Below are 141,669 nucleotides of genomic sequence, written 5' to 3' on the forward strand. Positions count from 1 at the left end.
GGGTTTATTTCACCTTGTAACTCTTGGGTCATGCCCATCACTGAAGGAAGTCAGGGTAGGAGCCCAAGGAAGAAACCCGAGGCAGGGACTGAAGCAGAGGCTTGCTCCTCCTGGCTAGCTCAGTTTGGTTTTCAGTACAGCTCAGGGCCATCTACCCAGAGTGGCGTCAGTCACAGTGGGCTGGGTCCTCCCCTGTCAGTCATTAATTAAGAAAATGCCTGACAGGTCATTTGATGGGGTATTTTCTCAACTGAGGATATCATATGCGTGTTCTCTGATGAGGTCTGTTTCCCTTTTTTAGCCTGCCTTTTAATTGCCTTTCCCCCTTATTGTTGCATTTCAATGTTCTTTATATAATTGGTCCTTCATAATTCAAGTTCTGCATACAGATTCAATCAACTGCAGACTATAATATTCCAGGAAAATATCTGTACTAGATTCGCAGAGTTTCTCGTCGTTACCTAGAAAACTCAGTAGTTAGAATTTATACTGTATTGGGTATTTTAAGTATCCCAGCGATAACTTAAAGTATACAGGGGTGTGTGCATAGGTAATATATACGCACTAAGCCATTTTTACATAAGAGCCTTGAGTACCCATAGATTTTGGCATCTTTGGAGGGGAGAACCTGGAATCATCCCTAACAGATACTGAGATATTGTGTATTCTGGATAAGTCCTTATTAGTTAAGTGGGAGCATTCTTTGAAAACTAGTCACCCTCAAGCAGCAAGGAACATTGCTTAGCAACTGGACCAAACTGGGCTGAAGCATAACACAGAACGAAAAAACAAAAGCTCCAAAGCTTTAAGGACAGGGGCCATCTGGAAGGCTGTCAGAGTCAGCAAGAGCTCACTAGGCTCCGAATGGTGGAGCCGAGGGAGGCTCCGGGGGCTGCTTGGGGCAGAGCTTGACGAGCAGCAGTCCAGCCAAGGACAAACCAGCCCAACCCACCTAAGTTTCCGGGGGAGCTGGTTTTAGGGAGGAGCCCGTGCCGAGGTGAGGCAGAGCGCAGGACCAAGACGCCCGCGAGGAGGAAGTAGCACCGCGGGCCCCGCCCACCAAGCCGGCCCTAGCTGACTGACCCGGAAGCGGTTGTGCGTAACGCCGCGCGGTCCTGTTCCCTTTTCCGGTCGGCGTGGTCCTCGAGCGGAGTGTCTTCCGCAGCCGGCCGTTCACCATGAGCGTCCCGGCTTTCATCGACATTAGCGAGGAAGACCAGGTGCGGTGCGCGCCGTGGGGCCCGCGGGGCGGCGGGGGTGGGGACCTCCGGCCCCGGGAGGCGGGGGCGCGCTCTCCAGCCCAGGTCTCGGCGCGTGCGCGGCCGACGCTCAGGACGCAGGCCTGGTGGGCATCGGGACTCGTTTAAGTCGGTGACGACGACCTAGAACTTTCCGCGGACAGGGCGCGATGTCGGTGAGGTTCGCGTGTGGTCCGCGTAATCCGTCGGGAAGAGCAACTTTGAGCTGGCATCCGAATGCTGGTCCTGAGGGCCTGTGTTTTAGGCTTTGACCCGTTCCTGCTGTTCGCACAGCCCCACCTGTCAGCCCCGCGTCCGTGCTGAGAGACGTCTGCGCCTGACTCTTGAAGTGGACGAGTTGAGGTTTACACCTCGGCATACAGGACAGATGCTTCTCGTTTTCCTCATAACAGAAGTTTGATTGTTGGAATGACATTCTTTTTAGTTTTCCGAGACAGGGTTTCTCTCTAGCTTTGGAGTCTGTCCTGGAACTAGCTCTTGTAGACCAGGCTGGCCTCGAACTCACAGAGATCCGCCTGCCTCTGCCTCTCGAGTTCTGGGATTAAAGGTGTGCGCCACTACCACCCGGCGGAATGACATTATTTTAATTTTATCGTCTGAAGACGTTCATCGTATCCGTTTGTGTGTGTTGTGTGTGCGCACACACATGATGCCCACTGACAGAAACTTGAGGTTCCATATGGTAAACAGAACGGAGAGGGAGGTATGCGCACACAGGAAGATACAGAAGAAAGAGTAGTTGATAGAATGGAAGCGTGTTACCAATAATTGGCTAATGTTTATCGGAAAGTTGCTCCCCCCAGGGTCTTTGACTATTGTCGTTGGTCATATTGTACAGTGCTTTTGTTTCTGTTGGGGAATGATGAATTTCACGCTAGTCATTCCTTTCACGCACATAGTTGGACTGCTTCACCATTATGTTCGAGTCTGTTTGACTGGAATTAGTTGTCTGTCTTGGTTTTTGTTAATTTCTGTCCCATAGCTGCTTGTGGTCAACAAACATGATATTAAAAAAAAAAGGTTAAACTTGACTAATTCTTAGGAAAGGGTTTGTAAAGCAGGAAGCAAACAAAGCTTTTTAAACATCTCGAATGGACATATATTTGTGTCATAAGGAAGGATTTTCAGTCAGGGTTTTTCAGTGTAACAGCCCTGGCAGTCCTGGAACTCACTCTGTAAACCATGCTGGCCTCGAACTCACAGAGGTCTTCCTGCCTCTGCTTCCTAAGTGCTGGGATTAAAGGCGTGAGCCACACTGCCCAGCCTATACCAACTTTTTATATGAGGTTGCTATGTTATTGTTTGGAAAAATAATGCCATCAGATCTGATTATTTCCTGAGGTAGCTAAACACATTTGTTGGAATAAAAATATTGGTTATCTCTTCCAAGGTTCTTTTGGCTTTGTCCACTTGTACATTTTCTATTTTGCTTTATTTTGTGAGAAGGGTTTCACCATGTAGCCTTGGCTGACCTGGAACCAATGGAGGTCCCCTTACCCCCCTCAAGTGCTGAGACCACAGTTGTTTCTACACTCCCTGCCACCTGTGCATTTTCTAGTGAAATTCTTACCTCTGCTGCTTCAGTTTTTTATTTTAGTAGATTTAAAAATCATCTCCATGCGTGTTTGACTACATGGATGCCAAACCATCAAAGAAAAATCATTATTAAAGATCATAAATAGGGAGTAAAGCAGGAAAAAGTCCAAATTACTTATTTTAGTAATTAGTTGTTTTGATTGGACCAAAAGTTCTTTATGACCCTAATCAGATTGACTTCTCTGTAGTCCCCATCCCTCCCAGCAGAAATCCCTTGGGTTATATGAGAAAGCATTTGCTTCCGGCTGCAAGTTCAGCAGCATGAGGGTGACATGAAACTGAAGATGATCTTGGTGAAGTGTGGCTGCATGGGCTGTAAAGAAGAGAGGGAATCAACTTGAAGGCGATTAGTTAGCACTTGCATGTTACTTTGGAAGCAGGGCAGATGGGTTTGATAGTGTTTTGTTGTGAGTCAGTTTTACAAATGGACATAGAAATTAAGCAACCCTATTTGATTCACCAGGCAGCTGAACTTCGTGCTTATTTGAAATCAAAAGGAGCTGAGATCTCAGAAGAGAACTCAGAAGGTGGACTTCATGTAGATTTAGCTCAGATTATTGAAGCCTGTGATGTGTGTCTGAAGGAAGATGATAAAGGTTTGTTTTAATTCTTTCTACAAAATATTTCTTGTTAATCATAAGAGAACTTCTTTACCTAAAAATTTTTCTTAGCAGTTATATGCTTTGGTTTGAGACTTTTAAGATTTCTAAGCAGAATGGAAGAGAAAATACAATCAAAATATAGAAAAATATTTTTAAATTAAAGATTTTTCAAGCAGTTGTTTTTAATATAATCTTTTCATATAATTTCAGGGTTTTTTTTTTTTGTGGTAGACCTGTAAAGTAAGCCATTTTGGGGAAACCTTTTAAATAAGTATATCTGTGTTTCTACACATACTAGTTGTTGATGTTTTAATATGAACCAAAGAGGTTTGGATAGACATCAAAGAGGGCATTACTTCAAGTAATAGATAATTGTTGGGCTGCTCCCATTTATTGAGAACTAGAATTTCTGTACTTTGAGTTCTGAAATCCTTGTTAAGGTTTAGAGATTAAATTTTGTGTGCAATTAATATCTGTAATACTTGGAAATGAGTTAACCAGCTAGAAATTTAACAGCCTTTCATTTCTAAGTAATTCTCTACATGAGATACAAAGTTTTCTTCAGTTAGGATACCCTGACTTAAAATCCAGCCAGTAATTTCAAGATGATTGGATAGTATGCCAATAAAAATCATAACAGAAAATAAGTGATTATGTAAATCATCACCTATGTTCTGAGTATTGGCTTTGCAGTGGTGCTGGTGCAGTGTGAACTCATGAATGAGATATACTTACTGCTCTCCCTGAATCAAGTGTCTTCTCAGACAGTCGCCAAGCTTAGTGACTGTGTACTAAGACACTAGGAATAACATACTGAACTAGACATGCTGAATGTTGTATCTCTGCTGACTGTGTTCTTGTTGCCTGTGCAGATGTTGAAAGTGTGATGAACAGTGTGGTATCCCTCCTCTTGATTCTGGAGCCAGACAAGCAAGAAGCATTGATTGAAAGTTTGTGTGAAAAGCTGGTCAAGTTTCGGGAAGGTGAACGTCCATCTCTGAGACTGCAACTGTAAGTTTTAAGACTGTGAGAGGAGACTGGAGATGGCTCCACTGAAGACCTGACTCCAGCTCCCAGGGAGAGCCAGTACTTCTGGCCACTTCTGATACACATGCACTTTAGAATAATAAAAATAAATCTCTTTTAGAAACAAAGCACTCAAAGGGCTGCTTGTATGGAATAAATTGTTATTGTTAGAAGCAGGAAGTTTGGAATTTGACTGTCGGTAGCTTTTGTTAGAAATGTCTTGGGCAGTCTCTTAACTTTCTGTGCCCCAGTTCCCTCCTTTGTACTATGAAGTGATTGATAGTGCTGCCTCAGGTTTGTTGTGATAGTCAATAACCTCAGTTAGTACTTTGATTGCTGACCTCAGCCATTGTTATGTGTTTGTTAACCAGGCTCAGCAACCTTTTCCATGGTATGGATAAGAACACTCCTGTAAGATACACAGTGTACTGCAGCCTCATCAAGGTGGCAGCATCGTGTGGGGCCATCCAGTACATCCCAACTGAACTGGATCAAGTGAGTGTCTTGTGGAGTGCCTAGTTGGTTTGTAGGAAATGTAGCTTACTTAGGATGTAAGCTGACATAGTAGCAGCTCTGTGTGTCCTAAACTTTATCTCTGTTTCCCCTTTGGCTGGCGTCTGACATGTCTTGTAGTCGGGGATGAGCTTGAACAGATCCTCTTGCCCAGTCTGTCTTCTAAGAGTTTTAAACTGAACATCTGCTGCTCAGTTGTGTTAATAAGTTCTTTCCTTTTGTAAATCTTATTGTAGGTGAGAAAGTGGATTTCCGACTGGAAGCTCACCACTGAAAAGAAACACACCCTCTTAAGACTACTTTATGAGGCACTCGTGGATTGTAAGAAAAGGTATTCAGAGTACTGCACTGTTGATCTCCCCAGCTATTTAAGTAGGCTGGGACATTTCTTGACAAGTTGATCAAGTAATTCTCCTTTGTTCTCCACAGTCATCAGAATTCTATTTCTTAAATTTTTAGCTACTAAGTTAAAAGATAATTGCAAAGGCTAACTGGGTCAGAGGCTGGAGAAAGAGCCTAATTAGTAGAGTGCTTGCACAGGTGAAGCCCAGACTTCCTTACCCAGAAACACTTGGGCCAGATGTGGTGTGTGCCTCTGATCCTGGCAGTGGGTATTCTACTCCATGCTGCCCTGCTGTGACAGCATTTTAACCTGTTGTCAGTAAAGGGTTGAGAGGACAGGTGTTTTTCAGTGTTCAGGCTGAATAGTCAGGTCTCTGGGCCTTGAACTCACCACTTCCATGACCCTGAGTAGAGTAGAATAGACTGCTTAGTGTAGCTCTAGTACTTCAAAGTGGAAAGAGTACTACTACTCCTTACCTTGGGTCGTTAAGGACATCACAGATGGGGTTTTAAAGGCTTTGTTACTAAGCAAACACTGGTTAGTGTTAAGTGTGACTATCTTTCCTTGTTATACTTTGCATTTTTAAAATCTTCTTTAGGAGTTGAGTTGATTTTTTTTCCAACTCAAAAACTGGTTTTAGGTTGATGGGTGTTGTGATTGCCTGTGAATGTCAGGTGCTTGCTGGAGTTGATAATTCCACTCTGGAGAATTTATCATTATTGCTTGTTTGGCTCTTAGTCTGTTATGTATTGAAGGGAAATAGTTGAATTCCACAGCTATTCTCAGAGAAATAAAGGTAGGTCAGTAGCATCTACAGGATACTGGACATGTCCTGGTGTTAGCTATTAGAATATACTTCACTGCTGAATACTTTCTCTTTAAAAAAAAATTCAGTGTGTGTGTTTTATTTTTATGTGTAGAGATGTTTTGCCTGCATGTATGTCTGCACACCACACTAAGCTTGTTTATGTCCTGCCGTGTGGTACATTTTGTTTTAAAGATTTATTTATTTATTTATTCTATACACTGTGATCCACCTGCAGGCCAGAAGAGGGCACCAGATCTCATTACAGATGGTTGTAAACCACCATGTGGTTGCTGAGAATTGAACTCGGTACTTGGTGTCTTTGGAAGGAAGAGCAGATAATGCTCTAAATCACTGAGCCATCTCTCCAGCCTCTATGTTGTGCATTTTAAATGGAATATTTGGTTTTTAATAAAAAGACTTGTTTAGTTAAGATGTACTAGATTGAATTATACTGTGGTTGCTAAAGCTGGAAGACATGGTGTGCCTGGGATGGAGAATAAGACAGTTAACTATGACTAGTACATGGGGTTTCTTAATGCTTTCCTTTGAGTTTTTATAATCCAACTACTGTGTTTTAAGATGTGACATATAACTATGCCTATCTATATCTTTGAACTTAAGGCAAACAGTTCCTGCCGTGCTTCTCAGGTTGAATGCAGATAGGAAGGGGGAAACAATAGTTTTTTCTCAGCTTAGCAATAATTTCTTGACTGGCTGAAGATCACCAATTAAAGGAAGTAAGAAAGGGCAAAGGTAAATGTTGGGTTTGTTTGCTTGAATTTTGGAGGTTCTGGGACCAGACCCAGAGCCTTTCACATACTTTGCAAGCATTTTTCCACTGAACTACATCCCCAGGTAAGATAAGCATTTTATAAGCATCCAAGTTGAATAAATGAATTCAATTAGTCTATCCCTTTTATAATAGTAAGAATTGACCACCCACATAATTTTAAGGATAATTTAAATTGGAAAGCTATTTTAAGCAGTGATTTAAATGCCTGATGTTGGCTCAACAGTCACACTGTCCTAACAACTTACCTTGAGCCTTTTTACTCACCTCTTCTTTGCTTGGCAAATCAACCTGCCCTACCTTCTACCTTAACTTGTTTCTTAGCAAAGACTAGAAGGTAAAGGGAGATTTTCTATTTGGGGATCTCAGCTTGCCTGTCATACCTTGAGAACAGCCATCTTGGTCACTGTTTTATATATGCATAAGTATCTACAGAGGATGAATGACCAATAAAATTCAGACTAATGAAATGATGGTGGCTTTTTTTTTTTTTTTAAAGTGATGCTGCATCAAAGGTCATGGTGGAATTGCTTGGGAGTTATACAGAAGACAATGCTTCCCAGGCTCGAGTTGATGCCCACAGGTAACATTGAGCATTTTTTGGGTGAGCTACAGAATTCAGTTTAGTAATTGACATAATTTCTGCAACTGCCAGCAGACCAGGGTAGCACATTGAGGATTGATAATACATGTGAAATAGCCACTTGGTGTTTACTATACAGACTTGTGCTGTTTATGGCTAATAAGCACAGCCAAAGAATTAAAACTCACTCTGACGTCAGTTTCTCTTAATAAGGTTAGTAGATAGGGAAAAGTTTGCTTGACAAAATTTAACCGGTGCTAATGAGAAAATAAGGATTTTCATCCTAGATTTAACATAACAGTGAGGCTAGAATTAGATTTTTATGAAATTTCCATATAGGGTTATTACTGCCCATGGACTTGGACACAGTAGGGGTTGACACACAGAGAGATAATGGTAGAGGCCCTACTTTGAGAATATCACTGTTTAAACTTTCACCCCAGATCTTAATTTGTATTTACGAGATGAGTTTCTTGTTTTTCTGAGTATCTTTCATGATCTCTAATACGGTCATGAGAATGGTCTGTTAGGTTATTGTAAGGGTAAGTGGTCATGATAGCAGTCTATAAGGGTGAATGAGATGTGACACCTGTGAGCTCCTGCTGTTGCATTACAGGTAACAAAGCACACTTCAATAAAAAGATACCAGTTTTAATCCAAATTTGCATCTTTTGCTTTCAGATATTGAACTCTTAATTTACTGAATTAAATCTATTTTCTGATATGCAAAGTAATCAGAGACAAGCTAAGATTTCAAGGCCCAGCTTACTTTTTGTTTTCTTATCAAGGTGTATTGTGCGGGCACTAAAGGATCCAAATGCCTTTCTTTTTGACCATCTTCTTACTCTAAAACCAGTCAAATTTTTGGAAGGCGAGCTTATCCATGATGTAAGTAGTTTGTCCTTTGGTGTGAATAGTGTTCTCTCTGCAGTCTTACATAATAAAGCAGAAGTCCCCATTTGTTTGGAATTCATGCATCAGAGATCCTACCCTCTGTTGGGAAAAGACTGGTATTAATTAGGATTAGGATTAGCTTTCTCTATCTACTGAACACTGTTCCTGTATCTTCTTTCTTGGTCTAGACATTTTGAACTTCACTAAAACACATTTCTTTTTATTACTTAATATCACTGCCCCAAATTAAGATAAAAAAAAAAACAAGAATGGGCCAGTCTTGGTCCTAGCATTTGGGAGAACAAATATAGCAAGACATTATGTTAGAAACAAAACCAAAGAGTCCATGTTTATAGTTTTGAAGTGCAACTAATTTTGTGTGTTGTTTTCCATTTGATCTAGGTAGTTTAGTGCTCAGTGTACTTCCTGATTGGATGATTTATTTTTATTTTTTAAATAAACTAGCTGGGTGGTTGGGCATTAACTTAAACATGGAGAATTATTGTTAGATATCAGTGTCTTAAAATCTGAATGTACATCTAGCTTCTGTCTTGATACTATTTTGTCTCTTATCTCTAGTTATTAACCATTTTTGTGAGTGCTAAATTGGCATCGTATGTCAAATTCTATCAGAATAATAAAGACTTCATTGATTCACTTGGTAAGTGTTGGGTTTTGATTGTTGGGGTTTGTTTTTTTTTTGTTTTGAGGGGAAGACAGGAATGATCCTGAGCCATTACACCTTATTTTAAAAGCTGGTAAGACTTGGGGGCTGGAGAGATGGTACAGTGGTTAAGAGCACTGACTGTTCTTCTATAGGACCCAGGTTCAATTCCCAGCACCCATATGACAGTTAACAACTGTCTGTAACTCTAGAATCTGGCAACCTCACACAGACATACATGCAGGGGAAACACCAATGTACATAAAATAAAATAAATAAAATTTTAAAAAAAAAGCTGGTAAGACTTGATAAAGAAAGACTAATAGTTAAGATTGATTTTTATTATTATTTGGAATGCTTGATTGGTGTGTGAAGAATAATGTAGTTGCAGAATTGTATCAGGTTCCCCCTCTTTAGTAAATAACATTCAAGGTAGTGATATTTTGTTTGTAATCTAACAAATAAAGCTTGCCTGAAGATCGGAGTGTAGAGCTAAGCCACTAGTTCGCCATAGAGGCCAGGCCACTTGGCACACACCTTTAATCCTAGCACTTGGAAGATAGAGGCAGACGGATCTCTGTTATTTCAAAGCCACCCTGAGCTACATGGGATTGAATCTGTCTGAAAGACAAATAGAACTCACACAAAGGTGATCGACCAGTCCCAGCACGTTTGATTCTATGCCTTTAGCACTTGGGATCCCACGCCTTTAATTCCAGCACTAGGGAGGTGGAGACAAGAGTGGCATGGCTAAGTGGAGAGAGGAATATAAAGTAGGAGGAGACAGGATGCAGTGTGAGGATTCATAGAGATGGATGCTGAGTGAGGATTCAGTCTCAGGGAGGGACTGTCTGAGGTTTCAGAGAGATAGCATTCAGTCTGAGGATTTGTAGAGACAGGATTGCCCCCTCAGTCTGAGGATTGTTAGAGGTAACAATTCTCTAGTGACTGACTGCTCTGCTTGTCTGAGCTTTCAGCTTTCACTGTGATAGCGGACTCCAAGTTTTTGTTATTAAGAACAATTAGAATTAATGCTACATCTGGTGCCCAACGTGGAGTTTGATCCCACAACCCTGAGATTAAGAGTCTTATGCTCTACTGACCGAGCTAGTGGGGCTACAATTAAATATATGGTTGACTCCACTGCCAAAATGGATGTGTAGTGATATTTGCATAGTAATAAAAGCTCTGAATTATATTTTGAAGACAGCATAAGAAATCTGACTTAATCTCTGGTGTTTTTGTTTGGTTTTAAACAGTTTTCTATTCGTATTAAAATTTTAGTTACTGGTGTGCATGTCTGTGTACATACATGTTTAATGTCAGAAGACAACTTGGAGGTGTCTGCTTTTTCCTACTGTGTGTCGCAGGTATCAAACTTGGGTTATTAGGCTTGATGGCAAGTGTCTTTCCTAGCCAAGCCATTTCACCAGCCTTTGAATGGGTTTTAAATGTTCTAAACCTCATAGATTTTGTTTTTGTTTAAAAGCTTAAGTCAACTGAAATAAAGGGACTTTATTTTCCTGGTGGGCAGCAATTAAAAGACAGTAGAGGTTGATTTGTGTTTCATATTAAAATTGAATGATTAGCCTTATGTGAGATGTAGATACTAAAGAGGACTTTTGGAATTTACGTGACTAAACTCATTTTGTAGTTTGGTTAACCTTAATTCCCATCTCCTGTACATTCTGTACAGCTGTTGGTTTGGGGGAAGGTTGACTTATTTGAACACACGGCATTTGAAGTACACCAAGATTAAATAGATGCATGAGTGTCTGTGTTGAATACTTTGCCAGGTGCACTAGACCCAGAAAACCATATTCTGTCCCAGTTAATTTGCTTTGTGGCATGAAGCCGTGTGATGGAATGTTAATGTCAGCAACCGCTTTATTTACGCACCAAGGCAAAAGGAGTAGTAATTAACACTTTGACACTCCCCCATCCATGTGTAATTGACTGTTTCAAAGGAGCACTGGTTCATAAGCTATTGCATGCATTAAAACTGCGTTTTCTATATTGCAGCATTTTAAGACAAGGGTCAGTGACAATGCAGAAATTGCTCAATGATGCACATTTTTTTATTACTGCATTAAGGTTTTGACATATTAGTAATGAATAAATGTTTCCATAAAATTAGATTTTTTTATAACTTTAAAATTGAAATACGATGGAGAGCCATGAGTCTTCCTCTAGGAAGGGAGCCCAGTTCATGAACCAAAGCGCTACTGCCTTTAGATCTGTAACTCAAGCTTCATCTGCATAATAGTTTGCTTTTTCAGAACTGTACAGGCTATACATTTGGTTCCTTGTTTAAAAGTAATGGCTATAAATGTGACTTTTTTAGACAGAAATAAACAATTTCATGCAGTTCATTCCTTTGATACATTTGTTTTCATTTATAGTAGGGTCCTGCACAAGAGCATCAGTAAACTATTTAAAAGATATTTTTAGAGGCTTAGAAAGATGTCTCAGTAGGTAAAGGTATGTGGTGCGCAAGCATGAGAACTGGGGTCAGATCCCATTACCCATGTCAAAGCTGGGAGAGGTAGTCTGTGCCTGCTGTCCTAATGCTGGTCATGCACCAACAGGCAGAGTCAAGGTCTGCAGACTAGGCAATCTAGCTGAATGGTCGGAGCCATGGTCAGTGAAAGCCTTTTCTCAAGAAAGGTGGAGAAGGGATAGTGGAAGACACAGCTTTACTAACCTGTTCCATAAGCTAAGCACAGGCATCTCTGCATGCAGTTCTTAATCAGACCTTCAGAATTTGAAAACTCAGTATTGTTTTTCATATTCAGAGGAATGTGTTTATACGCCTAGAACTGAGAATGTGGAGGGATTTTTTTTTAGAATCTTTTAATAATTACTCTTTGATTGGAACAAATTTCTGTTAATTGTGCCAACTAGAAAACAAATTTCCTAATTTGCCTTTTGTTTTTGAGCATCTTCACTAGAAATTGACTTTTTTACAGATACTATAGGAGAAATGGTATTACATGTTTATATTGGAAGTTTTATATGTATTAGGTATTTATTGTAGTGAAAATCAAGTTATAAATATTCCACAGGTGGTGTTAGATTGTCAAAACATTTTTTTAAATTAACATTGACAACTTGGGCCAATCGTATCATTATCTTGTGTCAACCAAATTGCCCTAACATGTCCCCATGTAATCTGGTGTTACCCAGTTGCTACCTTCTTGCTTCAGAAAGTTAATCACCATCTGATTTGCATTTGTTAATTAGGGTTAATGTGCACTAATTAATTTTTCGATGCTTGTAGATTACCATTAAATTCAGTAATACTTACTTGTGTACCTCATTCGTTTGAGTTATGATGTTCATGTTATTTGTTGAATCTGTGCCAAATCGGAAGCCTGTATCGTAATTACAGCTAATTAACAGATGATCATGCCCTGTATTAACGGGCTTCCCCTGTCTTCCACTTATACATGAATGTTTTAACTGTCATTTTATTCGTGAGTGCTTAAATAACTTTAACAATACACTTGATAAATCTACTTTTTAAAGCTTGTTTTGATCATAAAGTACTGTCAAAACAAGTACATAACACTCTGCTATAATTCTGCATAGGACCCGGTTAAAGATTCAGAGCTAGCCAAATGTAGTGGTGCACACCTTTCTTCTAGCCCTTGGAGGCAGAGGCAGGCAGATCTCTAAGTTTGAGGCCAGCCCAGTCTGCATAATGAGTTCTAAGACAGTCAGGACTATGTAGAGACCTTGTCTCCCCTCCCCTTCTTTAAAAAAAAAAAAAAAAAGAAGGGAAAAAATTCAAAAAGCTTTAGAATTTTAAAGTTATTTTGTGTTTTTACACTGTTTTGTAAATGGGCTTAAATTCTCTGCCTATAATTTCTACTTTGTAATTGTAAGTCAAATACTTGATCTCTTTTGTTTTGTTTTTTTTAAGAAAAAGGATTACTTGTTATGTTTATTTCTACTCACAATTTTTTTGTGATCTTAATTACTAATATAGTGTGTATCATTAGAGATTATAATACTAATACTAAATGTAATTTTATTCTTTGGCCTTATCTAACATGCATATCTGCTAACAGTACAATTTTAATTAATGAGTATGGTGACCTGAAAATGTTACATGATAAACAAACCTTGATCGTCCTGATTTGCAAATACTAAATCTAGAGGCATCAGAAGGGAAGTGGCATATGGAAATATAACTTAGTAAGATAGGTGAATTGGTGCAAACCTTTAATCTCAGCACTTAGGAGGCAGAGTCAGTCAGACCTGCGTTCCAAGACAGCCTGGCAGCTTGGTCTACAAAGCGAGTTCCAGAACAGCCAGGTCTACACAGAGAAACCCTGTCTGGAAAAATAGAAGGAAGAAAATATAAATTTTAGTTACTAGGCAGGTACTACACCATCAAATATACAAAGCAGTTCTGTTCATTAAGAGCTCTTTGTTTAAATAACACGATTCTTTACTTACTTTCTAGTACTAGTGACACAGAACTTGTTTAAATGATGAGCTCTTGGTGAACATAAGCTTTATGAAATTTAACTATGAAATGTGCTATATATATTTTTATTTCTTAAAAATTACAAAATATACAAAGTCTTTAGGACCTTAAAATATTATTTGTGGCCCATGCTTAACTTTAGACCTAATCATAAGATAATATAGTTTGGAAAAAAATCAGTACTCTAATGCCAAATATAACTTGTTAGGTTTGCTCTATGTAAATGCTCACACATATTGACAACTGCACCTTAAGTATGGTTGTGTAAATCTTTGTGTGGACACTCAACCAGGTTCACTGTTCTGTTCTTCAGGTCTGTTACATGAACAAAATATGGCAAAAATGAGACTCCTCACTTTCATGGGAATGGCAGTGGAAAACAAAGAGATTTCTTTTGATACAATGCAGCAAGAGCTACAGATTGGAGCTGATGATGTTGAAGCATTTGTTATTGATGGTAAGACAACAGAACATTTCTCATTGCTTTTAGAATATCTATGATGTGGATCCTAAGATTATTAATTTGAAATGCACTTTATGCTAGTAAGGCTGGATTGTTTGGTAGAAGATATATTTGTTTAGCAGGTAATCAAATTTATTTGTAGTAGAATGAAAAGTCTATATATAAATATATAAACTCTGTGGCTTTGGGCTTTTGTCCTGTTGCTAAAACCTCACAGTGTGCTATTTATAGTGGTTAGAAGCAAGGATGCTTCCCTGGGCATGCTGATGGATACTCTGATCCTGTCATGCTGGAGACTGAGGCAGAAGGACTACCATAAGTCAACTGGGGGTACATAGCAAGACTCTCAAAACAAAAAGAACAGGAATTTTAGTCCACATCTTGTCTATTAAGAGTGCTTCTTGGGGCTGGAGAGATGGCTCAGAGGTTAAGAGCATTGCCTGCTCTTCCAAAGGTCCTGAGTTCAATTCCCAGCAACCACATGGTGGCTCACAACCATCTGTAATGGGGTCTGGTGCCCTCTTCTGGCCTGCAGGCATACACACAGACAGAATATTGTATACATAATAAATAAATAAATATTTAAAAAAAAAAAAGAGTGCTTCTTACTCTTCCAGAAGACTGGAGTTTGCTTCCCAGCACCGATGTTGGGCAGCTCACAACGACCTCTGTGTCTGTAGGACAGGAATGTGGACCTTATTTGTGATCCTAAGGTTAAACACATTAGTGCAAATAGAATGATATACCTGTTAACCAAGAATATTTTTCCAGGCTTTTTAATTTTGAAGTTAGGAAGATTGTACAGCTAATATATACAACTGTTGGCTTGGCTTCTAATAATCTAAGTTTCCAGTAGTTGTCTAAAGAAGTAATACTTTATTTGAAGGCTAATCCTCCCCATGAGTAATTGTGGAACAGAATAGAATTCATTGTTTTGACAGGGTCAAAACTATGACTCAGGCTGGCCTAAACTCAAGACAGCTCTCCTGTCTCAGTCTCTCATAGTCTGAGATTTTAAGTGTGAGCCACTACACCTGCCTTTTGAACTGGAGTTCGCAGTAAAAACATTATAATACTGAACAGTTTGCTCTAGTATTCATCAGATACCACATAGCCTTCCTCCTGGTTAAATTTTCTGTATTATATTTAAAGAGCTATTAAAAAAAATGTTATCTACAAATGTAGAGTTTTATTCTGGACAGTTGGTCATACCTAGCTGTTTTTCCTTAGAAATCTTCTATATAACTTAACGTGTAAAAATCTCTTCCAGCTGTAAGAACTAAAATGGTCTACTGCAAAATTGATCAGACCCAGAGAAAAGTAGTTGTCAGGTAAGAACTATAATATTTTTCTTCCTTCTGTAGAACGATTTAGTTTGTTCTGATTACTTTACTTAAATGTTTAGAGAACCAAGGTAGTGTCCTTATGAGTTGCCTGTAGTTAAACAGTGGCCGTTTATCATAATTTTATTAAGGTTCAGACCAAATGTGATTAGCTTATTTAATGAAAGAGCCCTATTTTCCAGCACATTTCATTTAATGGCTAAGCACTGGCTAGAATACTAATGACTTTGTGTCTGCTTTATAGTTGTTGAAGAGATCAGTTTGGTAAAAGAGTTTCTAAACATCTAATGCTTAAATTCTCCTTTAACTTTAAGTGATATTTAATTTTGATTTAAGGAATCTTCAACTGTATAGTGTTTTGAATGAATATTCAGCAGTTAAAAGGTTGACTAATACTTTGTCCTTAATTTTTAGTCACAGCACACATCGGACATTTGGAAAACAGCAATGGCAACAGCTGTACGACACTCTTAATGCCTGGAAACAGAACTTGAACAAAGTGAAAAATAGCCTTTTGAGTCTTTCTGATACCTGAATTTTTATGCAAATAATTGTTTTTTCTTTGAGGGAAGAAATGTTTTAAGTCATAGTAAAATGCTTTCAATTAAAATTTGACTAGTCTGGCCATTTATTTTCTCAGTTTTAAGGAATATCACAAACTCTAGAAAACAAACTAATGTTAAAAAGGGACAGTTTGTCTTAATCATAATATTTGAATTCTGTAAAGAAAGGAACTAACAAACAGTGCTTTGAAGGAATTATACAAAGGGAAGATAAAAGTTTAAAGAGGCCTGATGCTAACAGCAAGCTCTGCAAATACAAGAGGAGGTCTCCATCATACTAGAAAAGGTTGGTGAAGTGGAGGCAGCTAGCTGTACAGCTGAGATCATCAGTCTTTCACCCGAGTTCATCAGTTCGACTATGACATTTATCAACATTTAGTCGCTTGTTTTTTCCAGCATCTCTTCTGCTTTTCTTTTTTTGGGCTGATTGCTGTTTTCTAAGCTTAGTAACTTTTCAATCTCAGTTAGTTGGTTTATCATAAGGCTCTGCCAGTCTTTGTTATCAGGCGAAAAGGTGAGTAGATCAGGTGTGTCTGTCACCTCCTTTGCCTGTGAATTGCTTTGTTCCACAGTTGAAATCCAAGGCTCTGCTTTCACCTAGGAAAGACCATGTTTATTTTACCATCAAAATTACCATACAAATGGCAGTAAGGAAAACCCAGAACACCTGCAATCAGAGTGTAGAGTAAAGCTATCTCATGGCTGACTTAAGAATTACCAGAATAATTTGGCAGCAGCGGTCCCTAATGTGAATGTCTGGCTTATGTAGTAGCTCTTCTTGTGTGTCCCAGGGATACTGCATATATTTTTGAAAGGTCTTGGGCTTTGATGAAATAAAGTTAAAACTGCAGATAACTGTCAGTCTGTCTTCCACCCATCCCAGAAATGTCTGTTTGGTAACTCTGTCAAAGTGGGAGAAGACTAGAAATTCAAACAGGTAAGCCCCCCCCTTTTTTTTTTAAAGAGGTCTTTTCTGCCAGGCTGCTGACACTATTGAGAAGAGCAGGAGGAGCATTGAGGCAGAAGAGGCATGCTTCCAAGATACTACACTAAATCGAAGGCTATATTCACAAAACAACTTTTGTTTTAAGAGATTTTTTTTCCTGATGCAATACTAGAAAATAGGAATATGAAGAAAACTAAATATTGTTATTAATATTCCATTATCCAGAAAGACATGCCGGTATTATGGTATTGGCTGCAGTCTTCCTTTTCTAAGTGTTCTCAGTTATTCTACAGAATCGTCTATCTTGCCTTTTCCTGTGAGCACTTTTCTGGTCTTGAAATTTTTTCACAAGCAGTTGTGCAAAGGAGCTTCAAAACAACACCTTTTATGAATGTGTGATGTAATAACTATCACAAAGTAAACATTGACTTTGTTTCCAACTTATCCCTATCAAGTTTGGAGTGGTTTCATGGGGAAACCATTAGTTCTCAGATAAGATTTCAATTTTACTTTTTTAAAGAGAAAATTGAATAGCTTTAGGATAATGGTTACTGTGTTTTTGGTGTGAGGGATTTACATGTATATTATATAAATACAAAATAATTTGCATTAAAATTCCGAGATTTTAAAAACCTAATGTAAACATTTTTATATAAAACTTTAAGTTTAGCTCTTTTTAAGATTTAGATCATACTCAGGAGGCAGAGGCAGGAGGATCTTTATGAGTTTGAGGTCAGCCTGGTCTACAAGAGCTAGTTCCAGGACAGGCTCCAAAACTACAGAGAAACCTTGTCTCCAAAAAATAAATAAAATTAGATCATAGCAGTTTATAGAGAAAACAATTATTTCCTCTGGTCTTAGAAATTAAAATGGCTAGGCAGTGTTGGCACATGCCTTTAATCCCAGCACGAAGGAGGGAGAAGCAGGCTGGTCAGTGAGTTCAAGAACAGCCTGGTCTACAGACTAAGTTTCAGGACAGCTAGGGCTACACAGAGAAACCCTATCTTAGGGAAAAACAAAAGAAAACAAACATCATATTTCCATACACCATAATTTAGAATACAGTAAGCCACTTAAATTGTAAGGATATGATCACTTGTCCAAAAAAATGGGCTTTGTTATCTTTTGTTCTCATTGAGTCTTGTGAAGATTTTTGAGGTGTCTGACATTAAAGCTGATTTTTGGTAAGCATGGCATGTTTGTAACATTTTATTCTAATGGAGAGAATTGAATTCTTAAATGAATCTGGTATTTAGACTAACCAAAGTTCCCCTGAGAATTGCTATACTATATAAAACTCTGTAGTCATCCCCTAGTCCTGTCCAAGTTTGGGACCAAGCATCTTATCCTATTCAGCTTTTCTGAGCGTTGGTTTTTCCCATTAGCATCTTAAGGATTTTAGACACTATTGCCATGAAGTTAGAATTTAGTATGAGATTAAAATGTACATAACTATATACGTCTAGTAATGCCTGTTATGTTTGTTCGGCATACCTCAGTTAGCTCAGGACCAAATTGGAAACTGAAGTGTCGTGTTCCCCCCTCCCCCACACAGACTAGTGAGTGTAGGGGAAGTAGAACAAATCTAGCTCTAACTGAAGTAAATAAAGTAAAAGACTCGTCTGTATGATTTGTAGTGTTATTTTGCTACCAAAGTATTTGATTCATTTGGTATCCAAGCACAAATTAGAAATTTACTAAAATCCTGCATTTACTTTTTTCTTGATCAGAAAATGGGAGGGGTGGGACCAGAGACTGACCATAGTGAAGGGAGACACTGCACATCAGATCAAATTAGACTTAGAAAACTTGTCCTATTAGACCAGCACTGTCTCTGCAGACCATTGCGGTGATTCTAGTTCCAGCTGCTCCGATACGTCAGCAGAGTTTTCCTTGTTCTGTGTCTTTTTAGAATCCACCACTTCCTCTTTCCACCTCGTGTATTGCCCCTATCTTGCCACAAGACCTTCTGTGGGACTGGATGTAAAATCAATAGCTTTATTTATTTTGGGCCCTCGCTATCTTCACTTCTGAATACAGTTAAGATTGCAGCAGACTCTTCACCTAACTCCAGAACAAGAACAAACGACACCCTGTGAAGGAAGCTGTGATCAATACCGTAAATTTACAAACTTGGTGAGGGAAACAAAAATATGGTGAAAATTACTCTTTCCTTGTTTGTTAGTCCTCATAACATTACCCTTCGTGTAGAACACTTAGGTGAACTTTCTGCAAAGCACCAGGTAAGTACTTTTGACTTTGCAGGCCAGATTGTCTCATAGTTTAGTTCTGTCATGAGCTACAAGCTCCATAAAGGGGTGAGCGTGGCCTTGCTCTAATACCATTTTCCTTACCCCTACAGAGGTGTATGTACTGTAAAATGTTGTGATTTGTTCTACTTCTGTTTTTTCTACATTATGTGATAATAAGTTTAGAGAGATAATGATGTTTATTGTACCACTGTACACAGGAAGTTTGATTTACATATTCCAGTAAATCAAATCTTTTTTCTGTTTGGAAGAGTTTAGAAAAACAACACTGGATTGAGCTAGAACATGTAATATAGGTCCACCATAGATAATTATATCTAAATGATCTTGGAAAAGATTTCACTTTTGTGTTACTTCTTCATCTGTAAAAATAGGAAAAAAAAAGTGTTTACAGAATGTGTGATGACCATGTTTCTCTCCTTTTTTTAAAGATTTATTTATTGTGTATACAGTGTTCTGTCTGCATGTATGCCACCAGACCAGAAGAGGGCACCAGATCTCATTATAGATGGTTGTGAGCCACCATGTGGTTGCTGAGAATTGAACTCAGAACCTCTGGAAGAGCAGGCAGTGCTCCTAACCTCTGAGCCATCTCTCCAGCCTGATAACCATGTTTCTTTGGAAACTATAAAATCTGTAAATGCAGATCCTGAGAAACATTTACTGTAGGGAGAACATTAGGTATCAGACACAAAGAATTGAGAGATTAACTACAAAAAGGGCTTTTCAAGGAATATCATATTTCTGTTGGACCCTTAAAATGCTGGAGGGGAGGTTAGTCAGGCACATCACATTAAGATTTGGCCTCACTTAGATTGGGGTGTCCAGCTCTGACCGAAATTTGCTTTCTACTTTATGACTTACCAGTTGGGAAGTCAGGCTTCCTCGTGCCAAGTTCACTACTGTGAGAAGAGTTGTTTTACTTGAGGTTTCTCCCATTTAAAAAGGGAAATGAGATCGTCATGGCTGAAACTGTGTTCGGGATGCTAGCATGCAGCTTTGTAGTGTGAAAGAATGTTTAATGCCTCTAAATGCCCGAAGATCTGCAGAATGTGCTGCTATGGTAATCTTATGAGTGGTATTGCTTACCTTTTCTCAGCTACACCATCACTGGACAGAGCTTGTTTTGTTTGTAAAAACTTTGAACAACACAGACTTGTTGGGTAAAGTTCTATACACTAAGGTATAAAATTTAGAAATTTAACCAAATAACTTGTCAGCTATGGTTAGTAGCTCTTATACTGAATGGGCTCCTAGGAACCATCTGATCTCAACAAATATTCTGTTTAATGCATACTTCCTATCATTGCTTTATGGACATTTTATCCTTTCACACACTTCCAAAGATAATATAAAATAATCAATCTGATAGCTTATTAATAAAAAATGTTGGATGTTCAAATTTACTATTTCTAAGCTGAGGTAACAGAGAGGAGTATATAAGATGATGCCTCAGTCCCCTGAACAGGCTGGATTGTATCTACTTGATTTATACACTGTGACTTTTTCCTGCTGTTTTCTATCAGCCTTAATTGTGAAAAATGGTGCCATGTTGCCCTCTTGATATTATTCTGGAGATCAGTTAGGGCTTATAGTCTCCAGATGCATACAGTGCTACACATATCTGGAGAATTAGCTCACTGAGGTCTGCTCAGCAATATTTTTAATTGACTTACATGTTCTGTGGGAAAAGAAGAATCATAAAGCGTCTTTGCAGTTGCATTCCTCCCTTCACCCGGCTGTCCCTTGGGATCTGGATGGATACTCCAGTCACTCACAGTGTCAGCAACTCTGCTAAAGCTGCCAGTATCTGATTGACAAACAGGAAATGACAACAAGTGAACTGTATTCTCTAGACACATCTTAATGACTTCACTTTCTGATCTTACGTTTTTGTGTTTAAAAACCAAGTATTTCCATGTCAGTTTGGATATTACTTGGATAATTCCTAGACTTTCCCTTTGGGCATTTCATTTCAGAAAACAAGATTGTATTACTACTGTTCCCTAAATTGTTAAGAAATGTAATATGGTATAAATGCCTTCTTAAACACACACATACAAAATATTCTCATTTCCTGGTTACCACCATATTACCCACACATATAAATATTTATATAATGAGCATTTTACAAATTTAGTGAGGAAGACTGAACAACATAAACACCTATAAACAAACTATATTGAAGAAAATGTCACAAAGGGCTGTTAAGTAGGGGCTGTTGAGCTTAACAAAAATTACTTAAAACAGCTGGTAAATCTTAAAAGATGTGTAGTTTTAGAATTTTAGATATCTCTTATGCCAATGAAACATGCTGAGAAAATAGTGCTGAGAAAAAGCTATGTTTATCATTAAAATTGCAGTTTGAGAAACAAGGCTATACAGTATTTTGGTGTTTTCCCCCCTTACATCAATGGTGCTAGTAAACAAGGTATATTTATTTTTAAGACCCTACTGTTCTAAGTTTTTTTCTTCAATTTTTTGTTTGAACAAAGCCTATTAAGTCTGTGAACTATATTAAGCATTCCTTGTAACCTGTATTTCTTCAATGTGTTAAATCCGCAAAGTCCCCTTAAAATATAGTTAGCAAGACATGGTGGTACACATCTGTAATCTGAGTACTCTGACCCCGGCCCTAGAGAGACTAAAGCTGGAAATGAACAGTGCTAGTAAGACTGTCCAAGAAATCTTAAGAATGCCTTTAACCTCAACAACTTTGACTATGGGATTACTATTAGCAGAGTAAACATACTTTTCTTCACATCTACTCACAAACTATCACTTTGATATATTTAACTTACAGCTGTATGGTACCTATTCATGCTGAGTTTTCGGCATGTATGATATGTGTATGCATGTTTGCGTGTGTGGCAGAGGCCGACATCAGATATCTTCCTCATTCACTCCACCTTGTATGTACAGGTAGGTAGGGTTGCTCACCTGAACCCAAAACTGGCCCTATTCAGCTAATCTGGCTATCCAGCCGCCTCCAAGAATCCTCTGACTCTGCTTCCCTCTGCTGTGATTCAAGTGGGTTGCCACAGCACAAGCATCTGTTTGGGCACTGAGGATCAAACACTGGTCCTTACTTTCACATGGCAACTGCTTTTTACCAGCTTCCTCCAAAGCCCAGTATGTAGTTCATTTTTAAATATTTGTAGTAAAAGTAAAATAAAAGCAGGGTATATGAACCTCAATGTATTACCACCAGATAGCCACATCACTACCAAATCCTGTATTTCACCAAGTTATTTTGTTTCCTGGAGTTATTCTTTCAATCATTCGTGTGCTACTTCAAGAAAATGGACCCTCTAATCTCTGAAGTAACATGTGAATATAGCATAGGTACACAATTATTAAAGGATTAACCTGCTTCAAGCAATCACAACAAAACCCAACGATGTGAAATTCCACTTTTGCCAATAAGAGAAAGAAGTTGAATTTGTGGTGCTAGGGAAAGAACAGGCACAAAAGGAAAAACAGAAAAAGAAAAGACCAGTTTACTTAGAGAGATGAAGACTTCTTCACCAGGCAGCTATTCCTAATTTACTTCGATGACCTCACCCTGGTGGTGGTGTGCCACACTTTGACAATGAAAAGCACTCCCAAATGTGCTTGGTGATAGACCGATACTACTACTTAGACTTAGGTTAAAAATAACTCATCTAAACAGAACCATTCTATTTATGTATGCTCTCTACTATGCTTAAGTGATTTTATATGCACAAACACACACATATATTCTTTTCCACTTTAAACAAATCTGGAGACACTTTGTCCAGAATAGCTAAGTAACAGAAATTTAAAAAAAAAAAAAAAACTCAAGCATGCCATCTTTCCTTACCTGGCTTAGTATTTTTTCTGGTGTCATCCAGATCAACATTTTTACAAAAAGTCACTTGAGTGATCACTTTGCTTTCTGGACCTGCTGGTCTCTCCTTTAGCAATAAAGGAAAGCTGGAAAGGGAAATGTCCACTGTTTTATTCTTAATTTGATTTATTTTTGACCAAGGACTAGGGGCTACAAACTTCATATATTCTGGTGTTTTCTTGAGTTTTTTATCTAGAGTGGGAAGATCAAAGGCCGACCTTAAACTTGTATTTACTGAATCTGCAGATGGCGATACATGAGACAAATGTGATTCTTCCAACTGACCTTCACTAAATGTTCCTTCTGACAGGATGTCATTTGATACCTCTGCTTTCTCTCTATTATTTAGCAACATGCACTGTCTTTTCTTAACATCCACCGAGGAAAAGAGAGCACGTTTTGTAGCTTCAGTTATCTGATTCTCACTGGAAGGCAATTTTCCTGTGGAAGTTATCATGGGAACTACAGATTTTAAATCTCTGGCTTGTGAAGCATGACTGTCCCCTTGGTTAACCGGAATGTTTGAGATGCTCATACTGTTTTCTGAAGATCCCAACTGGTTCTTAAATGAACTGTTTTGTATGTTATTCATATTTTTCCGCATAGTTATTTCTGCAGGGCTTGAGTCAGGTTTCACCAATGTCGGCAGAGTATTAATACTGTTTGGTGACTTCTTAAGTACTTTCGAATTATCTCCAGAAACAGCAGATGGACAGGGTGGGCTGATCACTGCAGCACAGGCACCAGTTGCTTCAGGCTGCTGGGCAGCGTTCCTAGCTTGCTGATGGCACGGAAAGGGTACTGTGCTGCACTCATTCTCTTCACTTAAGGTCTCTTTCATTTTTCTGTTCTTATCTAACATAACATTACCTGAATCCTGTAAGCCGTGTTTCTTACAATGATCAAGTTTTACTTTTATATCTAGAAATGAATCTAACCCTGCTTTGGTTTGGTCATGACTTGTAACTTCCTTCTCTGTAGCATTTTCCAGGTCTGCGGGAAGCAATTTGAATTGCTGTTTGAACGGCTTGCTTTCAGAAACATCTGTGCTATAGTTTCTTTTGTGGGCCATCTCATCTGACATGCCATTAAGGGGTTCTTTGTCACTCCCAGTCTCTAGAGGAGCATCTACACCATTGTGGAGAAGACCTTCAGTCCCTTCCAGGCATGTCTTCTCTGCTTCCAGGGATTCATATCGCTCTATAAAAAAGTTGTTCAGTGATTTAAATTCTGCACATCCCTTGTCCTTTTCCAAGCATACCTTGTCTTTTACTTCTACACTGACTGACTTTCTACAGTCAGTAACATTCAAGGTTTGTTCTTGATCAGTTACATCATTATCTACACAAAGGGCTTTGCTCGGGGACATTCCACTTTGGTGTCCATCCTGAGTCACCATAGTATTAATTTTGATTTTGGCACTTATTTCAAAAGGCTGTAAGTCTGTCATGCAAAGGACAAAATAAAATGTTATCATCTCAGTAAAGTTTGTTGACAACATATGTCACCTACATTTTATGAAAACATACTGAGTCTTAAATAGTCTAGACATTAATCATACAAAGATGACATCAATTTTCTTCAAATTTTGCATTCCTATACTAAAGCATGCTAAATTCTTGGCTCTGTCCTGAAACTTTTTAGTTCCCAATAGCAATTACCCAGTGGGGAAAGCAGCATTAAATATTTGCACAATGGTCTTTATTTTTCCTATAGTTTCCTTTGAGGCACAAAGTACAATCCTGATAAAAATTACTGTATATACTAACCTCCATTACAGCCCAGGTCTAACAACATTCAGAAGTTGATAGCTTGCTCATGTTTGACAACAATCATTTTTTTGTTTATTACTCTATAAGTATTTTAAAATTCTGGAATAATTTTGGGCCAATCTACCTACCCAAGACAATTCTATTTATCTTTGCTTTAACTATAGGCATCAAATCTTAAGTATAGTTAAAATAACCTAGAACATAAATTTCAGGTCTTAAGGGTTGTATTGGTTCAATCATTTTTCTCCAAAGTCTCCACCGAGTGGCTATTCACCCTCAGTTGAACACCTCGGCCAGTGTCACTTTAAGTGGAGAAATTAGAAATCATCTCAGTGCTTACTGTAGGCATATAAACCAAGGGCAATGTGGTATGCTCACCAAAAGTGTGCTGGTGACCCAGAGCATGCTCTCTGCATAGTAACTGTTATAGACTCACGTGCAGAATGCTTGTTTACACACAGGTGAAAAGGTGTTTCCCCACTTTACTCATGCAAAGCTGTAACTGTAGCCCCTAAAAGCCAGAGAAGATGCCCATGGAGCTTTATCAATGTAGCTTTAAGGTTACCTTCTGCAATTTCTTCTACAGGTACGTCTTTAATTTTTTCCTTTTCTCTGTAGTAATCAGTATCTAAACAAAAACTCCTTGTATTTTTTCCCCATATTTCTTGATCAGAATTATATTTTTGCATGGTGATATTTTCTGATTTTTCACAGGATAGTCCATCATTACTTTCATTATTTAGTTCTGGAATACTCTAGTATAAAATAGAAAAGATTGTTTAAATGTGTTAAATATTTGAGAATACTTTGCTGATAAAAGTGAATTTTAGTTCAACTATTCAGCAATTTCTATTTAAAAATCAAATGACTTTTGAAGTTCCCTGTATACAGTCTCATATTTGAACAAACTGAAAAGCTCAATATGCTTTCAAACATGTCTATCACATTATTATACCACACAGGCAAGCAAATTAGGGGTAAGATTTGTTTGGGCCAGGCAAATTGTTTTAAGTAGCATTTTATTCACCTATAAAACAGAAACAAAAAACAGGAGTTTTTTACACATACCTCTACTTCCAGCACTCAAGAGGCTAAAGCAAGAGGATCATCAGGAGTTTGGGGCCAGTCTGGACTTACGTTAGTGTGTTCCAGGTTAGCTTAGGCTACAGTATGGACCCTGTCTCAAAAATAAAATCCTTTTTCTCACACAGAAATATTGATTCACAGTAGGTTTTGGAATTCAATAATGAACAAAATACAGTCCTTGCCCTCAAAAAACTTAGTTTGGTATATATACTGGAAAAGAAAGAAGACAGCTTTAATAAAGTAGGGATTATGCAGCACCATATGGAATCCCTATGTCCCTGCTTTAAAGTATGATGAGGAGTCACATATGAGGACAGGGAGAACAGGGTGGGGGGCTTGAGAGGGAGATGAATGCAGAAGAAACATCCTTCACTTTTCATTCTAAGCCAGTTAACTAAACCCAGCTCAACTCAAGTTTGCCTGCTTTCTCATCCATAGCATGAAAATGCTGTCATGATTAGATAATGTATACAAAACCCTTACAGCACACGGTCTGTCTTCAGTTACTGGTAATAAGAGCTATTTTATTTTATTTTTTACCAGTTTAAAGGGCAGCCTAGGAGGTAAAAGGGAAAGAACAAAGCAATGACACAGAGAAAAGGGCGTTGGGAAAAAAATTAAGCACTTAAAAGAGACTGGAAAGTATACATTGGATACTGTGTCTGCTGGTGTAGTGTCCAGTGGATGGAGCGATTGGTGGATGGGCTTGTTTGGAGTGATTGTTTTATGCAGATCTTTTTATGCACAAGAATGACTAGGAATAGGAAAGAAAAAAGAACATAATTTGCTTCGCAGCAAATGTGGCTCAACATAGAAAGGAAAGACTTAGAGATAGATTTAGGACTTTAATCATGAATTGGATGTTAGATTTTGTCAAAGGCCTTTCTCCATTTGGTGAGATGATCACATGGTTTCTGTTCTTTAGTCTGTTTATATGGTGGATTATGTTTACTGATCTATATATGTTGAACCATCCCTGTATCTAGGATGAAGAAAATTTGATCATGGTATGTAATCATTTTCATGTGTCCCTGAATTCAGTTTGTAGGTATTTTGTTGAGAATTTGTATATCTATGTCAATCAAAGGTTAGCCTATATTTTCTTTTCTTTTTTTCTTTTTCTCCTTCTTCTTCTTCTTTCTTTTTTTCTTTTAAATATTTATTTATTTATTATGTATACAATATTCTGTCTGTGTGTATGCCTGCAGGCCAGAAGAGGGCACCAGACCCCATTACAGATGACTGTGAGCCACCATGTGGTTGCTGGGAATTGAACTCAGGACCTTTGGAAGAGTAGGCAATGCTCTTAACCTCTGAGCCATCTCTCCAGCCCCCATCTTCTTTCTTTTTTTGCATCTTTGTCTGGTCTGGGTATCAGGGCAATACTACTCTATAAAAGGAATTCAGAAACATTCCTTCAGTTTCTATCTTGCAGAATAATTTGAGTATTGGCATTAGCCCTTTTTGAAGGTCTTGCAGAATTCTGCACTAAATCCAGCTGGCTCTGGACTTTTTTCAGTTAGGAAATTTTAAATTACTGTTTCTACCTCACTGGATGTTATGAATCTATTTAAATTATTAAGTTCGTATTGATTTGACTTTAGTAGACCTTATATATCTAGAAATCCATCCACTTCTTTTAGAGTTTCTAGCAAAAAATATAGGGTTTCTAGCTTGGTAAAATATAGATTTTTTAAAAAATATTTATTTATTTATTTATTATGTATACAATATTCTGTCTGTATGTCTGTCTTCAGGCCAGAAGAGGGCATCAGATCTCAGTTCAGATGGTTGTGAGCCACCATGTAATTTCTGGGAATTGAACTCAGGACCTTTGGAAGAGCAGGCAATGCTCTTAACCGCTGAGCCATCTCTCCAGCCCTAAAATATAGATTTTTAAAATGTTCTTACAAAGCTATGAATTTCCTTGGTATCTGTTATAATGTCTCCATTTTCATCTCTAATTTGATTAATTTAGATAATCTCTTTTGGTTAATTTTGCTGAAAGTTTGTCATTTAGAGATGTATGTGGGAGATAGCTGAACATGTTTAATTACAAATAAAAACATAAACTAAAACCCAGGAAAGAAATCTAACTAACAAACACATAAAATAAAGTAATATACATATTAAAACTGGTTTAAAAAAACAGGCATGGGGCTGCACACTTGTGTTCACAGTACACAGGAGGCTAAGGTTACGAGTTTGAGGCTAGCCTAGTCTATAGTGAGAATCAAGCCAGTAAAAGCTACACAATGAGATCTGTTTCCAAAAGCAAACAAATGGTGAGAGGGAGGGAGAAGAGAGAAAGAGACAGACAGACAGACAGACAGACACACACACACACAGAGAGAGAGAGAGAGAGAGAGAGAGAGAGAGAGAGAGAGAGAGAGAGTTAGTTGGTGGGAACAGGTACTCATATGATGGCTGAGAATGAATTGAAACAGCCTTTCAGGGAAGCAATCTTTTAATATGTGTCAAAAAATATCCCACAATAAAAATCTAAACACACTTTGACCTGCTAGACATGATGGCACATACCTGTAATCCCAGATTTAGGAAATGGAAGCAGAAAGATCACAAATTCAAGGACAACCTGGGCTATACAGGGAAATCCTGTCTTATAATAATAATAATAATAATAATTTTAAGATAAAATAACAAGTGCTGGGAATTAGCTCAGTGCTGTAGTGTTTTCTAGCACATGCAAAGTTCTAGATTCAATCCACAGTACTGAGAGTGAAAATTATATCAAAGTTTATAGAATACAGCTAAAAGTGCCAAGAGGAAACTTCACAGCTTGTAATTAGAAAGTAAGTAAACAGGGCTGGAGAGATGGCTCAGTGGTTAAGAGCATTGCCTGTTCTTCCAAAGGTCCTGAGTTCAATTCCCAGCAACCACATGGTGGCTCACAACCATCCGTAATGAAGTCTGGTTCCCTCTTCAGGCCTGCAGGCATATACACAGACAGAATATTGTATACATAATAAATAAATAAATATTTTTTTAAAAAAAGAAAGTAAGTAAACAATCAATACTCAAAGTTGCAATAATCAGCAGCTAGAAAGAGGAAATAAATCCAAAATAACTGGTATGAGGAAAAGAAAAAGGCAACATCAAAATAGCAAGGGGAAAAATGTGTGGGAAACCAATGAAGCCTAGTTCTCAGAAGAGGCCAGAAAAACAGACAATCCTCTAACCAAACTGATAAAGAAAGAAGACTTGAATTCCCACTATAAGAAATGAAAATGGACATAACATGTCCCTGAAGTCCAGATCATCATTAGGGTCAATCTTGAAAAATTATAATCCAATACATCTTAAAACTATAAAATAAATGAACATTTCTAGACAAATATGACCTATTAAATAAAATTGAACCAATAAAATAGGAGAAAACCTAAGCCAATCAATTACATACAGTGGAATCTAAATAATAATTTAAAAAGACTCTCCAGAAACAACAACAAAATGTCCAAGACTGGACAGACTCATGCTTAATTTTATTAATCATTATTCAAAAGTAGGCCAAAGTAATGCTGCATCCCTGCACTCTGGAGACAGATATATAGAACAATGGAAAATACACCGCAATAGCTGTGTAAATAAGATATTAGGCACAACTGGCACAGAATTCAACAACACACTACAGAGATTGTACACCACAGTCAACTGAGATGCATCCTGGAGGCACAAGAATGTTTCAACAGAGTTGGGGAGCCATCCCTGATCCCACCAGCTGCAACTCTCAGACCCTGTACCTCACTAGGGCAGCACAATTGAGTCAACACTGTTAACGCATATGTGGGAGAGCTAGCCCCAAAACTGTGACCGTGGGAGAGTCGACCCCATTACCCAACTATCCTGTGGTGACACGAGTGGGAGAGAAGTGTCCACCTCCCCCGACACCCATAAACAATAGAGTCAGGTGGGAGAACTGGCTTTGTAATCACAAGCATGGGAGAGCCATCCCAGACCCACGTCAACTGCAACACTTGGGAGGCCCTGCACCTTTCCAGGACAGTATAATAGCTCCAACGCTATTAGTGCAGGTGTAGGGGAGCCAGCCCTGAAATTGTGACCATGGGATAGCTGTTCCCATTTCCTATCTGGCAGACCAACCCTACAGCTGCCCAGGCATGAACCTAGGGCTATAACTTGACCTGCCCCAACACTTGACCCATCTATAATCTGCTGGAGGAGATGAAGGGACCTGGCCTGTAGACCTAAAGCTGCAAGGTAGCAGCGGGATGTCCAGGAAGAGTACTGGGGGGGGGGGCAGTATCAAATGTGTAGTGAAAACAGGGGCCTTGAACCAGACCAATGACTCTTTGAAATTAATGCTTGCAAATAGAGATCTATGGACAAAAGGGTATACAGTGTGACTTGTTGGGTGGCACTGCAGCTTCCATAATGAGATTTTTAATTCCTTCCCTTTTTAAAAAAATTTTTCTCATTTTATTTTCTTCCTTTTTTCCTCTTGAATTTTGTTTTACTGGGGAGGGGGAACAGGGGCAGAGGGTATATATGAAGGGACAGGGAATGATGAATGGGATTAAGCTACATGATATGAAAAACACATGGAAAAAATTTTTAAAAAATTAAAAAAGAATGTTTCAGCATACACAACCAATAAGCATATCCCAGCAAACAGAATCAAGGATAAAAATTATAGGATCATCTAAATAAATAGAGAAAAGGCAGGCTGGAGTGATGGCTCAGAAGTTAAGAGCACTGGCTGCTCTTCCAGAGGTCCTGAGTTCAATTCCCAGCAACCACATGGTGGCCCACAACCTAGTGTGCAGGTATACATACATACACATAAAAGTATAAATAAAGTTTAAAAAAAGAAAAAAAGACTTTTGAGGGAAGATCAATATCATTCATAAAAGCTTTGAAGAAACTGAGCCCAGAAGGATTACCCCTGAACATACTAACAAGTCTGTAGAGCTAGCATGGTACTCAGTGAGGGGAAAACTGAAAACATGTCCACTAAAAATGGAATAAGGCAAGGACACCTTGCCTTACAAAACAAATAGGAAAGGAAGAAGTTAAATTATCCCTGCTTGTAGATGATGACCTATACGGACAAAAACACCAATGACTCTCCCTAAAAACTCTCAGATCTGATAAGCAAATCCAGCAAAAGAAGGTAAAATCAACAAAGAAAACCCACCAGATCTATGTATCAATGAATTCACAAAGGAAAAAGCAAGGACACATCCTATAACAACAACCTTAAGAAAAAACACTCAGAGTGCTCCTTTTCATCTCTGCTGCTATGATAAAATATTGAGCAAAACTAACTTAGAGACAAGAATGCTTATGCCATCATACAAATCCCAGGTCACAGTCCATTTTGAGGGAAGTCAAGGCACAAACTCAATGAAGGAACCTGGAGACAGGAATTAAAGTAGAGACCTCTGAGAATGCTTACTAGCTTGTGTTTTGTGGTATTTGTACACTGTGAAGATGCACTGCTGTGATTGTTGTAAAAAGAAAGCTGAATTAGCCGGGCAGTGGTGGCACACCCCTTTAATCCCAGCACTTGGGAGAGAGAGGCAGGCGGATCTCTGTGAGTTCATCCTGGTCTACAATAGCTAGTTTCAGGACAAACTCCAAAGCTACAGTGAAATCCTGTGTTGAAAAACCAAATACAAAAAAAAAAAAAAAAAAAAACCAAAACAAACAAAAAAAAAACCCCAAACAGCCAATAGCTAGACAGGAAGTATAGGCAGGATCTGGGGAGAGAAAGAGGAGGAATCTAGGTGTACAGGAGATTCCAGGAGACAGGAGGTGCAAGATGGAAGAGAGGTAATGCCACATGATAGAACACAGATTAATATAAATGGGTTAAATTATAAGAGCTAGTTAGGAATAAGCCTAAGTAAACTATAGGCTGAAGTTTCATAATTAATCAGAAGTCTTCATGTCATTATTTGGGAGCTGGTTGGCGGGACAGAAGAAGAATTGTTACAGCCTTGCTTCCTCAGCTGCCTTTCTTATACAGCCCAGGACTACCAGGACTTGCACTGCCATCACGGGGCTGTCCCCCTCCTCAGACATGACCACAGGCTTCCAGTGGAGGCAATTCTTCAATTGAGGGTTCCTTTTCCCATGTGATTCTAGTTTGCATCAAACTGAGAAAAACTAACACAATCTCAATGGAAATAATAGATGGGGCTTCTCTTTCAGAACTCGATAAATTCTAAAAGTGAAATGGAAACGTAAGAAATCTACAACAGCAAAACGTAACTAAAAGTAAAACAACCAAACTGAAGAACTTACACTCTAGAGCTGCACTAAATTGTGCTGCTGGCATCAATCTACATCTGTGTCTAATAAATACAGAGTCAACAGAATAGTCTAGAAGTAGACCCACATATTTCAAAAAAGTGTCAAGCTACAGTGGGAGAAGAAACAACAGTGATTGCTTCCTTCCTTCCTTTCTTTTCTTTCTTTTTTTTCTTCCATGAGACAGGGTCTCTCTATGTAGTCCTGGTTATTCTGGAACTTGGTATGTAGACCATGCTGACCATGAACTCAGAGAGATTCATCTGTTTCTGCCTTGTGAGTGCTGGGATTAAAGGTGCAAACCACTGTGCTGAGCAAGAACAGGGTTTTCAACAAATGTGGCCCTGGAATAATTCAAAATCTAAATCCAAGGGATTCTTGAACCTTATATTAAACTTAGAAGCCAAATTTAAAAATGTATGACTAACATGTTTATAACTAAGCTGGCAACTTAAAATATAAAATGAAAAAAATTACCAGTGATGCTCCTATTTAACAGTTAATACCCCAAAACATATTTAAATTTACCTGAAACTTCTTACATTCCTCATCTTTTTTCTGATCGTATAATTTGTTGTAATGTTCTTGCAATTTAACATGAGTTTCCTTAAGTAACGACAACTCATTTTTAATCTCATTCATTTCTCCATTAAGTTCTTCAACCTAGAATAAAATTAAGTCAAAATGAGCAAGTGCATAAATTTTATCTGAAAAGATTGTTTTATAAAACAGTAAAAATAACAGCAAAATTAACTACGTAAAACACTAAGATAATAGCAACAAGTGTTTAACAAACATGATTGTATATTCATTCATCCTCTTTGAGAAATGTCAGGCTTAGAAAGATTAAGTAACTTGACCACATTAGTGCAGTAATGATAGAAAGTAGCAGTCAGGATTGCAATCCAAAATTGAATCTAGAGCCTGTGCCCCCAAATGCCTTCTTAGAGAAAAAAAAAAGAATTTAACCTTAGTCCTAAAATCCGACAGAAGTTCCACCTGCAGGACTTTGTCTTCATCACTGCACCACACTGGATGTGCAGAGCTTTGCTGAGCTAGCTGGACGTATGGAACACCAAGTGTTACAACAGACATGATACCTGAGCCCATGTTTCCATCTGGAAACTGGGTTTCTACTGTCTGTGCAGCTCACAGTCACTTTCTTGGGGGGATGCTATTCTATAGAAATTTCACGTGTGATTACAAACAGAAAGACACACAGACTATATAGATCTGATCTTCATTTAAGAAAATCCTTACAAAACCAAAGTGTTTTTTTAATTCAATATATATTCTTATATTTTGCTTAGTTTATTTTAGTTTTGATTTATGATTATGATAGTTTATTTTATGTGGTTTATGAAAGTTTATGGTTGTACAATCTAAAAAATATTATGACAAAACCATTTTATTTAAACTTATAAATTATACTTTCACCAATAAAGCTGTTTTTCCTTTTTTAAAAAAAAATGTATTATTTAGTTTGTTTGCGTACTTTGCACATGTGTATGTGTTCATGGAGGCCAGAACTGGGCATCAGAAACCCTGGTTGTTAGCCTCCCAATGTGGGCACTGAGAACTAACCCAGCAAGAGGACCCAGCAGATATGCCATCTCTCCAGCCTCATTCCTTCTATTCTTAATTATTTTTTGCCCTTGGAAGATGGCCACTGTTGTATTCTCAGAAAAGAAAATGAATGTTAGTTTGCTTTACTTAACTGCACAGGCAGTGAAAGTCCTGTTTCCAGATATAAACATCTGCATGCATACAGACACACACACACACACACACACACACACACGTGTGTGTCTATGCATGTATAGTATATATATATATGTGTGTGTGTGTGTATGTGTGTGTGCCATATACAGGTGCCAATTTTTGCAGCATGTTTGTTGTATGTCATTTGCAGCTCCTTTTATTTCCCAGCTTTCCCAATCTCACAGCACAACTTCCACAACCCTTTAAAGACTGCATGAGAAGTAAGGTACTGAGAGGCAAAGCAGATTAATTGAAGTTACTGTACTTGTTGCTTGATGATACATTCTCCTGGTGGAGATTATTAACCAGCTTTTAGAATTGTAATGGAAGTATGAAATATTTTTCTTAGATTTGAATAAGGCATATCAAAACCATCGATGACCAAGCTGATCTCTTGAAACTCCAAATTATTAAAACTTATTAACTACAAATAATTTTTTTAAAATCTGAAATCAAATAAAATCATCTACACAAAATGTCATAATACTTATATTCAGATATCTATTAGTATAATATGTGGAAATGGTATAAGTAGTACAAAAGTCTAAAATAGAATCATATGTATAGCTCCATAAACTCATTGTAACTTTCTATTGTGTTAATTCTTTTTTTAAAGAGTGACTAAAGTCATGATTTCCACAGGCCATAGCTTGAGACAATTACCTTAATTCCTTTCTAAGAAATCGTAAAAACAATGAATTTTAAGAAAGAAAATCCAATTTTGTGATCCATCAGTCTTTGAAGTAAAATTTTGCTTTGCAACTTGAATTAACATTATTTTCTACAACTGTTTTACATATTTTATCAAATTAACATTTAGTGTAACTGAAAAAATATGACTTAAATAAAGTAGCTGTTTACAACATATAATCTCCTAATAAGATATTAGTACAACAGCACTCAGAACTGCATACATGTTCTAACATGACTCTGACACATCTCAACAAAACTACTGAGGACAGTAATCTTGCCCAATAGTTCACATATGATTCCAATTCACTAAGATATACTGAATTATTTTATTTAGATGCAAGTTAATTTTTCTTTCTTTTTTAAAAATATTTTTTATGGTTTATTTAACTTTTATTTTATGTGCATTGGTGTGATTGTGTCTGATCCCCTGCAACTGGATCTTCAGAGAGTTGTGAGCTGCCATGTGGGTGCTGAGAATTGAACCCAGGTTCTTTGGAAGAGCAGTCAGTGCTCTTAACCACTGAGCCATATCTCCAGCCCGCAGGTTAATTTTTCTTTGTCACATATTAATAGCTATTCTATACAGTCACATATGTTTTATATGTGTGTATAAGAACATACACATATAGTCTTCTATGCATGAAAACACCAGAGGGAATTTTATTAAATTTAATTTTGAAAAATACACTCACTTTGGCAGACAAGAAGAAATTGTCTGACATCAATTCTGTAATTCTTTTAGTATTCAATAACTATTTTAAATACTTCACTATTTTACAATTTAATGAACCTACACGTCTCTTCCAAGTTCCTAGTGCGTTCTCATGCTCATTCTGGAGACTAAGGAACTTTTCTTCATCTGCCTTTACCTTCTCCCTTTGCAGCTCATTATCTCTTTCAAGGGTCTGCAATAAAATTAATTATCCAAAAAATAATCAATACCACATTAATGAATTTTGATGTGTTTTATGTTGCTCAGACCTTTGTGTGAAACATGCTGAAAGTGCCATACAGATCAGTGGTAATGTGCTACCTCAACAACAATTTTCATAAATTAACAGAAAGGTGCTTAGAGTTTAGCTAACAGGAAATAGGGGGAGGCTATGATGAAGAAACGGCTATAAAAGGGTATAAAAACATTGCCATTATTCAGTTTCACTGCATAAGTTTTAATGTACTGAAAAAGTAATATAAAGTACAGCATTGAAAAGCGTGAAATGTAGCATAATCCTGCCCAACCTACTAAAAATTTTAACTACCATAAGACGTTTTTACCTGTTTATTTTAGAAATTAACCAGCTAGAAATAGAAACCCTTAAAAAAAATTCTAATTTCAAATTAATACTTTCTAGCCTAGCTTATTTAACACATCACTTAGCTACTTCATTGAACTAATGTAATAGAATCACCCTATCCCATTCTCTCAAAAAAAACCCATAAATTAAAAAAAAATAAAAATATACATGATGTGAACAATGTGAATTGTTTGTGGGGGTTCATTCCCTATGGAGCCTAGACACAGCGGGGAGGGCCTTGGTCCTGCCTCACCTGCTCTGAGGAATGGATGGGGAGTGGGGTCAGAGAAAGGTGGGAGGAGCAGGTGGAGGGGAGGGAGAGGGAACTGGAATGGTATATAAAATTAAAAAAAGATTGTTTTAAAATAAAAAAATGTAGAAGATGTGAAAACTATAAAGCATACATAAAAAGTTGAACAAATTTAAAAAACAATAAAAATATTGTCAAGTATTTTCTAAGACTAGGATTTTGGAACTATGAATCACTATCACTAACATTATTACGTCTCTTTACTATCTGTTTGTAATTAAAGCAAACTGAAAAAAGTATATATCTAATGCATCTAGAATTTTAAGTTCATCTGTTTATTATTTATAAAGCTATGTATACTGGGTAAAAACTTCTAGCTACACAAAACAACGTCAAAGGAAAAGGTGGAAACGGCCTTTTTGAGTTCTCTTCCCAACACTTAGCACTTTACAAGTTTCTGTACTGAGATTCTTTACATACAGCTGAGAACCTTATCACACAAACGTACTGCTCTGTAATTTGCTTTTCTAAAAGCCAAACTATCTCTTATTCACTTCCTATACTACTAAATATAAATTCATCTCACTTATAAGTCTTATTTTTGCCTCTGCCTCCCAAGTGCTGAGATTAAAGGCATGTTCCACCACCGCTCAGCTCACTTAAAAGTCTTAAGGACGTTCTACTTAAAGAGTTCTTGGTTACATCTAGACTATCAATGTGTAAATATGTCTGTGAAATTATGACACCACACCTAATAAAAAGCATTTTGTAGCTTTTGACAAGAACACTGTCTTCTGTCCCACTAGAAACTTTGAAACATCTAAATGAAGACCTATTTTGATTGCTCTACTTCAGGATAATGGGAACATTTCCATATAATGGTTACATATAATAGAGCAGTTTCTAAATATTTACACTGTTGTATATTAATAGGCACTTAGCATTGTAACATTCTAACAAATATTTTACAACATCTATTTATATGGCAGCATACTCTATTTTAAAAAGTGGATTGATGTTTAGGAAAGAGATGAGCAAGCATACTTCACAATCTCTATTCTATTATCAATAAATGACCAATAGCATCATGTTCTTGAAACAATGCATATTAGGTGTGTCAATCAATTGCTCCTGGTTTGTATCCTATCTTTAAAAGACCACCTCCTTCAGGTATTTGGTTGCAGTTCTTTGGAGCCCTTCCATCCTTCCATTTACAGTTTGATTTATTATTTCCAGTTGACTGCACAAGCCAGGTGATCAGTGAGGATTCCCTTCTCTCCTGCAGTCTTCTGTTTCCTGGGTCCCATGGTCCCCTCTCTTCCTTTATTTCCTTTTCTGGGTACTGCGAATTGTTGTCAGGATAAAGCAGGCATGGATGGGAATCGTTTCTGGGATTCTCTATGGCTACTGAGAAGTTAGATTGGCCGAGTGCAACACAACTCTGCTTTGGCAATATCTCCCCAACCTTTGCAGAAACAACTAAATTTTTTTTTCTGATGTCCAGTTTTGCCAATGAGAAAGCCAGTTCCCAAAGTATTCTTCTCTCATTTACATCTCCTTACCTTGTGTGCACATGTGTGTATGCACAGGGAGACCAGAGGTCCACTTCAGGTGTCATCATTTCTCAGGAGCTTTTCGGAAGCAGCATCTCTCAGTAAACTAGAGCACCACCAGGTAGGGTAACCTGGCTCACCAGCCAGTAAGCCCCAGGGATCTGCCTGACTCTGCCTCCCAGCACTCGAAAGCACACACCACCATGTCTGGCTTGTTTGTTGTTTTGTTTTTCAAGACAAGATTTCTCTGTGTAGCCCTAGCTGTCCTGGAACTCTCTCTGTAGACCAGGCTGGCCTCAAACTCACCTGCCTCTGTGTGCACCACCACTGCCTCACAGCTGCTGACTTGTTAGTGGGTGCTTAAGTCAGGTCCTCCTGTTTGCATAAAAGCACTTTACCACTTGAGCTACTTCCCAGTTTTACCCATGTGTCTACTGATTACTTTCTAAGCAAGTATCTCAACATTACCTAACAACCTTTCCACTGCACTTATATTTCTAGTAGGGTTTCTCTTATTCTGTGTTTATGAATTTCTAATTCTTGTCCTGTGGATTAGTATTTTTCCTTTAAGCAGTTTTTAAATGGTTTTTAGACCATGAGAGATTTTATTCAAGTGTCCAGTAATACTTAATAATCTATTTGTACTTAAGAATGAGGTATTTAAAAGATGGTCAAAAGTTTGTCAAACACTGGGCTTCACTGCAGGGAGTTCTGCCTGAATGACTTCTTTTGTGAAACATAACTAAAGGGACAAAAATCTTCCTTTTGGGCAGGTTAGTTTGTCCAGAAAGGAAACTGCCATTCTCTTTTCTGGGAATTGGAATAGATGTCCTGTATCTAGGAGAACTACAATGGCAGGCTTGACTATTGAACTTATTTTCACTATATTTCCAAAAATGCATTGATGAATAGAAAGAGGAGAGGTGAAGAGAAGGAGGGTGAACAGGAGGGAAAGAAAAGGGTTGGAGGGAGAGAGAGCAGATAGTGGAGAGAAAGGAGAGCAGAGGGTGAAGAGGGAGGGGCAGAGAGAAGAATTAACTTGCAATAGTTGCCATTTCTGCTAGCGACATGACCAATTTCAGGCCGCTAATATTTTGATAACCAGTTTCCTAACTACAAGGAGCCCCAACATACTATTAGATTCCTTTCAACATCAGCTCTCTCTCTCAAACTCTAAGCATACACCTCCAAGTGTATAGCAAAGAGGAGAGAACCAGTGGGGTGAAAGGAGGAATGTGGGGTTGCAATAGAGTCTTACACAGGTGTTCCCATCTGGGTCTTTCAACTAAATACATATCCCACTTCAAAAACACAGAATTTCTGGGTTTAGTTTTGTTTGTTTGGGGGTGCAGAGATACAATCCAGTGTCTCACTGTCTTAGGCTTTCTATTCCTGTGAGAAAACCACCATGACCAAAACCAACCTGGGGAAAAAATGGTTTATTTTATCTTAAAGTTCCCTATCAAAACCCATCATCGAGGGAAGTCAGGGCAAGAGCTCAAACAGGAAAGGAACCTGGAGGCAGGAACTGATGCAGAGGCCATGGAGGATGCTGCTTTCTGGCTGGCTCCCCATGGCTTGTGCAGCCTGCTTTCTTATAGCATCCAGGACCACCATTCCAGGGAGTGACACTTTCCACAGTGAGCTGGGTCCTCCCACATCAATCAATTAAGAAAATGCACTACAGGCTTGACCACAGGCCAATCAGGTGGAGGCATTTTCTCAGTTGAGGTTCCCCTGTCCAAAATGACTCTAGCTTATATCAAGCTGAGATAAAACTCACAACACCAGGCAAGGATCCTACAACTCAACCAGATCCCAGGCCTCATTTCCACGACTTTGAATTGGGTTTCTATTTCCTGTTTCTGATCATTATACACATAGTTCACTTTTAAAACTTAGCCTTTGTGTTCCTTCTGTCATTTTCACGTCCTTGTGGATTTATTGCCATTTTATAATAGTTTCACAAGGCGGCAGAAGTGAATGTAGGTTTAATTAATCATCTTTAGCTGGGAGCCCTAGCCAGGTAGTTTCTGAGTTGAAAATAGCCCAAGTTTATTCACTCATTTAATAGCAGTTCACAAGGTCCACAGCACGCTTGACACGCTCATGCACTTATGATCCTGCTGTTACAATGCTGTTGTCTTCATGGACATAGCTATCATGAACATAAACTTGTGCATATTACAAACATACATGAAAATTTGTTGTTATTCCAACTGAATTAGCAAATCTGAAAAACATCTGTGAAAAAAGGATATTGTCAAAGGTCAAACTGAAACCATTCACTAAATGCTTTAACCTTCAAAAAACAGTAAATTGTTCTAGTTAAAACAGTAATAACATAACAACCACAGGAGTAAAATATGAAAATTACTCTTAATAGTATGACTACAGAAATACAACTAAAGTTATAACTAGAATTTAGATATCTACGGTCTTTCTAAATTTACTGCTAAAAACATAAGAGGGATGCAGAACACTGGAAACCAGTTGGCCATTATCAAGAGCAATGATCCCTTTTAGTGCATGTGGAATTAGAATGCTCCTCAGGAAAACCCTTGCCGTATCTAAGCAATGTAATCCTTAGCAACAGCTCAGCATTAATATTTTGTTATGCTATATATCAATGGTTCTTAGACATCAGTCTGCAGCTAAGCACTGATCCATGACAAACTTCTCTAGTCCATGGCCAAATGTGATTACATGACTTTTCTTATCCTTTTTTTTCCTTATCCTTTTTCTGTCCTTGATCCTGAGATTATTTAAAATACATATATTTTAAAATGTTCTGTTTTATAAAATTATGGTGATAGTGGAGGATAATGTTTGCATTCTTAGCAGGCTACTTGACAATATTTTGAAATGTACTATAAGATATAATTTTCTATTTAATATCAAGAGACAGGTAATAATTGTAATAATTAAAGAGAAAGGCATTTGAATATTTAACATATTGGTGCACATTTAAGAGATCCTGGGCCATACTTGCAGACTTGGTGAGTAGTTCAAAGCAATGATCACCATAGATACCACAAAATTTTAGTACAATTTTCGTACAACGGATTTAACAAACTTGCTTAGTTTATTTTAGATCACTGTGAAAAATATCATGACCAAAGGTGATTGGAGGAGGTAAGGGTTTATTTGGTTTACAAGGAGATTCTATCATCAAGGGAAGTCAGGCCAGGAACTTGGAGGCAAGAACTGAAGGCAGGAACTGCAGCAGAAACCATGGAGGGGCACTGCTTGCTCTCCACTCTGTATGACTTGCTTATTGGTTTTCTAATACAAACCAGGACTACTAACCAGAGATGGCACCAATTATAGTGAGCTGACCCCCGCCATCAACACAGAAATATTTACAGGCTAACCCATGGAGGCAATTCCTCAACTTATGCTCTCTCTTCCCAGTGTACTTCAGTTTATATCAAGTGGACAAAAACTAACTGGAACACAAGCTTAACAGCTCTCATGCTTCTAGGAAAATATGATGAGCACATAACACAGAAGTAGTGCTGGACTGGGACCAGGATAAAGCTATAATACTGCTTTTTCTACAATTTATAAGATCCCAAACAAAACTGCTTATATTTTCTGAATCTCTACTCCATCACAGAATAAACTAGCTAACCTCTAATACTTGGATCACCCCAGAAACTATGGTTCAATTCTTTTACATGGATTTCTAGATGACCTTGTAACAACTACTCATAATGAACTTGAGTCAGACATGGTACTACATGGCTACAACACCAGCATTTTGTAGGCTGTGGTAAACGTGGGCCACAGAGTGATACCATATCTCCACAAAATAAATCATATGCTCTTGAGAAAAGGTGCGAAGAGGCTCTTGCTTAGAAAAGTTGTTTTCTACTAGTCTTTTATAAGAATGGGTGAAGAGGTTAAGGGGATGAATAGCTTGGTTCTACTGGTCCACTTCTCTCCCTCTGTATCTTTGACATTTTAATTCCTATATAACTGAAGGCAGGCAGAACCCTTTACATGATAAGCCATAGGGCAGCAATGGTGAGGAGATAAATTGCTTTGCTCTGCTCAAGTTTAGTTCTATTCAATGACGATGGGCTAACAAAATTTGTGTGGCTTGGTACAAAACAAAAAGGCAGAGGAAACAAGCTAATAGAGGTATTAAAATATGTAAATTTTCCTTTATCTTTCTCTGCCATAGGATATTTCATTTTCTATTTAATGGCATGGTTCTCTGGACCAGGAAAAAAAAATCACAGCACAACTGAAGTCCCTCACAGCTGCCTAAAAGCTTCATGACAACTCAGCATGAACAAGAGTCACTACTTTCTGGGCCCCACTTCTTCCTGCCACCTGCTTCAGCCAGAAAAGGAAATAATCTTTCCTTTCTGTGGGTCCTCTATATAAACCCATGGCAGAGGGTAACTGTGGCAAGATCAAAGTGCTAGGCAGGGATACATTCAGCACTGGACTGGATACTCATTGCCCATGCCAAGGTGCTGTCAACCTGAAACACGAAGAGTTGCTGCCATGCCTCTCCACAGAGTGCTCAAAGGTACCTATACCCACAACAAACCTCTCCTACTGCACATATGCATTTAATAAAAAGTAAGATTTCCCCAAACAAATGAAAAGATTCAGGGAGTGGGTGGTTAGGCAAGGGACCAAGACACTAGAAGGCAGAAGAACCAGCAGCCAAGAACCAAGACTGAGAGGCAATAGAAACAAGAAAATGCCTGTTGAGCCTCCAAGCCTCCAGCACATACTTCCACAACTTAATTTACAAAACATAAATTCAAAAGATAAAAATTCATTAAAAACTCCAAGACATTGAGAAAAAATTAAACAGAAGGAAGACATTTACTTCTCAGTGCAAGTCCCTGTGTAACCACTCTAGTTACTCACTCATAAAGTTAGCCCTAATTCTCTATGATGACTGTCCCTACATGGGAGATGGCTATAGTTGTCATGGGACATGTTCCAATTTACTGTTTCCTTTGCTGCCTTCAAAGGGGCTTAAAAAGCATGGACTGGCCACCCTATCTGAACATGCCCCATCTCCTTGTGAGATGATGGAATGGCCATCCCACCACTTGGCATAGTCAAACCCAGTCATGTTCCTGCCCCTTCACTCATTCCCATGTTCCTTCATGTCGAGTCCAGAATCAACAAAGTTCTCTTATTCACCTTTCCAAGGCCGCTTTCTACTGGAACACAATACATTTCTCAAACATAGTTTACTTGTAACACTTTGAAAAGTCTTTTAAATTTCTAGATCAGACCTGAGCACCACTCTTTTTCTTGGTAAATTTCTACATGAACTGACTTCGCTTCACTCTACTGGCAACAGCAGAGGAACTCCCCATTATCTATGGTACCTCCAGCACCCAGTCAAGGAGTAAGGTAGCATCCCCACTTCATTCATTGTCTTACAATGAATCTACCTTGTAGACACCTTATTTAACTGGATCTTCCCCCAAAGAGGGAGGCAAGAGAGAAGGCTCTCCTTTTGGAGCGTGAAGTCCAATCATTACCTACTCTGAAGATGATGGTAGTTTGATCATATTCTTATGAAGATAGGCCTCCAAATCCTGACACTTTTTTTTTTAATGTGACTGACACTTTTTTCTTTGAATCTTCAATTTTTGACCTTGGTCACAACTCTAAAACATGGAAAATTTCCACTTATCCTATTACAAAGTCATATATTAGTTGGGCATGATGGCATACACCTTTAATCCTAGCACTAAAAACAGAGGCAGGTGGATCTCTGTGAGCTTGAGGTCAATCTTGTCTACAATAAATTCTAGGACAGCCAAGATTATATTAGAGAGACCCTGTATCAAAAAAAATTCAAGTCAGATATTTAATAAAACTTAACATTTAACTAGTTACTTAAATGTTAAAAAATATATTTATTACTTTAGACACTGATGCTGAAAACTGATGAATCTAGTATTTTACCTTTTTAAGTCAAATGGTAGAACAAGATACCTAAATGCAACTAAACATGGGAAGCCTATTAGATAGAAATATATTTAAACAATATATACATAACCTGATTATTTTCTCTTAGCACCTTCAATTCTTCATTAATTTCAAAATTAGCTTGAGTTTGTTGCTGAAGTAATTGCTGCATGTGTTGAAAAGAAATGATGATATCCTTCAAAAACATAAAAATATACCATGTTTCTAAGTTCATTCTCCAAATACATTTCTAGTGTTTTTGTTTGTTTGTTTGTTTGTTTGGAATTTTTGTTTTGTTTTGAAACAGGGTTTTGTCGCAAGCCGCCTTTTTGGGGTGACTTCTGCTGCAATTCTAGCCATGGTGTGTTTGTACGTTCCAGGGTAGGGGTGTGAGGATTAGAAACATTAGGTAGGAGAAACAGAGATAAGAAAGAAACACAGAGACACAGAATAGTACCGGGAGAGCAACTCAGCAAATGCTAAATACTGAATGTTGAATTTTGAGTTCTGAGTTCATTAGCATTTATTTTTCATACACTTTTATGCCCCAATACAAAAGGGGAAAAGAAGACAAAAGACTTCTTGAACATGATTCAAAGGACAACCAGAACAATTACTTGTTTCAATACTTAGACATCAAACCATTAATTTCTGAGTAAAGCATTTGATGTCTGGGGCAGTGAACACAGCCTAGATCAAGTATCCTGAAGGCAGCTACTCCTAAAGTCAAACCTCCTATTTTATAAGGAGCAGAAGCATACTTGAATTTTCTGATCCTTGGTCAAGGTGGAGCGGATCTACCTCTATGGGTCATCTTAATGTTCAAAACACCAAGTAACCACACCCTAGGTCAGGATCTCTTGCTTTGTAGCCACATCTATTGTCAACAACTTTGAAAGAGCAAAGATAAGCTCAAACTCTCTGACCTTCAGTTAAGATAAAATGGGCTCATATTTTTGGGTTCCCACAGGGTTTCTCTGTGTAACAGAGCCCTGGCTGTCTCAGAACTTGCTTTGTAGACCAGGCTGGCCTCAAACTCACAGAGATCCTCCTGTCTCTGCCTCTCCAGTGCTAGGGTTAAAGGTGTGCATTACCAACACCTGGCACATTTCTAGTTTTTAAGCTATTATTGTTTTAGCTTAAGCTTGACATTTTATATTAAACTAGTAGCACTTCTCTCATTTACTATCCAAAATAATTACTGTTATATAAATTTCTATTAAGTATTATTTCTAAAAGTCCTTTAGCTTGTAAAGTAAATTTTTGAAATGTGCCACAGAGTATATGATATTAATGAACAAGATAAAGAATCTAAAACTGAAATAAACCTGTTGCCTTGATCACCTACAGATATAGAAATATTAAAATGAATTATATTATAAAATGATTCTGTAGACTAGGGTATCACCAATCAAATGAAGGTAAAGCAAGAAAAAGAAATGATAAAACAGAAGAAAGGAGGCTGGAAAGAAAGCACAGCAATTTAGAGCACTTGTTGCTTTTGTAGAGGTCCCAGGTTCAATTTCTAGCACCCTCATGGTGGTTCATAACCATCTGTATCTCCAGTTCCAGGGGATCCAATGCCCTCTTCTGGTCTCTGTAGACACTAGGCACACACATGGTGCACATATGCATATGCAGTAAAACATTCATATACATAAGATATATCTAAAAAAATTTAAAATAACTTTAGTTTTTCCAAGCTATTTTTTTAAACACAAGAATAAATTGAGATAAGAGGAAATTGTTCTAAAATCACACATGGTATATTAATATATTTTCAGTAATTATTTGCTAAGATATTACTAACAAATAATAAAACTACTTCTGAAAAATGGAAATTTAGCTAGGAAATATGTGGCTGGTGCCTATAATCTTAGCACCTGGAAGGTTGAGAAAGGATAGGACTGTCAATGAGTTTGAGGCCAGCATGGTCTACATACTCCAGGCTATCCTATACCACAGAGTGAGACCCTGACTCAAAAAAAAACAACAACAAAAAAAAACAAAAACAAACCTCTGGGGCTGGGAAAAATGGCCCAGCAATTAAGAGTGCCTGCTTCACAATCATGAGGGTCAGACTTGGTCTCCAGTGTTCACTTAACAAGCCAGGCATCCCACAAGCATCTGTAACTCCAGCTCAGAGGAACTAAAGAGTTCTAGTCTCTGCATATACAGATGTGTGCACACATGTGAGTACATACTAAGACACATACACACACACAAATAGATGTAAAGGCACAGGCCTTTAAACCCAGGAGGCAGAAGCAGGTGGATTTCTTTGAGTTCAAGGTCAAATCTGATCTACATAGCCAAGGCCAAGACAAATAGGGCTACCTAGTGAAAACCTGTCTCAAAGGAAGGAAGGAAAGGAGGAAGGGAGGAAGGGAGGAAGGAAGGAAGGAAGGAAGGAAGGAAGGAAGGAAGGAAGGAAGGAAGGAAGGAAGGAAGGAAGGAAGGAAAGAAGGAAGGAAAGAAAAAAGGAAGGAAGGAAAAAGGGAATGAAGGAAATAAGGCTTTTTTAATAACAAAAAGTAGAAGTATACATTCAACTGGTTAAAAACATACAAACATGCCCACTCAGTACATGTTAGCTGAATGCCTACTTCACACCTAGTCAAATATCATCTCACATCTACTTCTCACCTTACTACTGGTTTTGAAAATATTAACTGACTTCCAAAATATATGAGTAGTGCTTACCTGTTTTTCTTCTTGAATATGGGTAATCTCTTCATTAATTTTCTTATTTAATTTCAATTCCTTCAAAGTTGAAGAATTTTAAAGTTATGATGTAAAATTCAGTAAATTCTATATTTAATTCAGCACCCATGTTTGTGTTGAGACACTGGCTCCAGTGAATTAATAAGCCTAATATAGTCTAGTAAAAACATAAGCATTAAAACTATAAAATTTCTCATCTTAGAAGTGACTCAGAGAGACACCACTGTGCCATAATATTACCTGAAGCTACATCTGAGTGGGATGAAATTTGTTATAGCCTAATTTTGTTCTAAGATTTACTAAGGACAAAAAAGTTAAATAATTTTGTTTTTGTTTCTGGTTTTTGTTTTTTCGAGATACGGTTTCTCTGTGTAACTGTCCTGACTGTCCTGGAACTCACTTGGTAGACCAGGCTAACCTCAGACTCACTGAGATCATCCTGTCTCTGCCTCCCAAGTGCTGGGATTAAAGTAAAAGCTCAATAATTTAAAAAAGATTCATACTTTAATTTTTACCATGTCTATTAACTTTACAAAGAAGAAATATTTCATGCAATAATGCTGAAGTTCTCATACTTTTAGTAAGATTTAATTTTATAAACTTGAGTAAATTTAATCAAATACCATGTCGAGTCGTTCTTGAAGCTCTTCATATTTTTGTTCTTTAATTATCAGATCTATACTTTCTTCTTCCATCTTATGCTGACATGTGACCTTGGACTTAATCAACTCTGAAGCTACTTTTTTTAGTTCCTTAACATAAGAAACAAAAAGGAAATTCAGTATATATATTTTACCAAAGCAAGATGTTTTCATGATAGTTTCCAAATCTTTAAAATTATATTTCATTTAACAACAGAATATTTTTATATATAAATTTTATTAAAGTTTTACTTTGACAAATTCATTGATGTATAGAACACATCGGTTACTCTTCACACACCCCATCTTCCCTCCCACCATTATCAAACCTCTTCTCCTTAAAAGTCTCTTCTTCACATTTATATCTTTCTGTCTCATCTTAACGACACACTGACTTTTAACTTGTCAGTCTGTATGTCCATGGGCTTTGAACTATACAGTGGAGCCTGGTGAGCTCATTTGTGAGTTCACAAATGAAGATATTGACTGCCTCTCTCTGAGACTCCATCAGTAGTCAATACTTTAGACAGGATGGGGTGTGATCACACAAATCCCTTCCTGAGCCAAGATTGAAGACAGCAGGCTTAGTCTTCCACAGGCCCAGTACAGGCAACTACAGTTGCTAAGATCATGACTGCAAGAGCTAAGCCGTGCCCAGAAGATCGCATTTTACGCTTCTCTCTAATCTTCTAATTCTTATATTCTTTCCACCCCCTCATCCACAATGTTTCCTGAGCCTTAAAGAAAATAGCATAACTGTCCTACTTAGGGCTAAGCTCTCAACCATCACTTAGTCTCAGCATCTGGAGCAGTGTGAGTCTATATATGTAATGGCGGTTTTCAGCAAAGTGACACTTCTCTGAAGCCTGGGCATAGTATTTGTTGGGTCTATTGTTGAAAGGAACCCATGATGGAGTGTTCAATATAATTTGACTGATCCATCAAGGGCCTTTATGGGAAGAAGTTATTGAAAGGCAGAAGCTGACAAGTGACTGTGTCCCAAGGAACCCTAGCATTCATAGATGAGTTAAGAAGCTAATAGAGAAGGTGGAAAAGGACAGCCAACTGAGGGGGGAGGAAGCTCAAATAGATGCCACAAAAAACAGGGATGCAGCCAGAATTGGGTGCCGCAGCTCTACATGCCATAGCCTCATACAATTATATCTTAAATCCCCACTCAAAAAAACAGGAAAATCAGTCTTAGTTCATACACCACTTTTGGGTATGCAGAAAAGACTGTTAAAGTAACCATGTGGATCAAGAAGTAGGCCTTTTCTTAGAAAAATAGGTAGGCAAATTACTGTCAGGTAAAATAAGAACTCTCAGCTTATATTAAAGTAACTAAACAGGACTGGAGAGATAGTTCAGCTGTGAACATTTGTTGCTCATTCAGAGAACCCAGGTTTAGTCCCCAGCACCCTCTGAACAGCTCACAAACATCCCTAATTCCAATTCCAGGGGATCTAACAGCTTCTTCTAATCTCTTCAGGTGCCAGGTAAGCACATGGTGCACCTATATACCTGCAGGCAAATCATTTGTACACATAAGATAAAAATAAATTAAAAATAAATAAAACAGCAAAACAAAAATGTAAACAACAGAAGTAAGATTTGAATTAGGAAAAAAGTCATTCTGAGTGAGGTAACCCAGATTCAGAAAGACAAACACGTATGTACTCACTTATAAGTGGGTATTAGATGCAAAGGAAAGGATAAACAGGCTACAGTCCTCAGTCCCAAAGAAGCTAGGTAACAAGGAGTTTCCCTAGGTAACAAGAGTACACATCTACCTCCCTGGGAAGAGGAAATAGATGAGATGTCCTGGGTAAACTGGGAGCAGTGGAGGTAGAGGGGAGGGGATGGGAACATGAAGGATCAGGATGTTTGAGTTGTGGGTGGGACAGAGGAGGAGAGCATGAAGGAGATATCTTGATAGAGTGGGCCATTTTGGGATTTGAGAGAAACTTGGTGCCGGGGAAACTCCCAGGAATGCACAAGGATGACTCCAGCTAAGATTCCTAGCAATAGCAGGACGGGTGCCTGAGCTGGCCTTCTCCTGTAGTCTGATTGGTGACGACCCTAATTGTCATCACAGAACCTTCATCCAGTAACTGGTGAAAGCAGATGCAGAGATCTATAGCCAAGAACTGGGCCAAACTCCAAGAGTCCAGTTGAAAAGAAGGAAGGGGGATTATAAGAGCAAGGGGTGTCAAGACCATGATGGAGAAATACACAGAGACAGTTCACCTGAGCTTGTGGGAGCTCATGAACTCTGGACCAACAGTAAGGGAGCCTGCATGGGACGAGCCTAGGCCCTCTGCATCTGGGTGACATTTGTGTATCTTGGTCTTTTGTAGGGCCCCTAGCAGTGGGGCCAGGACCTGTCTCATGAGCTGACTCTTTGGAACCTATTCCCCGTGGTGGGATGTCTTGCCTAGCCTTGATGCAAAGGGGAGGAGCTTGGTCCTGACTCAACTTGATATATCATGCTTTGTTGACTCCCAGGGGAGGACTTATCCCTTCTGAATGGAGACTGAGAAGTGGATGGGAGATAGAAGGGAGGTGGGGGGAGGGAGCAGGAGGAGAAGAAAGAGGGATAACTGCAGCTGGTATGCAAAATTAACTAATTAGTTAATTACTTTTAAAAAAGACATGGATTAGGGAGATGTGTGAAATGAATGCATACCCTCCATTTGATCAGCTTTACTTACTTGCCATGTTTTTTGCACACTGCTCTCAGCTCTGCATCACTGATCTCTATGAGAATAGGAAATCCTCTGCCTCTGGAGGCTGAAGGGTTAGATCTGCGGGAGATACCTGTGTAGTAGCTCCCTCCCTACAACCACAATCGAGTCAGGGCCTACATCTTCAGGAACCCACAGCTCAATCTTCTATGCTGTAGCCTACAGTTCTCTCCAAGTCCCACTGTTCCACTCCCTGTGTGTGACAGTGGTTTTCGCTTCCCCTGCGCTTTTACCTGCACTTGCTTCACCACCCCTTGCTTGTTCTCTGAGCTCTGTCAACAATTACACAAACATTCTCCCCATTAAAGTCTTCTGTCACCAATGCCAATGTGCCAGACGTCAGCTTCCTGCTCCAGCTCCATTTAATATGAGCAAAATTTTAAAAGCACATCTAAGGATAAGAAAGGTAAAGGAATATAAAAGCAAGAAGCAGAGAAAACTAGGAACAATATTGAATATATAAATGGTGGAAGGGGGGGAGGAATATAGTTTCATGGCTTGAGATTGGATTTTATGTCATGGTCCAGTGTCAGCTGGGATCCTAAATTATTTTCTCTCGACCAGACCCCAACATAAACTATCTCTGTTTGGACCAGCGTGGAGGCGTGAGAATAAAAACACAATTCACATGGCTTCATCGGAAGGGTGATTCTCAGAGATCCCTCATAATATACTGAGTTCACATGATGAAGAATGCCACCTGAACAGGGAGGGACCTGCGAAAACCGTGGAGGTTTGCGGAATGCCACTGCACACACATAACAGGCCTGTCTTCATGGACCACCCAACCATGAGTCAGATTCAGAGGTTTTGACACACATTGGCTCAAGGTGAGATTATACCATGGGACAAGCATTCGGTAAACAGGATTTGTTTATTCACGGACTCGAGGAGTCCCTCAAGACAGGAGGAGTAAGGGTGAAACAAGGGTGAAATCCATGCAGCTATGCCCACCAGAGCTTGGGAAGGCAGGCTGGCAGACAGAGCCTGTGTCGCACCCACTGCCTTGCGGCACAGCTTCAAGCAGAAGCTGAAAGGCAGGTTGCAGAAAAGGAAACTAGCCTCAGGGAATTGCAGCTTCAGGACAATAAAAAATTAATAAACAGGTTAAATATGCTTATTTTTCATTTCACAATTTTGCTTATTTGTCAAAAATCTGCTGTTTGTAGGCATGTGAATTTGTATTCAAGGTGGATTGATTTCAATACTGTGGTTCTGTAGTGAAGTTTTAAAGTAAAAAATTGTGATGCTTTCAGAAGTTCCTTGATTGTAAAGAATTTTAAGATTGTTTAGGTTATCCTGAGATTTTATATCTCTCTTATAAAGCTGAGGATCATTTTTTCAAGGTCTGTGAAGAATTTTGCTATAATTTTAATGAACATTTGCATTGAATCTGTAAATTGATTTCAGTGAGGTTGTCATTTTTGCTATGTTGGTTCTACCTTCACAAGAGAATAGATCTTTCCTTTTTCTGATGTCTTAAATTTCTTTCTTAAAAGATTTAAAGTTCAGGGGCTGGAGAGATGGCTCAGAGGTTAAGAGCATTGCCTGCTCTTCCAAAGGTCCTGAGTTCAATTCCCAGCAACCACATGGTGGCTCACAACCATCTATAATGAGATCTGGTGCCCTCTTCTGGCCGTCAGGCAAACACGCAGACAGAATATTATATACATAATAAATAAATAAATAAATTTTAAAAAAAGATTTAAAGTTCTTATCATACAGTTTTTTTTTTCCATTTGTGTGGTCAGAGTTACTCCAAGATATTTTGTGGTATTCATGGCTATTTAAAATGATGATATCTCTCATTTATCATATGTGCAGAAGAGGTGCATTTTGGGTTGTTTTCAGGTTCTGGCTATGATAAAGTAATTCTGCTGTAAACATAGTTGAGCACATGTCCTTATGGTACGGTTGAGCATCTTTTGTATAAAGGCCCAAAAGGGGAATTGCTGAGTCTTAAGGTAGACGGTTGCCTAACTTTGAGAAATCGCCATACTAGGATCCAAAGCAGCTGTGCCAGTGTGCACTTCCAGCAGTGGAGGAGTTTCCTTTACCCCACACTCTCTTAAGCATAAATTGTCATAGGTGTTTTTAATCTTGGTCATTCTTACAGGGATAAGATAAAATCTCAGAGTTTTGATTTACATTTCTCTAATGGTTAAGGATGTTGTGTTTGAGCATTTTTTGAGTGTCTTTCAGTCATTTTAAATTCATCTATTGAGAGTTTTCAGCTTAGGTCTGTAACATATATTTTTATTGGATTATTTGTTCTTTTGATAACTAATTTCCTGAGTTCTTTGTATGTTTTTGAAATGGATTAGTGATAAGTAAAGATATTTTCCCACTCTATAGACTGATATTATGTCTTATTGACTATGTCCTTTGTTATACAGAAGCTTCTCAGTTCAGGAGATCTAATTAGTATTCTATCTCTCAATGCCTGTGCCACTGAGGCTGTGTTTGAGATGTGCCAAAGTGTACTTTTAATTTTTTTTTCTGTGAAGTTCAATGTGGATGGTTTTATGTTGAGGTCTTTGACTCATTTAAACTTGAGTTTTATGCATAGAAATAAATATAAATCTATTTTCATTCTTTTACATGTAGATGTCTAATTAGGCCAGCATCATTAGTTAAATATGGTTTCTTTTTCCATTTTCCTATCAGCTAGGCAGACTTGCAACATAAGAAGAGGATAGCTTACAAACTTGTAATGAGACATACAATGGTTAAGGCCTTAGTTACAATATTATGAAAAATCTTGAGATAAAAGTAAAATTCTTAAAAAAAAAACAATGAGGCAATTTCCAGTAAAGAGCTTATAGAAGCTGCCAAACAGGTACTCAAGCAGGTAAAGTATATATCAACACGTAGAGTATACAATAATCAGCAAGTACAGTACATTAATTATGATTCTGCTATGACAAGTATGTATTAAGTACAAAACTTATTCTACAGCAGTTTTATGGAAAAAAATGCTTTTACTGCTACGTCGTCTCATTTTTGCCAGGTAAGATATTAAACTCTTAATTTAAAGCAGTAGCTTGTCTAATACAGAAGAGCAGGATAAAATCTAGGAGATAGTTTAACAGAAAATTGAAAGTGATCAATGTTTCCTATACTAAGCAATAGATTAATTAATAATTTTAAAATAGTGATTCTTGAACAATTGTATTTACTCAATTTAAGGGCCAGAGTAATAATCTTTCCCAGATGATTGTTGCTCCAACTATATTTTGCTAATGTCATAGCTAAAGATCCCTTAAAGGACGCTATGCTGAATTTTACAAACAGCTCTTCCAATGGAAGAGCTGCATACATGGTTACTAATGAAAAGGAATTGTGGAGCGTGCCCTGGCTCCTTGAAAACACTTATAAAAGCTGCAGACAGAGCTGACATGATGGCACCAAGGTGACCTTTGCTAAGGCAAGGTGAAAAATAGCCCTTGCAATGAATTATGAAAAGACCTGACCCATATTAATTTGGGGTTGAGGATGTGTTTATGTTCTTTTTTCACAGAAAGAAAATAAAGCTGGATGAGATGATTGCATGTACAGTAAAGGAGTGGCAGACCTGATGATGTCATAGCTGCAAACACCCCATTGAGGAGTTGGAGAAAGGAATTGGAGAAGAGTCCATGGTCCAGTCTTCCCCGCCCCCACAGAGAGCAGTGCCTGACTGTAGGACCTGCTACCATCACTCTACACTGCAGGGTGCCATGCTGCACTGAGGAACGGATGCTGAGCTGCTTCCAGACACTTGGGACACACACAGACACAGAGGCCCTGCTGGGATGACCTGACCACGGTGACTACAATTTTGTGCAGTTTGAATCCTGTTTGCTTTGGAGCTGAGATGCAGACTGAACATTTGACTGTTTTAATCTTTAAGACACAGAACTCATTCTGATTAAATATTAAACCTTGGAACTAAAAACTAAGCTTTGCCCTTAGGGAAAGAAAGACTCAAAATAATAAATGACTAAAACCCCTCTTCACTTAAGAAGGGGGCAGACTAAGGGTCTAACTGCTGTTCAGAGACTGGAACTGGTATTTGATAACAGCAATGTCATTGTACTCTTACCGGTATTGACCTGATCTCTGTAACTGCATGTAAGATGTTGAGAAAAGTTGGTATTGACCAATCATGCTGAAAATTATGGTACTGACCTGATAATATTTGGAAAAGTTGGTACTGACCAACAATGCTGAGAATTATGGTACTGACCTAGATATTTTTGGAAAAGTTGATACTGACCAACAATGCTGAGAATTATGATATTGACCTGTTGATGTTTGCAACTTCTGAGAAAAGTTTGACACACCTTGTAAATGTTGGGAGTTAATGCATAAGTTAAGAATTTTAGATTTTGATACATTGTAAAAGATTTAAGAGCTGCACTAAACTAGCTGAAGAAGCAGTCTCAGCTCAGGCGATTCTCTTCTCCTTTAAATAGGAGACAATAGCCTTTAGGAGCACGATTATTCATAAAGCATTATAATTTATCCTGACAAGAAAGTATGGCTCCAAGACACAAAGCCAAAAAAGTATCTCTCTCCATTAATCTCTTTTCTTCACAGAGATCAGCAGTCAATGATGGGTTTGAAGCTTCTTCTCCTCAGATGCCTAAGACAGGAATTTGCATATATGAATGCCTGTTCCAGAGACTGGAAAATTTGGATAAATGAAGAGGTCTTTACCCAAGCCAGGTGTGATCATATGTCCTGTTGCAGGAGCACAGGTTTTATTAAAATTAATAAGAGAGAGTGGATTGTAGGCCCATATTTCTACATGGTATGGCCGCCAGGCTCCAAAGCCATAGGCCACACCTGAGATGGTCACGTAACCTTCCAGACAGGCTGTTGCTAACCTAACAAAAGGTCAGAATGTTGTTTTGCTCCTTTCTTTGTAATTTGGAGGATGCCTAAAAAGAAATGCTAAGGGCTGCAGAGATGGCTCAGTAGTTAAGAGCATTGCCTGCTCTTCCAAAGGTCCTGAGTTCAATTCCCAGCAACCACACGGTGTCTCACAACCATCTGTAATGAGGTCTGGTGCCTTCTTCTGGCCTGCAGACAGACACACAAACAGAATATTGTATACATAATAAATAAATAAATAAATATTTTAAAAAAAGAAATGCTATTTCAGCCTACATGACAGCTAGCATACAGGCTCGGAAGACTTGACAGCAAGCACAGGTAGTTGTGGAAGTGACTAAAAATCATCCACCTGGTTACCTAGGAGAGAGAATGCTAATGTATTTTACCCCTCAGTTTACATTTTGGTATAAAGACTTGTTTGGAGAATAAACGAGAGGAATTCTTCACCACGTGAACTCAGGATATCATGAGGGATCTCTGAGAATCTCCCTCCTGATAAAGCCAGAGAGAGATAGTTTATGTTGGGGTCTGGTATAGAGAAAGAATTTGTGGTCCGGGCTAGTGCCGGACCCTGACAGGCTTTGGCAGGTAAAGGAGAATTGAGCTGAAAATTCTTTCTACATCTACTAAGTAGTTACTGTGTGTCAAGTGCCAACAGGTGCTCCCTTAAGCTTGCAGCTGAGTAAATTGGTTTATTTAAAAGAGGGGAAGAACTCCAGAGAACAGAACACTGGCTAACTGATATATTATGCATGAAAACCAGCATGAGATGATGAGTGTGAGGTAGGTCAAATATTCAGGAAATGACAGGATGATGGGAAAAGAAAAACCCCTCATCCAGGATTCTGACAAGCCTCTTGTCAGTTGAAACCAAGAATTCCAACATGATTAATGTTTGCTTATGGCTTTTCTCCTTTCCCAGCTACAAGCTTCCAGGAATTTCAATAGAAACCCCCATTTATAGTAAAATCAAACAAACAAACAAAAAATTTCCTAAACTTTTGTGCAGCTTTAAAAGCTCCCAGCTTTCTTTATCAGATATAATCCAACCAAGTCCTCTCTGGAGTCACCCCATAGTATTATTTATCAAAAAAGAAAGACAAGCAACCTTTTAAGACATAACCCTATAGCCAGAAAAACTATATATATATATATGCTGTAACACTGAATTGAGAAGCCCATACCCACACTTGGGCATGTCATTATTTTCTTTCTGGAGACCCCACATCCCGTTTAAAATCTGTATTTAAAATGATCTTGAATAAACTGTAACTCTTTTATAGGTCCCTAAAAGAAATCACCAATCCTGACTCATAGTCATTAAACTCTTCTAAAATATATTCCTTTTACATTTTTTCAAAGTATAAAAGATAACAAATGATAAATTCCCCAGAGTGGAGCTTTAGGTAATCCAGTGATAATTTTTTGATTTTGAATAAACTGTGGCTCTTCTTTGAGAAGTCCAAAGTACTTGGGTGTGCTTTTCCTGAGTCCATTTCTTCCTATTTTTAATATATTCCAACTCATAGTGGCTCATCTTGAAATTTTTTTTTTATGTGTTGAATCCAAGGGTCTGGTTTTACCTGAACTGAGATCCCTAAAAGATTAAGGGAACTTCTCAGGATCCTGTAGGCAAGAAATGAAGCTGTGTCTCTATTCCTGCTGCCACTGGACAATACAAAATATGAGACACTCTGAAAGAAGATGTGATAGACTGAAGAAAGAATTAAAAAACCCACATCAATCAAAGGTGATTCCAGGGCAGCTAGGTAAGGTTAGAAGAAATGACAAGGGGATCACGAAATGAGAAAGGAGCATAAAACTGAAAAGGAAATGGGAAGTCTGCTTTATTGTTGAAAAACATGATGTATGTATGAACTGTGTAAGAGAAGGGATAGAAAATGTTTGGACAGACACTTAAAGCCAAAGGCAGAAATCACCAACCCTGGTTCATAGCTATTAATTTTTTTAAAATGTTCCTCTTGCTTTGCTTTTCAAAGTATAAAAGATGATAAATTCCCCAGAATGGAGTTTTAGGTAATCCAGTTTTAACTCACTCTCAACAGACACAGCACTCACAGGATGGTCCGTTTTCAGTTTTCAAATTTGCATTTGTTTGTTTGTCTCTTTTAGATATGAAAAAAAAGGTGAGAGTGCAAACTCCGGTCTGGAGCTGGTTAGTTTAGATGTTACAATAGAGAACAAACAGAGAGAACTTGCAACAGTTTAAAGTAAATGGCAGAAGAGCAAGGGTGGTACTTCAGGCCGTATTAAAGGACCAGTTCCTTGGGTGGCTGAGATAAGAAAACAGCGGGAGTCTGGGGTTTCAAAACTAGTCTGGGAAATAATATGAAATCCTGAGGGAGCCTAGAGAGGATGAGAAGGAGGGAAAGAGGCAGGAAGAGGAGGAGGATAGAGAAAGGAGGAGGGACAGAAAGAGGAGAGAGGCGGTGGAGATGAACAGAAATCTGGAGCTTAAGGCAAATGTGAAGCTGGAAACAGATGTGTGAAATCATCTTGTGAAGTTGACACTGAATTAAGAATACAAATTCACTGAAAGAAAAACTATGAAAAGAAAAGGAAAAAGAAAAACAGAGACCACATGGAAAGTCTTGAAAGGATGGAAGGGGAATAACCAGCGAGCCACAGCAGTCTTTTTTAGAGTCTGAAAGGCCCTTTAAATAGGTCACTTTTGCACAAGTGCCATGAAATTCACTGAGTAGCCTTTCTGTTCTCTCTCATCACTTCCTTCTTGTTTATATGTCACATCTTAAACCATCAAATAATAAGGATACCCTCTGTCACATAACAGAGAACAAAAGTACTCAATATACATTACCAATAATTGGTCATGTCTATCTGTTGGATTATTTTTCCTTGGACTTGTAACAAGAGGTCAATTTTGATATTATATAGTAACTATCTCATTCAGGAATAGTATTTGTTTTGTTTGTTTCTTTTTTTTTTAAAGGAATGAAAAAGTTGCACTGAAACATGTTTTGTGACTTTCTCTCTTCTTTTTTTAAATGTTTATTTATTTATTTATTTATTTATTTATTTATTTATTATGTATACAATATTCTGTCTATGTGTCTGTCTGCAGGCCAGAAGAGGGCACCAGACCTCATTACAGATGGTTGTGAGCCACCATGTGGTTGCTGGGAATTGAACTCAGGACCTTTGGAAGAGCAGGCAATGCTCTTAACTACTGAGCCATCTCTCCAGCCCCTTGTTTTGTTTCTTGAGACGATCTCACTATGTTGTGCAGGCTGGCTTTAAACTTACAGTCTTCCTGCATCCCAAGTTCTGTGACTGTAAGTATACACCATCACAGCCAGCTCTGGGTATTCTATAAAAACAACAAAAAGTTTCCTCCAACTGCCTCTTGCTTATGAAATCTGTATCATATGCTCCTGCTCAAACCTCACAGTAGCATGAGGAGAGATGGTGACTGGCTGGACTGATCGTGTGCAGTGCAATAGCTGCTGACATCACCAAACCCATGGCCAGAGTTAACATTGTGAAGGTTACAGTTTATTCAGAATATTACAAATGTGTATAATAAAGTGTGGCAAGTGGAGACTTTTTTGTTTATTATTTGATACTGAATAATCTAACCTTCTCATAGGTCTCAGTTCCTCTCCCTGAAAAAAGTTGTTAGATCTGATCACAGCTTTCAAACTGTGCTCTGACAAGCCTCAGCAATGCTTTGCTGAGATTCTTATAAAAACTGGAACTAACAGGTACAGCTCAAGAGTTCTTTCAAGTTTCTCTTCAGGCTCACATGCTCAAGATTTATTTGTTTCAATACTGAGCTCCCACATCATAAAACATTCCACAGTTTTGTTTTATTTTGTTTTTTTTAAATTTGAAAACCGGCAGATTAGATGATCCTACTTCAACAAGGCCTCACAGTGTCATTCCCTATGAGCCAAGCACTCAAACACCTAAGTCTATGGGGGGCATAACTATTCAAACCACCACAGCCTTCAAAACCAATTTGTGATAGGAATTTGAAAAGACTGGGCTACGGAAGCCTAAAAATGTTGTAAGTAGAGTCTAATGAATGATTCCTATCGGAACTTAGTCATAAAACCGATGTAAATATGGAGGGCAAAGATCATACCCATCAAGTTTCAGATGGGAACAAGATTCCATTCAGAATTGGACTAGATGCCATCTGCCTTGGTTATTTGTTTGTTTGTTTGTTTGTTTATTGTCAGCGTGGCACAAGCTAGAGTCCTTTAGAAAGAGAGAATCTCAATTGAGAAAATGCCTCCATGAGACTAGCTTCAAGTCAAGTCTGTGGGATATTGTCTTGATTAACAATTGATGTGGGAGGGCCCAGACCACTGTGGCAGGGTACACCTTTGGGCACACAGCCCTGAGTTGTTTAAGAAGGTAGGTTGAGCAAGCCAGTAGAGTAGCTTTTTTTCCATGACCTCTGCTTCAGTTCCTGCCTTGAGTTCCTGCCCTGAGTTCCCTCAGTGATGGAGTGTGAGCTATAAGCTGAAATAACCCTTACCTTACCAAGTTGCTTTCAGTCATGGTATTTATTATAGCAACAGAAAGCTAAGATATCTGTGTTACATTATGATCAAGAACGTATCTACAATTTGTTCATGCCCCTAAGACTTTGCAAGAGATTAGCCTTAATTTTGACTCTAATTTCTTTCATTTGGTACAGAAATACTTATTTTTTACATTTATTCACTGTGTGTGTGTGTGTGTGTGTGTGTGTGTGTGTGTGTGTGATGTCAGAGGACAATGTGGGTGAGTCCATTCTCTCCTTCCACTATGTGGCTATGAGTTTGATCCAGAGAGCAAAGTCAGGTTGTCAAGCTTAGTAGAAGCCCCTTTATCTAGCTCGGCCATCTCACCAGCCCTGTACTGGGTTTTTCATTTTGCATTATGAGATGAGCATGAAAAGTCTGGAAGGAAGCAAGGTAGAATGTTTCCCACTGGCCCCTGTATGAAGGCTTGGCTGTCAGCTGACAAGCTTTGGGCAAACAGTAGGATCATGATGAGTATTCTTTCAGCATTCAAAGGTGAACAGATTATTCGGAGGTACCAGAATATGGAAGAGGAGCCTAGGTGGAGGAAGCTGGCCATTGTGGAGTGTTGCCTGAGGTTTTCTCTCCTGCCCAGTTCCCTCAGTTGTTAAGTCCCAAAGAATCACACAGAGGCCTACATTAGTTATAAACTGATTGGCCTAGTATCTCAGGTTTCTTATTAACTCTTACAACTTATATTAGCCCATTATTCTTGTCTATGTTAGCCACAAGGCTTGGTACCTTATTCAGCAAGGCAGTCACATTTTGCTTCTTCTGTGGCTTGGTCAGGACTACAGAGGAATGGGATTCCTTCTTCCCAGAATTCTCCTGTTCTCATTGACCTACCTCTACTTCCTGTCTAGTTGTCCTGCCTATACTTCCTGCCTGGCTATGGACAATCAGCATTTATTTAAAATATAATTGACAATTAAATTATAAGACAATTGTCCCACACCAGTGGAGGGGTGTCCCTTGGCCCCTTCCTGTTAGCACTCTCTCTATGCTCTGTCCCCCATGAGGAAAGAAACTTCTCCATAGGATCTCTGCCATATGTTCTGCCTCACTGCAGGCCTAGAATCAATGGAGCCATGGGATATAAAGTGAAGCCCATGAAACTGTGAGCCACAATTCGTCCCTATGTTCTCATCAGGTATTTTGTCAAAGCCATTGAAAGTGGAACACACTCCCATTTTGACAAATATATGATCTCTTGCAGCTAATGCAGCAACATGTGTGGATGAACAACATATGCTGCTATAATTATTTGTGGAATTCTTAAGATCATAGGTTCTAAGCCAAAAATTTATATGCATTTCAATTATGGTTCTATTTTCATTATGCAAATTTAGGTAAGTCATTTAATCCATATTACTTCCAATAGTCTCATCTACAAAATGCAGATCAGAAACTTGTGTTTGCTGAGCAACTACTTTGTGATATTCCTACTCTGCTGAGTAAGGGAATCTGTGATGGCCACAGATGCAGTACAATGCGGAATTATTTCCTACCTGTATGTACTTTGACATCTTAATACAGTCATGAATAATTAGGTATTACTTTTATTTATTTAAAGAATTAAGATTCAGGGGCTGGAGAGATGGCTCAGCGGTTAAGAGCATTGCCTGCTCTTCCAAAGGTCCTGAGTTCAATTCCCAGCAACCACATAGTGGCTCACAACCATCTGTAATGGGGTCTGGTGCCCTCTTCTGGCCTGCAGGCATACATGCAGACAGAATATTGTATACATAGTAATAATAATAATAATAATAATAATAATAATAATAATAATAATAATAATAAAAAGAATGGTGTGAGCCATTCCTCTCTCTCTCTCTCTCTCTCTCTCTCTCTCTCTCAAAAAAAAAGAATTAAGATTCATTCTCTCTGGCTAACAGTAGTGAATTCCCCTCTATAATAGTAGTTCTCAACCAGCGGGTCATGACCCCTGGGGGGGTCACATATCAGATACCCTGCATATAAGATATTTATATTACAATTAATAACAGTAGCCAAGTTATGAAGAAACAATGAAAACAATTTTATGGTTGGAGCTCACCACAACATGAAGAACTATACTAAAGGGTCACAGCATTAGGAAGGTTGGCAACCACAGCTCTATAAGCTCCTTGAGGAAAAGTATCTTGTTTTACCTTATAGTCCATCATACCTGAATATCTTCAGAAATTTAAGAGGAACTAAAAGATGTAAAGAATACACTTGGTAAAGAATGATAACTGTGAAAGAGATATGGCTTACCTTTGCTGAAAATTAAATTTGATCAAGTGTGATTTATTTAGTATAATGTAAATGGCAATAAAAACACTTGATGAAGGCACTTAAAGTCAGCCAAACAGATTATTGTTAATGGTAGCAGAGTTTACAGTCAATTTGCAAGACTGTTGGAAAGCAATAGGCATGAGTAGATTGCAGAGAATTCATGATTGAATAGCCACCTTCCCTCCATTCAAGGAACAACACCGCACTTCAGATCCATGTCACAAGAGAAGTAGCTGGTGTTAGGTATGAGCAGAGCAGTGAAGTTTTATGAGCAAACTGCAGAAGTAAAGCTAATCAGGTGTGAGTTATCAGTATTGTGTCAACTTTAAGAAGAAGACGATATTTTGAGACTGGAAAATAATCTGGACTGTTATAAACAAGAATTCCTATCTTGTGAGTTTAAAATAGGATAATTCTGTATTTTAAGTCTAGATTCAAGTGTATTCTGATCAGGAAACAATATAATGAATGAACCATTAAGGAGAATGTCTTCAATAGGCTAAATGTTCTTTAACTGAACTTTTTGAACATTTTATTTTATTTTATTACCATTTCCCACATTGGTAAACATAAAAAATGGGGGCACCAGTTAAAATGACTATGGAGAATGACAGAAGGAAGGATAAACTTCAATAATATAAGATCTTAAAATGTATAAAATTAATGCAAAGGTAAAATATCTGCTAAAGGATACTGAAGTTTTGATCTCAACTCTGATTTATACAATATTTAACTGATATTCATATTATACATTATTTAATCTAATAATATGATAACTGGTTGAAGAATTTTTTAATTTTTAATTATGTATATATGTATATGTGGGTGTCCATGGGTCCAGAAGAGGGCACTGGGTTCCTGGAGCTTGAGTTACAGGTAGTTGTCAAACATCCAACAAAGGTGCTAGATAAGCAAACCTGGATTCTCTGGAAGAGTCAGCAAGCACTCTTAACCACTGAGCCATTTCTGTAGTCTCAACTCGTTCTATTTTTTTTAAAGATACCAATGATACTGGCTTAAATATAATGTGTACTTTTTCCTAATATAATTAATAGCCTTTCCAAAAACAATTTCAGGTTGCTTTCTTATGTAAAGATAACTTTCAGAGAAAAACTGAAAATGGGTTTTGAAATTTTAGTTTTTTAATATTAGCTTTTCCAACACCAAGATATAACTGAATTAAGTAAATAAGATTCAAACAAATTGGAAATTAAGCTGAAACTAGTTGTTTCATACTAGTAATGTGTTCAAGGTTCATTCCTAAGCTTCAATGGCCTGTTAATAAGAGGTATACAACTAAGTGTAAAGTCACTTATATAACTTAAAACTCTTTGGATACAATGAGGATTGGTGGTCTAAAGGTTTTTTCTTCTTTATGGCAACAAAATGCAATTAACTTCTTTTCTCTACTTTTCTTTTAAATTATGTTTATTTCTTTACTTGTGTGTGTATGTATGGATGTATGAACCACAGCACACACGTGGCGTCAGAACACAACCTGTGTTCTTTCCTTGCACCACGTGGGTTCCAAGGATTAAACTCAGGTCCTCTAACTTGGGGGTAAGTAACGTTACCTGTTAGGCCATCTTGTCAGTCTTTTTCCTATATTTTACAGTAATATGAAAAGTGGAACTTCTGGAATTAGTTGTCCTTAGGAGATACTCTAAAATGTATTAATTTTCATTAAAATAATTATTATGAAACAGAGAAGTTAGAAGAAAATGAGTATAGAAAACTAATAGAGGACTGAAAAAGTGAAAAGTAATTATTTCATGTCTCTTCTTTCTTGTATATATTAATTAATCTTAAGTGCATAATAAACTGAAATCAAAGACCTCCGTGAAATAATTTTCTACTGAAAAGCTGTGCTTTTAATTTTACAGCCTTTATAAGCTTTAAAATATCCTGAACTTTTAGTACATTGTCTGTTTTCTAACCATTTTATTCAAAGCTGTTAGTGTAACAGATAAACAGCACATGCTTTGATCTCATGAAATTACAGCTTATAGTTCCTGCAGTCATAAATACCATGCTGTTTTCTCCCCACCCCTCCCTTTCCAGCACAAGAGAGTCTGCTTAATATCACAGTCTCCTGGAGAGTCTGACATTTACTCAGACAAACAGCAGAGGTCATGAATGCTGCCCATAGATAATATCAGGATTCTTCACGATTGCCACAACAGTGGAGGCAGCATACAGAACTGCAATACCTAGTTTATCTATCAACTAAGTTTGATCTGTTTCATTTTGCTTCACACACAAAAAAGGAATTCTACCTTATCACAAACCAATAATTTAACTGTTCTGGACAAAATCACACAACAGTATAAAAGAAACAAAATTATCTCTAAGAAAATTAATGATTAGAAGTTTTAAGTGAATGATATGGCTGATATAATTAGTTGGTTAGCTTCTGAAATTTTCAAAAAGAATGCTTTTTTAAGATTAAAAAAACTACGTAAAATTTTGCAAAACATAAAATAAAATACCTAGAATGTTTAAATACTCTGAAATTTTACAGCCAAAGGATTAAAAAAAATACTCAACTGGAAAAAAAGACAGCAACTTCAACAAACAGTGCTGGGAAAATAAAATGTCCACATGCATAAGAATGAAATTAGGTCTGTAAATATTACCTACACAAAAACCAACTGCAAATGAATCAAAGACCTCAATGTGAAACCCGGAATTATAAAACTTCTAGAAGAAAATATAGGCAGCACCCTACAAGATATAGGTAGAGAGAAGATTTTCTATTTAAGACTCTAATTCTTCATGAACTAAGACCAACAAATGACAAATGGAATCTCATAAAACTAAAAAGCTTCTGCACAACAAAGGAAACCATCAACCAAATACAGAGAAAGTCCAGAGTGGGAGAGAGTCTTTGCCAGCTACACATATGAGAGAGTTAATAACTAGAATATACAAAGAACTCAAAAAAAGATCAAGAAACAAATAACCCAATTTAAAAAAAAGGACTATGGATCTGAACAGCATTCTCAAAAGAAGAAACAAAAGTAGCTAAGAAACATCTCAGAAAGGGTTCCACATCCCTAGTAATGAAGAAAAAACAAATTAAAATCACTTTGAGATTTCACTTACCCTACTCAGAATGACTGAGATCAAGAAAACAACAGACAACAAATGCTAACAAGTATGTGGGTAGAAGAGAAGGCTCATTGGCTGTTGGTGGGATGGCAACTGGTCCAGTCACTCTGAAAATCATTGTGTAAAATTCTCAGCAACAACAAAAATCTACCATAAGATCCAATTATACCACTCCTTGGTATATGCACAAATGACATATTATTCCATAGATGCTTACTCAGCCATATTTATTGACACTCTGTTTATAACAGTTAGGAAAAGAAACATCCTTCAACTGATGAATGGATAAAGAAAAGGTGGAACATATATACTATAGAATATTATTTACTTTTAAAGATCAATGAATCAGTAATTTTTCAGGTAGATGGATGGATCTAGAATGAGTGATATAACCTAGACCCAGAAAGACATTTATGGTTATCTCCATGTATGAGTAATAACCTGGAGTAACTAAAAAAAAAACAGGAAACTGAAAAATAACCATGGAGGTGGGTTCTAGAAATGGGAATAGCAGGTCACAGGTGATTTCAAGGGGAAAGTAAAAAGGGGGTGTTAATTTGGCAGGAAAAGGCGGGAGGATGTATTAGGCAAACTTTTAATCCCAGCACTTGGGCAGCAAAGCAGGTAGATCTCTGTGAGTTTGAGACAAGCCTGGTCCACAGAGTGAGGTCCAGGCCAGCCAGTAAGTCACTGGAGTCATGGCTTTGGGTTGTCTCTTGTTCCAAGCCCTTCTATGCCTCCTGTCCATAATAGAAGTGAACTGCTCTGCTCCACATATGCACCCTGTCAGTATGTTCTCCCACCATGGCTCAGAAGCAAGTATGCCAATTACTGTGGGCTAAAACCTCTGCAATAGTGAGCTAAAATAAACTATTTCTTCATTGCTTATTCAGAAAATTGGCCAGGGGAAAGAATAAGCTTGCTCACAGCATGCTTTCTAGAGTCACCAAAATCATCAATTCCTAAACTCACAATGCATGCAGATGGCCCTGGGAACTATATGAACTACAATAGAGACCTGTCAGGCAAGATGTATCCACTGGTGCAGCAGTAGCACGATTATGATAGGAGTGACCAACTGCTTTCTGATTGGATTTGAGGCATACTTCACAGGAGGGAACTCATACCTGGTACTATAAACCTGGTCAAAAGTCTGTGGAAGAAGAGGTAATAGGATCTCGGAGACAGCCACCTCCTCCTTCCCCTGCTATGACTACAGCTACACTATGACCACACTAGGACTACAACTACTGTTACTGTTTTGGTAAATGGACATGTTCTCACATCGCCTTCTAAAGACTCATGTTTACATCATGAGTAAAGTAGCACTGCTCTCAGGATTTGTCAAAGAAGCTTCTTGTATCAGGTGGGAGTTAATGCAGACATTCATAACTGCTTAAAGTACAGAGTGATGGCCCTAAAAAGGACATTTTGATCACCCCTCCAAGGCTCAGAGAACATTACAGAATCAGAGGCAGAAAGAATATAAGACCTAGAGGATAAAAAAAAAAACCCTTCAAACAGATGTCTAGTTATGGCATGGCTACTGCACTCATCAACTCACAGTAGCTACGGCCACACAACCGGGACAAGACATTTCATCATGGAAACAAACAAGAGGGGTTTATAAGGACCCATCCTACCAAGTGACTATTGAAAATAACAGGTACCAGAGGAAGGGAGTGTCACATTCCTTGGGGGTTTATCTACTACTAGATTGCTTGTGCTCTAGTGAAAATCCTCTATCCATGCTCATGCAACAACTCTAATTAAACTCAGTGGGTCTCTGTACTGGCTAGTTTTGTCAACTTGACACAAGCTATAGTTATCTGAGAGGAGAGAACGTCAACTGAGAAAATGCCCCCATAAGATTGACAGGCCCCAGCTAAGACCCTAAGCAATAGTAGAGAGGGTACCCGATGTGGCCTTGCCCTGTAGTCAGATTGATGACTATCATAAACATCACCATAGAACCTTCATCCAGCAACTAATGGAAGCAGAGGCAGGGAGCCACAGCAGAGCACTGGGCTGAATTCCCAAAGTCTAGTCGAAGAATGGGAGGAGCAATAATATGAGCAAAGGGGTCAAGACCATGATGGAGATACCAATTACAACAGTTCACCTGAGCTAATAGGAGCTCACTAACTCTAGCTGGACAGGGAAGGAATCAGCACAGAACCAAACCAGGCCCCCAAAATGTGGGTGACAGTTGTATGGCTGGGGCCACTGGCAATGGGGCCAGGATTTATCCCTACTGTTTGTACTCCCTTTTTGGGAACCTATTCTCTTTGGAGGGATACCTTGCTCAGCCTAGACATACTAGGGAGGACCTTGATCCTTCCTCAAAGCAATGTGCCTTACCCTCTCTGAGGAGTGGAAGTGGAGGTGTTGTTGGGGGGAAGGGTGAAGGGGATGGGAAGAGGGGAGGGACTGGGAACTATATGATTGGTATGTAAAATTTAAAAAGATAGTTTTTAGAAAGAAAAAAGAAAAAAAAACTACCACTGGGGGCGGAGGGAATATTGGGCGGGCAGTGGTGGTTCATGCCTTTAATCCCAGCATTCAGGAGGCAGAGGCAGGTAGATTTCAGTGAGTTCAATACCAGCCTGGTCTACAAAGCAAGTTCCAAGACATCCAGAGCTGCTACACAGAGAAACCCTGTCTTGAAAACAAACAAACAAAAAGATTGGGCTGTAGACAAGCCTATGGAACATTTTCTTAATTAGTGATTGATGGGGGCTACAGGACATCCCATTGTGGGATAGACAGAAATAAAATTTTGAAAATGCCTTTATTACCAAAAGCAATCACATATCAATGCAATCCCCATAGAAATACCAATGGCATCCTCCAGAATGGAAAACAAAAGACTCAATAGTCAAAGTGTGCTTAGCAGAAAGAATGATAATGGAGGTATCAATGTACCAATCCTGAATTACAGAGACAAAGTAGAAAAAACAGCATGATACAGATACAAAGACATATAGATTAATGAAATAGGATAGAGAACCCAGAAAAAAAACTCAAGTACAGCCACATAACTTTTTACAAAACTATCAAAACTGTATATAGGAGAAACAATCTTCATTAGCAAATGAAGATACAGAAAATGAATTTCCACAAACAGAACTCTAAAACCTGACCTTATCTCTCACCCTTTCCAAAAATCACTTCAGAGTGGACCAAAGATCTTAATGCAAGGCCCAGAGAAGACATTCCAAGATGTAGGCATATGTAAGGACTCTTTTGGAATAGGACTCCAGTAATAACAGAATTGTGCCAGGAATTGACAAACAGGAGGAAATGAAATAAACTAAAGCCTGGGCACTCTGTGGGAGATTTTCTTGATTGAATCACTCAAAGTAGGAAGACCCACTCTAAATCTGGGCCTTCTGGTAGCAGCCCGCATAAAAGAAGATGTTAGAAGTTTTTGGTTTTTGCCTGCTTGACATCCCCTCTGGCTGGCAAGTTCATTTAGCCTGCTGTTGAGGCATCCCTTCATTGGTATTAAAACCTACTTTTTTAGGATTCCAATGTAGACTGAAGACCAGAAACTCTCTAGGACTGAACAACTACCAGACTCTTGGCCTTTCCACGTAGGGTCAGCCATTGTTGAATTAGATAGACCATACACTAAGTCAATCTAATAACCTCCCTTCATAATATATATTAAATATATTACATGCATATGCTCACACATACATTCTATCAGTTCTGTTTCCCTAAAGAAACTGACAAATCTTCTGCACAGCAAATAAAATAATCACCAGAGTGAAAAGAAAACTTTTAGAATGGGAGGACAAAGCTACCAACTACTCATTAGCCAGGAGATTAATATGAAGAATGCATAAAAAACTATAAAAATTTCAAAATTCATTCAGTCAATAAATGGATTCCTGAACTGAATAGGGAATTCTCAAAAGAAGAAATAGAAACAGCCAATGAATACCTTTAAAAATCTTCAACATCCTTAGCTATCAGACATATGCAAATTAAAATTGCTTTGAGAGATTGACTCAATCGTGAAAGTGCTTGCCACATAAGCAAGAGGACCTGAGTCTGAATCACCAGCACCCACATTAAAACCAAAAAGCTATAACCATAGTACTGGCAGGGTATGGACAGACAGGTCCCTAGAGCTTACTGACTAGCTAGCCTAGCCAAATCATTGCACTCCAGTTCAGTAAAAAACTCTGTCTCAACTGAGGAAGATACCCAATGTGGACTTCTATGTGAGCGCTCTCTCTCTCTCTCTCTCTAACACACACACACACACACACACACACACACACACACACACACACACACAGGGTGGTGGGGATGCCATCTCACCCCAGTTAGAATAATTGTTAGCAAGGAAACAAATGGTCACTGGGAAGAAGCACAGGTGGTAGAGTACTTGGCTAACATGCACAAGGCCTTAGGTTTAATCCTCAGCAATGCAGAAATTGGGTGTGGTGTTGAGTACACAGGAGATAGACACAGGAGAATCAGAAATTCAAAGTCATTCTCAGCTACATAACAAAGTTTTAGAACAGCCTATGCTACATAAGATCCTGTTGAAGCAAAGAAAAGGGGGGGGGGGGAGAGAGGAAAAGAAAACAAAGACTGGTGAGGATGTTAGGAAAGAATAATACTGAGTTACTGCTGGTAAGATTGGTCACTATGGAAATCAATACAGAAGAACCTCAAAACCTAAAAACAGAACTCCTGAATGATACAGTTTATACCACTTTGGGTGTATACCTAAATAACTGTAAGCCAACACACAGAAATATTTGCACATTGATGTTTATAGCTGTAGTAAACTATTTCAGTAGTCAGGAAAAAGCCAGAATAGATGTCCATCAATTACAAATAAATGATGAAATGTGTTACATTTATACAATAGATTTTATGTACTCATGAAGAAAAATGAAACCATAACATTTTTAGGAAAACAGATGCAACTGGATATCTTTATACTAAGTAAAATAAGACAGACTCAGAGAGACAAATACTGAATGTTTCTTCTCATACATGAACATTTAAAGTGTGTGTGTGTGTGTGTGTGTGTGTTTAGATATATGTTTGTTGGTGAATGAACTAGAAAAGGGATCATAAGAGTGGAAAAGAAATCTTAAGGGAAGTAAGCAGTAAGAACGAGGAATACACATAATAGGGACTAACGGGAAGAAGGGTACCAGGTGAAAGAGGGAGAGAACAGAGAGAGAGAAGGAGGATGGGGAAAAGGAGAATAAAGAACAATGACACATATGTATGAATATGCCAATTTAAACCCATTATTTTGTATACTAAACAAAATTAATTGGAAAATAATTTTAAGATAAATAATTGAGGCAATGATGGGAGGATGTAGCTCAATGGTAGAGAATTTGCCTAGCATGCATAAAGTTTCAATTTTAATTACAGTGTTGTAAAAACAAGATAAAATAAATGATTCAACAAACACTAAAAATGTGCTGGTTCTAAACTACTGAACAATTACTTATTTTCATTTGAAGTTTATATTGTGAATAGTTCTTTAAAACCTTTGATTTGGGATTGCAGGTAATTTCTTTATTAAAGGCATGCACCACTACACCAAGCTCCTTTCTTATATCAAACTATCTATATTTAAAATTCTCAAATCTAGGATTTTGATGGGCATTGCATTGAATCTGTAGATTGCTTTTGCTAGGATTGCCATTTTGACTATGTTAATTATACATACCCAAGAGCATGGGAGACCTTTCCACTTTCTGGTGTCTTCTTCAATTTCTTTCTTCAAAGATTTAAAGTTCTTGTCATACAAGTCTTCCACTTGTTTGCTCAGATCTTAGAGTTACTCTGAGATATTTTATGCTACCTGTGGCTATTGTGAGGTGATGTTTCTCCGATTTCCTTCTCAGCTCATTTATCATCTGTGAACTGGAGGACTACTGATTTTTTTTTTTGAGTTAATCTTGTATCCTGCTACATTACTGAAAGTGTTTATGAGTTATAGAAGTTTCTTGATAGAATTTTTGGGGTCGTTTATGTAAACTATCATATAATCAGCAAATAGTGAGAGTTTGACTTCTTCTTTTCCAATCTTAATGGCGAATCAATCCCACACCAGTTAGGTTTTAAAGGGGTATTAATTTTGGGGGATAAAACTTACATATACACAAACCGTCAGGAAAGGAGCCTAGTCGCTGGAACAAGAGCCAGAACCAAGCGCAGGAACCAAAAGACTGAGCCGAGGCTTGCCGCTTTTCTTTTAAAGAGAAATATACCACGCCCCAGTGGGCTGGTATTTCAGTGGCTATTGGCTGACGGAGCTGAAGGCGCTCCCGCAGCACTGTGGGCTCGTGCTTCAGCGACTATTGGCTGAAGCAGCGGAAGGTACTCCCGCAGCACAATCTTCTTTTGTATCCCCTTGATCTCCCTTTGGTATCTTATTGCTCTAGCTAGGACCTCAAGAACTGTATTGGATAGATATGGAAAGAGTGAACAACCTTGTCTTGTTCCTGATTTCAGTGGGATCGCTGGGAGTTTTTTTCCATTTAGTTTAATGTTGGCTGTTGGCTTGCTGTATATTGCCTTTATTATGTTTAGGTATATTCCTTGTATCCCTGCCCTCTCCAAGACCTTTATCATGAAAGGATATTGTATTTTGTCAAATGCTTTTTCGGCATCTAAAGAGATGATCATGTGGTTTTTATTTTTCAGCTTGTAGTGGATTACGTTGACAGATTTTCATATGTGAACCATCCCTGCATCTCTGGGATGAAGCCAACTTGATCATGGTATATGATGGTTCTGATGTGTTCTTGGATTTGATTTGCCAGTATTTTATTTAGTAATTTTGCATTAATGTTCATGAGTAAGATTGGTCTGTAATTCTGTTTCTTAGTACTGTCAATATGTGGTTTGGGTATCAGGGTAATTGTAGCCTCATAAAACGAGTTTGACAATGTTTCTTCTGTTTCTATTGTGTGGAATAATTTGAAGAGTATTGGTATTAGTTCTTCTTTGAAAATCTTTAAAAATCTGAGCTTAAACCATCAGATGCTGAGCTATGTTTGGTTGGGAGACTTTTGATGACTGTTTCTATTTCTTCAGCAGTTATAGGTCTGTATAATTTGCTTATCTGGTATTGACTTAATTTTGTAAGTGTTATTTACCCAGAAAGTTTTCCACTTTTTTAAGTTTCCCAATTTTGTGGAAGAAAGGTTTTTGAAATAGGATTTTCTCCATATCTGTTGTTATATCCTCTTTTCATTTCCAGTTTTATTAATTTGGATATTCTCTCTCTGCCTTTTGGTTAGTTTGGAGCAAATTCTTCACAGACCTTCAAAAAAACAGTACTCAACTTCACATGGAAAAGCAAAAAACCCAGGATAGCCAAAACAATCCTGTACAATAAAAGAACTTCTGGAGGCATCACAATCCCTGACTTCAAACTCTACTACAGAGCTACAGTACAGAAAATAGCCTGGTATTGGCATAAAAACATACAGAAGGACCAATGAAACTAAATCGAAGACCTGGATATTAATTCACACACCTTTGAACCCAAGATTTTTGACAAAGAAGCAAAAAATATCAAATGAAAAAAAGAAAGCATATTTAACAAGTGGTGCTGGCTTCCATGGATACCAACATGTAGAAAAATGAAAATAGACCCATATCTATCACCATGCACAAAATTCAAGTTCAAATGGATCAAAGACCTAAATATAAAGCCAGTCACACTAAACCTCACAGAAGAGAAAGTGGGAAGTACACTTGAACACATTGGCACAGGAGACCACTTCCTAAATATAACCCCAGTAGCACAGACACTGAGAGAAAAATTAATAAATGAGACCTCCTAAAACTGAAAAGCTTCTGTAAAGCAAAGGACATTGTCAACAAGCCTACAGAATGGGGAAAGATCTTCACTAACCCCACATCAGACAGAGGTCTGATCTCCAAAATATACAAAGAACTCAAGAAATTGGCCATAAAAGAACACATAATCTAATAGAAAAAAGGGAGTACAGACCTAAATAGAGAACACCCAAGAGAGGAATCAAAAATGGCTGAAAGACACTTAAGGAAATGTTCAATATCCTTAGTCATCAGAGAAATGCAAATCAAAACAACTCTGAGATTCTATCTTATACCTGTAAGAATGACCAATATCAAAAACACTGATGACAACTTATGCTGGAGAGGTTGTGGCGAAAAGGGAACACTCCTGCATTGTTGGTGGGAATGCAAGCTGGTACAGCCCCTTTGGATGTCAGTGTGGCAATTTCTCAGAAAATTAGGAAACAACCTTCCTCAAGACCCATTAATACTCCTCTTGGGTATATATCCAAAGGATGAGGAATCATGCCACAGGACATGTGCTCAACTATGTTCATAGCAGCATTGTTTGTTATAGCCAGAACCTAAAAATAAGCAAAATGCCTCTCTGTAGTGAGCTGCTTTGTGCAGCACCTTAAAGATGGCGCTGGCCTCTACACTCCACCCCCGGGTGGAATGTGCTTTCAGTTGTAAATAACTCCGTACATGGCTAAAGCTAAGGATCTGGCTTGTTTCTGTGTACCTGGGCCTATCCACATTTCCTATGTGGCTTGCTGGAGTTGGCTACCCAGAGGCTATTTTAGGTGTGGGCTGGCTTTCCCTGGGGTCAGAAGATTATTCAAGGTTTCCTGATTAAACTACATTGAGAAGAGTCTGGTGTTGTGTTTTCTTTGCTGGCCAAAGCAACGCAACACCTCTCAACAGAAGAATGGATAAGAAAAATGTACGTTTACACAATGAAGTACTACACAGCAGAAAAAAATAATGACAGCTTGGATTTTGCAGGAAAATTTATGGAGCTAGAAAACATTATTTTGAGTGAGGTAACCCAGACACAGAAAGACAATTATCATATGGACTCACTCATATGTGGTTTTTAAACATTAAAAAAAAACAGTCCACAAACCACAATCCCAGAGAACCTAGACAACAGTGAGGACCCAAAGAGAAACATACATGGATCTAATCTACATGGGAAATAGAAAAAGACAAGATCTCCTGAGTAAATTGGGAGCTTGGTGACATTGGGAGAGGGTTGACGGGAAGGGAAGATGCAGGGAAAGGAGCAGAGAAAAATGTAGAACACGATAAAAAAAAAAAAAAACACTTGCCAGAGAAAGAACAGCTGCAGGGAGGCTGTGAGTCGACACTATCAAAGTTTCATAGGTTTGGGGGGTTTGAATTCTGTCTGCATGTGGTAGGAGATCTCATGGACACTCAGGCAATTGCTAGAGAACTTTGAAAGTCCATGCTCTTAGTTTTAGTCCTAAGTAAAAGGGCTAAGTCCACCAGTGTAGTATACTACAGCCTATTAACAACGCTTCAAAGTTACAGATGGATCAAGGATGATTAATATTCAAATAAATTGTCTGCCAGGACAAAACTCAGTTCTCTTTAAAGGATCATATAAAACCCACTCTATAGTATAATTCACCATGCCCAACATTCATTAATAAAAAATCAAGCATAAACTGTGACCTATAGCAGATGAAAACTCCACTAATAGAACAAACTTAGAAACAATAGAATTAACAGATAAGGACTTTTATAGCAGGTATTACAAATGCAATCTAAAAATCAAGGATGGACTAGTACTATTGTTTGGAATTGAAGTATGCTCCCAAAAGAGCCATGTATTGAAAGCTTGGTCTCCGAATGGTAGCCCTAGTAAGAGGCGACTGGGTCAGTGGTCAATTCATGAGCATGTCTTGAAAGGTGTATCTAATTCTGTCCCACTACCTGGCCAGTCTCTTTGATATTCTCCTACTAATTATGTCTTGTTCACCTTAGATCCAAGTTAATGGAGCCAGAAGATGGAGTAAAATAGCTGAAACTAAGGAAGAGTCAGTCTTGTAAACAGAGACTGCTTCTTCGTTTCCTGGCCACCCAGACTCAAATAATCACACAAAAAAACTGTATTAATTACAACACTGTTTGGCCAATGGCTCAAGTGTATTAATATCTAGCGCTTCTATCTTAAATTAACCCATTTCTTTCTCCTTTTGATTTTTTTTCGAAACAGGGTTTCTCTGTAGCTTTTGATTCTGTCCTGGAACTAGCTTTTGTAGACCAGGCTGGCCTTGAACTCACAAAGATCCACCTCCCTCTGCCTCTTGAGTGTTGGGTTTAAAAACATGTGGCACTACTGCTTAGCTAAATTAACCCATTACTTTTAATTTGTGTATCTCCACAATGCTGTAAGGTTCTGACATCTTTCTCCTTTGGCACTACATGGTGTCTGTCTGACTCTGTTTTTCTTTCTCCTTGCATTCAGTTTAGTTATCCCGCCTACCTGTATTCTGCCCTAATATAGGCCAAAGCAGCTTCTTTATTACCCAATGGTAATAAAGCATTCATAACACACAGAGGGGAGCCCCACATCACAATCTTTTCATCTAATTTGTTTTACTGCAGTGACAAAAAGTGAAAAGTTCAAACCACAATGGAATCAAGGAGCGAGTTTAGTGTTTTGTTGTTGTGTTTGTTACTCCCTCACAGTGGATTTTAGTCCAAGAACAAGGTGGGGTTGAATTCCTCCTCATCCACTGGTGAGCTCATTTTTTTTGTCTTACTCCCTTGGTGTGGGAAGTCCTTCTGTACATGTGTTGCTTTTATTGGTTAATGAATAAAGAATCTGCCTTGGCCTGTGATAGGGTAGAGTAGAGCTAGGTGGGGAAAATCAAACTGAATGCTGGGAGAAAGAAGGCGGAGTCAGAGAAAAGCCATGTAGCCCCACCAGAGCCAGACGCTGGACAGAATCTTGCCAGTAAGCCACAGCCATGAGGCAATTCACAGATTAATAGAAAGGGGTTAACTTAAGATGTAGGAGCTAGCCAATAAGAAGCTAGAGCTAATAGGCCAAGCAGTGATGTAATTAATACGGTTTCTGTATTTTATTATTTATTTATTGGTTATTTATTATTATTTATTGGTTGTTTTGAGTCTGCACAGCTGGGAACAAACAAGTCGACTACTAACACGTCCCTTTTTCTGGAATTCTGTTAAGGTTACCCACAGCTCATTACATTGTAGCAACTTGAAAAGAGTGGATTAAAGAATGCCAGATACACGGTTTTATACCTGTGTGCCTGACCAAAACTCAAGGAATACAAAATAATCCAATTAAAATATGGTGTGCAGTCTCAAAAGAGAGCTCTCTATAGAAGAATCTCAAATGGGTGAAAGACACTTAAGGAAATGCTCAACATCCTTAGACATCAGGGAAATACAAAGCAAAACAACTCGAGATACCATTCTATACCAGTTAGAATTAATAGCTAAAGTCAAAACAAAAACAACAGTGATAGTTTATTCTGGAGCAAATGTGGCTTAAGGGGAGCACTCCTCCATTGCTGTTCGGAATGTAAAAACTTGTACAGCTTCTCTAGAAATCAGTATGGTGGTTTTTCAGAAACTTGTGAATCCATCTACCTCAAGACCCATCATAAACTCTAGGGCATATACCCAAAAGGATGCTCAATCATACTACAAGGACATTTGCTCATCTATGTTCACAGAAGCACGGTTTTAATAGTCAGAACCTAGAAACAGCCTAGATGTCCTTCAGCTGAAGAAATGATAAAGAAAATATGGTACATTTACACATTAGAGTACTACTCAGTGGTAAAAAAACAATAACATGTTGAAATTTTATGCAAATGGATAAAACTAGATTTTTAAAAAACCATCCCGAGTGAAGTAACCCAGACCAAGAAAGACAAACATGGTATGTACTTACTCATAAGTGAATATTAGGCACATAGCAAAGGACAAACAGCCTATATTCCACAACCCCAGAGAAGCTAGGTAACAGGGAGAACCCTAACAGAAACATACATGGATTCCCCGGGAAGGGGAAATAGACAAGGTCTCCTCAGGAAATTGGGAACATGGGGAGTCTAGAAATGAGGGTGATGGAAAGGAGGAGGAGAAATGGGGAGGAAGTAGGAGAACATGAAAGAATAGGATGGTCAAGATAAGGAAAAAACAGAGATGGAGAGCAAACAAAGAAATATATTGATTGAGGGAGCCGTTAATCTTGATTGAGGGAGCAGTTATGGGGCTAGCAAGACACCTGGCTCTAGGGAAATATCTAGGAATCTATAAGGATGACTCCAGATAAGACCCTAAGCAAAAGTGGAGAGGGTGCCTGAACTGGCCTTCCCCTGCAATCAGCTTGATGTCCACATTAATTGTCACCATAGAACCTTCATCCAGCTACTGATGGAAGCAGATGCAGAGATCCACAGTGAAGCACGGGGCTGAGCTCGCAAAGTCCAGTCGAAGAGAGGGAGGAGTGATAATATGAGCAAAGGGGTCAAGACCATAATGGGGATATCCACTGAAACAGATGACCTGAGCTAATGGGACTCCATTAGCTGACTCCAGACTGACAGTTGGGGAACCAACCTAAGGCTAAACTATGCCCTCTGAATGTGGGTGACATTTGTATGGCTGGGATGATCTGTGGGGTCACTACCAGTGGGATCAGGATTTATCCCCACTGCTTGAACCGGCTTTTCGGAGGCCATTCCCTTTGGAAGGATACCTAGCACAGCCTGGATATAGTGGGCAGGGCCTTGGTCTTGCCTCAAAGCGATGTGCTAGATTTTGTTGACTCCACATGGGAAGGATGTGGGGTAGAGTGCAGGGGAAGTTGGAGGGAGCAGGAACAGGGATGGAGTGGGAACTGGGATTGATATATAAATTTTCAATTAAATAATAATTATAATAAGTATATAAAAATGAAATGATAGGATAAAATGTTAGATTGCTGAAACTACTTTTATATTAAAAAAAGCAACTCCTAGTCTCAAATATTTTACATTAGTAGGGACTTTTCTATATCACTACAAATTTAATGTTATTTTAGTTATATTTTATATGTTTTTATATTTGCTTAAGGTATTGTACCTATGCAGTTCATTTAACTATGTAATGTGAATTTCTAGTCCTTGAAAGCTATATTATAAACTACTTAAGGGAACAAAGAAATGCAGGTTATAAATTAGTCTTCTATAACAACCAAACTTATAGTCATGTTACATATGTTTTCAAGGTCAAACATATTTTAGATAGATAGACGGTTTCAAAACACTTCAGAGATCTACAGAATATAGTGTTTAAGATGTTTTACTAACATAAGGCCTTTCATGACAGTGAGACAAGTCGGCTCCTGGCAGTACCAATTTACTTAAAACAGGATGATTAAGTATCAAAGAACCTCCATATGGAGTAACTTTCAATGTGGCAAAGGTTGTCACTGGGCAAGAAATTTACTTTGTCTCAACAGCTGACAGTACGCTGTCCAAATTGGGAAAGTAGAAAACAAAGTAACTGCTGCACTTTGCCAAGACAAGGTGGGAAATCCTTCAAAATTCCTGCTTTACAGAAAAGTCTGAAGACTGAAGATGGATGCTCCACCACCGCAGAGGAACTTAGGTGGCTATCCAGGCAGCCTGCTGTCTTTGTCATATCTATTGTTTGGAAGTTGTTTGCTCTGCACTTCCTGTTTACTAAGGTAATATTATATCTTTCTCTGTTCTTTGATGGGGTTGAAACCTAGATAATTATAGTTACAGCTTTCCATGTTATCAAATTCAGAAAAGAAACTCCATAAGAGATGTAAGTTTTTAAGTTTAAGAAAAATAATAGCTTAAGTTTTGTATCTAAAAAAATGTCTTAAGGTCTAAAAAGATGTATTTGGGATGGTAATACAAGTTATGGTAGAGCATTATTTAGGTTCTAAATAAAACTTTGGACTCATCAAAATGAGATAGATAATAAAATATTTTCTCCAAATGTTGCAAATATAAATGGACCGAACATTATGAATGTAATCCCTACCTGAGAATTGTTGTTGTATATAGTTTTACTACGACAGAGTTCAAACTTTTCCTTTTTATTTAGATAAAGGGGGGAAATGTCAGATATTTGTACACCGTGTGAGAATGTCTTGCTGTGATTGGGGTAATAAAGGTCTGAATGGCCAATGACTAGGCAGGAGAGGATAGGCAGGGTTCCCAGCAGAGAGAAGTCAGGAAGTGAGAGGACTGCATCTGAGCACCCGGGAGATGCCAAAAGGAAGCAGAAGAAGGCAGACATGGGAGACGGAGGAAAGGTAACCAAGCCATGTGATCAAGTGTAGATTAATACAAACAGATTAATTAAATTATAAGAGCTCATGGGAAAAAGCCTAAGCTATGGTCAAGTGGTCAATTTTTTGTTTCTTTGTTTGCTTATTGAGACAGGGTTTCTCTGTAGCTTTGGTGCCTGTTCTGGAACTAGCACTTGTAGACCAGGCTGGCCTCGAACTCACAGAAATCCACTTGCCTCTGCCTCCCAAGTGCTGGGATTAAAGGCGTGTGCCACCACCACCTGGCGAAGCTATAATTAATAAGTCTGTGTTGTTATTTGAGGACTGACGGTCCCAATGAGAAAGCTACTACAGCAAATTGCACCAGCAATTGGTTCAAATTGGGCCAGCTAACAGGGTACATTCAAGGTAGGACCAATTTCCTCGTGAATTACCATTGTAAGCAATAAAAGCTGAGAGTCTCTCTCAAATGGAAGGGAGCTGAGCAGCAAGAACGACTCTGGGAAGAGCCAAGCTCAGGCCAGCTGCCTGGAAGGAGCAGAAACCAGGCAGCTGCTTTGAAGAAGTTTAGGCCCACAGAGTCACGTGGAAAGGACACTATGCAGCCTGTTGAGCTGTCTGCAAGGTAGGCAGTGCTTTCAGGTCTGTCCTGGGCTCCCTTTGTGGGGAGAGGAGACATATGCTTCATTTCACTATGAGAAGTTTTGTCACACAACAGTACCTACTGGGTTTTATAAATGTGAAATTCTGCTTATTCTTTGCAATTAATAAGCATATTGTGAGGAGCCATTTTGAATGGCAATTATGTTTTGTTTTCTGTTATTGACCCTGATGTAAAATTTTCTGAGTGATAAAAATTGTAATCAGGATGAACTAGGTTATTCTGAGATGATCTGGGTAACTTTGTCCTCTACAGAAGGGAACAGAGATGCATGTGATTAGTTCACAGCCCTCCAACCCTGTCTTCCAACTCCTCAACCCAGTTGGGGGTGAGCAGGGCCACCACCCTCCAAAGAACATTGAGTTATCTCGGGTCACATCACAACCAGCTGTGGAATGTTGAAGGCTGTATCTAGGGCAACCTCGGACTCAGGTATCACTTGTGAGGCTTGCCTCGGATGTGTTTGCCTCGCGGGTAAGGCCTGGTGTCTTACACTGAGGAGGACAGTCTGTCTGATTTTGACGACCTGCTTTCTTAGCTGGTTACTTTACTCGAGAGGCACTCTTCTAAGGAAGCAGTCCTAGAACTCCATGGAGTTTCCCACAGTGGACCCTGCTGAACTGCCAACACTTCACTGATTCACCAATTGGTTCCCAACATTGCCCACTCAATTGGCGTCATACTCTGTCTGACCCTGAAACCCCAAATCAACTGTGTTTATGAAGAAAAGCTCTTCATCCAGTGACCGGATAGACTTCTGACCTTAAACAAACTTGTGAATCTTCCATTTACTGGAATAAGTGGTTCTCTGTACATCAGGGTCAGGCACCCAACACAGGCAATCCACACAGTGATACCATGTGGCACCCGGAACAGTGTTGGATGGAGATGAAGTCTGAAGCTTCCAGACAATGTCGAAAAAGGAAGCATGAGGATGAAGGAGGCACGGAGACGGAGTCTGAAGCTTTGAGACATGGTCGAAAATTGAAACTCCAGGATGAGGGTAGAACCAATTGGAAGTTTGAAGATCCAAGCAAGATTCAGAAGAGGCTAGCTCAGGAACAGCAAGATGTATGGTTTCAAAGTGATCCAGCCAGTCAAAGAGCAGCCACAGGAACCATGGGAAGAGAGGCCAAAACAATAAAGATTTTAGACGTGGCCAAAGGTCCACAGGAGCAGGCTGTAACTGGGAGAAAATCTCCTGATGGTGGCAAGGGTTGTAAGCGGCCCTATTGGGTCTTGGAGGAATTTTCCCTAGACCACCATAGGATAAAGTACCAAAAGGTACAGCAGCACCTTCAACACAATGTTGACATGATCTCTGACCCACCCAGGGCTCACAGGGCACTTAAGGATAGTTTGAAGGTTAAAAGTTGTATGGGAGAGCACAGTCATGGATCCAGAACAACTAAGTGTGATGCTATTCAATCCACTCTTTTGCCAAGAGAATGTCTGTCACCAGACAAAATAGTAAAGATGTCTCCAGAAGAATCCTTTGATACAAACAAGAAAGCTGGAGTATACTTTGAAGAAAGAAGGGGACACCACTTCTTTGTAAGTCTGACTTGCAAGGAATACAGGCTCAAATCCTGCATAGTGGCAGCAGCAAGTTACTCCCCAACAAGACGCCCATATTTGCAACAAAGGAAAACCCTGTTGCAGAGCAAGGAAAGTGCAGAGGAACAGATGAAGTCCGTGATATTACCGAGGACATGGAAAAAGAAATCAAGAAGGCACTAGGTCCAGGGCCCCAAGAGGAAATCTTAAGTAGTGCATTCAAATTGCGCATTACTCGAGGAGATATCCAGACCCTAGAGCCTGGTGAATAGTGAATTAGACGAGGTAATTAATTTTTACATGAATATCCTGGTTAAGAGAAGTGAAAAGGAAAGCTACCCTGCTCTTCATGTGTTTAGCACTTTTTTTTTTTACCCTAAGCTAAAACATGGCGGCTACAGTGCTGTGAAGAGATGGACTCGAGCAATGGATCTCTTTGAAAAGGAAATTATTTTAGTGCCTATCCACCAGAACGCACATTGGAGTCTAATAGAAATCGACCTCAGAAAACAGAGTATTATATATTATGACTCAATGGGACACACAGAGCAGAGCATTTGTGAGACCATCTTTCAACATTTACAAAATGAGAGCAAGACTCGAAGGAACGTTGAGCTGAACCCTTTCGAGTGGAAGCAATACAGCATGACATCAGAGGAGATTCCTCAACAGCTGAACGGGAGCGACTGTGGCATGTTTACCTGCAAATATGCAGATTACATTTCTAGAGACCAACCTGCCACCTTTTCTCAGCAGCACATGCCCATCTTTAGGAAGAGGATGGTATGGGAGATCCTGCACAGTCACTGTAACAACCTCCTCCCGGTTGCTATGGCACCCATGTACTTTTCTATCGATGCTTCTCTATACCTCAAGCAGGATGGCTTGAAAATATTGAAAACAGATACTGAGCTGTCCAACAGGCATGAATCCCACTCTCTTCAATGTAGTCCTAGCTTGGGGAGTTCTTCCCAGTGCCGCCTATAGGTTGCATGTAACTACCGCAAGCATAGGAACTGCTGTTCAACCCACATAAGAACACGTTTCAATATATTGTTTAAGGCTAGATTTAGTTTTTGAATTGTTTTTTTTCTTCTTCCCCCCCATGATTGTTTGTTTCATTAACTCATTTGTAAACCTTGGCAGTTGTCATTTTTTAATATTTTATAATTATCAACTCTATTCCTTGTTTGAACTGTTTATCCCTGAAAGTCATGCCCATTACAGTGTTATCCTCTACTGAAGTTCAGAGGGACATCACCCAGAGGAGGCAGGCAGTGTCCACTAGCATCTGTAATGCTGGTGATGGAGCTGTTAAATTGAAGCTGGGAGTATGTTTTATGTATTTTTTTTTAACATTTGAGTATCGTATAACAAAGGAAAATGAATTGTACCAACTGATTCTTTTCTGACCCACCGTACTCTATTGGACTTGCCTAGGTAGTAGGCATATGTGACCTTAGGTTATGGTCAAGCTGCTGCCTGCCTGTCCAGGACTCATGTAGACCTGTGTGACCATAGAAGTGGCCAAGCTACTGCCTCCTTTCCAGGACTCATTATGGTGTGACCATAAGATATGACCAAGCTGCTGCCTGCCTATTCAAGAGTCATGTAGACCTGTGTGGCTCAAAGGGTGTGGCTAAGCTGCTGCCTGCCTGTTCAGGACCCATGTAGACCTGTGTGGCCATAGTGTGTTGCCAAGTAGTTGGCTGCCTGTCCAGGACTCATGTCGACTTGTGTGGCCATAGGATGTGGCCAAGCTGCTGTCTGTCTGTCCAAGATTCATGTAGACCTGTGGGCCATAGCATGTGACCAAGCTGCTGCCTGCCTATAGGACTCATGTAGACCTCTGTGGCCCATACGGTATGGGCTAAGCTGCTGCCTGCCTGTCCAAGATTTATGTAGACCTGTGTGGCCATCAGATATGGCCAACTATTGCATTGCTTGTCCAGGACTGTAAAGACAAGCATTATGGTCATCCAAAGATACAGTCTTTCCCAGAATTATGGGGACCTGCCTTAGTTTTAGAAGCTGATTAAAAATAACTGTAATAGTAAATATCCATTTTTATCTCAGGTCTCATTGAATCCAAACCTCAGCTTTGCTAGGACTGCATTGAATTATTTGAAAAGTTTTTTTTTCCAATTTAAAGTTATGCTTTTTACTTAATTTGTTAGATTAATGTTGCTATATCCCATTCCCACTGTGGAAGTGGGGATTTCGTGTTTAGCATGGACATTGTCAATTATAGAATAATCCATTTTATGTATGAAAATTAGTATTTAACTTTTCTGTTCATTATGTTATAGTTGTGTTAACGCAATTTTTATGTAATAAAGTTTAAAGTTGTCAAAACATAAAATAAATATGAAAATATAGTATAATTTGCCATTCCTCATGTTTTTCTTTCATCCAGAAGAATTTCCCTCAAATTTAAACTAAGAAATACTGGTATATAAGTTAGTAGATATTAAAGATTCTGTCTCCTTCACAGAATAAATGAGGTAGAACCTTGGATAAAGCATGTCTGGTGGGTGAAGATTGTGTGTGATGCAAAATTACTAAATAAAATACTGGCAAATCAAACACAAGAACACATCAGAACCATCATCCACCATGATCAAGTCGGCTTCATCCCAGAGATGCAGGGATGGTTCAACATATGAAAATCTGTCAATACAATCCACCATATAAACAAGCTGAAAAATAAAAACCACATGATAATCTCATTAGATGCCGAAAAAGCTTTCAACAAAATACAACATCCCTTCATGATAAAGGTCTTGGAGAGAGCAGGGATACAAGGAACATATCTAAACATGATAAAGGCAATATACAGCTGGCCAACAGTCAACATCAAACTAAATGGAGAGAAACTCCCAGCGATCCCACTGAAATCAGGAACAAGACAAGGTTGTCTACTCTCTCCTTATCTATTCAATATAGTTCTTGAGGCACTTAGAAGATTTTATCACATCAAGAGATGAATAAACTAAAACATACTATAAACTTCAGTAAAGCAGGAACATGGTTTATATTTTTCATAATTATATTCAGCACTACATATTACTTAGCACATATATATTACTTGAAGAAGAAAGGAAGGAAGGAAGAAGTAAACAAACTATCTAGCTGACACAGTAATTTTTTTTACAGGCTATTCTTATTTCCCTAAGAATTACAGGCCATACCTCTGATGATAAATTGAAAAAATAATATTTTGAATAGATTGGAAAAACATGCATTATATTTGCTACAATCATACCTAATACTTATGAACTTATATTTTGCTAACTTCTATCAAAAAAATACTCAACTGTTTTCTAGCAATATTCCATAATATCTTGTAAGACCAATTATTTTAGATTATAGGTTTTTTTTGCTTAATACATCAATCGTACCTTCTTTAAACTGTCTATTTCAGATTCTTGTTTTTCATTTAAAGTGGAAAGTCTTTTGTTTAACTGTATTGCTTCTTGTACTGTAACATAAAAGATATCAGAAACAGATTATATAAAGAAAACAGTCCTAATACAATGTATAATTCTAACTTAATTTCCATTAAGCTGCCATTTACTATTACTAGTATCAGGTAAGTTTAATTTACTAATAATAAGGAAGCCCACTAAATATTCCCTACTGAATATATAAACTTAGGTAAAATATCAACCTACCATTTTGTTCTAACTTTACATGGTTCTCTCTCACCAATCCAAACTGATCTGTTATTTTAACATAGTACTTTTCAATTTCATTCAGTTGCTTGTGATAATCTTCTTTAGCTAGATGGTGTAAATGGGCCTTTTGTTCCTATTTTCAAGAAATTTTTGAAGTTATATATAAATAAACATATACATATGATAGTCGTCCTCTGATTTTCATAAGCAAGTAATGTTACATGTATGTACAAAGATACAATGATAATAAATAATTTTCAAAATCTAAAGACAAGGAGCCAGACAGATAACTCAGTAGGCAAAGGCACTTGCCACAAAGCCCAATGAACTGAGTCCAGGCCCTGGGAACCACATGGTAGGAAGAGAGAACCAGCTCTCACAAGTTCTCCTCTGACCTAAGTGAGCTAAGTGAGCACATGCTCTACCACACCCCATCCTCACACACAAAGCAGGAATGTAATAAGAAATGGAATGATAGGGACTAAGAACAACACTTTGCAATGAGAGAAAGACAATATAACATCATAGAAAATATACTAAAACTGGAGACATAATTTGTAAAATTTGAATCCTACTCAGAAGGATTAATACTACAAATTTATTAAAAATTTATATCCACTTAGGTCATTACTATTATCAATTACTAAGGAACAGAAAATAACGAACCAAATTTAAATACCATTAATTTCTCACAAGAGAATTACACCAATTCTTAGCAGATATGCAAAAATCTAGCCCAATTTAACTGGAATCTAATGGAACATTTTCAAGCCAAGAACACTTTCACTTTCAATACATACTTATGTAGCCTTTAAGAGAACACTGTCTATTACATATTAATTTATGATCCCACAATAGTCTCCTTAGCCTTTCAGCTAAAAAGCAGTAAGTAGGCAGTCAAACTCTACAAAAGTTAATAATCTTGTTAGAGAAAAATACAACAAAGTCTGGAGATTCCTTTCACAGGCACTCCTTATCCACAGAACTCCATATATACTAACCTGTACCATACTTAGTCCAAAAATCCTTGGCTTGGTGCCAAAGTAAAATCCAAGGAAAATGAAATTTCATTGATTTGCATGAAAATGAAATTTCATTGATTTGCATGATAAAATTCTGATTTTCAGATACTCCAGACTATTCACGGGTCATGATAAATAAATACTATTAAGACTTATAAATTCCATGGGCACCTTTAGCTCTCTGGGCCATATATGGACATTTGAACCTGTGGGCACAAGGCATGCACACTGTGCACAGACACAATATATATAGATCAATAATATAAATTGAGACGCTTTATTCTGAAAGAAAACATACTGTCACTCAGAATTTTATCAAAACTTTTAACGCTGAAATTTTGTTTTAATTTGAAAGAAAAAGACATCTTTCTTCTTTCTCTTTCCTTAAAGGAAAGTAATATACAAAGAGAAGTCAAACATGCCTTAAAGGTTTTACTACATTAAGCAGACAGTAGTGTACAGCTATAATGGTCATCTGGAACTTTAACTATGTACACTATCAGCTGCTTGGTACACTATATACAATAGGATTTTCCTCAGTGATCAAGTTGTAGTAATGGCTAATTTGATGTTCTAAATTTACTTTTCAATGTATTTTGTTGCATTATTATTGGTAATGATCATGACTTTTCCTAGGTGAGATAGACAGAAAAATACTTTGATCTGTAATGTGTTAGTTTCTGTAAGGGTATATCTCCACCTTTACAATCCGTCTTTACAGGTAAGTCAGTTTCCTGAACTCCCTGTAGACCAGCATTTGTTAGGAGTTAAATGTTCACCTCTATGGAGTTATGGACATCTTTAAAATTTCTCAATACTATTTTTAAGTTATTTATTTTAGGACACTCTGCTGTTCTACAAGTTCTGTCTGGACAATATTAGAATGTCTACCCTGTTTTCTGACTTGCCATAGTGCTAAATAGTATAGAAGATAATGTTCTACTTTCATAAAATAAGAATAACATTGAATAAAGTACCATGAGAAGTAAATAATAGAATAATAAATTAAGAATTATAAGATATAAATATAATGTTTAAAAATATAGTTTTTAACTTTTACATGAGAATATTGTCCCTGAATGGGCAAAAAATATCAATATATCAATATTTAAGATAACTTTAATGAAAAGTGATATAATGCTTTCAACTGTCAGGAAAAAATATAACTTATCATTCACACACTAACAAAAAACTTGGAGATATTTCTGTTGTATTTTTAAAGATTATGAGTATCTGTTCAATGAAATTTTAAACTGGAATAAAGTAAAATACATTTTACGTGGCCTTTGATCCTTCACTGTAGCCTTATCTCCCAGGTCAAAGGGCACATTATTCAATTTCTCTATATTTTGTGTAAAACCACTGTAGCGTTGAAGATGACTTTCAGCAAAATGTCATGGTACTTACAGCTAAAGTGGAATATAGTTTTTCAGCTTCTTAATTAAAATCACAGTTTAAAATAGTCTGATAATATCATCTTTATTCTCTCCAGTTGAATAGCAACAGAATTTTCACATCTTATATTCAATCAAGCCTAACAATCTTCCTATTATTTTTAACACCTCAAATAATTTCAAGAAGCAAAATATTTAAAATGGTATTCAATGTTACAGCAACAATCTTCATTTCTTATCTATGTGATAGCCAAAATATAGCCAAAAGTTAATTTTACTTGCTTTACAGTCTATTCCAAAGAATGAGATTGTAATAGCATAAGCCCACCCAAGAAGTCTTCTGAAGATTTAAGTAGATATAGTAAGAATTCTGTTTAATTAAAACCACAAAAATAGTCAACAACAACAACAACAAAAATCTCTTCCTTAATCAAATACAAGGGAGAATATTAAAAAATAAGTATTTTATGAAATGTTATTCTGTAAAGTAAATATTAATTTTATATGCATAGAAATAAAAAGCAAATACTTATCTGAATAATAACAAGTACTATACCATAAATTATCACAAATGTAGAACAATAAAGAATGAACATTACCACATACTTTATTTATTTGTAATATGTAAGCATTAAGAAATATGGCTGGGCAGTGGTGGTGCACTTTAACCCCAGCACTCTGGAGTCAGAGGCAGGCAGATCTCTGTGAGTTCAAGGCTACCCTGTTCTACAAGAACTAGTTCCAAGACAGGTACCAAAGCTACACAGAGAAACCCAGCATCAGGGAAAAAAAATCTACAAATAAATTTGCAAAATTTATCTAAGTTATAATGACTTTGAAATTGTGGCAGGCCTTTATACTGTAACAATACCCAATATCAATTTTCTGTATTTTTTTTTACTAAAAGTCATGTTTAAATTACAGTATTACTTATGGATCTTGTGTTCTAATCCAAGTGGTAAAAATATATATTATCCAATTTTCTTACCATTTCACTCACTTTCTTCTGTAAAGAATATTGAGAAACCTTGAAAAGAGGAGAAAAATCTATTAAAATTCTTTACTATAAATTCCTTCTGACATCAAAACTGCATGCTACCAAATGTGGATTTATCTCCTATTACAACTTTTAGTGATTTTTTTTTCAAATTTTTTGTAGTAACTCTCTTCCTTACAACACCAGTATATTCAAGGCTGTACAGTGTCTTGTGCCTATAATCCTAGCACTTGGAAGGAAGGGGAAAGCCAGCCTGGGTTACACAGTTGAGATCCTGTCTTTATTGCTTTTGTTCACAATATACTTACAGGAATACTATCACTACATCTGTTCCTGGGATACTGCTTGAATAAGACAGATCCCTGGCCTAAGAGTGTAGTTTCTGGTCCAGTAGTAGAAGACAGACAATGAGTGGTAAGAACTGTATCATATTAAAGAATGGTAACTTCAAGAAACTGCATCTGGTAGCGTTTGATACTTCACACTAGTGTTTGTTGAAGGACATATTAAAGAACAAACAAACAAAGGAATAAAAATTATTTTAAGTAAAAAAAAAAAAAACTCACGACCTTCCATGAGTACTGACTACTTTAGTGCTTCTGGCTTTAGTAAACTGTACTTTAAAGAAGAGCTAGAGGGATATGACGGCAAAAGATGTCCCAGGCTGTAGGACTCTTAAAATTTACAATGGCTATATAAAACACAGTAGCCCAATGTTTAACTTCACCAGTTTACCTAATCCCTCTCATGTTTATAGGCTTACCTAGTTTTCAGCTTTTTAACAATGTGAATTATTCTGAAATGTGCTTATATTTCAATTTTGTAGTTAGTCATTTTAGTAGAAAAATTTCAAAAAGTAGAATTTCTAAGGTTTGTTCTTTTTAAAAAAATTACAAAGTTACTTTTAATACTTTGGACTAGGAAGGAAGGACTACAGCTCCTCACTCCCAGGAGTGGTCCAGAGGGAGAGAAGCTACCTGAGGGGACTCGCTGCCGACTCGGGGCAAAGGGAATGTCATCAGTGCTGCCACCTGTGACCATTACAGAAGGAAGCAGGTGTGTGGTGAGTCTGGTGCCAGGCACACAGGTGAAGGGCTCAGAACTACTGGGGTCCCATGTCTTTCTCATTTGCCTTTTTCTGCATCTGCTGCAAGATCTCCAAATCCCCAGGTCTAGTAGAGGATGGTCATTCTGTTTCTCTGCTTTCAGACAGCGACAGAAGCCCTTCATCTCTGGCCTTCCCTTAACTGAGTGTCGCTCTGCTTTCTCATAGTTTTCTTGCAGGCCAGCTCATACTGGATTCATTTTTGTTTTACAAAATTGTCACTTAGTCCTCCAGAATAACCAAGCTAAACTCTAACCAGTCATGTATGAATTCTCATTTTCTTCAATAACTTAGATTTGTTAAACTTTAAGAAAAATAAAATAACTGTTTCACATTCACTACAAAACAAATGCCTTAGCTAGCTGCCATATCCTCAACAGAATAGGTTATGTGTAAGTCACTTCTTCAGTAAATACTGAGTGCTTGGACCCTGTAAGGAAAGCCCATGAATGTAGGTACTGGGGGTAACAACAATGGACCCAGGAAATGCTTGCCCACTTTTATTCTGAGGAAGATATGCCATAAGCAATGTATGTAAGTTAAACTACATGGTATATTAGATATTGATAGGAGTTAAAGAAAAACAATCAGGAAATGTAATTTCATTGCATGGTCAATAAAGGCCCTCCTGAGTCAGCAACTTGTGATTAAAGTCTTAAGAAAGAAGGAAGAAAATTTCAACAAGTTCAAAGCCCTTAACACAGTCAATAACTTTTTTTGTATCTTTGATTCAATGAACTAGAATGCTCATGTGGAAAGAAGGAAGTAAATGGGAAAAATAACCAAAAATGACTTCAGAAATGGCAGAATGCAATCATTGTTAGCCTTGTAATTTGTGGTAGGAGTTAGATTTTTGCAAATTCATTAGGGAGCTTCAAGAAAATATGCTGATTGTTGTTATAAAGAATTGCTCTGATTTAAGTTAGTTCAAGGAGTGAACAGAGACGATGCTGGAACATATTTTATTGAAACCAGTCAGCCATTTATACAAATAGTGGAAACATACATTTATTTTGTATGACATTATGACATGATGCTGTCATCTGCAAAGTTATTGCTTGAGAACTGTGTAAATTACACTAAAACTGCATAATGTTTAAAACTCATTATATACATGTATTAAACTATATATATTTTAATCAAAAGTATATGTATCTGTTTCTGAATAGAGTTGAAATCCAAACTAAGTATAAATAAAATAAATACTATATAAATAAAATGTGGCATATAAAAGATTGAGAATTACTCATGTATTTATAAAGCGGTCCACTTTCACCTGGCTAATTAGCACATTTAAATCCTTAGCCCAGACTAGAATACCGGGATGCAACTGCCTGAACACAGTACCTACGAAAGCATAAAACCAGTCTTCAACTCTACTAACTGACAATTAGGACCTTATAAAACTAAAACGTTTCTCCACAGCAAAGGAAACAATTAACTGAATTAAGAGACAACCTACAGAATGAGAGAAAATCTTTGAGATTTTCTCAAAGAATTAAAAAGAATTCAAAAAACTAAATAGCAAAAAATCAAATAACCCACCCAATAAATGTGCTAATAAAATTAACAAATAGTTATCAAAAGATGAAGTACAAATATCAAAAAATGTCCACTCTTGCTAGTTCTCAGACAACACAAATTAAGTGTATATCATCCCACCCAGTCAGAATGACAGTCATTCAGACAGCAATTCCAAGCTTGGTGATGTACACCTTTAATCCAAGCGGAAGACAATGGGAAACAGATCTCTGTAAGTTCAAGACCACCACCTGGTACATAGCAAGTTCCAACCTAGTCAGGGTTACACAATGAGACCCTGTCTCAAAAAATAAAAAAGTTCCCAAGGATGTACACAAACAGGAACGTTTACATGCTATTGATGTGAATGCAAACCGGCCCAGATACTATGGAAGTCAGCATCTCCCATAGGGCCCAGCACATCAACATATGACAGAGATGCTTGTGCACCAATATTTACTGCAGCAATCCCTAACAGCTAAGTATGGAATGAATCCAGGTACTCACTAGCAGAGGACTGGGTAAATAAATATGGTAAATAATAAAAATGGAATTTTTAGCTAAAAATAAAAAATAAATTATGTGGTTTACAGGAAAATAGGCACAATTAGAGATGATCATATTAAGTAAATCAAATAAGTCTCAGAAAGACAAATACAGGTTTTCTTTCATTTGTGGTTCATAGGTTTTACATAGATACATAAAATCATGTGTATATATGACATGAAAGTAGATGTGGAACTAGGGGAACAAGAATGAATAATGGGAGGGCATGGGGAAGATGGGCTAGAACATTGTATATTTATATGAAAAATATCCTAATGTAGCCCAGTAGTATATGCAATAAATATAAGTCAGTGAGCTGTTCCTAATTGCAAAGACATTCAGTATACCAACACAAAAAAACCTTGTTTCAAACTAAAACTTGTTCAAAAATAAAAGTTATCCTATGAAAAACGAAAACCCTAACCATGTTTTATAAAGCATACAAAGCTCAGTACCCATCTCCTGCATGTGTGCACAACCCGGGAATGATAACTCAAACTTTGAGATTCGGGGGAAAAAGGAAGTATTCTAAATGAGTTCTGTAGAAAAGTTACATGACATAATTTCAGCAGAAAATGTACTTCCTGTGAAGAGGGGCTAGCAAATTAAAATTTATGAACCACATCAAACACAAAGACCTCCAAGGGGAAACTCAGCAGGCAGACACTGCAAACAGGAAGACTTGACCCCCAATAATTAGAGATAAGAGATAAAAATCTCAAAGATATAAAATTATTTTATACAATTAAAGACGTAAAAAACAAAGTAAAAAGCATGAGAAAAGTATAAGTCGCTATAAAAAAGGCAGATTTGAAAGTGTACCAAATTGAACTTCCATAAAACAGAAATGCAGTTATAAAATAAAAAACTTAATGGACAAGTTATATGACAAATAAAACATAGTTGAAAAATTAGTGAACTATAAGATAAATGTAAAGAAACAACATAAAACACAGCAAGCTCACAGAGATAAAGAGTGTGAGCGTACGAAGACACGTAAGGCACTCTGAAAAGATTCAAAATGTATCTTCTACTAAAATGGAAAGGAGAAAAGATGAAGATTATTGGGGAAGATAAAACTTGAAGTCATCACAGTTTAAAAGGTCAAAAACATTAATTTCACATCACAAAAATATATACCTTCAATTATATAAAATTAGAAGGATGGTAAATATTTGGGTGAAAAAAATTATGACTCCACTTAGAGAGCTATAGGTCTCTTTTCAAGATTTTAAAAACATATATGCAGTTTCATAGCAAAACTGAGAGAAAAGTACAAATATCCCATAGACTCCCTGCTCTCCTAACACAAGAGCAACCTCCCTGACTATTAACATCTCTTTCCCTCCTTCCCTCCCTCCCCCTCTCCTCCCCTCCCACACACAAATTATGTGCCCGTTACAATTAGTGAGCCTAAAATGACACATTATCACTCAAAGTCCACAGATTATAACAGGGTTCACTCTTGAACAGTCTATGTATCTGGACAAATGGATAATGATATGTACCCAGCACTACAGCACCACACATGGTGTTTCCACTATTAACATGCTTCATGCTCTTTTTTACTTTTTTCCTCCGCTTTTTAACAAATAATATTTAATTTTGTAAGAAACAGCCAAATTGTCTCCACAGCTTTTCTGTGATCTGGATTTTGGTTATTTCAATTTTAAAGGACAGTGTTATTTTTGACACTTTACTTTGCAATTCCTTCATAGTATATGATGTGGAACATCTTTTTATATGAGCACATGTCATCTGTCTGTGTATCTTTGGTAAGGTTTGTGTTAAGATCTACAGCATATATTTTATTTGAGTTGTTTGTTTTCCTGTACTAGGTTCAAGAGGAAACTTGATGTGATAGAGAGCAGTCTGCATCAGGAGTGCCTTCTGTGAATATTGTCTTCTCTCGGGAGCTTGTCTTTCACTATGTTGAAAGTCTTTTTGAAAAGCAGAAACTTTTCATTTCCATGAAGCCCAGTTTACCAGTCACTGCATGGATCATTCCTTTGGTCTCATGCCTCAAAAGCCAATGCCAAACCCTCCTAGATTTTTTTTCTTACATTGTTTTCTAGAATTGCTATAGTTTTGTCTTTCACAATTTGGTCTCTGATCCATTTTGTTATTTTTGTGTCAACTGTATGTCTGTGTTTAGAGTCAGTTTTTCACAATGCCCACTTGTTCCAGTATCATTTGTTGATGAGGATGTTTTTCACCTTTATTCGAAGACCTTTTGTGTCACATGTCCTCTGTCCTCCTGACATCATTCAAATGGCTAAGACATATTCATGGATCAAAACATACACATAGTCACAGCTCCAAGAATTCTGTTCTCTTTCATCAGCATGATTGGGTGAGACTTAAGACCATTAAACTTCAATAGTAAAAAGAACAAATTACTAAATATGCCTTCATATCTGCCAGGGTCATTAGTGTCCTATAGTCTATAAGAACAGTATAAAGTTAGTGAGAAAATAATGAGAGAGAGCTATAGAGGTCATCTATCTCTGTAGTTCCTACCCAGTTTAATCACATTCAACCCATCTTCCTCTTCATGTTTCTGGACAGTCGATAAAACTGACTCTTCAGGTTCACTCCTATTATACAGAGTAGATAGTGGACATACTTTATTACTCTATAGAAATGATCTTGTTTGAGAAATAATAATATAGTTCAACTTCTTCATTTTACTTAAATGAAACTTGAAGTTCAAGAAAACTGTGTCTTGCCACATTATACAATAAGCCATTAATCCACAAAAACATCAGCAAAATTATCTAGACCTTTAGACATACTGTTTTGTTAAGGAAAGTCTCTCATTTGAAATCAACTGGGTACTATGATTATAAAGAAAAAGGAAAATTCAAATAATCTATCACAACAAAAATATTTTCTCTGTTTCTTTCTTTTTGGGGTGTATGGTTTTCTGTTTCTATTTGTTTTCGAATTCAATGGTTAGAAGCCCTTGACTATGAGCTCCACAATGTGTATGGTAAAAGGGCCAGTCAAAGAAACATCCTGATCTGAAACAAAAACCAGTTAAAGAAACATACTTTGACCCTAAAACCAGAGTCAAGGAGACACACTGCCCCTGAACTGAGGTCTTCTGCCTCAGCATAAAAACCAACCAATCCTTGAGCAGACAAACCAGTCAATAATTGATAACAAAATCCAGTCAATCTCTGAGCTTGTCCAAACTCAGGGATTGAAATCCGACCAATTCCCACCTAGAAAATAAATCTTCACACCCTAGACAAACTCCGCCCCTAAGAAGCCCTATATAAGCCTGTACTGCTCAGTTGGGAGCTGCCTACTTCCACTGAGGCAGAGGCAGCCACAGTCTTGACTTTCTCCCTCCCATAAATCTCTTGAATTAGTTTTGGTTGAAGACCTTCTTTCCCCAGACTGGAGTGGGGCAGAGAAGTAACAACTTTTCATTTTGCCAGAGCAGAAGAAAACTGCTACATTTCTGCTACGGGAGGGCATCTCGCTTAACAGAGTCAAGCAGATAAGTAACAACTTCCACTGGAGCACAGACAACAGGCAACTCTGAGGGGAAACTCCCCTTAGCAGAGGCAAGGAGAGCTTGAGCTGTAACAGCTCCCTGGGAGAACTACATTCCTATGGGGAAACCATCCCCACCAGAACACAGCTATAGGTACAGCCTGGTTTCCTACGACCAGGATACTTTTCCTTTCAGAATTGGATGGAATACTTGCAACATGCAGCAAATATCCAGTTAAGGCCAGAATTTTGTTTTTGGTTTTTGAGAGAGGGTCTCTCCCTTATGTAACCACAGCTATCCTAAAACTCACTATGTAGACTGGCCTTGAACCCAGACATCTGCCTTTCTCTGTCTCCCAAGTGCTAGAATATTTATTAACTTTTAAGGACCACAGATAAATTGCAACATATAAGACTTGTTTTCCTCACACATGAAATGTTAAAAACTATAGCTATTTACCTATTGTGGCCGTTTGAATAAGAATAGGCCTCACAGACTCAAATGCTTAGTCACGAGGGGTGGTGCTATTTGAGAACGATTAAGAGATGTGGCCTTGTTAGAGTAGATGTGGCTTTGTTAGAGGAAGTGTGTCACTGGGAGTGGGCTTTTCAAAAGCCCAAGCCAGATCCAGTCCTACTCTCTCTGCCTTTGGATCAGGATGCAGAACTCCCAGTTACTTCTCTTACACTATGTCTGCTTGTGTGCTACCATGCTCTCCACCATGATAACAATGGACTAACTTCTAAAACTGTAAGCAAATCTCCAATTAAATAATTTCATTTATAAGAGCTGCCTTGATCATGGTGTCTCGTCACAGCAATAAAACAGTAAGTCACCTACATTGCAGTAACAAACAATGAAGGCTTCTTTAATATACATATACTATATGTATATGTGTATTCGACTTAATATCTGCATATACTATTTAATATACTATAATATTTTCAAACAAAAATTAAAATTTCAAATTATGGTACACAAGCAAAAGTATTGATTAAATTATAATGCAATAAAACTATTATTAACTTTGTTAGCCATGCTGCATGGTGTTTCATTAACACATGCTAATAGAAAATTGGTTTTTAAACAGTAAGTTACTTTACCTGCAATGTTTTTAATGTTTCCTTCAATCCTTCAATTTCTTTTTCTTTGATTTCTTTAGCAAGTTTGTATTTTCCCTTTAAGGAAAAAAAGTCACACTCCAATATTTTATTTTTAGAATAAATATAAAAAGAGAAAATAGAACTCAAGAACCAAAACCTGTAATTAAACCTAATATTTCATAGACTTTAAACAAATATCTACATGACAAAGTATACTTACAATAGCCTTTAAACATCAAAACACTGCAATAACCTTTATATAATTATATTATCAAAAAATAAAATGTTTTAACTATGATAATTTAATTTATAAGAACACTTAAGCAAGCTTATAAACACTATATAATTATTAAATTTTTACATAGAACATACAATCATGTCTCAGAATTTACAAGGAACTGAGTCTAAGAGACCTTCTATAAATACCAAAATCTAAGGATGCTCAACCTGTTTATATAAAATGGTATAGTGTTTGCACATAACCTACACATATTCTCTTATATACTTCAAATTATCACCAGATTAGTTATAATACTTAAAACAACATAAATTATATAAAAATAGTTGTTGTAAAACACTGGTTATGAAATGATGTCATGAATAAAATCTGTGTATCCAGCACAGAAGCAATTTTTCTTAACTAGTATTTTTAATTAGTGTCGTTAAACCATGTATACAAAATTGTGAATGCAGAGGGGCAAATATATTCTAATTAATAAGATATAGGTGAATCTATATTACAAATATAAAGGGAGATTTTCCTTAAAAGTCTCTTGCTTTAGAATATTTATATAAATTAATATTGTAAATTCTATGTCCATTGACATACTTAACATAATACATGTTAATTGTTAGCATTAAAAAATATTTAGTGCGAGCTAAGTTTCTTGATTTTTTTAGAAATCATGTCTCTTCTCTAAATTAGCTGGCAACCAGATATAAATCATCTCAAGAGTTTATACTGAAAGCAGTTGCTCACACTGGAAAGGCACTGGAGCAGTGGTTCTCAGCCTTACTAATTCTGTGACCCTTTAGTACAGTTCCTCATGTAGTGGTAACCCCCAACCATAAAATTATTTTCATTGCTACTTCATAACTGTAATTTTGCTACTGTTATAAATCAGTAAATATCTGATATGCAGGATATCTGATATGTGACCCCCCCAAAGAGGTCATGACCTACATGTTGAGAACCACTGCACTAGAGCATGAAATGACCCCTAGAAGGAAGCACTCCAGCAGAAGGAAGCACAATTCCTTTGGGAGCTGAAGAAGCCTGAATTCTAGCCCCAGTTTTACCATGTAAAGTGATCCCATCTGTTAGGCCTGAATATTCTCAATCTGAAAATCATAAAGGCCAAGTAACATGATGACCTGAGGTTTTTTCTGCTTATGAGATTTTAATCAACCAATATTCTCCATTATTTTATTACTGACACCCATTTCTATTATAGTGAATAGTGATGCTAAATTCATTTAACTATATCTTAAAATTAATAGCTACCTTTTCTTCTTCCAAGGCATACATCTTCATTTGCAGCTGGTAAGTTTTAAAATTAAAATACAGGTGAGTAAGCTAGTGATTTCTGCCCATCAGGAAGGATATGAAAGAGTTTTATACTTCTATAGTGAATTTTTACAATTTGAACATATTCTCACATTCAGAAAACATAACTATATGGAAGAGAAGGAAAGGCAATCACTAAAGCACATAAATAACTAAATCACATTTAAATATCAATAATTCCCTTGAAGTTTGGTTTAACCCTCCAGAAATCTTAAATGTCTGAATATTTGCTATTTAATATCATGTATCATTTTCTAAAGATATAAGTATATGAAATCACAGCATTTATATTTGCATGAGGAATACTTACATTCTGAGTTTGATTAAATACTTATGATAATGAAATAAAAATGACTTTTATTATTTTAAAAATGTCACTCTAAAACAGCAAGCTGAAAGCGAATATGCCAAAGAAAAAAATAAAATATCCTAAGCAGCATTAAGGACTTTAACAAAATTGTCAATACTTTTTCTTTGAGACATCTCTATCTCTCCCACACTCTTCATTTGCATTCAATGGTTCTTTACTTAAAAATAAACATGGGCTGTGAATGCAGCACAGTGATAAAGAACTTTCCAACCATGTGAAAGGCCCTGTGTTTGAGCTCTAGTACTATAAAATAAACAAATGTGAGAATCTGAAGATGTCTCCTGAAGGTACCAGGACCTTCTGTTGTGCTCGGTGTCTTGTGACAGCAAAGACTCAGACTTTGCAGTCCAGAACACTGTGTTACACTTCTGCTTCCTAACCCTTCAGTTAAAACTCTTACAGCATTGGTTAGACTTATTTCAAAGTAAAAGAAAGTTTGCCTTGTTTAACACAATTCATCCCAAGACATAAATTATCACTAACCTCAACACAGGTTTAACAGTAGGATATAAAGACAACATTCTAGAAGGTATTGTATTTTCTGAGTGTATTTTCCTCAGCTAATATTTTCTTTTGTTGTTCCTGTTTTACAGGAAGCATTTTTTTTTGCTAAGTAGAATTAATGCCAATGAAAATCTAAGCTAACATTTTCCAGTAAGCAGAAATGAATCTGAGAAAGTCAAAGATGATAAAATTAAATTAATGAAGGCATAGCTTTCATTACTTTAAAATGTTTTAGTTTTATTTTCTTTATTTTTCAATTACTGGTAGCTGTTATTCACGGAGATTTCAGCAGATAGCAAAAAGATAACCTCTTCTCTCCCTCCTTCATATCCTCTTTCTTTTGGGGTATTGTTGTTGTTGCTATTCGCTTTTTGGTTTTGTTTTGTTGTGTTGAGATAAAGCCTCTCTATATATTCCTAATCCAGCTGGCCTGAGAAACTCAAAATATAGACTAGGCTGACCTTGAACTCACAGAAATCCATCTGCTTCTGCCTCCTAAGTGCTAGGATTAAAAGCATGTGCCACCAGGCCTGGTTTCACATATTCCTCTTAATATTTTTAATTACTGGTGAATTGACCCAAGCACTATGCATGGTTCAATAGATCGACTTCGTAAAGGAGCTGTATGGGAAAGGTATGACAATACTTTTATAAAAGCATACTTTTATAAAAGAAAGAGGATGAATGAGCACATATCAAAATTATTAAGGATAGATACATCTATATCACCAAGAAAACATTTTTTCCAAATTTCTCTACACTAGCATGAATTATAAGTAAAAAAATTATTTTTTGTTTTCTGTGTGTGCAGAGAATAGTTTATCATAATATTCACTGCAAAGAGAAAAAATACACAATTTTCAACTGTAGTTAGTCCATCATGAAAATCACCTGATTTTTAAAAACTCCCATTGCTTCTTTATGTTGCTTTATTAACGCCTCCTTTTGATTCTGAAGAGTCTCCTGTTTTTAAAAGTATGAGAAAAGAAAAAAAACATTATGAGAAGTTAAAACAAAGTTTGGTAAGTTTTCTGACTTTAAAACTCAATAGGTTTACAGTTAAAATAAGTTAAGCACAGGCAGCTGGGGAGATGGCTCAGAGGTTAAGAGCACTGCTATTCTTACAGAAGACTCATGCTCAGCATCCACATGGTAGCTCAAATCATTGGTAATTCCATTTCTCAGGGAATTGGATACCCTCTTCTGACTTATGTGGGCACCAGACATGCCCATGATATACATATACATACACAAAGACAAAACATCATATAAAAATAATCAATATGAAAATATTTTAAAGCACATTTATTTTTATTTGTTACCTTGAAATATGACTTTAATTTCATTATCTTTTGGTGATAAAATTATACATAAATTTTGCTTTCATTTGCTTATTCATAATAAAAAACACATTGCTTTTTAAAATTTTGGACTCTACCTCCCTCAAGACCCAGCAATACCACTTTTGGGTATATACCCAAAGGATGCTCAATCATACCACAAGCACATGTACTCAACTATGTTCATAGCAGCATTATTTGTCATAGCCAGAACCTGGAAACAACCTAAATGACCCTTGACCAAAGAGTGGATAAGGAAAATGTGGTACATTTACACAATGGAGTGCTACACAGCAGAAAAAAAATAAAGACAGCTTGACATTTGTGGGCAAATGGGATCCGGAAAACATCATATTGAGTGAGGTAACTCAGACCCAGAAAGGCAAATATCATATGTATTCCCTCATAAGTGATTTTTAGACATAAAGCAAAGAAAGACCTGTCTAAAAATCACAATCTCAGAGAACCTAGACAACAAAGAGGACCCTAAGAGTCATGGATCTAATCTATATGGGAAGTAGAAAAAAGATAAGATCTCCTGAGTAAATTGGGAGCATGGGGATCAAGGGAGAGGGCAGAAGGGGAGGAAATAAGATAGGAGGGGAGCAGAGAAAAATATATAAAATAATTTTAAAAATTTAGACTCTAGACACAGCTGGCTTCAAACTTTCTTCAATGCCAAGCCAGATGTGATGAGGCGCACCTGTTGTCATAGCATATAGAAGGTGAAGATTAGAAATCCAAGGCCCACCATGGTTCCATAGTCCGTTAGCCTAAGTTGTCAAGAAAGAACAAAAAGAAGGAAGAAAGAAAGAAGAAGGGAGGGAGAGACAAAAGGAGGGAGGGAGGGAGGAATTCTAACTAAATTGAAATTAGCAGCCTTAGTATACAAGAAGAATTGTAATCTTGGGGTTGGAATTTCCAGAGAAGTCAATTTATTATCTAAGTATATATGGTCAATGACCTTTACTTTTTTTTTTGAGACAGGGTTTCTCTGTAGCTTGTGAGCCTGTCCTGGAACTAGCTCTTATAGTTCAGGTTGGCCTCAAACTCACAGAGATCTGCCTGCCTCTGCCTCTCCAGTGCTGGGATTAAAGGCATGCGCCACCACTGCCCAGCCAACATTTACTTCTTTAAGTTGACCAAATTATTTTTTGTAAAACCAAAGTACAGCAAAAAAATTCACTTTTTTCTCTTATCTTTATGTGTGTTGTGAGTTCAAGTCTGTATGTATTCTGTGGGAAAATGCTCTTGTACACTGTATAGATTTGTCACTTGTATTGGTTTAATAAAACACTGACTGACCAATAGCCAGGCAGGAACTATAGGTGAGGCAACCAGACTGGGAGAATTCTGGGAAGAGGAAAGGCAGAGATGCAGTCACAGCCAGATGCAGAGGAAGCAAAAGGAGAATGCTTTACTGAGAAAGGGTACCAAGCCATGTGGCTAAACACAGACAAGAATTATGGGTTAATTTAAGTTGTAAAAGTTAGTTAGTAATAAGCCTGAGCTAATAGGTCAAACAGACTATAGTTAATATAATCCTTTGTGTGTTTCTTTGGAGCTGAATTGCTGAGGGGCTGGGCAGGACAGAAACTTCTGTCTATGCATGTGCCAAAAAGGCAAGTGTAGAGGTCAAAAACAGCTCAGGTGTGTTGGTCCACCTTATTTAATACTGGGTTTCTTACTCACTGCTTTGTACTTCAGGCTAACTGGGAATCAAGTTTCTAGGAATTGACCAGTCTCCACCTCCCCATTTCACCGTAGGAGCAATGGAATTTACACTATCTCATTTGGCTTTTAAATGGGTTCTGAAAATCCAAACTCAGTTCTTCATGCTTGTACAGCAAACACTTTACCCAGGAGGCCATTTTTCCTAGTCCCCAGGCACTTTTTTTTATTGCATTTATATGATCCCATTTCTCATCTCCCCCCATGTCAGGTGAATGTTATATGTCTGATTCTTTAGGTTCAATATTTAATGTGAAGTATTTTCTATTCTATTTATTTCAAAGTTAAGGAGCTACAGAGATGGTTCAATGGTTAAGAATACTGCTGCTTTTCTGGAGTTCAGAGCCTAAAAGCGCTGAATTTGTTTTGTTGTTATTTTTTTCCTAAATACTTTGTCTTGATACAAATCTTGTCCCTTTTTCTATTTTTTTCCTCATACCCTCTTGATCACTTCTGTACTTTACAAATCCAATTTATATGCCAATCTAAGTCACCCAGATGGACCAGAGCCTCTTTAAGATAATACAACTCACTATGGAGTTTAGCAAGACCACAAACACTCCCACACACCCATGCTAGAACCAGGGTTCCTCCTTCTCAACTCTCAGGAAAACACAGTCCTAACCAGCCTAGTGAACCGTGGACATCACACACCATTGCCCTTATGCCTTGTTCCCTTGATTTCATCTTTACATTACTTTCCATTTCTTCATTGTTAAATTCTTTTCATGGGTCTCAAATTTTTAAATGTCAAAGGGAGATATTTAACACAGATACAATTTGTACTCTCTTTTCCTTACACCTCACCACAACCCATCTGTAAGAAATGGTAAGTCAGAACCTCCTTCTCATGGGTATATCAGCAGTTGGCATGTGATCTCTCACCAGTGGGTCAACTTGTGTGAGAATCTCATGCAGTTGCCACATGGTTCTGATTTCAAGACAGCAACAGCCATGCCTGGAGGACAGTTTTCCACAACACACACAGAATATTTATTCTATTTTTACATATTATTCATTTTTATATTCATACATAAATACACACTGGCATTTATTTATATATAGTGTGTATTTTAGGATTTAGATGTAATATAGTTTTAAATGAAAAATGATCAGCCAAGTTTGGTGGTATGTACACCTAGCACTCAGAAAGCAGAAGCAAGTAACTCTGTGAGTTCCAGGCCAGCCTGGCATACACAGCAAGTTCCAGGCTAGTCAGGGCTATGCAGGGCTAAACTTTTTAAAAGATTTGTTAGTCCTTATAATTCAAAGGAGAAATCCAGACAATCTAGACAAGCAAGACTATGATACAAACGTATCAGCTAGGTACTGTGGTAATTGGAATGTAACTGAGCCCCATAAGCTCATAGGGAGTAGCACTATTAGGAGGTATGGCCTTGTTGCAGGAAGTGTGTCACTGTGGGGGTAGGCTTTAAGGTCTCATATATGCTAAAGCCATGCCCAGTATCCCAGACCACATCCTATTGCCTGCAGGATCAAGATGTAGTTCCTTCTCCAGCATCATGTCTGCCTGCATGCTGCCATGTCCACTATGATGATAATGAACTAAACCTCTGAAAATGTAAGCCACTCCAATTAAATGTTTTTTATAAGAGTTGCCATGGTCATGATATCTCTTCATAACGACAGAAACCCTAACTAAGACAGGCAGTCTCCCTAAATTAAATCTAGGTTTAATCTTATTTGTTTATAGCTAAGTTTTCTAATGGGAAATAGGAGAACTATCAGGCATGCTACAACAGTCTCCACTGACCTCTATATTATGATTCCTTAACAGAGGTAAATTAACCAAGATGGCAGAACTTATCTTACTCAGCAAAGCTTGCCAATTATCAAGAGAGAAGTGAGTTAACATTATCACCAGGTGTGCTTCTGTAGACAGCCATGATTTCAGAATACTATAGAAACAAGGAGGTTTTAGATTCAGAACTTCAGCAGGGATCTAAGTTGTAAAGTCAATCATTCCAGTGTTCTAAGGCTTCCTGAGGGGACATATGCACTAGAAAGGATAACCGAAAGCAGAAAGCAAATGCCCTAGCTAATCTTCACTGATAACATGATCCTGGGCTCTGTAATACCCCAAAGCCAAATCTTTTGAGAGATTTTTAAAGGCTATTTGTAATGCTCACAACTGGTTTCATGCTATAAAGAAAGTGTGGTTGTAAATTACACCAAGAAGTCTCTTTCAGGATACTTTAAGGACAAACACTTGGTGGCACCAGAGGACCTTAATGGGATCTCTTAAAACCATTTACATGAAATTCCCCATCAGAATAAGGACTGCCTGAAAACAAACTCAGTTATAGCACCAACAAAAGTTTTACTAAGATTGCTGAGGCTGTCCCTGCTGATGCTTCCTGTGTCAGCAGAGCCCTCCTGATTAAACTGTCATTCTTGTAAATCCTAACCTCAGTTCCTGTAAATGGACTTCCTATGATGGGTTCTGACTATGTTCTCATCATTGCCTACTTCTTCCCAGAATGGACTAAAATGTATTGCCATGGAGGTACCATTGTGAAAGTAAAAAGAATATCTTGATGTTGTATTTCTAAACAGGCTCTCTAGTAACAGAGCACTCAGAAATCCTTGTAAACCCTTGCCCCTCATTCAGAAACTCACTGTCTCCATCATCTGCAGTCTTATGGAAAAACAGCCAATAGCATGTCAGTGCTACTTATGCTTTCCCACTGTCTCCAGCTTCTTACACCGTGAGGTTCACGTGCTCTATGGTCGTTGACTTTCACCACACAAACTTGTTAGACATTACCCTATAAAACTGGCTATTTTCCCCTCCGATTTGAGGTATTTCCCTACTTCAATCAGACCAAGTAAAGTACTAGGATGGATATATATATACATATATATGTATATATAGACATATATATACATATATATATGTCTATATAGACATATATATACATATATATATGTATATATATAGACATATATATACATATATATATAATTTGTGTTTCAAAATCATATCAATACTGAATAGCACATTTCTTTTACATGACTTAAAACTCAAAGATGTCTTCTGAAAATGACTCCAAAGAAATGAAATATTTGAAAACCATGTTTGAAAAAATTGTATCAGTTACTTTGGCTTTCAGCACAATATCTAAATTCCAGGGCATAGATCTTTGGATCTCCTAAATGAACAGATATTAGGTTTCATTCTCCAATTCCTAGATTTCTATGCTACCAAGAAATTTAAGACTAGAAAATTCTAAGAAAACTGTAGAAACAGATTGTCTTAGAAAAATAAAACAAAACAGTTCCCAATCAAAGGAAATGTGTCAGTAAGGCAAATACATAATACAGACGGCCTTTATTCCTGCGCCTACAGAGTTAGATCTAGATCAGGAGTCAAGAAACTAGTGTCTGCCTGGGATAGTGGCACACGCCTCTAATTCCAGCACTCGGAGAGCATAGGCAGAAGGTGAATCTGTGAGTTCCAGGTCAGCCTGGTCTATAAAGTGAGACCTCCTAAAAAAAAAATAAAATAAAAAAGAAACTAGGATCTACAGGCCAGATTTGATCAACTACCTGTCTTATAGGACCTGTAAGTAAAGAATTGCTTTTACATTTTTAAATAGTTGCAAAGAAAACCCCCCAAAAAGAATAACATAGTTACTCATCTAAGGGCTGGCTGCCCATGGCTGTTAGATAGCTGTGATGGAAGACTATCTGATCTACAAAGTCTGAAATATTTACCATATGGCTCTGTAAATAAAAAGCAAGTGGTCTCCTAATCTAGGTCATCAGAGTCATCAACTGCAGTGCTTTATGAGGGTTTTAACTCCTTATACATGGCTAAATATTTTATTTCCTCTTTGTTGGCAGTCCAGAACCTTAAATAAGTAAATGCATACTATTTCTTAAATGATATCTCCAATCGTTAGCCTCAATACTGCTTTCCGAATTCTCGGCCACCTGTGAGATGAGTCGAATAATGGACTGAATTTGTGACTTAGAGACAGTTTCTGTTCTTGTGGTTTAAATTGGTGTTCTTAGCTATTAATTTAGGATAATTTAATTAATTGTATTACAATACGTATGATGAATATAATCTTTTTTCCTTGCATTTTTCCATGTTGGCATGTTAAAATATAGGACTGTTTTATAACTACTGTCCTATCTAATGGACCAATAATAAAAAAGACAGGAAATATATAATATAATATATATTATAAACAGTCATTGCCAGGACCAATCATACAAGCTACCATGACTTCATAAAACAGTGTAGATTTGATTTATTACATTCTAAATAAAAATGGTCTCCTCTCCAGGTCAGGATGAAGAAAGGAAGGAGGACTGAAAACTGAAAGAAGAACACTCAGAACTAAGAGGTCTGAGAACACCAGCATCAGCACTCTTTTGTTTGTGGAAGAAAACTGTGTCTAGTAATTTCTGTTTTGGACCAGAAACTTTAAAGTACTTGTTTACTTGGGTAAAACACCTAGTTTATTTTAAAAAATGCTTCATTCTCAAAAGTAGCGTCAAGATCCTCATGTTGTTATCTTGACTTATCTTAAAACATTACATCACAAATTTTTCAATTCCAATCAACCCTCCAACTTAAAATTATTCACATAAAGGCATTTGAGCCTAAACCCAGAAACCCTCTCTATATTCTCATCCTGATGTGCCTCTTTTGAAACCTTGAGATTACAAAATGTTCAAACTACAATGAGTTATAATACGGCTATTTTTTAACAGGTTGTTTGATGACATTCTGATTAACACAGCACAATCATTTTCACACGGCTAACAGTGTGGACAGTTTCTTATTTATACAAGTCTATAAAGTACTACATGAATCTGGCTCTACTTTTCTTCCACTGAAACCCAGCTTCAATACTATTTATTAAATAATCTATTCTTAGTAGGCAAGATTGCCTGGCAAACTTGGGTGCACGGGGAGGGGTGGGGAGGTGGAAGTAAGGGGAGTTGGTTAGGGAGAGGGGAGAGGGGGAGGATTGGGGATGGCTTGGGGGAATGGGAGGAGGGGAGGGAGGAAGAATGGTTATGAGAGCAGGGAAGTTTATATCTCAACTAAGGGAGCCATTTTAGGGTTTGCAAGAGACTTGATTCTGGAGGGGTTTCCAGGCCCAAGGAAAGGTCCCCAGATTGTACTCTGGGCAACAGAGGAGAGGGTGCCTGAACTGGCCTTGGCCCATAACCATACTGATGAATATTTTGCATGTCACCACAGAACCTTCATATGGCGATGGATGGAGATAGAGACAGAGACACATATTGGAACACTGGACTTAACTCCCTAGGTCCAAATGAGAAGCAGAGGGAGGGAGATCGTGAGCAAGGAAAGCAAAATCAGAGGGGGCCTTCATCCGACGATGGATGGAGATAGAGATGGAGACCCACATTGGAGCACTGGAAGTCAGGACCGCGAAGGGTGCGTTCACCCACAGATACAAGGGGACTGATGGAATGAGAGCTCACCAAGGCCAGCTGGACTGGGACTGAACGAGCATGTGATCAAACCGGATTCTCTGAATGTGGCTGACATGGGGGCTGACTGAGCCCCCAAGGTCCAAATGAAGACTGAGAAGCCAATGACAATGGCACTGGGTCTTTTTTCGTCTGCATGGACTGGCTTTTTGGGATCCTGGCCTGTTTGGATGCTCACCTTCCTGGACCAGAGGGAGGGGGAAGGAACTTGGATTTCCCACAGGGGAGGAAACCCTGACTGCTCTTGGGAATGGTGAGGGAGGAGGAGAGGGAGTGGGGGGAGCGGGAGGGTATTGGGAGGAGGGGAGGAAGTGGAAAGAGTGTTTTCGGATACTTGAATAAACAAGTCTAACTGGAAAAAAAAAACAATCAATAATTGCAATATCTGAGGAGTAAGCATCCAGATAAAGGGAAAAAGGAGTCTTTAAATGCTAAATAAAACACTAAATAAAAAAACAATAAAATCACATGGATAGAATGAACAGGATGAGAGTAATCGAATATGCTTGTAGATGTGAACATGGGTCAGAAGATATAAACTTAGGAGCAAGTTAAGGATGCTATAATTAAGCAAAATTGTTTCAAGTTCTATTGTTGTAGCACCCATACTTGGTAGTATAGTGTGTATTATTATGATTAAAATGCTTCTGAAACACTTGTTGTACTTTTTGCTGTACATTCTGAGATTCTTTAGTAGTTGCAAATCTCTGCTTTATTAAGTGTCAAAAGATTTCTGTAGAAATAATTTATTTCAAATTACCCAGTCACCTTAAGCACTAGGGTTAGCATAATATGTGGAGTGCCTGATTTGTGTTCTAATTGTAAAACTCATTTATCTTTGTTCCAAGTCTCAAATATTTTATTATTTTATTATTTTACATTTGCCTTTATAAATGATATCTTTATATTAAAACTAATATAGTCATCCCTTGTATTTTCATAGTTTCCTTTATTTCATTTAATCAAAGTAGGCTGAAAAAATTGATTTGATGGAATAAATAAAGAATTTTGAAAGGTCAAAAAAAATCTATTCATCCTTGTTAACTTGAAAGCTATTTCTATCATTAATTAAATTACCATTTGTATTTGGCTCTATTTCTGGGTTGTATTACGATACGTGTGCTGAATATACATTCATATATACAACAAAACTATTTTAACTTTTTAAATTTGTGTGTGTGTGCATGCGTGCACACACATGCACATGCAAGCATGTATGTATGCACACATGTGTGAAGGTCACAGGCTGGGGAGTGGTTAGATTGAACTCAAGCATCAGGCTTGGCAGTAAGTGCCTTTACCAGCTGAGCCATTCTAGTAACCCTATTTTATATTTTATAGATTTATAATATGTCTAAGGATCAAAGTACCACAACATCATTCTCCTTTTTTCCTCTAATACTTTCCAGCTATTCCTCTATGTTTATACAAGCCTTGGAATCAGCCTAAGTGCTCTCAAACGTGCTCTTTGTATTTTTTAAAAGAATTACATTAACTTTTTTAATTTTCTGAATTACTTTTAATTTTTTTTTATGTGTTTGAGTTTTTTGCCTGCGTGTATACCTGTGTACCACTTGCATGCCTAGTACCTGTGGAGGCCAGAAGAGGGCACTGGATCGCTTGTTTGTAACCGGAGTTACAAAACAGTTGTCAGCTACCATGTGGTTACTGGGAATTGAACCTGAGTTCTCTAAAAGAGCAGTCAGTGCTCATAACTGCTGAGCCACCTTTCCAGCTCCTCCTATTCTGAATTTAATACTGTTGATTCTCCCGATATCCTAAAAGATATAGCCAGGTGCAGCTGAAAATACCTGTAATCCCAGCTATTTAGAAAGCTGAGGTGAAAAGATCACTTGAGCACAGATGTTCAAGATCAGACTGGATACTGCAAGACTCAGTCTCAAACAAACTCAGAAGCCAAGCACAACTTACATTTAAAAACCTACTCATAGTTCAATTTGCACTTAGTACTCACCTGTTTTCTCTCTCCATGGACAGGACGGTAGATCTGTCCCTTACATAATCCTGCCCTGGTTACTTCCATATTTTGTACCACCATGTAGGCCAGTCTTACCTTCAAATGTCCCCTAATTTCTAGTCAGATTTAAACTCTGTCATTTGATTGTTAATCTGAGATATTAACCCTAAGAAGAGGCAACATCAACTTCATCTTTGCTCTTTAGGTGTTAACTTTATTTTGATGGATAAGACATAAGAACCGTTACGGCGGATGTTTTAATGCAGATAAGATTACAGATAAAAACACAGCTCATACATTTTCTATTTGGGTACATGATATATCACCCTACAAAAACATGTCCTAGCCCTGAGCTTTCAGCACCTTCAGAAACACTCATTCCCTTTAATATTTGTTAGATGCAAACAGAAGTTTTCAATAGAATTGTCTTCGGTGTTATATTAGAAAGCTTAAAAATTCTGAAGCCACAAATATATGGGAACTGTCATGAGCCTATATTTCAAATTCTACACTATCTCTAAATATATGTGAGAAATTTAAAAATGTTGTAGTAAATGTTAGAGTATAAGATTTATTTTATGTATATAAATGTTTTTGCCTACATGTATGTATATATACTATGTTCATGTCTGGAACCTGAAGAAACCAGAAAAAGGTATTAGACACCCTGGGACTGGATGATTACAAGCTCTACTGGGTACTGGGGAAAGAACACAGGTCCTCTGCGAGAGAAGCAGGTGGTCTTGATCATTGAGCCATCTCTCCAGCCCCTGGAATGTGTTTTAAATTGATGCTGAAGATGATAATCTGAGAGGGGAATACTTACCTTTTGCCATTTCAGTTCCTGTATCTCCATAATAATTTTAGCAATCTGCTCTTCATATTGAGTCTCTGCTTCCTAAATTGAAAAGAAAAAAGAATGCTATGAAAATGAAGACTTCACAAATTTAGTTCCAGCTCTTTCTAATGAGACAGAAATGACACACCTTCACATTCACAGGGGGAAACCTGGAATTCTGCAAATTAAATTTATAAATCTAGCAGAGGACTGTGGCTCCACATCAATCAAGTAATCTAAAATCTGGATAGAGGTTAGGCATGGTGGCATTCACCTTAATCCCAGCACTTGGGAGGCAGAAGCAGGTACAGGTGTATCTCTTAGAACTTGATGGTCTTAGTTCAAACCCTAGAATCTATGTAAAGGTAAAAGGAAAAAACCCTATTCTACAAAGGCTTTCTCTGACCATTACACAAATGTTGTAGCAAACACACACACACATCAGCATCATCATCATCATAAATAGAAATTTATTTAAAGAAAAACACAGTCTTAATAAAAAGAAAATCTTTCCCAGAAGCTTCCCAACACGCACACCCCATTATCTCATTGCCATAATGGGGTTACATGTACACTCTAAATTCAGTCACTGGCAAAGAGGAGTACTTCATGATTACTTCTCTGACTCACACAAGTAAGAAGTAAACCCTAAGACACAACCATGGCTTTTCTAAACTTGAAAGAAGGAAGAAAGTGCATGCCAACAAATACCAACATTATATGCTACACAAAAAGTGAAGGTGACATTAGAATATCTTGCAGTAATATGATATATAATTAAAGTTGAATGGCCAGAGATAGTAGTACAAGCCTGTAAGCTCACCTACTCTAGAGGAGACAGACAGATTTCAAGTTCAAGACCAGGTTGAGCAACATTGGGAGATTTACCTAAAAATAAATAATTACATATATGTGCATTATACACAATATGCATACATTTTTTCTGAAAAAAAGTTGTGTTAAAATGTAGAAGAGGACTGGAGAGGTAGCTTAGCAGTTAAGAGCACATATTGCTCAGGAGAGACCTGGGTTCGGTTCCTAGCACCTACACGGTGGCTCACAACTAACTCCAATTCCAGGGGATCAGCCATTCTCTTCTGAACTTCAAGAGCACAAGAGAAAACACTGAAACATAAAAAAAATAAATCTTTTAAAAGATTTTTTAATGTAGAAGATACAGCTTTCACTATGTCAGTGCGGTTACACTATTTTTAGTAGGCCGATTGTAAGATTTTGTCATGATACTATTCTCAGTTTTATGTATATATTGATTGATCCAGGAGAAGATTTATGAGACAGGTATTCTTACTATTTTAGCTGAAGAAATCGAGGTAACAAAAGGATAGTTTCTCAGTGTCCTAGTTTGCTTTCTGATGCTGTGACAAACACCATGACTAAAGCAACTTGGGAAAGAAGAGGATTTACTTCAATTCATAGTTTATATTCCAGCATCAAGGGAAGCCAAGAAAGCAACTCAAGGCAGGAACTAAAGCAGAGACCATGGAGGACCACTGCTTACTGGCTTGCTTAGCTTGCTTTCTAAGTCCAAACCACCTTCCCAGGGGTGACAGCACCCACAGTAGGCTGGCTATTCCCAAATAAATCATCAAGAAAATGCCCCACTGTTTAAATGTACCATATTTTCTTTATCCATTCTTTAGTTGAGGGGCATCTAGGTTGTTACCAGGTTCTGGCTATTACAAATAATGCTGCTATGATCACAGCTGAGCAAATGTCCTTGTGGTATGAGTGTATCCTTTGGGTATATGTCCAAGAGTGGTATTGCTGGATCTTGAGGTAGATTGATTCCCAATTTTCTGAGAAACCTCCACACTGATTTCCAAAGTATCTGTACAAGTTTGCACTCCCACCAGCATCCTTTCTAGCATAAGCTATTATTGGTGTTTTTAATCTTAGCCATTCTTACTGGAGTAAGATGGTATCTCAGAGTTGTTTTGGTTTGCATTTCAAGAGAGGGAAGATCAGTAATAAGAGCAAAGGGGTCAAGACCATGATGATGATACCCACAAAAACAGCTGACCTGAGCTAGTGAGAGTTCACTGACTCTGGACTGATAACAGGGGAACCTGCATAGAATCAAACTAGGCCCACTGACTGTGGGGACAATTGTGAGGCTTGGGCAGTCTGTGGGGCCACTAGCAATGGGACCAGGAATTATCCCTAGTGCTTGAACTGGCATCTAGGATCACATTTTCTTTGAAGGTATACCTTGCTCAGCCTAGATAATAGGGGGGAAAACCTTGGTCTTGCCTCAAAGTGTCAGACTTTGTTGACTCTTCAAGGGAAACCTCATTCTTCTGAAGAGTGGATGGGAGGGTGGGGTGAGGGTAGGGTGGGGTAAGGGTAGGGTGGGGTAAGGGTAGGGTGGGGTAAGGGTAGGGTGGGGTAAGAGGAGGGGGGGGAGTGCGAACAGGGATAGATATGTAAAATAAGAAAAGATTGTATTTTTTAAATCTTAATTTTAAAAAGAAGAAAAGGAGAAAGACAGAAAGAAGGAAGGAAGGAAGGAAGGAAGGAAGGAAGGAAGGAAGGAAGGAAGGAAGGAAGGAAGAAAATGCCCCACAAATATGCTTACAGGCCATAAAATAGGGGAAATTCCTCTTTCTTCTTCCCTCTTTCCAGTCAACTCTAGTTTGTGTCACCTTGTAAAACACTAAGCACAGGGAAGAAGGGACTTAATTTGCCTCACAGGTTACAGTCCATCATCAAGGAAAGTCTGGGCAGGAGCTGAGGCAGAAACTGCAGCAGAGACCATGATGGACTGTTGCTTACTGGTTTGCCTCACTACCTTTCTTATGCAGCCCAGGCCCGCAGACCCGAGAATGGAACTGCCCACAGTAGAGCAAACTCTCTTACAATTAAGAAAATGTCTCACAGACATGCTCACTGGCCAATCTGATCTGTCTAGGCATTTTGTTGAGGTTCCCTCTTCCCAGATGACTCTAGGTTTGTGTCAGGTTGACAGCTAATTTGTTTTCTTGTTATATATTTGAAGTAAGATCTTGCTAGACTGCCCATGTTAGTCTATAACTCCTGGCTCAACCACCCAAGTAATGGATACTATGACAATCTTAACTCTGTCAAGAATTTGTATTTCATCCCAAATTATCTGTCTCCAAAGTTTCTTGAATACTGAATTATATCTTTAAGAGATTGTGGATATGGGGCTGGAATGATGGCTCAGAGGTGAAGAGCACTGGCAGCTCTTCCAGGGGTCCTGAGTTCAATCCCCAGCAAACACATGGTGGCTCACATCTATAATGAGATCTGGTGCCCTCTTCTGGTATGCAAGAATACATGCAAACTGTATGTATACATAATAAATATGTATACTGTATACATAATAAATCTTTAAAAAAGAGAGATTGTGGATATGATAAGACATAGGGATTGTTCTGATACACTGCTTGAAAAACTCTTCATACTCTTTATAGCCCACACAAGTTAGAAAACCCTTTACCAGGGCCAGTAAGATGGCTCAGTGGGTAAAAGTACTTGCAGCACAATAAACTTAAAATTAAACAATTAAACTTGAGTTTAATCCCTATGACCAACATGATAGAAAGGAAGATCAGACTACCAAAGTTGATCTCTGGCTTCGACACACATGTCATGACACGTTTGAGTCCATCAATACAACACACACACACACACACACACACATACACACACACACACACACACACACACACATACACACGTGCGTGCGTTTTAAAACCTTTTACCTACATGTAAGTACATTCTGATTTTGATAGAACATTTTCGAATAAAACTTAGAAATAGTTGTTGTATGAAAAACATAAAAATTAAGAATTGATATAAGGGCTGAAAGATGGCACAATGTTTAAGAGGATATGAGTTCCAATTCCCAGCTCCCCATCAGACAGCTCATAACTGCCTGTAACTCCAGCTCAAGGGGGATCTAATGCCTCTCACAGGCACATGCACATAGTCACAAAAAAACACATATACATGCACCTAAATAAAAGCAAAAATAAATAATTTTAAAATAAATAATAGGAATGTGTTAATCATAAATTTTTCTAATAATCTGTTAATATAAAAACAGCCTTTTTAATACTATTTAAAAATGAATTGTGGGTCATTTCATCAATAGTAGAGATATTTATCTTGAGCAACTTTTGGCTAATTAGACTAAGAAAATATACAGAAAAGTGCACAGTATTTTACCAAACAACCTGGAGAAACTGAATCGAGCAATTTTAGAAAGACAGATTATAAATTTGATAGGAGAGTAAAAGTAGCCAGTTACAGTTTGGGTTTCCTGAACACATGCCTACTGTATGTGCTAGGTCCCTAAATCTGTTCAGGGTCAGGAATTGAAAGGGTCTGACCAACACAGCCCATCTTGTAAAACTACAGCCTGAAGCAAGCACTTTAAAAAAGCACGACACTTTCTAAAGGTTATAAAGAGTAAATAAACCATCAAATTACTCCTCTTTTATTGTTTTTGTAAAAACACTTAAATCCTTGTAGTCCTAAGGCATCTAATAAAAAATAAGCACTTTTAGGATCCTATATTCTGGGATACTTTATTGAACTTGGAGATAGGATTTTTCTTGCTAAATTTATTTTCTTTCGTTGACAATCTCATAGGAATTTTTATTAAAACTTTTTAAAGTCACTTGATGGAGTGAAGAAAAACATAAAAGCTAAATAATAAAGATTTAAAATAAGTTTAATGGAAAATTTGGAGCCAAAATGCCAAGAAAGTATTAGTATGTAACAATGCTACTTTGGCAAAATGGCATTTATCAAATCCCATGTAAAATAAAGATATGTATTCTACAGACTATAATGATTCAATCAATAGTAATGGCATTGATTTTGCAGCACAGAAAGATGATGTAAGATTATTTGCTACAGATTATACTACTGTGTGGTCAGTTTTCTCTTAGTTTCCTTAGCAAATCATTGCTACTTCACACTATCCAAAATTCCACTGAATTATATTTGTTTACATAGAGCCCAAGGACTTATTACTATCTGGATACTTAACAGATTTTTCAAGTAATTTTATTTACAATTTTATCATAACGCACACTATGTGGTAACACAGTTTTTAACTGGCATGGCATATTGTACCTACAAAGACTCAGAAATGGTTTATAAGAGGACATCAAGTAAATGTATACTTTAATGTTCTAAAGGCTTCGTGGTAAATGTCTTTCATCCTCGACATACAACTGATTTGGATCAGAAATATATCTTTTTAAAAAACGTTCAAACTCCTTCTAGTTTTTAGAATCCAATAGATTTTTACATTGAAATAGGAATTTCTATGTTGCTTTCAATACAATACAAAATAGACTCTCAAGTTTAGCATAATTCCTACCCTACTCCAGTCTTATACCAACCACCCAAATCCTGAATTTGTGATCCCTGTGCTATTATGGATTCCCTTTACTCCTTATCAATAATCCCATGGGTTGTCTGACAAGGTTATTTATCAGAATCAAATCTTGGGAGGAGTTGATAGAAAGCTTGTCTAGCATAAATGAAGCCTTCTGAGTTCAATCCCCAGCATGTACTAGTGCATATCTAAAATCTAGCACTTCAGAGACAGAGGCAGAAGGATCAGGAATCCAAGGCCATCCTTCACCAGTTTAAGGCAAGTCTGGAGCACAAGAGACTGCCTCAAAATAAATAAGAAAAGGAGTCAAAATTCTAAATTGCACATACTATAGATTCAATATGAGCTATTTTGTTGATTCAGATTGTTAAATTGTACACCTTTAATAATTTAAAGCATTCAATTATTTTCAAATTGTATCATTACCAATTTAGCCCAACATAGTGGTGCACACCTTTAATCCCAGTACTTGGGAGACACAGGGAAGTGGAGCCCTTCGAGTTCAAGGCAGTCTGATCTATACAACAAGTGCCAGGCCAGCCAGGGCTACATAATGAGACTAGTCTATTAAAACTGAAAAACGATTTATTTGTGGGTGTTAGCTTTGAATCTGTAAGTATGTATATTTTTTCCTCCCCTCAAGACTCAGAGATCTATGTGAAAGAGGAGCTGGAAAACTTGTGAGCCAGAGGTGATGGCTGCAAGGAGACAATGTTTTCCAGACACAACAGGGCTGACACACATGAATGCACAGAATCTGCACAAGTTCAAACAAGACAAAATCCCAACATATTGGTTTTCTGTTTGTTTAAAAAAAAAAGAATATGAAGTAGAGTCAGTAGAGAATAGGGGGATTTGATAGAAGGTGGAAGAAGGGAAAGAGTATGACCTAAATATATTGTATATAACATTTAAAAATAAATAAAAGTGTGCAGCACCACCTGTGGCAAGAAAAATAAATTAACACATATGTTTCATTTGAAATACCCACAGAGATCGGAAAATTAGATCTTTCAAGGAAAGGGAGAAAGAACACAGTGAGACAGAAGGAGAAAGTGGGATAATGGAGCAGAGAGGATTAAACAGGTGGGTGGTGTGGGAAGTCCTTCTGTATATGTGTTGTTTTGATTGGTTAATGAATAAAACTGTTTTGGCCTATGGCAGGGCAGAATAGAGTAAGGCAGGAATTCTAAGCAGATAGAGAAGGAAAAAAGGCAGAGTCAGAGAGGCACTATGTAGTCGCTGAAGGAGAAAGACACTCACCGGAGCCCACTGGAACCTTGCCAGTGAGGCACCTCATGGTGATACATAGATTAATAGAGATGAATTAATTTAAGATGCAAGAGCTAGCTAGAAATATGAATAAGCTAATAGGCCAAGCAGTGTTTTAATTAAACAGTTTCTGTATGATTATTTCAGGTCAGGGCGATCCGGAAACGAACAAGCAGTCTCTGCCTACAGGTTGGGAGATGGGAGGGCAGGTAGAGTAGGGAACACAGGGAGGGGTAACTAAAAGGAAAGACTTCTGAAAGTCATATGAAAACTATTTCAGCAAAAAAACTTTCTAAAATATAAATATATGCATATGCATATATAAAAGGAGTTTATGGAGTTACCCTATAGCAGGGCAACAATGCCTCAACTAGAAATCACAGGCTAACAAAAAGCTGATGTCTGAAATGGATTACTTCTATTGTAGTTGTTGGCCAGTGAAATCCCATAGATTCCAACTATTGCAAGCTCTCCAGAACTTAATGAAAGACCCTATTGGTGAAGATACCACATACTTCAGTCACAGAACATGAAGAAATCAAACTGCTATTGACATGAAAGCTTCATCCCTTGTCTAAATCATGGCAAGCTTTCACAGTGCTAAGTACACTACCAGAGGGAAAATTAAGCATCAATTTTACCAAGCTATGAATCCTATGAGCTAAAATAATGACCAACCTGACAAGATATGCCCACCAGTACAATAGTGGCATGAATGCCATGGAAGTAGCCAACCCCTTTCTAGGGTTTTAGGCCACTTCCCAAGACAGAACCCCACACCTGGTACCATTATTGAGGCCAAAAACACATGGCTAGAAAGATCATATGTTGCCGGGTGGTGGTGACGCACACCTTTAATCCCAGCACTCAGGAGGCAGAGGAGGCAGATCTCTGTGAGTTGGAGGCCAGCCTGGTCTACAAGAGCTAGTTCCAGGGCAAGCTCCAAAGCTACAAAGAAAACCTGTAGTGAAAAAAAAAGAAAAAAAGAAAAAAGAGGGGCTGGAGAAATGGCTCAGAGGTTAAGAGCATTGACTGCTCTTCCAAAGGTCCTGAGTTCAATTCCCAGCAACCACATCCATCTGCAATGAGGTTTGGTGTCCTCTTCTGGCCTGCAGGCATACACACAGACAGGATATTGTATACATAATAAATAAATAAATATTTAAGTAAAAAAGCCAGGCAGTGGTGGCACATGCCTTTAATCCCAGCACTTGGGCCGGCAGCAGAGGCACACGAATCTCTGTGAGTTCAAGGCCAGCCTGGTCTACAAAGGCTCCAAAAGCTACAGAGAAACCCTGTCTCAAAAAAAAGTAAGAAAAAAGAAAAAATGAAAGGTCATATGCCATAGGGGACAACCTACTGCCATTAATTAGCAAAAGGAATACAGTATTAAACCTACTCCTAATGACATTGCTATACCCATAAATTAGTGCATCTCTCAAAAGTCATTAGGAAGACTTCTTTTTTGTATGAGATGGCAATTAATATGAGATCCACAGAAGATAAGCTGTAAAGAATAAGAGACTGCAGTGTAAAATATTCTTTTACACTGTGGGAATATATGTTTGTTGTGATTAATTTAATAAAGAACCTGACTAGCAAACAGCTGGATAGGATAAGGCTAGGGGAAAAGCCAAACAAAGAATGCTGGGAAGAATAAGAGTAGAATCAGAAGAGTAGGGAGCAGACACAGAGAGAAGCAAGATGGACATGCTGTACTGAGAAAAGGTGCCAAGTGACATGGCAAGCGTAGATAAAAATATGGGTTAATTGAAAATGTAAGAGTTAGCTAGTAATAAGCCTGAGCTATTGGTTCAGCATTTATAATTAATATTAAGTCTCTTTATGGTTACTTAGTGTAGAAGGAGCAGTGGGCTGCTTTTCGTCCTGCCTGGTTCCTGGCTGCCTGGCTAGCTTTACCCCAAATAATTACATGGAAACTATATTCTTTTAAACACTGCCTGTTCCATTAGCTCTAGCCTCTTACTGGCTAACTCTCGCACCTTGATTAACCCATTTCTAATAATGTGTGTGTCACCACGAGGTGGTGGCTTTCTGGGAAGATTCTAACCTACGTCCATCTTGGGCTGGAGCTTCATCACGTCTGCCTGCTTCTGCTTTCTTTCTCCCACAATTCTGTTCTGTCTTCCCCGCCTACCTATGTTCTGACCTATCAGGCTAAGCAGTTTTCTTTATTAAATAACCAATGAAAGCAACACATAGAAAGAAGACCCACCTACATCAACTTAGGAGCAGCTTGCAGGACAGAAAGCAGCCTACACTGCCAAGTGTTCAGACCTAAATGAGATCTCTATAACACAGAAAATGGAAAGGAAAGACTGTAAGAGCCAGAGGCAGTAGATGACAACAGCAAAACTGTTTTCCAGATATAAAATGGTAGTTACATAAAAGAATTCACAGTGGTTGTGAAAGCATATATAAGACCTATGCAAGCTCAAGTTTGACAAAAACCCAGCATATAAAGGGTAGTAGTCATGAAATCCTGCCCCTAGATAATGAACTATAGCTTCCAGGAGAGAGAGAAAGTTAGTTTTCCTTAATGGTGTGGTATCTCATTGATGAAACACACTCCAGTTGATGGCCACACATACAAGCATATATAGAGGGGCTAGAGAAATGGCTCAGCAGTTAAGAGCACTTATTACTCTTCCAAAGGACATAGGTTCAATTCCCAGTACCCACATGATTGATCACAGCTGTCTGTCTCTTCAGTTCCAAGGGATCTGATTCCTTCTTCACTGTGGGAACCAGGCACACATGTACACACATACATGCAGGCAAACATTCATACAGTAAAATAAAATAGTAAATAAATTTTTAACTAAAATATATGAAATTCTCAAAGTATCAAAAATATGTATTAAAACTGGGCATGGTGGCTCACATTTTTAATCTCAGCACTTGGAAAGCTGGCTATTTTCTGTGAACCATCTCAAAAAAATATGTTTGTGCACACATATTTTTAAAAACTTAAGTTTGATCTCTGGCTCCTGCACATACACACACACACACATACACATGCACACATACACACATACAACTGATATGCACATACACACTAACTGAATACATGCACTGTTCTTTTACTAACAAAGGTTTCTTTGATTGAGACAGGATCTTATGTAGCCAATGCTAGCCTCAAACTCACTATGTAGCCCAAGATGACCTTGAATTTTTGACCTCTTGACTCTATTTCCCTGAAATTAGCTACTTGAATTACCACACATGCTGTAAATGGATGTTGGGAATCAAACATAGTGCTCCTCAAAAGACAGTTAAAGAGTTATGAATTTTAATCTGTAAATAGCAAACGAAATATAATGTTTGAAACATAAAGCATGAAGTTTTAGTGTCTTGAAGTTGTTTCACGTAGGAAAGTTAACATTTTACATTTAACAAGATATGTCTTTATAAAGATTACCCAAGGCCTTTGCAGAATATCTTCTTTAAACACATTTTTGTTACACTAATAGATAACTTTTATATAAATCTTTATATAAAATGTTTCACTAATAGGTAACTTAAATGGCATGAAATTTATAATAGTAAATTTCAATAATTTTAAAACTTAGAACAAAGTTTATAATGTTTTAGCTTTTTTTCTCACTAGTAGCTTATTTACAGAACAGGTGTGTTGATTCACTTGTCTAGAATATGAGATTTTGCAAATGTTAAAAGAAATACTAGCCAGGTGGTGGTGGCACACACCTTTAATCCCAGCACTCAGGAGGCAGAGGCAGACAGATCTGTGAGTTTGAGGCCACCCTGGTCTACAAAGCAAGTTCCAGGACAGAAAGGACTGTTAGACAGAGAAATCCTGTCTCAAAATGCAAAGCAAACAAACAAACAAAATACTTTTGGGGGCTGGAGATGTGACTTGGTAGTTAAGAACACCTGCTCTTCCAAAGACCCTGAGTTCAATTCCCAGCAACTACATGGTGGCTCATTACCATTTATAATGGGATATGATGCCCTCTTCTGACATAAAAGCACACATGCAGACAGAAGAAGGATGCTTAAAAGAAATCCCACATTAGCTCAGAACTGAGTATATTAGAAGGTTATTTTTTTAAGTTAGACTCACAGATCACAATCCTCTGTTGGAAAGGGGAACAGCAACCAAATCCCACAGCAGGAAAAGAGGTCAGATGCGCGCTTTTAATCAGCATAAGAGGCCACACCCAAGTGGGCAGGTAACTTAAAGACTACTGGCGGTAGGAATTCCTACAGCACACGACCAAAAGCAACTTGGGTAGGAAAGGGTTTCTTGCACTTATACTTCCGTATAACAGTTCATCATTGAAGACAAGGAACTTAAACATGGCAGATATATGGAGGCAGAAGCAGACGCAGAGGCTGTGAAGGTATGTTGCTTTCTGGCTTTCTTTCATGGTTTGCTCAGTCTGTTTTCTTATAGAACCCAGGGTCACCAGTCCAGGGATGGCACCACTCACAATAGGCTGGGCCTTCCTACATCAATCACTAATTAAGAAAATGTCCTACAGGCTTGTCTATAGCAGGATCTTATGAAAGCATTTTCTCAATTGAGGTTCCGTCGTCTCAGATGACTCTAGCTTGTGTCAATCTGACATAAAATTAGCCAGCACAAATGCCATGACCATAAGCAACTTGAGGAAAGAGTTTATCTAATCTTCTAGCATTTAGTCCAGGGAAATCCAGACAGGACATAATGGCAGGAACCTGGAAGCAGGAACTAAGGCAGAGGCCATGAAGGACAGTTGCTTATTGGCTTGCTCTCTCTAGCTTGCTCAAATTCTCATACCATCCAGAAATTTCTACCCAGGGGTGGCACCCGGGGTAAAATGGACCCTCCTAAATCTATCAAAACAATGCCCTACAGACCTGCCTACAGGCCAATCTCAATTAAGATGCCTTATTCTCAGATGGCCTCAGCAGTGTCAAGGGAACATAAAAACTAGCCAACACACCTGCTAAAGCCAGTACGTTCTACAAATACTAGCCACACATACCTTCTGAGCTAAGTTTGATCCCCAGAACCCAAATAGAAGAGGAAGAAGAGAACCAACTCCACAAAGCTATATTTTTTTTCTTTACAAATAGGTTGTTTGGGAGTCTTGAAAGAAAAAAAACTGGAAAAATCAAAGCTTTCTCTTTAAAACCTTAAGAGGGGCTCACCCTTCTCATGCGCAGCTCTTCCACTGCTTCGAGTAAACTTGTTCTGAAATCCAGGAGCTGAATAGAAGCCATTGTCTCTAAAGAACTCTGAAGCATGAAGGTAGATGATGAGGATTTGGTGCTATCCTCCTCCTCCATGTTAATATTTATTTCATTTCCTGCAATTCAAAAAGATTACTTATGTTTTTCTAGAAAACCCACAGCTACAATAAAAAGAAATTACCCCATAATCCTCCAAGTTCAACACTAAATAATAATGTTGCTATCCCTCATACTCCAATATTTATAGAAAGACACTCGGTTGTAATGCCTTTATTCTACTTCTCATGATTGTGGGTTTTTCTTGAACCTGCGTACCCTTTAAGACTACACTTTCTGCCCCTACACACCAAACTTATGAAGGCTGGGTTCCTAATATTGACCCTTCACCAGAGGCTTGATGCCATGTATTCTCTTTCTTAACTTTGCTTTCACATGAAGCTACTTTGCTAAGGTAGTGTTCACAGTAATTAGCAATACAAATTTTTGATTCAACAAAATTGGAAGAGGCCTTTGGCCATTTATTAAAAAGCGAGGTACTTAAACACTCAACAAATAAAGAATGTGAACCAAGTTATAGAAACTTTCTTTTTCAATTTTTCAGTCTGAAATGATTATAAGCTCAAAAACAGTTGCACAGATAAGCACAGGGGAGTCCTATTAACCAGACATCTCCAGTATCATTGAGGCATCTTCAGTATTACCATCCTGTATAACAATGATGCAATATTTAAAATGTATGTCTGATATTAGTACAATCCATACAGTTTATTAGAAAATAAATCCAGTGATACATGGATTTATTTGTGTGTGTGTATATATATACAATATTTGTATTTGTATATATATATAATATAAATATTGTATTTGTACATATTTATTTGTAAATATGTACATTTACAAAAAATTTATTTGTATATATACACACATACACACACACATACTTCTGTGCACATTTATTGCTACTAAGATCACAATCAAAATGCAGAATCCTATCATTATCACAGACCCCTTTGTTGCCACATTCCCTTCTCCCAGTCTTAACTTCTACAAGCAGTTACTGTAGTAAGGAGCTGCGGGCAGGCCTGCTTTTCATCCCGCCCGGCTCCTGCATGGCTAGCTTAGTCCCAGAAATAACAACACACAAATTGTATTCATTTAAGCACTGCCTGGCCCATTATCTCTAGAGAGTTAGTTACTGACTAACTCTCATATCTTGATATTAACCCATTTCTAATAATCTGTAGCACCACGAGGTGGTGGCTTACCGGAAAAGATTCAGCATGTCTGACCTGGTGGCTGGCTCCATGGCTTCTGGCTCATTGCCCTCTTCCCAGCATTCTATTCTGTTTACTCCGCCTACCTAATTTTCTGTCCTATCAAAGGGCCAAGGCAGTCTCTTTATTGACCAATGAAACTAACACAATAGACAGATAACCCTCCTCCATCATTTCCCCTTTTTCTGTTTAAACAAAAAGGAAAGGCTTTCACTTTAACATAGTAAAATTACATATAACAAAACAGTTATCAAGCAAGAATTACAGTCACAATATTTATAACTAAATCTTTATCATAATAATGGAAAACTATAACTATGACTATCCATTCTTCAACTCCATCAAAGACTCGAGAAGGATATATTACCTAAGTAAACAAGAAGTAAGCAACTTTCAAAACTCTAGAAATGACAGAGACATCTCGCTGCCTGGACAGTCACCCAAAGTTCCGCTGTATCGTTGGGGCACCCATCTTCAGCCTTCAGGCCCATAATATCCAGAGACATTTCCATGAAGCAGGAAATTTCAAAAGGCAATTCAGTCACTATCTGCTGTGTCCTGCAGAATGTCTCGTAGACTCTTTCATGAATCAGGAACCCCGAAAGATCATCTCACCTTTAGGCAAGTTCAACAGTCCTCTCTCTGCAGGTTCTCTGTGTACAGTTTATATAACAGTCCAGGCAAGAGCAGTTTCTTGCCCAAATGGCTAACCAACTTCATAAGGAGCCTCTTCGATGCCCATCTTCCTCTTGAAGTAGATTGGTGCTGCCAGGAGCAGACGTGTCTCATTGTCATGAAAAGTCCTAAGTTATTAAAACATTATATGCCATGTTCTGTAGTCTTTGAAAGATATGAATGTCTATCTGAAATATATCTATGCACTTCTAGAAAATCAGACTAGCATTACTACAAGCTTTACTATTATCGATGATTATCCATTAACAACCTATATTTTCTAATTATACATTACATTTTTAAAATGAACTACACAATCACAATACATCAGTCAAGATCAGAAATATATATACATATAACAAAATTGACCTTAAAGTCCATAACAAAGCAAATTATTCATATCTATACCATATCCCCCTTTAAATGTAAAAGAACATTTATAAACAATATTTGGGAATATGGACGTAGTTATTTCTCTCCAAACTTCTTCCTGCTGTATAGGGGCGCAGTTAATCAGGTCTTTCATGGCATAACCTGTCTGCCAGGTTCATCTCAGTCGGCAGTTGAGTGAAGAAATTTTTTGAGGGTGTTCACAGAAACCTTTCAGGAGGGCGTGGTCTATCATACCATATTGGGATAGAAGCAATCAACAGGGTCTCATCCTCTGTGAAAACAAAAGAAGAACCTCCTTTCCAAAGTATCATATCCTTAGATCCAAATTCAGAAGTCAAGGTATTTTCAACATATCTATCTTGTATTAGTTCAGCAGCATTTATACACAAAAGTCTTTTAGAAGCTGTTGCTCCTTCCTCAGCATTCAAACAATTCAAAGAGAGCATAATAGCATACAGTATCAAGATTCTCTGTGTATTTTCCATCTTTATGATGGCTTTATTTTTAACCTCTATTTCTTTTACTTTTACTTTTTGACACAGGTTCTCTGTATATCTTTGTCCTGGAATAACTCTGTAGACCAGGCTGTCCTTGAACTCACAGAGATCTGTCTGTGTCTGCTCCCCAGTACTGGGATTAAAGGCGTGTGCTACCACACCTTGAACTCAGAGACCCTTCTGTCTCTGCCTCCCGGGCATTGGGATTAAAGGTGTGTGCTACCACACCTTGAAGTCACAGAGGTCAATCTACCTCTACCCCTTGAAGTCACAGAGGTCAATATGCCTCTACCTCCCGGGCACTGGGATTAAAGGTGTGTGCTACCACACCCAACTACTCTCTTTCTTCCCTTTTTACCCTAAGAACTTTAGCCTTTAACCTGCATGTATTTTTAACACATAGTAAACCATTTGGAAGTTTTTTCCTCTTTGAATCTCTCTTTACTGTATCTCTCTTTTTCTGACTACATGAGCCTTTAATTTACTAAGCAATATGGAGAGCCGTGGCTTTGACGGCTAGATCCATCTCATTTTTTAGCTTTCCAGCCTCACGGCTGAGATACCAGCCAGAGCTGTGTTCACTGCCACAACTCTATGGCGTTTCAAGGTCCTTGCCAGCAAGCAAGCTGCAGCATTCTGCTCACAGACCACACTCAGTCGGACTGCCTGCCTGAAAGAGTCAGAGTTTGCCCTGGCAGGACGGCCCAGAAAACCGGCATTTTAAAACAGCGCAGCTTTTTTCCTGCTACGGCTGAAAACCGAAAAGCATGTGTTCAGCTTTTCATCAACACCATTAAAGTGTTTCATGCCAGGACCTCTTTAAGGAGCTACAAAGTTTTGCAGCTAAGGCTGAGTCAGGAAGCCTCTCTTAGATGAGAGCATTTGCTTGCCTCTAGCAAGCAGAGCAGACCCGAGAAATTGCTGCTACCAAGAAAACATGCTTTATTCTTTCCCAAGCTTTCTCAAGCTTTCTGTGGATTCAGTTATCCACGTGGGCGCCATCTGTAGTAAGGAGCTGCGGGCAGGCCTGCTTTTCATCCCGCCCGGCTCCTGCATGGCTAGCTTAGTCCCAGAAATAACAACACACAAATTGTATTCATTTAAGCACTGCCTGGCCCATTATCTCTAGAGAGTTAGTTACTGACTAACTCTCATATCTTGATATTAACCCATTTCTAATAATCTGTAGCACCACGAGGTGGTGGCTTACCGGAAAAGATTCAGCATGTCTGACCTGGTGGCTGGCTCCATGGCTTCTGGCTCATTGCCCTCTTCCCAGCATTCTATTCTGTTTACTCCGCCTACCTAATTTTCTGTCCTATCAAAGGGCCAAGGCAGTCTCTTTATTGACCAATGAAACTAACACAATAGACAGATAACCCTCCTCCATCAAGTTACCTTAATTTTAATTTCAGCTACATTTACTAAGTGAAAGAAACTTCAATCTATTAACACAATTTTAAATGCTTCCACACTGGTAATGTCCTGAAGAAACTTGAAGAAGCAAATAAAGTTCCTCCTATTATCCTGAGTACTCAAAGAATTTTCTTTTTTTTTTAAAGTAATTTTATTAAATTATAAAAGTTTCCATTTACGCCCCTCTTCCCAGCACCCTCCCACTCCCCCCCTCCCTCTCCTCCTCCCTCTTTGTCCCTAAGGGCAGTCAGGGTTTCCTGCCCTGTGGGAAGTTCAAGTTCCTCCCCCCTCCCTCCAGGTCCAGGAAGGTGAGTATCCAAACAGACTGGATCCCAAAAATCCAGTATATGCAGAGGAAACTAGTCCCAGTGTCATTGTCAATGGCTTCTCAGAAAGACTCCAGGCCAGCCACATTCAGAGAATCCGGCCACATTCAGAGAATCTGGTTGGATCACGTGCTCGTTCAGTCGCAGTCCAACTGGCCTTGGTGAACTCTCATTAGATCCGACCCCTTATATCAGTGGGTGATAGCATCCCTCGCAGTCCTTCGTCATTTTCTTCGTCCTTCTGCTCCTCATTTGGATCTTGGGGGGCTCAGTCCGGTGCTCCAATGTGGGTCTCCGTCTGTATCGCCATCCAACGCCAGATGAAGGATCTATGGTGATAAGCAAAATATTCATCAGTATGGTTATGGGCCAAGGCCGGTTCAGGCACCCTCTCCTCTGTCCAGAGAACAATCTGGGGATCTCTCCTTGGATCAAAGAATTTTCACACAGAGTTTTTCCAGGACCATAAACAGCATCAAAGTTAACCAGGAGAAGAAAGACATATGGCATTATAGGAACCAGCAGAGAGAGGCGAGTGACAAGAGAAGAAGATATGCACTTCATTAGCACATACAAGGCAGCTATACTTACTATGTTTAAAGAAATAAATCGGTCTTGAAATTATCAAACAGCATGGTGTTGTTAAGACAGGGTCTCCCTAGGTTGGCCTCCCTCTTCCAATACTCCTAACTCAGCCTCTCATCGATTATAAGTATGTGCCACTGGCAGACTTTTTAATTCATTGAAAGCTCTATTATCTAAGATACATAAATTTTAAAAACAGACAACTGGAATGTTTGCATAGACTGGCCACAATTAGTAAATAAAAAATCAACACAGTTATCACAGTGAAGTGACCCAAAATAATGTGAAAAAAAATTTAAAATCAACCACAGAAAAAAAGATTGATACTCTCAGAGTATTAGCACTTAGAGTGATAATAAGTGTTCTAGTTTGCTTTCTATTGCTGTGATAAACACCATGACCAAACGTAATTTGATGAGAAAAGAATTTATCTCAGTTTACACGATATAGTCCATCATGGAGAGAAGTCAAAGCAGGAACTCAAGGCAGGAGCCTGGAGGTGGAACTAAAGCAGAGACCATGAAGTAATCCTGCAAACTGACTTGCTCACCTACCTTCCCTATACAACTTGCCCAGGGGTGGCCAGTAAGTTAGGCTCTCCCCAACACAATCAGCAATCAAGAAAATTCCCCACAGATATGTTCACAGTCCTATCTGATAAAGGCAATTCCTCAGTTGAGGTTTCCTCTTCCCAGGTATGTCAAGTTGACAACCAAGAATAGTCATCACGTCATGCTACTCAAGAAACCAAAAAACATCTAACACCAAAAAAAAAAAATGGTCAATCTACAAAGAGGATACAACAATTTTACAAGTTCGTGTACCTAAACAATGGAGTACTAAATTATATGAAACAAAAACTGGCAGAATTGTAAGTAAAAACAGAGAATTCTATTATAATAACAGAAAATGCCAATAAAAAATAAAACAAAGCAATTTATTACTAAAGAAGTAGAACACTAAGAAGTCAGAGAGATAGCTCAGTCAGCAGAACTTGCTGTACAAACATACAGACCTGAGTTTGGACTCACCAGCACCCATGTAAAACCCGGGCACAAAGGCATATCTGATTTGGGATGATGGCAACAGGAAGATCTCTGGAGATCACTAGCCAGTCAGACTAGCTAAATCAGTGAGCTCCAGTTCAGTAAAAGGATCTGTCTCAAAAAAATTAGGTGGAAAGGAACTAAGGAAGACAGGCAACATTGACCTCTGGTCTCCACATGCACAGACCCACATAATCATATGGATACAACACACACACAAGAGAGAGAGAGAGAGAGAGAGAGAGAGAGAGAGAGAGAGAGAGAGAGAGATTTGTATAAAATTACCAAATGATGACAACCATGTGTCACTCAACATGTTCTGAGAAATCAAAAGTAAAATTACAAAGACAGAACAGAACTAAATGAACCAGATACTAGAAACAAATGTTGATGCTGCAAAAAATTTTAAGTATTTTTAAAACCGACATACATTTAGGTAGACTTATCAAGAATAAGGAAAACAAGATTCAGATGGCAAAAACTCAAGGATGAACGAGGGAACGTTGCTGATACCATCTGCTGCCTGAGTCCTACTGCTCTGCATGAACAAAGCTGTGAAGATACGAAGAGGTGAAGAGGCTCTTCTACTTTGGCAGCCCTAGATCCCTGAGGACTCATGACCCAGGAGCTAGACCAGCATCCTTGAGGTTTACAACTTCAGGTCTGAGAGTAAGAGACCTAAACTACTGGTTTAGAAGCAAGTGAGTTACTGCTCTAGATCCTCAGCTAGACGCTTACTGCCATGGTCTTTAACCACAGTGTCCCTGACATTTGCCAGCTGTTGTCATTACCAACTTCCAATAGCAGTGAGCAGCAACAGCAGATAGTGACTGGAGTGTTACAATCCCTGGGAAAGCCTGGGTATTGGGACTCTCAGCTACTACAGTGGCAACAGTTACAGCTCTCTTATCTAGTGTCAGAACTATTGCCTTTGATTGCAGCTAATGCTATAGCTCTCAAGTCTTGGGTTTCAGGATCTTTGGCCCTTAAAGCTTGGCACATCTCTGGAATTCTTCCAGCAACTGGAACCCGCAGTCTGCCCTGGCATCTCTGTTCCTCACTGTTTCTTCCCCTACTGCTCTATGGAACTTTTCAGTCATGCTCTAAGTTCTGCTGCTACTGCTGCCACCACTACCCCTCCTGCCACCACCACTCCTGCTGCCACCACTATTCCTACAGCCACAACAACCGCTGTAACCCATGCTGCCTTTGCCACAGCTACTGATCTGCTGCCACTGTCTCCAAGTTACCAACTCAGCCTGCTCTACTCATGATAAAGCACAAAGGAGACAACCCACTTAAGAAAATCTTTTTAATGGAGCTAATATACACCACCAGGAGGCCACGTAAGATGGTAGTACCAGGATGCCTTGAAAAGAAAGCCAAAGAGTCTGCTTATGTAGCCAGTAAGTGGGTGAGTGGCAGGCGAGTTTTGCACCAGTCATTCCATGCCCCTTCATACAAATAGAGGATCGTGTTTGCCCCCACTATAGATCTTCTGCTGGGTCACCATGGAAAGAACTTCCACATTGGCCTGGATGAAAATGACTTCTAATTAGGAGCACACTGAGGCTGGCAATGGCAAAAAGCCTAGCCCAAGTTGTTTGAACAGTTGTAGTGCCCTCTGGAGTCACATACTGCGTAGCTTACTGAAAAAGAAATCCATAGAGTGTTCAAAGCCATGAGGGAGGTCTGAGCAGCTGTTAAAAAGGAGCTGCTTTGTTGTGCATCCTCCAATCAAGGCAGAGAGGCACCATACCAAAATATGGTCCAACAACTGTCACCTAGGTAGCCAAATCAGCCCTCAACATCTGAGTTGTTTAATGAAAAAAAATAAACATTAAAATAGATGTTGATTAACATTAATAGTACCTAAACAGTATTAAAACTGCTCTGCTCTGCTCTGAGTCAAATGGGGAAAAATTAATCATTTCATCACATTACTATGGAAAAGAATGTTAGCCACAAATGAGGTATTATGAATAAATGGGACAAATCCTCAAAGCAGGTAAACTTCCCAACTGACTCAAGACACAAATCAACATAAACCTTTCATGAGTAAGGAGACCAAATTAGTGTTAGAAGATTTCTCACAAAATAAAAAGCTCAGGACCAGATTGCTTACTGGTAAATTTTACCAAAAATTTAAGGAATAAATACACAAAACTTTCTGGATAACAATATAAAACACACTACTAATTCATTTTATAAAGCCAATATTATCTTCAAACTGAAACAAGACAAATATTTCACAGGGAAGTAAAACTGTAAATCAAAAGTCCTTAGGAATAAGAACATGTAAACGCTCAATAAAATCTTACCACATACACAAAAGAAATTACACTTCACAACCAAGTAGGGCTTATCCTAGGAATACAAGGTTATTTTGATATGTTAAAAAAAATCTTTCAGTGTAATAAACCATATTGATGGGATAAAGGAAAAGAACAATAGGATCATCTTAATAAATGCAAGAAAAGTATTTAACAAAGTCTAATACCTTCTCATGATAAAATTCTCAACAAAATAAGGACAGATGGGAACGTCAGCCTAACAGAGGGAATCTATGAAAAACTCACACAGACAGCAAGTGTTTGTGATCTGAATGTGAAATGCTGCCCACAGACTCTTGCGTTGGAATGCTTAGTTCCCAGCTGTGATACGGTTGGGATGAATCTGTGGAACCTTTGGAAGGTAGAACCTAGCTGCAGGATGAGGGTCACTGTGGGGTAGGTCTTGAGGATCACAGGCCAACCTTGCTTTCTGGTTAACGACATGTAAAAATGAATACCTGCTACAAGTTCCTGCCACCACATACGGAGCCTAGTTGTCTCTATATGAGAGACCATTTCCACCATGGTGGACAGAATCGTCTCACACCAAAAGTCGAAATAAATCCTTCCTCCTGTAAAGTTATTTCTTGTCAGCTATTTTGGTCACAGCAATAATAAATCTAGTTAAAAAAATACTGAATTGCCAAAGGCTTAGATTTTCCTTTTAAGAAATGAACAAGAAGACCATAAAGGTATCTGGTTTTGTAGATTTATCAAAATTTAAAATGTTTGTACTTTGAAGAATATAATAAAGATAATCTATGAAGTAAAAAATATTTGCAAAGCATATATTTGATGAAGAAACTTTTACATTGAATATATAATAGCTTACTATGGATAAACAGTAAAAAGACAAAACAGTCATGAGATTAGAATAAAATTTTTCCCAAAACATATGTGTTTATGTGTGTGATGAGTGTAGTACAGTGTACATGTGGCCAGTAACATGAAATATATTTGCTATCATTACTTCTTAATATGATAAAAATCAAAACCACAAAGAGATACCTTTCAGAAGTATTAAGATAATACAGATGAATAAATTTTAAAAAAGAGAGAGAAAGAGATGTGTAGCTCAGTAGCAGAGTACTTACCTAGCACATGTAATGCCCTGGATTCACCCCTAAACCCTTCTCCCCAAGGCATCCCCAATGCATGAGCATGCGCGTGCGCACACACACACAAAACAGACATTAACAAGTACTGGCAAGACAAGGAAAACTTATCACTTAAATTTCCGGTTAAGATTATAAAATCATTAAGCTACTCTGAAAAACGGTTTGGCCGCTCCTCAAAAGGTTACATGGAACTACAAGATGACCCAGCATTCTACCCCTAGGTGTAAGTCCAGTAAAAATGGAAAGCCCCATCAAAACAACTATGCATGAGTGTTCATCACAGCATCAGTCACAGAAAATAAAAAGTAGAGACAATTCAAATGTCCACCAACTGATGGATGGGTAAACAAAGTGACAAAATGCAGCATGTCTGTACAGTAGACCAGAATGGGCCATAAAAAAGAATAAAATATTGGTACATGCTATAAGATAGATGAGCCTAAACAACATTATGCTCAGTAAAAGAAACCAAACACAAAAGGTCACATGCTATTTGAATGCATATACATGAAGCATCTGGAATTGGCAAATCTATACAGACAGGAATAGATAAATGGTTGCCAGGTACGAGGGAATACAGGGAATAAGTAATAAGAGCATGGTTTCTTTTGAGATAATAGAATGCTCTGGAATTTGACAGTGGTAGTGGTAGTTGCACAACTTTTAGAATTTACTACAAAACTACTGATCTGTATGTTTTAAAAGTGTGAATTTCACAGAATTACAATTCCGTTTTAGGAAAGTATGTTTAAGGATTTAAAAAAGAGAAAGAGGCAAAAGAGAAGACACAGAGGCTAAGAGCATCTGCTGTTCTTGCAGAGGACCTGGGTTCAGTTTTCAGCAACCACAAAGTGGTTCACAACCATCTGTAACTCCAGTTCCAGGGGATTCAACACTCTCCTGACTTCTGCCAGCACCAGGCACACTCACCACGCACAGACATACATGAAGGCAAAACACTTATATGCACAAAATAAAATATTTTTAAATGAATGGAAAAAAAGGAAATTGTAAAAGACCTTTTTTAAAACAGGGTCTCACTATGTGGCCCCGGCCAGCTTGGAATTACTAGACATAGACTTACCTCTGCCTCCCAAGTGCTGGGATTAAAAGCATTCACCACCACCATATCTAGCTAAATAAGACATTTTCATAAGGAAAGAATGCACATTTTTTCAGAGAAAATGAAACAGAAAATTTGACAGAACTTCACAAAAGAATTATAAAATAATGAACCCAATCTGAGATGAAAGTCTGAAACATTATATAAGAAGAATAAAATGAGCTGGACCACCGTGGTGCTCATCTTTGACCCCAGCACTCAGGACACAGAGGCAGATGGAGGCCAGCCTGGTCTACAAAGCAAGTTCCAAGACAGCCAGGACTGTTACACAGAGAAACCCTGTCCCAAAAAAACCAAAAAGAAGAGGGGGAGAAGGGGGAGAAGGAGGAAGAAGAGGAATGATGGCAAATATGTCAGAAAACTTACCCTGGTTTTTAAAATGATAACAGTGCTGTGTAGAGGTGAAATGAAGAGAATGAAGGGTGTGACAGAAGCTTGTAAAAATCCAAAGAGAAATAAAAGAAATATCAACTACAATATTATACAAAAATAATAATGTTTTGATTAACTTCAGTCAGCATATACATCATAGGAATATAATCAATAGAGATGCATTTTGTTCTAGTTATATGAAATGTCCAGAATAGGCAAACTCATAGACACAGAATGCAGATCAGTGGTTGCTTAGGGCAAGGTGGGAGGAGTATTATGGGAGATTCAGGACTGACTACCAATGGGTGTAAGGTTTCTTTGAAGGAAATGTTCTAGAACTGATTGCGGTGATAGACTAAAAATAACCAATTTACACACTCTGAATGAACTATGCAGCATGGAAAATCTACCTCAATAAAGCTGGGGTCATTTTTTTTTCTTTTTTAATGGAAGCATGCAGTGAAAAAATGGAAACACTAAGAAAAGGCTAATTGACTGGCAGGCTTCACTACTGGCTGCTTGGGTAACAAAACTAGAATTCACGAGGGGTTTCTCCCTCCAATGCTAATATGTAAACACGTTTTCTCTCAGGCTTTTCATCTTCTCCAGAGAATTCCCATTTTCTTGAAGTGAGAGAGGGAAAAAGGCAGTGTGCACTCTGACAGATGCATGAAAGCTCGGATGTAAGGTTTCCAAAGTTCAGTGAGATTTTTACTCAATTTTCATTTTCAGCCCCAAGAGAAATTATCTGTCATAAACAGTATGCACTTGTCACTATTACCACAATTCATTTTTTTTTTTTGCAGGGCTGGAGAGATGGCTCAGCAGTTAAGAGCACTGGCTATTCTTCCAGAGGATCCAGATTCAATTCCCAGCACTCACATGGCAGCTTACAACTGTCTGTAACCCCAAGATCTGACACCCTCACACAGACATACATGCAGGCAAAATACCAATGTACGTAAGATAAAAACAAATAAATTATTGGCCGGGCGGTGGTGGCGCATGCCTTTAATCCCAGCATTCAGGAGGCAGAGGCAGGTGGATCTCTGTGAGTTCGAGACCAGCCTGGTCTACAAGAGCTAGTTCTAGGACAGGCTTCAAAGCTACAGAGAAAGCCTGTCTCAAAAAAAAAAAAAAAAAAAAAAAGTTGCAGAGCATCAACTTCCATCTCGTTGAGTTAAGAAACCTGGGAAGATTCACATAATATGCATAGATTTTCAATAAAATTGCCTTATTATGAGCAAATCTTATCCATGCCTTTCAGAATACTCGGCGTTTCCAAGAGTCAAGCCTACTTCCAAAGTTGAAGACAATCATACCACTCTTCTACCTACTTTCTGGAAATTACTTTTTTTACATACAAACACATCCATGGGTTTTATTTTGTTCTGTTCTGTTTTCGTTTTTGCCTTCATTTTTATTCTGTGTATTTTTGTCTTCACTTTAGTCTGCCTACTTGTATGTTTGTGAACCACATGTATGCAGTGCTGGTGGAGGTCAGAGAGAGCACTGGATCCTTAGTACTGGAGTTACAGATGCATGGAAGCTGCCATGTGGGCCCTGGAAATAGAACTTGGGTCCTCTGGAAGAGTAGCCAGTGAACAATCTCTTCAGTCCTTCCAGCGAAAACTTTCAATCACCTCTTGACCCCTCTTGTCTATGAGTTAGAATACTTTTAAACATTACAACAAGTGTGGCAGAGAAAATTGAATGTGGTTAGTCCATTATGTCTAACCTAAAATTTCAAATAAGATTGCAAAATCAGTTTCCTATTTGATCACATAGACATGAATGTACATAGAACAACACCCTAAATGAGAGTGGTCCTCAAACAATACAAAGGTAACAAGTATGGTGGTTCATGTCTTTAATCCCAGCACTAAGGAAGCACAGTCAGGTAGATCTTTGAGTAAGACCCAGCCTGGTCTACATAGGGAGACCCTGTATAAACAAACAAATGTTTTAAGTGAGTAGGACCAATGAGATAGCTCAGAGGGTAAAGATAATTACCAACAATCCTGATGACTTCAGTTTGATCCCCAGGATTTAAAGGTGGAAGGAAAAAATGAAGTCCACAAAGTTGTCCTTTGACCTCCACATGTATGCCATGACAGGCGCATGCACACACACATACACACTCACGCGCACACTTGTACTTAGACATACATATACATACATACACACACGAACCAAACTTTGAAAATATGTAATTGAAAAAATTAGTTGATTAAAGAAACACTAATTAGCTTCCTAGAATATGTACAACACAGCAAAGCTTCTCTGGATTTGAGCACACAATCTGGCTGGAGAGACAGATATGGAAAGCAGCAAAACACTAAGTTCTAAAATGGAAGCATAGACAAAGTGCCTTTGAAAACACAAATGAAAACTGTTAATTTCATGTACAGAGCCTAAAAAGTGTGTTACAGAAAAGTTTTTATTGTCCTAGACTTACAAATGCCCAACAAAATCCCTGAGAAAATAACATAAGGAAAATCCTAAGTATAACTTTATACAGAGCATCATCAATCTGCCAGCCAACAGTCTACTTGGTAACACCACCAAACCAAGATGATGTCTTTGTCTCTAGTTCTGGGAGTTCATGTTGCTGTTTCATTCATGGTTTTATCCTCCAGTGTCTTCATAATGACTGGTACATAGTAGAGAGACACTTAATATATTTTCTTTCAATTTGAAAACATATCCAGTCCATTTCAGTTTAAAGAGCCATGGACAATCTGCGTCTCTCAAGGGCTCCACCTCCACATGTAAACACAGAACTTGCCTCTCTGGTCTGAAGTTAAATGTCACTTCAGTATGTCCCACACCTATTGACCCATCAGCACTTTTTCCCATTATCTCTACAACACTCAGCAGTCTCCAAATGTATGTGTAATCATGTGCTAATTTCTAAGTCCTATTTCTTCATTTCCTGCTTTCTGAGAAAAGGAGTGCATTTATTTGGCCATGCTGTGTCTTCTAGGACAGGAAGTATTATAAAAGCTTAAATATTAGTCAGACATTAAATGGATTTACCTCACTTACCTAGACACTGAAGTTATTAAATCAATGACCCCTTCTAGTTAAAGAGCAACAGATTAGGAATTAGCTGATATTAAGAACCTGTTAATAGATAGCAAGGTGACTACAGACAAACTAACACTTCTGGAATATTTTACAAACTCTAAGTTTACTTCACAGTTCCACTACATGCCTACCATGTGTGGGATCCCCAAGGCATCTTCAGCAACCGCCGAGGACTCATGAGCACCTTTCCCAGCCTGTTTAGTGAAACACAATCTGTGATCTGTCTTCCTTCTCAAATCTTTCCACATTCATCTCTTTCAGGGGTGTCACATTTCTTTTCGATCCCCAGTGAACACAACCACTTTGCTGTCTGTTTTTTTATCCTTCCCGCTGCTCCTCTGGTCTTGTGCACTTCATACACACTCTGTCACATTCTCTTGGACTCACTTTCATTTTCCCCTTTATCCCATAGATGAAACAAAACTGTTGGGTTTCCCTTCAGACTGGCCCTCAGATTCACTCTGCATCACTATTCCCCATTAGTAACCTAGCTATATCCTTATTGCCTCATACTTTTTCTTGTTATTTCTTCAGTTTTCATCCCACTTAAACCTATCCCATATGTCTTTCCACTATTATTTTACAAGCACCACTCATCAATCCCCAGACTTGAAATGGCTCTTTTTGCAACGCAATGAGGGCTCAAGTGTATTGCCTGGATTAAAGGTTTCAAAGTTTTTTTTAACTCTTCCTTTGATATGCAAACGATTCTCTCTTATAGTTTCTTAACTGTAGTCTATGATCATTCCTACCTCTCTACCTAGAATAAATTTTCAGCCTGTCCCAACAGAGAGAGAGAGAAAGAGAGAGACAGAGTTATTGGGGGATGCTAAATCTATCATGCCTAACTCAGGGCTCATTTTTCTAGAGGAATCTTACCCTTGAACACATTAAATCACACCAACCTCTCCATTTTCTAAATTCTTTAATGTGCTTAAAGCAAACACTATAGTTTAAAGATTTACCAGGTGTTTTATGTATGATCAATCTAGCCCACCACTGGGTTGTTTCTTAAAGATAAGCACTTATTATTTTCCTTTTTTATTCACCCTTTCACATAATAGTTATATGTTGTCTTAGTTAGGGTTCCGATTGCTGTGAAGAGAAACCATGACCATGGACACTCTTATAAAAGAAAAACAGTTAACTAGGCTACCTTATATTTTTAGAGGTTTAGTCCATTATCATCATGGTAAAACAGGGCAGTATGAAGGCAGACATGGTGCTGAAGAATCTGAGAATTCTACAGCTTGGCCTGCAGACAATAGTAAGTGGTCTGAGTCACCGGGCATGGCTTGAGCATATATGAGACCTCAAAGCCCACTCCCACAGTGACACACTTCCTCTAACAAGGCCATATCTACTCCAACAAAGACACACTTCCTAATAGTACCACTCCCTATGAGTTTATGGAGACCAATTACATTCAAACTACCACACAGGTACCAAGCAAGTGCTCAGTAAACTAGTGATTACAAAAGTTTGTATGGACTGTATACCGATGATAAAGTAACTTCACTGATATTTTCCTTTGATTCTCTGAAATTTATAATTTATTTCTTCCTATATGTTATGATGAAAAAAATCAGAGAGAAAGGAGATGTTTCTCTGGGTAAAAGTGCTTGCCACAACCTGAGTTATAATTTCCAAACTCCCTTAACAAGCCACACAGTGATGTACATCTGTAATCCCAGCACTCCAACAGCAAAACAGGAGTCCAAGAGAATTCGCCAGCTGCTGACAGGCCAGCTAATCTGGAGAACTCGCACGGTAGCAGAACCAAGAGAAATCCTACCTTAACGAAGTATAAGGCAAGAGTTGACTCCCAAAAGTTGTTCTCTGACCTCCCTCCACACATGCACCATGGTATACTCACACCCACTTACACACATACAAGCATACACATGCATGCGTGTACATACACATGATTTTTTAAAGCTTAAAATAAATCAACAGGTGGTGGTGGCTCACACCTTTAATCTCAGCACTTGGGAGGCAGAGGCTGGCAGATCTTTGTGAACCAGCCTGGTCTTCGGAGTGAGTTCCAGGACAGCCAGAGCTACACAGAGAAATCCTGTCTTGAAAAACAAAAACAAAAACAAAAACAAAAACAAAACTAATAAAAGGATAAAGAAAAAAATCACTGAACTGAGAGGGACTAGGCAAGTAAAAATGATCATTTTGTCAATTGGGTAATAGAAGGAAAGATACTAGTTTTTGCTTAGTCTCTTTAATCTGACAATAAACTTACACTTTAAAACAAAAAAAGATAGACTCAAATTTAAATAAATAAAAAATAAATAGACTATTGCAGGCTTAAAATATATTTTAACTGGATTAACCAGGTAAGTAAATAATTATGAAGAGAATATGAAAAGCCCTACAACTATGTTTGACTTTGCTTTCTACTGTAGAGACTCTTTAAGTAATAGTAATTTGTTACTGATGCTTTTGCTTTGTTAAAACAGGGTCTCCCTATGTAGTTCAAGATGGCACACAGAATTTACTACATAATCTATGCTAGAACCCACTATGTAGCCCAGACTGGCTTCAAATTCATGATCCTTTTGCTGCTTGCTCCCTTCTAAGTGCTAGGATTACAACAGTGCATCATTATATCTTGAAATGTTCTATTGCGCATATTTAATCAGAAAGAGGTGTATTTCCTTTAATATATCATATCTACTATTTATATTCCAATGTTACACAAGAAAAATTAAGTCCTAGCATGAAGTAAGCAGAAGCAGATACATCTCTGTGAGTTCAAAGCCAGACAGGTCTACAAAGGAGCTTCAGGCCAGCTAGAGTTACAAGGTAAAACCCTGTCTCAATAAATAAATAAAGAAAGAAAGAAAGTGATGATTTAAGAGGTATTAAATTTTTATTTGTGATTTTTATTACTAAAAAGACTAAATTATTTCCATCAAAATATTTCTAGTCTTTATGATGAGCCAAAATCATACTGTTATTCATTTCTCGAAAATACACTTTAAATTACATTTATGTGAATTGGTGTTTGTTGACTGTTAGCTGTTGGAAGGAGTGTTTTGTTTTAAAATCATACTTTATTTTAAATATGACAAATCTGACTATTTTGAATAGTGCTGCATCAAGCACAGCTTTGGAAGTGCCTATGTAGTATTCTGATTTAGAGTTCTTTGAGTGGATTATATGAAAGCTCTAATTTCCACAAAAGAAAGCTAAATCATCATTTTCAGTTATAGAATTGGTAATGTGTAAAACTGGGGGGAAAAAAACCAAGCATACTATTTAGACATGTGGAAACAAATGTCTAAAGAATTAACTAAAAGCCAGGTGTGGTAGCACAAGCCTAGCATTTAGGAGGCTGAGGCACAAAGATTGTGAGTTTGAGGCCCACCTAGGATATATAGTGAGACTTTGTCTCAAATAGTAAATAAATAGGGCCTAGAGAGATTGCTCAGTGGTTAGGGGCATGTACTGCTCTAACGCAGGACCTGACTTTGACTCCCAGCACTCATATCAGGCAGCTCGCAACCAGCTCCAGGGCAATCTGACACCTCTGGCCTCTGTGTACAATCAATGTACATAAAATAAAATAATAAAAAAATATGTTTTATGGGGGCCCAGAGAGATGGCTTAACAATTAATAGCACGTGTTGCTCACCTGTACTCATGTGTACATACCCACAAAGACATATAACTAAAAATAATATTTTTAAAAAAACAAATACATAAATCAATCTTTAAAAAGTTTAACTAGTTGCTCTGGAGAAGAGGAAATAACAAGTTTCTTGCTTCTTTTTAAACATTTTTAAAAAGAACTAACAGTGATTTTCGTCCTCATCTTTTCTAGTAAGAATACCTATATATAAGTTCTTTCCACCCCACCAACCCCCCTGCAAGACAGGACCTATGTAGCCCTGGCTGTCCTGGAACTCTATATGTAGACCAGGCTGGCCACTCACAAAAACCTCTGCCTTGCAAGAGCTGGAATTAAAGGTATGTGGCAGTATACCTGGCGCGCACGCATGTGTGTGTGTGTGTGTGTATTCACATATATGTATGTATGCATATAAAACTTCTATAATGGAAGGAAGAACTTCGTTGTATGCTTTAAGTTAAAGCACAACCCTTAGAGATATACAAAAAACAATTTAGTTGAAAGTAATATTTCTATGAAAAAAATCATCAGAATGGTTTAAAACATATCAGTAATATTCATGTTTTATAAATCTTTAATTACATGCCAATATAACCATGTATATAGATAGTATATATACAAGAACAAAATGTAAAATACATTTCTTACTATGGATCACTATCAAAATTTTTTTATGGGTTTAAAGAGATGGCTCAGTGGTTGAGAGCACAGGCTGCTCTTCCAGAGGACCTGGGTTCAATTTCCAGCACCACATGGAAGTTCACAACTGCCTGTAACTCCAGTTCCAGAGACCCAATAACCTCACACAGACATAGCTGCAGGCAAAACATCACTTTACATACAATAAAAATAATAAAAAAATGCTTTATGGGGGCCTAGAGAGATGGCCCAACAATTAAAAGTACTTGTTGCTCTTGCAAAAGACCTGGGTTCAATTCCCAACATCTACATGGTGATTCACACTATCCATCACCCCAGTTCTAGCTGATCCAAGATGTATGCACATGGTGCATATATACACATACAAGCAAAATATTCCAAGTAAAGTGAAAAAATCTGAATTTTTTTAGAATGTTTTATAATGTTACAGGTAGCATTATACCGTAAGAAATATACCAGTTTTGAAATTTGTGATACAACATTTAAGGGTTTTCTTGTTTTTGTTTGTTTGTTTTGTTTTTCAAGCCAGGGTTTCTCTGTATAGCCCTGGCGGTCCTGGAACTTGATCTGTAGACCAGGCTGGTCTTGAACTCAGAACTCAAAGATATACCTGCCTCTACCTCCTGAGAGCTGGGATTAAAGGTACACATCACTACCACTCGGCTAAGTATTTAAAACATGCCTCTTTTAGGTTCCTCTAACAATATCCACAACATATAAGGCTGTTGTCTTCTTACTGACTGTGTCAGCTCTGTGTGTTTCCGCATACTCATCTACATAAAATCTATGTAATAACGATAGTGCTTTCACAATGTGAGGATTAAGCTGGGTAATATATGTAAAGTCCTAGTTTATAGTAAATGTTCAAAAACCACTGAAGAAACAGCCAAGACTGTGATGTAGCTCAGTGGTACAACACTTGATGAGATTGTATTATGCCCTGGGTTTATTCTTCAAGATTGAAAAAAAAAGATGAGAATGCTTATAAGTACAAAATACATCACTTTTTGCTCTTCACAGATCAAGATAGTCTCATGTTTCAAATACAGAATTTATAACAGGAATTTCTAAAAATATATATGCTTTTCCTTATATGAAACAACACTACAAAAGTAGCCATTAAAAACTGTGATTATCTTTATTTTAACATTTGATTCAAACTGTTACTAATTTACTCTTATAAGTAGTCCATTTATTTATAGGAATTTACTATAACAAATGTATTATCCATAATGACAATAAATAACTGTTTAACATAGTAACACATACATACATTCTTCATAGCCATTATAAATACTTTCTTATTAAAAATATTGTGAGCCAGGTATGGTGGTGCATACTTCTACTCCCATTAAATTAAGTGAAGCACTTAGGAGGCAGAGGCAGACAGATTCCGGTGAGTTTGAGTCAGTTTGGTCTAAACAGAGTTCCAAGCCAACCAGAGTGATATAGAAATTCCTTGCCTCAAAAAACATAAAAATTTATTAAAAAAATTAACTGTGTAAAGTAAAACCAATTTATGATAAACCTCTTCAAGCACTACTGCAGTGCTCACTATCTCAC

The 141,669-nt window shown here is 37.9% G+C and overlaps 2 protein-coding genes and 1 pseudogene across 2 annotated transcripts; 2 read left to right on the forward strand and 1 right to left on the reverse strand.

Annotated features, from left to right (window-relative positions):
- Positions 1 to 1,059: 1,059 nt before the first annotated feature.
- Positions 1,060 to 15,989, forward strand: Eif3m (eukaryotic translation initiation factor 3 subunit M). Its single transcript, XM_085696715.2, has 11 exons — positions 1,060 to 1,220; positions 3,319 to 3,451; positions 4,330 to 4,468; positions 4,855 to 4,978; positions 5,233 to 5,327; positions 7,437 to 7,520; positions 8,309 to 8,408; positions 8,994 to 9,075; positions 13,887 to 14,030; positions 15,307 to 15,367; positions 15,794 to 15,989. Exons 1-11 carry the CDS (start codon positions 1,179 to 1,181, stop codon positions 15,912 to 15,914), a joined length of 1,125 nt encoding a protein of 374 aa, XP_085552841.1. The 5' UTR covers positions 1,060 to 1,178; the 3' UTR covers positions 15,915 to 15,989.
- Positions 15,990 to 16,128: 139 nt separating this feature from the next.
- Positions 16,129 to 121,661, reverse strand: Ccdc73 (coiled-coil domain containing 73). Its single transcript, XM_048443678.3, has 17 exons — positions 121,514 to 121,661; positions 109,657 to 109,728; positions 99,174 to 99,245; positions 97,346 to 97,381; positions 95,842 to 95,916; positions 88,053 to 88,091; positions 84,646 to 84,781; positions 84,373 to 84,452; positions 47,036 to 47,164; positions 46,392 to 46,451; positions 43,780 to 43,884; positions 35,430 to 35,540; positions 32,710 to 32,844; positions 25,367 to 25,556; positions 23,003 to 24,472; positions 20,835 to 20,968; positions 16,129 to 16,539 (listed from the first exon to the last, which is right to left on the reverse strand). The coding sequence occupies exons 1-17, from the start codon at positions 121,649 to 121,651 to the stop codon at positions 16,318 to 16,320; spliced, it is 3,204 nt and encodes a 1,067-aa protein (XP_048299635.3). The 5' UTR covers positions 121,652 to 121,661; the 3' UTR covers positions 16,129 to 16,317.
- Positions 79,890 to 83,328, forward strand: LOC148120700 (sentrin-specific protease 2 pseudogene; annotated as a pseudogene).
- Positions 121,662 to 141,669: the final 20,008 nt, after the last annotated feature.

The sequence above is a fragment of the Myodes glareolus genome, chromosome 10 (assembly GCF_982192425.1).
Source record: "Myodes glareolus chromosome 10, mMyoGla1.1, whole genome shotgun sequence".
Lineage (NCBI taxonomy): Eukaryota > Metazoa > Chordata > Mammalia > Rodentia > Cricetidae > Myodes > Myodes glareolus.

Excerpts from the sequence above, each read along its gene's own strand:
- Eif3m (XM_085696715.2), top strand. The coding sequence starts at position 1,179 with ATGAGCGTCCCGGCTTTCATCGACATTAGCGAGGAAGACCAG. Across the intron at positions 4,469-4,854 it reads CCATCTCTGAGACTGCAACT|GCTCAGCAACCTTTTCCATG; the intron begins GTAAGTTTTAAG and ends TTTGTTAACCAG. Across the intron at positions 14,031-15,306 it reads TGAAGCATTTGTTATTGATG|CTGTAAGAACTAAAATGGTC; the intron begins GTAAGACAACAG and ends AATCTCTTCCAG.
- Ccdc73 (XM_048443678.3), bottom strand. The coding sequence starts at position 121,651 with ATGGAGGAGGAGGATAGCACCAAATCCTCATCATCTACCTTCATGCTT. Across the intron at positions 95,917-97,345 it reads ATGCCTTGGAAGAAGAAAAG|GGAAAATACAAACTTGCTAA; the intron begins GTAGCTATTAAT and ends TTTTCCTTAAAG. Across the intron at positions 88,092-95,841 it reads AAACATTAAAAACATTGCAG|GTTTCTCAATATTCTTTACA; the intron begins GTAAAGTAACTT and ends CCTCTTTTCAAG.